At 37.5% G+C, this 101,270-nt stretch overlaps 1 protein-coding gene and 1 long non-coding RNA gene across 12 annotated transcripts; one reads left to right on the plus strand and one right to left on the minus strand.

Moving 5' to 3' along the window:
• Positions 1-9,818: 9,818 nt before the first annotated feature.
• Positions 9,819-10,903, minus strand: LOC114061210. Its single transcript, XR_003572068.1, has 2 exons — positions 10,616-10,903; positions 9,819-10,330 (listed from the first exon to the last, which is right to left on the minus strand). It is a non-coding gene; the product is annotated as an uncharacterized LOC114061210 (long non-coding RNA).
• A 278-nt stretch (positions 10,904-11,181) lies between these two features.
• RGS12 (regulator of G protein signaling 12) lies at positions 11,182-99,465 on the plus strand. Of its 11 annotated transcripts, none has more exons than XM_027891442.1 (18): positions 11,182-11,256; positions 16,974-18,920; positions 33,168-33,287; positions 53,403-53,424; positions 61,608-61,777; positions 64,955-65,047; positions 66,019-66,162; positions 69,248-69,427; positions 70,756-70,909; positions 72,110-72,186; positions 73,000-73,200; positions 74,168-74,241; positions 76,640-76,766; positions 77,709-77,805; positions 79,308-79,375; positions 79,872-80,025; positions 82,645-83,262; positions 99,061-99,465. In XM_027891442.1, exons 2-18 carry the CDS (start codon positions 17,064-17,066, stop codon positions 99,417-99,419), a joined length of 4,515 nt encoding a protein of 1,504 aa, XP_027747243.1. In that variant the 5' UTR covers positions 11,182-11,256; positions 16,974-17,063; the 3' UTR covers positions 99,420-99,465. The 11 variants fall into 11 exon arrangements, with proteins under 11 accessions (XP_027747243.1, XP_027747246.1, XP_027747242.1 ...); XM_027891445.1 differs by having other exon boundaries at positions 82,645-83,223; XM_027891441.1 differs by lacking the exon at positions 99,061-99,465 and adding an exon at positions 95,126-95,629.
• Positions 99,466-101,270: the final 1,805 nt, after the last annotated feature.

The raw sequence follows: 101,270 nt of genomic DNA on the forward strand, positions 1-101,270 counted from the left end.
TCTCCTTGTATCAGCACTGGTTTTGCCGCTTTATGTGGTGTTCACTCTTGAGAGCCGGATGTTGTCTCCCGTGCAGCCCTTCTTCTGATGGATAACACTCTTTCATCAGGTAGGATTTTGATGACTGTTTTGCTAATTTTGCTCTTCGAGTTCATCCATTCTAAAGGTGAATGACCAGAATGACATACAGCATTCTAGATGGGACTCCGAACATTGTCTTACATAATGGCATTAAAGGAATTGGTGTTTTCTGGAGGTTGTGAGATTTTTTTTCTATATAAAACATCATTTTTAGTAGTTAAATTTAGAAGTTCAGTTTTAAAACCTTGTCTCTGAAAAAAGCTTTATTCCCATCAATGCAGATTATCTGTGTTTTAGCCCTGGTTTTGCCTAGAGAGTGAACACAGTCCTGCTGTAGACAAATATTATTAGTTTCACGTATGATAGAATCTTTCTAATGCTTTTTGACAACAGGTTGAAAATTCCCTGCCTACCCATAGCTTCTTTTTGCTGCTGTTTCATTTGTACCTGTAAAGACAGAACATTTACTTGAACAAAAAGTTGAACGTTTTTTCTGGGGATTTTTTTATTTAAGGTAGGCACAGCTTCCTCATCTCTATGGGACAGTTAGCTGCAGGTATAGATATTTGAATGTTCGAGCTATTCAGACTAATTATAACTTGAAAGACCTGCCTAGAATTAAATTGCTTGGTAGAATTCCTGGTTTTGCAAAACAGACACTGCTTCTGTGTCTGTATGAGCAGGGAGTTGAGTGTAATAGATGATCAAGGGGAGCACATCAAGGGTTATTCAAGTTTATCATGGTAACTATGACATTAAAGGAACTTCCTCATAGCTCCTAGAAGTGTGATCAACAAATAAACTGTAGCATAGGAAAATAAATTTCTTATTTTCAGGGCAGTAACGGGGTCAAGTCGGTTTCACTAAATGCAGTGCCTGTATTACACACACAGATGGTGCAAATGGAAAAGTTAAATAGCAGAGGAAATATACTGCCTGGAGGCAGGTGACTTTTGTAAGTGATGCAAAAATAGAAGGAAAAGGAGCCTGAGGAGGCAAATGAGAAACATGCAAGCAAGGGAGGAGAAGCAGATTGTGGTGAAAGATGGGAAAATACATGTTGGGCAAAGGGGCAATGTAAATGCCTCCAAACAAAAGTAGTAATGATGGGTGAGAAGGAACACGACATTTTAAAAGACAAGAAAGCGAAAATAAAGAAAAAGCATAATGTCGATGGAGAAAAGTCAGAGATGAAGAGCTAACACTAGTGAAATTCTGTATATTTTGAATAGACAGCTCCTACAGATGACTTAGAGAAGTTATAAATAGTGTACAGCAAAAAGTGATTTTTTTTTTCCCACTAGAGAAAAATAAGTCTCTGGACAAATATTTGGAAGCAAAAATATGTTTCACAAACTAGGGAGGTTAAGTAATTTGCAGGAGGATCCCATTATAATTAAACAGCATTTTCTCATGTTGGTATTAACAATTTTTTGATTAAAATGGTTTGTAACTGGTTTTTTTTTTTACTTCTTGACTTCAAACTGGAGTAGCATTTTAAGATTTCAATTTATTTCAGGCCTTGCCAAGTTTAACAGTTACCCACCAAACCAGGCGATATATTTATGGACAGGGAATGTCTTTTATAATTGTGTCTATAAACTGTTGTCTCTTTTACAAAGTACAAAACCAGCAGAAAAAAATGTATACAGGATTTAAAAATTATTTTTCCAAACTCAGTCTGCCCAATGTGGTGTAGGCAGACAGCTTACAACTCTGTAACCCAAAGTTGACAGCCTGGTTCTGTGAAAAGTCTCATGTTCTGAAGACAATGGGACCACTCAAATGAATAAAGATATTGAACTCTGTGCATACATGTTTGCAAGATCAGTTCCTATGCTGATAATGTAATGTGAAAGGCAAATTTGAAAAGGAAATTTAGGAACATTTGGTGGTGTTATGTCAGCAAGTAAATACTAACCATCTGGTCTCTAGATTGCTAATCTACTTCCCCTGATTTTATGGGTAGCATACTTCCTGTGTGTGCAAGCTCGAGACTACATCATTAAACTTTCATGTTGATCTTTTTTAGTGTTTTAACAGAAACATTTAAAATACTTTGCCATTTTGGGTGTGAAATTTTCTTCCTATACATAATTTTTCTGGTTGGAAATTTTTCATTCTACTGCAGCTTACTTTAAGGTGTTTTATTGAACCATATTTCTATAAGGAAGAATAATTTCAGGTATGTTCTTTAAAAAACAGACCAGTCATGTGCAGTGAATGACATCATTATCTAGGACCAAGTAATTACTACCTATAAGATCTCAGTTTGATCCTAGTAAAAAGTGATGCCATAGAATCATATACTACCAGGTTGGAAGGGACCCTGGTCCAACCTTTCTTGGCAAAAGCACAGTCTGACTGTTCTCATTGTGAAAAAATGTCCTCTTTTGTCCAATCCAAGGACAAAATTTCCATCTTCTTTGTAGCTAACCTTTAAATACTGGAACGTGGCAGTGAGGTCTCCCCTAAGCCTTCTTTTCCCAAGGCTGTGCAGAACCAGTTCTCTCAGTCTTTCCTGTTATGGCAGGCTTCCCAGCTCTCTGATCATCTTTGTAGCCCTCCTCTGATCCCTCTCCAGACTGTCCACGTCTTTTTAGCAAAGTGGGGACCAGAACTGAACACTGAATTCCAGGTATAGCCTGACATGCTGAGTAGAGTGGGATAATGCCACCTTGATCTCTGCTGGTGATGCCCTTGTTGGTGAAGCCCAGCATCCTGTTGGCTTTCTCTGCTGCAGCAGCACCACCTCGTTCAGTCATATCGAGCTTGTTGTCTACCAGGACCCTTGGGTGCCTTGCCACAGACCTGCTCCTCAGCCAGATAGATCCCAGCCTGTGCTGCATTTCTGGATTGTGTTTTCCCAGGTGCAAAACTTTATACTTGTCCTTGTTGAGCTTCATAAGGTTCTTGTTAGCTCACTCTTTCAGCCTACCCAGATCTTCCTGCAGGGTCTTCCAAAACATCCACTTTCCCACTCAGTTTGGTGTTATCAGCAAACTTTACCAGAGTACACATGATCCCATCATCCAGATCTTTTATGAAGATACTGAACAGCCTTGGGCCCAGTATAGACCTCTGGAGGACCCCACTTGTGACAGGCCATCAATTTGAAAAAGAGATATTTACCACCATCCTTTGGCTGTGGCTGGTCAGCCGTTTCCCACCCACTACATGGACCATTTGTCTAGACCCTAACACATCCATTTCTATAGGAGGGGGCTCTGGGAAACTGTACTGAAAGCCTTGGAGAAATCCAGGTAGACAATGTCCACTGCTCACCCCACATCAACCAAGCAGGAGGTCGTACGAGGAGATCAGGTTAGTCAAGCACGATTTGCCCTTGGTGAATCCCTGCTGGCTTTTCCCAATCATGTGCTTCATTTGACTTGTGATAGCCCCCAGGAGGATTCCTTCCACAACTTTCCCAGGGACTGCAGTAAGATCGATGGGCCTATAATTTCCTGGATCCTCCTTTAAGCCCTTCTTGTTAGCTTTTCTTCCCATCTTCTGGGATGTCCCAATCTTCACAGTTTCTCCAAGATTATGGAGAGTGGCCTTGCAGTGACATCAGCCAGCTCTCTTAAAACCCTTGGGTGCATAATGCTGGTACCCATCAATTTGTAATAGTTCCCAGACCAGCTCTCTTTTGCTGACAGTGGGTCCGTGCTTACATAAACCTGGATTTTTGTTCCCTGGACCTGTGGCCGAACAGAGCTAGTGAAGAAAGTATTGAGAATCTGCCTTTTCAGCATTGCAGGTGACTGATTCACCTCTCCCTCTTAACAGTGAGACAATATTTCCTTGTCCTTCTGGTTGTTTTTTATGTTCCCATTGTGGTTTTTGACATCTCTGGCCAATTTCAATTTGAACTGAGCTTTTGCTTTTCTAACAGTATCTGCACACTCTGGCAATGCCCTGGTTTTTCCATTTCTGGTACTCTTCTCTTTGGTTTTGAGCAGACTCAGAAGCTCAGATTTAAGCCAAAGGGGTCTCTTGCTCCACCTACTTCCTTTGCTGTTAAAGGGCATGAACTGGTTTTGTGCTTCCAGGAGTGTTCCTGTAAAACTACCAGCACTCACAAGCTCCTTCATCTTCCATGGAAGCTTCCCAGGAAATCCCTCCCAACTGAGCTTTGAGCAAGCTGAAATTCCTGACTTCATGTTGGTATTTTAGGGGTAAGTTCTGGATTGCTATGCATTGCAAGAAAAAAAAAAAAGGAATTGGTGCATACTATTAAAAGTATAAAATTTCCTACATACTTAAATATTGAGAAGTACTTATCACAGCTTGATGAAGGCTTGTTTCACTGAGGGAAGCTATAGAAATATCAATTTGCTATGAACTGCAAAGTAAACATATTTAGAAAATTAATTAAAACTACTTAAAAAACTCTCCATGATCCTCATTCTTCCCCCTACAGGTTTAAATATAATTTATCTTTAATTCAATATAATCAGATTAAATGCAAACCCCTTTATGAATGTATAAAACCTTGTCCACATGAACTTATGTGGCATTAACTATAATGCTTACACTTTCTTTAAACTTATATGAATAAGATTTTATATCCTTCCTTTTCATTTAGCTTATCTTGAAACTTCACTAGATGAAGATGAAATACACCACTGTTAAATCTTCCACAAAAGTAACTGTCCATATAGGGTTTAAATCTTCATCTCATCTATTCCAAGGTTTAAGCCTCTTTAGAACTGGTTCACATTTGGTTAACATTCAGTAAAAAATGAGACTGAATTTCACTACAGTAGAAATGGCATAATACAGATTACACCAGAAATTAAGCACTTGTTTTGTGCCTCCTTGCTGCCAAGTTCTTGTGCTTTGGTTTATGCATTCTGATGAGAATAAGCCACGGCCTCCTTTCAGGACAGTGGTTAAAAAGGGTATAATATACATTGAAGGACTTTATTCTTAAGCAGACTTTCCCGCTGTAAGATTGTCTGTACGTTTTCATTTGTGTAATGAACAACTTCATACGGATGGTTTGCTTCATTTGACAGCCCTGTGCTGAAACATGAGGAACAGCATGGTGCCTAGTGAAAGCTTAAATTGCTTGAACACTGGTGCAGTGTTCCACAGCAGCACAAGAAAATTCCTCTCTGACAGTTCTTCTAGGCAGCCACCTGTCTGCAGCTATTGCTGTGCCTCTGAATCTTTCAGCTGGAGACACAGCCAAGTCTTGTGATCTTTCTTGCCCACTCCAAATCAAAAGGAAATGTATTTGATGTGTAAGGTATGTAGTTCAAATTCACTATTAAGAAAAATATGTCTTATGAAAAAAATCATAGGCTAATTTTCTATTTCAGATGAAATTAGGATGTTATGTTAGGCAAGAACTTGGAGTAAGCCAGTAATCAAGGTAAGAATGTTTATGGAGGATCATGTGTAATCACCAGGATTTCAGCAGGATCACTGGGCTTGTGAAACAGTCACCATAAATGTTGAATCCTTAAAAAGGTGAAAGAGGAAGTTGGCTGCCAGAGGCTCAAGTAAATAATCCAGCATTCAACTTTTACCGTAGAACAGAAATTTGAGTAGGAGGCAAGACCTTAATCTAGTTCTGAGAGGCAATTAGGAAGTGATGGTGAAGGTACATGCTGTCAAGGCCAAAATGACTCTTAACTTAATGCACTTAATGGAGAAATCCATATCTTTTAATTGCAAAAGGTCATTTAAAATAACTCCAAGTCTAATCTTAAGAAGTGTAACTGAAGTTTTGGTGGAGCACCAAGAAATTATTCTACTAGTCTATCTTAATGAGTTTTATATGAGTTTTAATTTATTAATTTATACTAATAATCATGGTGATTTTTACCTAGAATGCGCAAGTATATTCTAATCTTAAAAGCCATTCAGAATCAAGTTATGAGGTGGAGGAAGACGAAGTCAGCCTGAGCTAAATTTGAGAGCCAGGGCAGAATCCTGTCATTCTGTGTTATTAGGCATGGGCACTGTTTGTACAAAAAACACCTTTGCCAAGGTGGACCCAAGTGTCACTGTGGTCATGCTGAACTTCAGAAGAGAGTAGCACAAGCAGAGCACTGCTTCTGGCAGATAAACTAAAGACAGACTGAACTTGGTCCAGAAGGACTTTCTGTCTTCTCTGAAGTTTGGAGATGAAAAGTTTGGATGAGAAAATGGGAAAATGTTTGGACTTGACTTTGTCACATCCTGAGTGGGGCAAGGTAAAATGTGTTCTCTGATTGCTGGGTTAACTACTGAGAGTAAAGGATCCCACCTCCTCACTTTATTGCTGCACCGTTTGTCCTGGAGACAGGGTCTCTTACCGGGGGAATTACGTTAAATAGGAATATATAATTCGATATTTGTATTACTCATATCACCCTTCAGTGCCTTGGGATCTCATTTTCACTCAGCTTCTTTTCCTGGAATCATATGTGAACATGGAGAACACTCAGCATGTTTTTCCTGAGGTTTAGGGATATGAGTGACATTCTTAGTCTGACATTTGTACCACATCACTTAGACGTGTTTAGCCATAGACTTAATGAGTCCTGATACGTCACCCTTGTATGGTGTGTGGACCTGAGAGGCGTACTGGAAAAGGCTTCAAAGAGGAAAAAAGAGGGACACAGGAGCAGGGCACTGGAAGACATCATCCATGATTCTAATTTACCTTACTGTTTAGATGGCAACGACAGAGCTTGCTTGCCCTGTGAGAAACTATTGCAGAATATGATAGTGACTTTTTCGGCATGGTGCTTGGAGCCACATGGAACACCCACCTGAGATATCCCTTTTCCTTACAGCACCAAAAATACAAAGTGCTTCTTCAGTACATGTAAATTCAGCTGCAAGATGATACACATTTTTAAGTCAAATGGGACAGAAGACACTCTCTTTAAATGAGCCCAATGGGACAGGAGAAACAGCTTCAATAGAGCCACAAAGCCATGGCAAGTTAATTAGTCAGGCAATTCTGAATTAGAAAATTAAAGCTCCAAGGCTTAAAAACCAATCAACAACCTCTTTAGAGAAAAAAAAAAAAAGACATACACTACAATTTTTTTTTTTTTTCATTTTGGTGTATGTGTTTTAACAATATTAGAAGGTGTCCATGGCACAATATGAAATTAAAAGTTGATACTCATTCAGGCTCAGCAAAGCATTCCTCAGAGAAATTTTGGTTATGAACTATTTGCCCACAAGAAATGGTGGAGTAGAGGTTTCTGGGCTTCCACTGACACCAGTAAGGCCAAACTCTTGGGTTTCCAGTTCTTGGCAGAACTGTATTAGGTTGTGCTTGTGTCCTTGCAGTAGATCTTTGAGCAGACATTTTGGTTCTATATGTTAGAGTTGCTGATCAGCACTGAAGGTTTAACATGACACCAGCTTTGACCACATGTAGTCACAGTTAAGGGAGGAAAAACTGACATCAATGAGAAATAATTTGTGATTTTGGTTTTTGCCTACAACAACAGTTTTTGCCTGCAACAACAAAATGCTTAATTTAGTTTCTAGCAGTGAATTTGGGAAAATAAATATAGCACATTCTTTTGCACGGAAATAATTTTCTTAGGATATTAAATAATTATATTTATATGGCTAGGCACAGTCAGGAGCATGGCTTAGCTATGCCTCTTTTCACACAGAAAAATATGTTCCAGACAGTTTGCCACCTAAACCTTCAATTTTGTAAATGGTATATTCAAGTGCACACAAGAATCTTCCAACACAAAAACTAGTTAACTATATTTTAATGTTTAATTAATTAACATAGTAGGTAAGGACAGAATTACAAAGCCAAGAAGTTGCACAAGATACGTAGATCAATCCTTTTAAGTCTAAATAGGATTTGAGAGGATATGTCCTCTATTGGCCAGTCAAGATTTAACAAGATCAGTATCCATCCCCCTTTGGTTCTACTACTTCACAGCTCCTTGTGAAGGTTTTTTGTACATCGGTGTGCCAGGGTGGGAAACACCATCACCCAAACCAAAATGCATTTATACAAAAATACTCTCTTCCTTTTCTCTCTGTCAAGAGTGTCTCTCACTAAGTATAAAACTAGGCCTAAAATAAAGAAAAGGTATTTCTAGATGTTAGATTAACTAGTAAGCCCAGGTAGATACTGACAGCTATCTGTTCATCCACAGTCCTCAGTGTGGAAACATGATCCTTGCTGACACTTTGAACTGGATGGTTAACAGGAGGAGGATGAGCTTTTGGAATTTAATAATTAGGATTCTGCTTCCAACTACATATTAACTGACCAACACAGGCTAACTACAATGTACAAAGTGCATAATCCTCCCTGCTGTTTGGAACAAAATAAAGTGAGGAAAGTTGGAATCATGCTTGTATACTGAACAAGCATTTAATACTGACATATACAATTTCATGATTTTAAACAGGTTGAAAACATTATATGCTAAAATTGACATTTTTGTGACAAAATTGACATACGTCCATATGTCTAAAAACCTTTTTGGAGCAATCAACACTTTCATGCCTTTAACCAACATAATTAAACAATGGTAATTAAAACTACAGACTTTGCACCAGATACTGGACTAAGTTTATCTTGTGATTTCTCCCCCGGTGTCTGTGGCAGCAATAATCACACTCAGTACAGGATGCATTGCAAACCTCTCCAGATGAAACCCGAGAGGCTGTTCTGTGACAGCCACACTTAGTGTGATTGAGATGTCTGTACACCCAACATTAAGCTTCTTAGGCTTATAAGCCAAAGCTTTTCCAGCCCCAAAGCCACAAATCCTTATCACTTTGTTTCACACCCTTTCTTCCTTTATTGTCTCCAACAGTGGTGGAAACAGTAAGTTACAGCTGAGACATTGTGTGGATTTTTGAGGGGCCATTAATCACCTTGTTCCAGATTCGAACCTAAAGTCTTAATCACCATTTCCAAAAGCACTGAAGCAAAGCACTAAATTCATTCATGATGAGTTAGATTTTTCTGACTGCAAGTAGAGTGTGAGCACGTCTGTTGCCATGTCAGTCTTCAGTACTCACTTCTTCCTTGCTGAGTAATACTCACATAGGAAATTCTGATGGACTACAAAACAGCCTTCTGTGAAGTCAGATTGGTTACATACTCCTGTGCTATTACAAAAACACAAGAAATTCAGTTGGCTATCACAAGTAGAAAAGGTTCAGTATATTTGGAAGGGGCAATCTGATCCTGCCATGGAGTAATTAGTTTACAGTTAGTAGGTGCTGATGCCACTTTTTAGCATCCCTCCTCTTTGAAACAAAATAAAGCATAATTTCTTTGTATTAACTCCATAAAGACTCAGTGAGAGACCTGTGGATACCTCTGTGGAACAGTTACAACTCTGCTTTATTACTTTTCACTTGCAAAGAGATTTTCTTCTGTTACAGTAATTTACAAGGTCAGACCATTTGACATACCTGGCTGATCAATCTTCTGTTCTGTTGGCAAGGAGAGAACGTAAATCAGTGCTAGTTCTGTGGGGGTAACACAGGCAACAGAAATATTGACAAAAACATATAGTCATGACTTCAGAAGATTTTCCCATAAAACTGGATGAGAGAGATAACAAAACTTGGATCTAAGTCAACTGAGATGTCTCATGTTGGTAGAAATCTCCTTGATAGGGATAGATTGACTAAGGAAAAAACAGCAGAACAAGAAGGTGGATGTCAGAGTAAAAGAGCAGGATCCTCTGTTTTTCCAAAGAGATTTTTCTTTTGCCCTGTGTTTTTGTTTCTCCTGAAGATTCTGGTATACTGTAAGTGTTTCAGCTTGGGAAGGAGTTATTAAGAAACAATTTCCTAGACTGGATAAAACCAAGAAAAATTACTGAAGTTAAACCATATTAAAATTTAGAAGTTATCTTATGGACATAACAGCAACAGTGAATTCTGGTATACACATCCTGCTCTGGAGACTGGAAAACAAACAAACAAACAAACAACTCAGAAAAAAGTAAGCATTCTTGTGCACCTTGTGACTGATAGGTTCAATTCCATTTCAGGTTTCCAGTGCACAGATAGACACTGAAATGAAATACCCCACATACAAAGGATTGCTACAAGTATGTGTTAACAATTAAATATCACAATCTTCCGCAAAGATCACAAAATCTTTTCAGGTTTTGTAGGAAAGTCCAATAGATTTGGTTAATTCTTCCTTTTTTTTTTTTTTTGGAATCTTATACTCCTCAGGTATCTCTTAACCAGCTCTCACTTTTGTGTGTGCCATCCTCCCCTCTTCCCATTTCTCCTGTTTAAAATAAGGTTTACTAGATGTTGCCCTTTGGAAATAAAGAAACTGTCCCCGATGTATTTCGAGAGCTTGCTGCCTCTGCCCTGCTTGCCCTGAGCGGCACAAATGTTCCTTTTTAACTCATAAAATCACGGAATACACTGAGTTGGAAGGGACCCACAACTCTTGCCCTTTGGATGCCTAATTACTACGAAACCCTTAAGTACCTCCTCACCCTCACTGGATGCCCTAAAGGCTGAACCCAATGCCACCCTGCTCCCTTCCCACCTTTGCCTTTACCTTGTCGGGTCGGTCTCCCTTTGTTCCCGGGCTTCAAAGGCCCGGCACACCTGTCTGAGGCACCTACGAGCGCCTCCCTCACCAGCCCGCCCCTTCGCCGCTGGAGCCGCGGGTTACTGCGTCCCTCCCCGCCGCCGGCCGCCGCTCAGATGGGGACAGGTGCAGCCTGTTCTCCCGACTCCGAGGGGACCGAACACCTGCGACTGCCGTGGGATGCGATCCCCGAATCCCTGCCCCGGCCCCCATCCCGCCCCAGGATCGCTCCCGGACCCGTTCGAACGGCCGCCGCCAGCCCGCGCCTGCGCACTGCGCGCCCCGCGGGAGCCCAGGACGAGGCGAGGCGGCGAGGCGAGACGAAAAAACTACTCGCCCCGTCATGCCCCGCGCGGTTCGCTCCCCACGGCCGGACCGAGCGCGGCTCTCGCGGGGCACGCCGGGAGCTGTAGTTCCGCGGCGCTGGGTATTGTCTCTCCCCTTTCTCTGTCCGGGAACCCGACCGCCACCCCGCCGGGCGGGCGCCGTGACTGACAGCGCCGGGCAGCCAGTGGCCGCCGCGCCCTCGGGCCGAGCCCGGCGCCGTCTCCCCGGTGACCGGCGGAGCCGCTGCCTCGGCGGAGCAGCCACTGCCCTGGGGGACGGAGGTGAGTGTGTCCGAGCGGGGCAGCGCCCACCGCTGCCCGCCCGGCTCTCCCATCCCCCGCACCGCCGAGCGCCCGGCCCGGGACCCCGCCGGGGTGCGGCGGGAGGAGCGGGGGCGGCAGATGGGAGGCGGGAGGGGGCCCAGGGGGAAGGGAGCGCGGCGGCGGGGGCCGAGGGGAGGGAGGGGAGAAAAGGCAGCCCCTGTGCGCGCCCCTCGGGCTGCGGCGCTGCCCGCGACCCCCGGCGCGCAGCGCGGAGGGGCGGGCGGTCGGTCGGTCGGTCGGTCCGCCCGCGGGAAGGGGGGGGGTTCACGGGCGCTCCCTGAACTCCCGTCTTTTACCGCTTGATTTTTCAAACCGTCCCTGCGGGCTCAGGTGCCGCTTTCTCCCCTCCCCGCAGCTCCACCCCCGCCGGGAAGCGGCTGCCCCGGTTAATGTGTAACCCCGCGGAGCGCTGCTCGGGGAGCGGACTCGCCGCCGGCTCCCCGCAGAGTCCCGGGTCTCCCACTCGGTGCCCGCGGGATGCCCCCGGTGCCCGTGGGATGCACCCAGACGCCGCCAGGAGCCGGGGCTCGCGGGAGCGAGGCTTTGGGAGCTGCGGCGCATCCAGCCGTGCCCCTCTTGCCTTCGCCCCGGCAGAGCGCCCCGAGCCCTTCCCGGCCGCTCTTGTCCCTGAGCGGATCCCGCCCCAAGCGCTGCCCTTTCTTTGCGCGGCGCCCCAACAGTTCTGGAACGTGTTTGCAAGAAAAGAAGGGGAAAAAAAAAATGCCTGACTGGCAAAAAATACCTTTTCAGCTTCTTAAATGCAACAAATGAAACTCAGCTGTAAGCGCGCGACTGTCTACATAATAGCTTTATTGAAAACTTTGTCCTTAGTCGTATGGCTCTTGTCAGACAAAACAGCAAATCTCCTATTTATGTTCCTTACACTTCATACATTGACTTTGGTGTGAGAAAAGTTTTTATTAACAACTACTTTTACTCATTACAGTCAGTGTTTTTTGAAAGATCACGCTCGGTACAACTAATTGTTTTCTAGCAAAGCCGTTGCTGCTGATACAGGAAACACAATGGTGTGTTTTGCCAATTCTGAAATGCTGATAAGATTTTATTTATTAAAATATTGTCCTGCCGAGTTCTCAAACAACTGGTAGCTGTCTTCTACAGGCTGTGCTGTTACATTTCTCGTGTAACTTGTCTATAAACATGTTCCACATTTGAATAGTTAGTGGAATTCAAATTTTATAGCTTCATTTGGGCTTTGTAGTGACTTGGCATCATTTGTGAAAGTCAGTTCACGATGCCTTAAGATGCTTTAAAGAGTGGCATCCATGATGAATAGTGTTTTGCATTACTTCAAGACGTGTGTGAGGGATGAGGGAACAGTCCTTCTCCTCTATGCACTTCCACTTTGCATACTTTATCCTCTTACAGTCCCACTATTGAAAAACAAAATTAAGCCAGACAGTTCTTTGCTGTGTCTCTGCACATTAGTATGGATCCTGTAGTGCTGACTATGAGCTCTTTTGCAAAGCCTTTTGGAAAGGAACTGGTGGTCAGTCAGGTAGTCTTAAACTTCACATGTTCCCTCGCTGCCCTCTGTAACTGTGAAGGTTATAGTTTAACATCGACTGTAACAGCAGCGTGCCTTCTGTTTCTGTTCTTTTTGTTGCTATGAGATAACAAGAGCAGAAGCAGGAAACAAACCGCCTCTCCCCCTTGAAAGTAAGCAAATAAGTGTTATTTTCTTTGGAGTGGAGGGTTTGAAAATGACATGAAAAGCTAGCCACGGATATGTAACAACATTACGTACAGAAATGCAGTGTTTGTGGGCTAAAGTACAATCCAACTGTAACTGGTATTTTTGTTGGTTTATACCCCACAAATAATTACTTCAAATGGTAGACCAGAATGTGTGCTGGCAGAAAACTCAGATGTTTCATTTTGTTTTGCAGTTCTGTGACAAAGCTGATGGATATGGGCAAATGATGTTATTTCATATACATGTATATAATAGTGTTTTTGTCTGAGATGTTCTGGGAAATATTTTGTAGTTATAAAACTAAAAGCTTTATCTCAGTGCAAGTAAAAAGATGTCTGTTTCCCTACATTTGTACTTTGTTTCACGTTGGAGATACTACATGTTTTGTAATTTATTACAGGAAAAGGTTTTTCAGATGTATGATTACTTTGAAACTGTGGAAGTTTGTGCCACTTCTGTGCCATATCTCTTTAGCTCCAGGTTTCAAATCTGCAAAGTAATTAGAAGAAAACGTGGGCAATTAGCTAACTTAGTTTTGAACTAGTTTGTTAACAGTTTGTCACTCAACAAATCTCTAGAGTCTCTCTGCTTATGAGAAACACTATTTTCGTAGCTTTTCCATTTGCCTGTCACACCATTTTTGAGGAGAAACATACTTGAATGCTGAAGGTTCTTGTAGAAAGAAGATTCTTGTAGACCTCCTTTGTCTTGAGGTTTCCTGGGTAGATTTAGTGAGCTGTTCTTTGGCACAAAAAATGCACAGTATTATTCAGGTACTGAGGGAGGGGAGGGAAGTGCCTCACTCTTCCCGTGAGGTAACACAGGTCTTTTTGTTTGGTTTTTGTTTTGATTTGGGTTTTGTTTGTTTTTGTTTTGTTTGTTTTGTTTTTATTTTAGTGGATATAGTCATTAATAGCAAAACCCCTTTAATGTTCCATTACTTCCTAACTTTAAACTCACAAAAGTACATAAACATATTAATAGGTGGAAGACTTCACACCTCTAGAACATCATTATTAGATAAAAGTAATATACTAGCAGCCTGCTGTTTTTTATAATTGTCAGGTTTTTGAATGACATTCCATTATCAGTGGTTATCATCTGACATAAATGCTTGATGTGTAAGGAGCATAGGTTAGGAAGGCAAACAGGTAAGTTGACTTGTGAATAGAATTAAAAGGAACCCTCTCTTAGCAAATGTGTAATTGTGAGTTAAGACAGCATTGGGGTTTGCATCTTCCCAAGAGCACCCTAAATACATTTTCATTGCATGTTTTTTTATAGTGGCATTTAGGGTATTTTTTTATAGAATAGAAAGATAGCTGGAAAGATCTGTTTGGTTTTTTTAAACAGCCACTTCAACAGTACAATATTGAATCTTAATTTTTTTTAGTAACAACTGCTTTTTATTATATCTTTAGAATGAGATTATTTATAATCTCATAGTCTTTTAATTGTTTCCTCTCCTCCTGCAAGCTAGTAGTGCAATTTTAGGTGCCAGATACTACAGGGCATTATGTTAGGTTAGCAGCAGAGTTTTGGAGGGTACCCAGGGGACACATTAGGCTATTCTCCAGACAGTTGAGAACAGAAATATTCACTGTAAGGCAAACTAAAACATACATATATTCATGATCCTAGACAGTAGGTATTTATTTACTGATAGACATTTATTGGTTAATTTTTTTTTGGTTGGAGAACTCTCTCTTGAAATGTTTAATAATTATTCCCGAAAAGTACCAGATAGCTGAATGCACAGTGATATCCTAGTTCCCAAGTTTAGCCTCATCAGGAAAGGGTCAAAGTGTGTTTAAAGCATGAGAATGGATGCAAGTTGAAGGGGTCTCTTACAGAAATGTAAGAGTTAAGTTTGGTTAAATGTTTGCAAAGCATTTCTTGTGTTAGGATTTCCATTCAAAGGTTAAGTGTGAAGTTTCATTACTTCTTACAGTTAAGGGTTGTTTTTTTTGTCTTAAATTGTAGGAAAACTGTTGTTAATGAAGCAAGATAATTGCTATATTAGAACAATTTGCGAAAACTGTATTAGGTTGAATAGTCACAGCTGCACTGTGGAGACAAAAACCTGATGTCCCTTTGTTAAAAAAATTACACACTAAACCCCAAAAATAAAGCCAACTGGATGTCTTCTAATATCTTGAAGGCTGTCCTCTTCTGGGTTTAAAAGGATCCTAAGGAAATTACATCCTGTAGTAGAATATTTAGTGGAATATTCAAGAAACGAGAGTGGTTTTTTAAACTTGGTAATCGAAGAACTCATATGTAGTTAAGTAGTGAAGACTTTGATCCTAAATTTTATTTTATTTTTGGTTTGGCCTTTAATTGGTGAAACTTTTGAAATAATTGCCCTTCTATTTGTTCTAACCCAGGCAAAATACTGTGAAAGTAGTGTGCTGTGGATTGAATCACTTTCTGAGTGTGGGGGTTTTTGTTACTTCTGTAGCTGAGAACAATGTCAGAAGGATTTCTTGGTCATTTTATTTCCATGCAAGTAGTGGGTGGGACACCACTAATTTATCACTTTAGGTGTGATAAAAAAATGTGTTGTCTTTGTGTGTATGTGTATATATATGTGTATGTGTGTTTATTTATCTAAAATGTTGCCTGCATTTTGCCCACATATGCAAGATACTTCCTTTCAAATACCTTACACAGTTTAAGTATGTTACAGTGTGACTGAGTTATGAATAAGCCTGTGGACCAAGTCAGAGCAGTAATTATTTTCAGATTAGTTCTCACTTGCTCAGATGGAGTTTATTGTGATTTTTTGTAGCTGTAGTCCTATGGTTATTTCTGTCAGTCATCCCTTCAGATCTATGGAAGTGAGAGTTCATATCATACAACAAGGGGATAGTTTCAAAAGTTGAACAAGTTGTCATTTTTCTTATTTAAGACATTTTTATGCATTTTAACCTGCTTAGTGGAGGAAATCTTTCTAAAACAATGGAATTTACCCGGATTATATTTAGAACAAGACATCCAGACTTCAGTGTCAACACCAAAATGTAATGAAATCTACTATTTCTTGCTGTTCATATAAGGCTGCTTTATATTAATTGTAAAGTCATGACTAGATTAATACTGGCAGCATGTGGGGTTCCTTCTTTCTTACTCTTGTTTTTTTTTTTTCTTTGCATTTTTAAGCTAAACTGAAACACATGGATGTTGGAATGACTGATTGAAATGCATTTTTACAGTGTTTGCTTTCTGACAAATTGGTTTTGAATAGATTAATTGGTTGGTGTAACAGCAAATCTGATCTTGGATCCTTTGGTCTGATCCATGACTGAATGCCCATTTGCTGTTGCACATGTAGCTGAAATGTGTGTAAGAATGTTGAAGTTTTAGGTACTTACTTTAAGCTACCTTTACAGTCAAGCACTGGAGAGATACAGGCAACTCTAGGGGGAATTAATCTGTTTTACATGGACACATGTGGTACCTGTTTCTGTACATTGGACGTTAAGGGGGTGAGGTGTAGCTGAGTAGATAGACACGAGCTCCCATTTTGATGTTGCTGGGAAAGGATAGATGAGCTTCATTCAGGATTTTCAGAGTGCTGTAAAATGCAGTGGTATTGCAATGGTGCAGTAAGCCAGGAGTTAACTGAATAATAGATAATGTGGGGACACTGGGGAAGACATAACATGCTGTAGTAGAAAAACACTGACTGGACATCAAAAGATGTTCTTTGGCATTCAGTCACTTTGTCATTTTGGACAGCCACTTTATTTGCATTTGCTACTCCTTTCTCATGAGTAAAATTAAGACTGTGGTACCTGTTCTTTTCAAGTTGTTTTGAAGGTTTTGTTAATTCTCTAGCAATAGGTTTTGGTAGAGTTCACTAGTAATATTTCTGAACAGTAAAGGGAATGCTGGATACTAAAACCCCTGAGATGTGATTGCGAATTAAAATGTCTTTTTTTCTTTCTTTCTTTAGGACTTCATCAGGTGAAGGAGTGATACTCTTGAAACATGACAAAAAGCTGGACTAAATAAAAGTTTTCCTATTGCAGGAATAAAATCCAAAATGTATAGGCCGGGGGAAACGGTCAAACGTCGACTCAACATGCATGCTCCTCCACGGATAAGGAGTGTGGAAGTTGCTAGAGGAAGAGCAGGTTATGGGTTTACCCTTTCTGGACAAGCTCCTTGTGTTCTTAGTTGTGTGATGAAAGGAAGCCCTGCAGATTATGTTGGACTTAAAGCAGGAGATCAGATATATGCAGTTAATGAAATTAATGTGAAGAAAGCCTCTCATGAAGATGTAGTGAAGCTTATAGGAAAATGTTCTGGAGTCCTGCACATGGTCATTGCTGAAGGGATTAGTCATCTGGATTCATGTTCGAGTGATGAAGAAGTTGGTTTTTATGATGGGAAGGGGTGGCTGAAACCCAAACCTGACTCTAAAGCTCTGGGTATAAACAGAGCAGAGAAGGTTGTTGAAGAAATGCAGTCTGGTGGCATCTTCAACATGATCTTTGAGAATCCTTCTCTTTGTGCTGGTAACTCAGATAATTCTGCACCAAAACAAAGATCATTTTCAGTTTCTGCTGCTATGAAATTCGAAACTGGCAATGAAAGTGTAAGCAATCCAAACTTAATGTCAAAGGAAGAAATAGCCAAAGTCCTGAACGATGATTCAGTTTTTAGACTTGGACTGGAGGGCGCAGAAGACTTTGGATTAGACGCAAGCATTTTAAATGTTGCCATGATCGTAGGTTACCTGGGCTCAATCGAACTTCCTTCAACAACCTCGAATTTGGAAAACGAGAGTTTGCAGGCTATCCGTGGATGCATGAGACGTCTGCGGGCGGAACAGAAAATCCATTCCCTGGTGATGATGAAGATAATGCATGACTGTATCCAGCTCTGCAGTGACAAATCGGGTGTTGTGGCAGAATATCCTGCAGAGAAACTGGCATTCAGCGCTGTTTGCCCAGATGATAGAAGATTCTTTGGACTAGTTACAATGCAGACAAACGATGATGCAAGCTTGGCGCAGGAAGATGAAGGAGTTCTGAGGACATCTTGCCATGTTTTTATGGTGGATCCTGAATTATTTCATCATAAAATTCACCAGGGTATAGCAAGACGTTTCGGACTGGAATGTACAGCGGATCCAGATACAAATGGCTGTCTAGAGTTTCCAACATCATCTCTACCTGTTTTGCAGTTTATTTCTGTCCTGTACAGGGATATGGGGGAACTGATTGAGGGAATGCGTGCAAGGGCTTTTCTTGATGGTGATGCAGATGCTCATCAAAATAATAGTACAAGCAGCAACAGTGATAGTGGAATTGGAAATTTCAACCAAGAAGAAAAGAGTAATAGGGTTCTGGTGGTTGATTTAGGGACCAATCCGAGTAAACACATTCCTAACAGCCTCTGGGAAAATCCAGTAGGAAGGGGACAAAATCAACCTGCTTCCCATTGGAATGGCTTCTGTCACGAGCAAGAAGGAAGCATTCCTTTAGAGGTAATTCAGAATGATAAGTCCCAGAATGTAAGCAAACACTTAAGTCCTTCTGCTCGTATCGAGGTGCCATTGGTTTCCTCCCGAAATTCAGTACCCCCCTCAAAGAAAAATGCTGCAGGCACAGGCAATCAGAGGTGGTTGCCTGTGCATGTGTTACAAGAGTGGCAGCATGGAAATGCCAGCGACCAGGAATCGTACACGGATTCTACGGACGGCTGGTCAAGTGTTAACTGTGGAACGCTCCCCCCACCAATGAGTAAGATTCCAGCTGACAGATACAGAGTTGAGGGCAGCTTTGGTCAGCCTCAGCTAAAATCTCACAAAAATGAATGGTCTAAGAAGATGTTTTGCATTCAGAACAAATTTGGCCCTCCACACAGTATTAGGAAATCTAAAGAAGATAAAAAGGTAAGAATATGTTGACATTGGTTCCTAAAAATACCCCCAAAAACCCCACCCAAACCCATCAGTCTGTGGTACTTTTACGCCATAATATTTGCATACTAAAATTTAAACATGTATTATATAATTTACAAAATTTCAGATGAAGGAAATAATATGGTTCTTTCTTGTTTGCAGAGGCGTTGCATATTCCTCTTTAATTGAGTGCAGCTCTGCAATTGTACTTCTGCTGGAAGTGTTGTCTGTTAGTGTTTTCTCACATTTCTTCTTGTCTCTTCATTGTTTCCAAATGTTGCAGTGGCATTGCAATGAAAAGAGACATGACAATTTAGCAACTTCAGTTTCTTTTGACCTCCAGCAGCAAAAGAATGGAAACAGTCTGGATCTTTAGTCTGGTTCTTTTTTTGTAGAAAACTGGCTTGCAAATGTTGTTATCTATCTAATCTATAGTATCTATTTTTATAGAGGAGTAGTCTAATCATTAGTCAAAAACATGGGTTATAGACTTTTAGTTTTAACTGAATAAGACTATTTTATTACAGAAATTGACTCCAGCAAACCTCTCAATACAAGTAGCATTACAAACTGACACCAAAAACTATTCCTTAGTGGTAGGTCACAAATCTAACGTTCTGCCAGTAAACCTGTAGTTCAAATTTTATTCCAAATTACTGCTTCATCTACTTGTTTTGTCTACTATTAGACAAAGTGAGGAGATTTAAAAAAAAAAAAAAAAAAAAGGTGTGGGAGGTTATCCAAGTACCCAACATGATTACATGCTGTTCCCTTTGTGACATACACGTTTTGCTGTTGAAGGAACTAATCTCAGGGGAGTCTGTTGTTCATAACTGGGATTTTAGTAATGTGGAGGTCATTGGTCCAACACGAACAGAATTAGTAGCAATGTTGTATCTGAAACATTTGCTGACTCCAGGGAAAGACAGAACCTTATACTCCAAATTAGTCTTCAAGAGGCTTTGTCATTCCATGACAGGAAGTTTTGCTTATGTGATTGATTCAAATGTCCATCACACTGTCCAAATGTGTTTTGAAAAAATGTGGCTTTTTTCACCTGATTTAAAATATACAACTGCTACTCAAGTTGATGGCAGTAGAGGTTCATGAGTTGTTTCATAGTGTTACAAACAAAATCTTTGCAGTGCTGTGACAGTCAGTCAGACATTTTGGGTATTAGATTGCGGAACTTCAGAGTGTTTTGGTGTGAAAAGAGAAGTTATTTTATGTTGTTTTTTCTGCACTGTGAAGCCAAAAACTTGCACATATGTTCTTTTGTATGCTTTCTGGGCTGAAAATAAAAAAAGTAAACCAGTATATATAATAGTTATACACTAGTGTATTGTTAAGGTGAAGTGACTGCTACAGGCAGCAGTTTTCCAGACCCATAATAATGTATTAAATTTCAAGTGATCTTAAATACAAGGTGACTCACACTTTCAAAAGCCAAATAGAAACTATCCAAACAGAATCACTAAATTTGTAAACATTGCCCACCCAAACCAGCTAATAATCAATTCTGTCTGCTCCCCTGAAGATTACATGCTTCATGATCTCTGCTGACGGACCAAGGAGAAGACCTCTTTATAGGCAGCACCTGGTCCAGATACCTTGGTCCCAAGTGCCCTTTGGAAACTAGACCAGCTTCCTTGGATGCTGCTGAAATTCCTTCAGGGTCTCTGTAACAAGTTTGTGTCTGCAGTGTTGTCCGTGATAGTAACATGATTGCATTTTTTGCAGAAAAAAATATTTTGTGGAAATCACGAATATACTAATGAAAATCTCAAAGAAAATGTTACACTTTAAGATGGAAGATGTTCTATATGTGGGCAAAGTGTAACAATATTTCACCTACTGAATCACTCAGATCAGCATAAACCAACACTAAGTATCTCAATCTTCCCTTTTAAATCTATTTACTAATAAAGTAGGCATTCTGTTGTTTGATTAATAACAAATTTGTTTGCAAGAACACATTTAAGATGTTCTTACATGGCTTTAGCATTGAACCTCTTCGTTAAGGCTACAGACCATCTTTTGCATTTTAGTGTTGTTTTCCAGTATTATTGAAGGCTGTTGAAACTGATGAAAAAAGCTCATGAAGGTTATTCGGAGTAAGGCTTAGAGATGAAGTTGTACAATGTTCTCATCTTGAATCTTTAATGAAAATAATCGGGGCATGTACTTTATTGGTGAGTGTACCTCCGTACCTTAGGTACTGCAGAAATAGGGAAAATCTGGTTTTGGATCTTAGAGCACTAGTTCACTTTCGTAAGAGAGGGATATTCAGAAATTCAGGCTCTCTTTTTGCTTTGTGTGAAGAGAAAAGTTAAGAGTGCCTATTCCAAACCCTATTCAGGTGGGTTAGATCCTGTGTTCTAGAAAACTACACGTACTCAGCTTCCTGTGACCTTTTTAAGTGCTAAGGAGTTATTTTACACAGCATGCTGAAACTCATTGCAGTCATGGAATAAAGTATATGAAGTGGCCACGTGGGACTACATTCATATTTTTACAACCTAGTGGCTTAGTCTAAGGCTTCATTTGGCAGAGCAGTCTTTAAATTGCTTTTGATTAAGGTGATTTTTTTGTCTTTTACATCAATACTGAAGGTAATATACCGTGTGAGTGAGACTGTAAGGAAGCCACTAGAGGGAGAAACGGTTACCAAAGCTGGAATTTTTTGTGATGGACTCTGTACTTCCATATAACATACTTGTCTGCCTTGGAGCTTTCATTACTCGAGTTCCTGGATGCACTGCTGCACTAGCAGAACTGCTGTGCAGCTAAACAGTGATGATCACAGCATGTAATTCTGAAAAATACGTTGTATCATACAATACTAGTGGGGGGTAAGATGGGCCTAAACTATTTCCAGATTTTATAGCTGCACTTACAAAACATTTGTGAATTGTACAGCACACAGGAGCAGATGTGAGAAAGCGTTAGTGCACATATCTATTTAAAATTGCACTTTCAGAACTGAGGCTGGGAAGTGTTTCTTGTGGGTAGGAATAGGTATGGCATTTCAGACTTCACAAGGAAGAAGACAAATTTTCTGAGCTTTGTTTTTGCTTTAGTGATGATGATATTTTCAGCTTAAAAAGTGGAATTATGGTTAATTCTGTAATAACTGGCAAAACCACTTTTAAAATATTAATTTTCTTTACAGTACTGTAAAGCATTTTAAAATTCAATAAAAGTGTGAATAGTTGAAACTAGTTAAAAATGCCTAATTTGGTTGCTAATGAATAGCATGAGGTTTTTTGTTTTGCTTTAAAATGTTCTAAGGAAATATCCCTAAATTACTGAACTCATACTTTCACAAAAGCTGTATATCTATTTTTAACTCTTAAATGGTTTTAAAATGGTTTCTTTAATTTTTTTTTTTTTTTTTTTTGCATGTGGGAAGAGGAGAAATTTTAGTTTTAATGCATGTCCTCTGACTGAGATTTACTGGAATCTGTCTGGCCCTGTGCACCCCTGAAATTATTTCCTGTGCCAAACTTCACATTTCTGGTGTTTCTTAAAAGTGTCACGTGAACAGATTTCTATTAAAGCATCTAATGGGAATTTTTTGGAGTCTTCTTGACTTCTGTAGGTGTTAGACTGAAAAAATTAGTGGGAGGCTTGATGATGTTGCTGAAATTCACTGAAAAGGCAGATCATGGAAGGCAAGGTGCCTTTCAATCTGAGAATGACCAAGGAAGATTTCTGGTGACAAGAAGCTTCTGAATTTTTTTAAGACTGATGCTGGGCAGGGGTGTGTAGTCTTGTGAGGTCTATAAGCCTAACAGATGAAGAGCCTGGTTATTGTTTCAGTGGGGATAGAATAATTCCTGCTTTTCTGTTTGTTATTCCATTTGCACTGTGCTGCCTTTGCTGTTGCATTGTTATTTTCACCTTTTTTAGCATCCCGCTGAGTTCCAGCCACTTACCTACTCACTCTTTCTGCATGATTTTTGGGTGACGCAAATGAAAAGCACCATAAGCAATATGAAAACATCAGGGGATGTTAGGATTGGCAGGGGACTTGAGAAATTGCTGAAAAGGGAAGCATTCCTTTCCCTCTAGACTAAATTAATGTAATACGTTTGATTTTGTTCAACCCTCGCTCTCTGTTTTCAGGCTAGTGCCTGGCCAAAAATATGTCTACCCATTACTGTTTTAAATTAAGTTTTACTGGTAAAATACTCCTTTTTCCACTGGAAAGCTCCATAACAGTCAGTTTAGTCTTTGAGTTCTCTCTCCATGAGGACAGAACCCTAGGCACTGACCTCTCACCGTTCTTAAAAAAAAAAAAAAAGTTTGTTTTGATATTGTGGCAGTGAGTATAATATTGAAGATCAAAAGAGGTTTTACAACCTGAGCTTGATAACTAACATTTGGGTAGGTTTATTCCAAGTGAATATGACAAATAGGACAAATTACATTAAAATGTAATTTAAAAGCTTTTCAAAAATTTGGGTATTGATTTTTAGAAACCCTTTCTGTTTCACATTTGTTGCAAGACTTCTTGACCACGTTATTGCTTGTGCTAATGAAAAGTGTGAATTTGTAACTGGATCATATTTGTAGATCTTAAAGGAAGACAAAATAGATGATCTAAATAGATAATCTCATGATCTGAGACTCATTGGACAATAGTACTGCAAATATATATATATTTATACACATATATATATTCTAAACTATAGAATGTATCAACTGCTTTGAACCCTCATAACTTAGCTACTGAAAATATTGTAAAAATGTAGAAGAGAGAAGACAGGTAAGCAATACTGCGTGGTTCACTAATACATCTTTCCTTGCTAATATATTTCCTGGGTAACTATTATATATTATTGTTACTCTGTTTTGATCAGAAGTTTAACTGTAACTACTTCAGAGTTGTCTTTGTTTCCAGAACAAGTGTAATGGAAGAAGAAATGCTGTTAAGCTAAAAATGGATTTTTTTTTGGGGGGTGAAAATTTGTAATTTGCTTCAGATCCAAGAATTGCAGTTTTTTAATGCTGGTAACTGGATGGTAAACTAACTGCAAAACAGATATTTTAGATGCAAAAACAATGTTGGCAAAGCTGTGTGGATCCCATATTTGTTTTTTGTTGTATAATTACATGGTTTTTTCCCTTTCCTTTACAATTCTGTTTGCTCACTAGCTTAAATTGTTCTACCACAGCTGTTTAAAAAGTAGAATTGATGGCAGCTGGATTGCTATTCTTATGCAGTACAATTTATTATTATCCTTTGAAATTATAGGCTTTGATCTGGTTTGAGATGCATGTATATACCTTAAAGAGAACTCAGCTGAAATCCCAAACACCAGGGTAGATCTGAGAATGTGCTAATGTGAGTTAATCTGCAAAGAGGCATTTATAGGAAATAGGTCCTCTGATACATTTTGCTATGAGAAAATGAAAAGCAATTACATGTTTAGTAATTTCATTCAACCTTTTCATGTGTATTGTAGTCTTCTAAAATTATTTTTAAAAATGGGCAGTTCTAGGATCTTTAAAGTGTATGAAAAGTTAAAATAATTTGTGTGCTAGAAAGAAAATACTGTGGAGGAAATAGCACAGAATGAATTGAAATAATGAAAAATGGTTTGATTTTTGCGTTTTAAACATAAAAGCTTTGAGATAAGAGATTATAAAATTGTTGTCTGTACAAAGATCTGAATTCCTTGCAGTTGAGAAGATTTAGAGAAGAAAAGGAGCTGTGAAATACCAGTTCTTGACTGGAGAAATAGATCCATATGAAATAAAGGTCTTTAATTAATAAAAAATAAATATGGAATTTCTAAAACTTACCTGAAGTAGTACTTTTGGCATTCCTGATATCATTTGATTTATACATTCCACAGTTTAATAGTGTGGAAAGAGAACACCACATAATTGTACTTTCCATATAGTTTCATTTCATACCTGCTAATATTTGTCATGAGAAATGCTAACAGTATTTATTACTCTCTTTTTATTTTCTCTTAGTGATTTTATTTTTTTTAACCTCAACCACCAATAGCTCACTTTCCAGTCAGAAATCAGCTTATACTTCTACTGTCCAAAAGTTTTTTCATAACTGCAATATAATTGCTTAATATTATTTTTGAGATGGGTCCACCAGAGCTATAAGCAGTTTTAAAAATGTGTGGGCAGGCAATGTATTCAGAAAGCTTATTTCTTGACTTCTTTTTGCTTTCCTAATGATTCCTGGTCAGAATTTTGATTGCTACTGATTATTGGTCTATATTGATTTAATGTTCCCAGCTAATGCCTTCCTAATGTTCAAGATGATTTGGAACCAGTTGTTATGTTGTCTGTAATTGTAATTTTCTCCATATTTTCCCCTAGTGTACTGTGGTCTTTCTGTTCCTCTGCAGTTTCCAACTAACAGTTTCCAACTCATATAAGATACTATTATCTAGTTACATTGAAAAAATGATCTTACTATTTAATCTGCATTAATAGCATCAGCATTTATGTGTTTGGGTTTTTTTCTTGAAAAGGGATTAGGATAGTACTGAAGTGTAGATGGTCAGTGTTTTATGCCTAGTATCCTTAGGATGGGAGAAAAGCAATAAATTTCTTTTACTTGGATGTTCAGCATGACAGGACAGTCTCTTTTCTATGTCTTCTGGGAGTGCATAGAGATCTTACATGAAATTTTACATCATTCTTGACTGTATTATGGGTCAAACTGCCATTCAAAATGCTACTGTAATGGTTAGAAGGCAGTGAAATGTGTCATTATCATCTGATTAGTGAAGAAGTATTCTTAGAAGTGATCAAATCTATTGACCAGTAATGGTGAATAACAGCATTTGAATTCTTTGTCATACTGGCGTCCCCCAGCCACACCTTCCCCCCAAAAAACCCACAACAAAACAAAGACCAGACCCAAAACCATTACAGGATTTGCAGTGTATTAAAACCTGTGGAAAAGCTGACAGTAAAGTTTGAATCATGCTAGACCTTTTTGATTAACCCTCCCTTAACTTAATCTGGTTTTGTGAGGTGATGTCTGTCCGTGGTGATGGCAGCAGTGCAGGGCAGTTTGAAGGCTGTTACTTTGTTGTGGTTTTGCCCACAGCCCACGAGCCCTCTCTGTCAGCTTGTACTCTAGGACTTACTGCTTCTGTTCCTGTTAAGGTCCAGGGATCTGGACCACAGCCAGTTCTTTTCCCAGGTCCCTCCCAGATTCCTTTATCTCTTTCAGGATAAGAGTGGCCCTGACTGAAATATTCCATATTTAAATCCATCCTGTTCTCAGGCCCCACAGACCCTCATTTGACAAGTCCTGCAAGTTTCACTGTCAATTTTGGGTGGGGAGCAGGTAAAGCTGATGAGATGGGTAAAAAAGAGGGGTCATGGCCTGCAGACTGTTCTGCACTGGTGTAGTGGGGCGGTCCCTGAGCTAACAGGACCCATAGTCAGGAGAATGGATGCTTAGGGATGGTAGTGGACAGGAGAGGGAAATACAGTGACATGCTCCAGAGCAGGATTTGAGACTAATACTGACAGCAGAATAATATTTGCATCATCTACGTTTTTTGTGCGTGTGTGTGTGATCCTTTCACTAGGATTCACCTTTCACTTTTTGAGATTTTGTTTTTAAAAAGTTCTAAATTAGAAACTTTCTGAAGTCTCAACCTGCATTTTTTATAAAGATGAGCTGCTGATCCAGACTGACCCTTCTGCAGCTTAACAGCCAAGATTAAGTTTGGCAACTTTTGAATATCTGCAGAAGTTTCAAATTATGTGATCAGTGTATCTGGGCTCCAAACTGTTATGCACTTTACCATACAAAGTCATACAGTCAAACCTAAGCTTCAACAGCTGGAAATAGGAGTAGGATAAATTAAGATTTGATGATTTTATAGTTAGTATGATTAAGTTCTGTGACACATAGAATGTACCAAATTCTATATTAGTTGAGCTCCTTAAATTGAGACATTTTAATTGCTGATTTTCCTTTTTTTTTTTTTTTTTTTTGGCAATAGCATCTCATCTGTGAAGATAAGCACCCTCCTTTTGTTATGTGTTTTTAGAGGCATTTAGCAGAAATCAGAACTCAACTGAAACTTGTACAGATGCTCAGAGACTCAAAGAGTTTTTGTTAAAAATTTAATTCATTCGACTTTTTAGTGTAGGGAGATGCTTACCTGGGGAGTTGCCTTTCTGGAGCAGGATGGCCAGCTGCTGGTAGTGATGATTGTTTCTGTTGCAAGTATGGTTTAGATGGATTGTATAAAACTCCCCAAGCTGTTGTGGTGGTGAACTTTTCTAATCCAAAAGGCAAGCAGTTCTGTGTGACCCTTCTTGCATGTGCATGGTCCTTTTGTATTCTCTTAAATGGTCAGGACAGAGGATAGTACACTTGTTCCACCTGAGCAGGAGGAGAAACATTTTCTGTCAAAATTAGCACATTCCAGTAACAACATTTTTGTCTTTGAGCTCTTAGAACTTTGTCCAGGACATTCAATTACTTTCTTACAATTTTGTGGTCAAACATTTAAAAATATAAAACTGTTTCAGTCATGTGCCTGTGCATCTTGTGAGATTAACTTTTGTTGTGGTTTTGAAAGCATTTGAAATCATACTTTGTAAACGTAGATGATCAGGCTTGTGAGTGTTTTTTTAGCTTTTTAGATTAGCTTCCCTTCTTATATTTTACCTTTTGTTCTTGCTGCTCTTCCATAGAGCAGCCAAAATATCTGTCCTGTAAGATTTAGCCCCTTTAGTTTCCTCTCAAGATCACGAACTTAATGTGTTTTCAATGAAAATACTCTATTTGCTAGAAGCTGGCCTAAAGCCTCACAGTTTTTCTTTCTCCTTTTTCCCCCTTTCTGGATTCCTCTTGCCAGCTTACTGTATTCTGTCGTTGTCAGGGATGCCTGAACTTTTAACAAAAATCTCCCCCTTCCTTAGCCTCTTGTACTCCAAAGGCTGCCAGTGCCCTCTCCTCGCTACCCCCTTCCTGCACCTTCAGCTTTAAAACTTGTTCCAGAGGAGAGGAATCTCATTGTTTTATGAGTAATATCTAGATATTTATTAGTAATACCTAGACAATAACTGTAGAGAGACACAAAGACTATTTAATACAAAATGGAAATTTCAGGTTGTTACCTATGACAACTTGTTACAACATGATAACAGTAAATAAGTGCATTTACTGGAACGTGAAAGAGCATGATACAGCTCATGCAATAGCTGGGAATTTCTTTAAGAGGATTAAAGATGTTTTCTAAAGGTGTTTGGTTTCTTTGGGTTCTGAATAATTGATGAAGTTTCATCAACTTGCTCCTGTGCACTCAGGCTCCAAGTTAGAGTATCATATTGGCTGACATAGTTTCACGTTGCGTTTCTTTGGTAGTACCAGCTTAAAAAGAGTTCCTGCTGTGCTCAGGCCAGAGTTGGCAGTGAATATCATCAGTAGTGTTGGCATGACTATCTGTGGATCCGCCTTAGAAATAGGATTATTTCATTTGGTAAACTGTAGTTTATTGTTAGTGGAGATGAGGGGGCAGCCTGCTGCAATTTGTGAGCTTGCACGAGTGGTCAGAGGTGCATGCCAAGACCTTAAGCGAGCATAGCCACTGCAAATCTTATATGGAACTACTGCCTACCTTTTTTATCCCCTAAAATTACTTTCAAGTGCTCATCCTTTCTCTTTCTATCTTTAAATAATTAGAGTTCTGCAAGTCACCTTATATTGGATCATTTTTGTTCTTTCTCTCCATCTGTTTGCAGTCTAACATGAGTTGTGCTTCTTCACTCCCTCTGTCTTGTTAATACATAAAGTACAACATTTTCCATTTTCCCATTTGTACTTTTCTTGTACACCTTTCTTGTTATCAGACAGAAACTTTTCTCGCTTGGACACATTCACAGACTGCTGCTATATCAGTCCTCCTCTAGTTTTCAATGCTTTTCTTGTCAAGTAGATTAAGAGGTAGCTCATCCATAACGCCAAATAAGCAGGTTAAGCATTAAATTTAAAAAAAAAAAAAAATAAAGGGAAAGGAAGGCTATAGTTTGATCAGTGATTGATTGTTATTTCTGACGACTGTATTTGCACCTGCCATTTCCTCTTAGCCTAATGAAAAGGGGTGATCTAGTCATATATTAAAAAAAAAATTTGCATACACTCTGTTCATTGTCCTTTTTCTCTTAAGATTATACATTTAACTGGTATTCCAGTCCATACTAGTTCATAATTTTTACTTTTTTCTAAGAGTAGAAAAATAATGGATTTTTTTTAGGGCATTAGTGCTTTAATTCCTTTAATCCTTTGTTGTTTTTCCTCTCCATCTGCCAAAACATAACAGGATAAAGGCTTTTAGAGAGATGTTCTTTTATACTTTCACCATGATAGGTAGTAGTAGTAGGGTTGCAATTATCTGAATTGCAAATAAGAGGATGTGTTGGTGTAGCACATGCTTTTCACTAATCAACTTGTTTTCACTAATTCTTGTCCTTTTTCTGTTGGCTTCTGGATTCCTGAAATTCCTAAAATGAAGACACTTAGTGAGGTGTCAGGTGGACTTCAGTTTCTAATTCTGTTCTTTGATAAGATTTCTTAAGATTTTCTTTAATATCTAGATATTTTTAGTTTTCTTTTATAGATTTAGCAACATGATGTGTCTGGAAAAGGATCTTTAAGGTAGGATAATAAACACTTCTAGGGCTTATAGGCAATCCGTACTTAAAAAAACCCTAACCCTACAGACTAGTGTTCATGTAGCAAATGTTCAGTGGTTTAGTCTGGCAGCTAACAGAGAATGAAACAGCATTCTTTTCATAGAATGGTTTGGGTTGAAAGGGACCTTAAAATTATCATCCAGTTCCAACCCCCCTGCCATGGGCATGGACACCTTCCCCTAGACCAGGTTGCTTAAAACCCCATCCAACCTGGCCATTTTGTTGGCCATACATTGTATTGTTCTGAAATGTTTTTAGTTCATTTAGTGTTTTTTAGTATCTGTTTAATAGTGCAATAAAGGTTTTTAGAAGTATGATAATTTCTTTATGGCTAACAGACTGCAAAATTTACATTAACATCAGTCACTGCATTAGCAATCTCTCTTGGCTCAAATACTGCAGATTTCCTTAGCCATGCTGATTAGTACATTCTAGTTTCAATGGCTGTTTTCTCTTCAAGTCATGGATGCTATTATTTCCAGCTCTTCAGAGTCTCATGAAAAACATTTGCCAAAATGGTGCTATTTGCTGAAGTTACGTGATTCTTTATTTATTTGTGGGCATATGTGTATGCACAGCATTTTTTTAAATTGATTTGCAGAAGGAGGTCTGCCTTCATAGTCTGAATGTCTGGAACAGAGTCAAGAAAAGATGAAAAGGGAGACTTCCCAGGAAATTAAATACTTGTGAATTGGAGTCTCTTTTTTTCAGTAATGCCTTCCTTAATTTCCTAGATTATTAATTTGATTCTTCAGAGCAAGGAAGATATTTTTGTCAGTTGAAAACGTTTTCTTAATTGCAGTTGTTATCCAGATTTGGGTTGAGGAAATGGTTAGTTTAGTGAATTTTTATATTTTGTAATCATTGCTTAAGCACTGTTTTATTCTCAGAGCCTCTTTTTTTTTTTCCTGCTCTTATCTTTACTGTTCCATCCAGGGCTCAGTAGTGAGTTTTCTATAAGAGTATCAAAAACCATAAACAAAAAACTTTGATTGGATACTAATTTACTTTCTCTTTTCTATTACCACACCATTTGCAAGTGGTTTTTGTCCACTCTCCCTCTTTCTCTTTGTTATGCTTGTGACCACAAATAGGTAAGCAGTGCTTCCATAGTGGGGCATCTGGTGATAATTAATCTTGTCTAGAATCTGCTTCTCAGTGGAATCTAATTAGATTTGTCTTTAGGCAGTTTGTTGCTCTTCCTTCAATTTGTAATGTTACTGTTTCAAAATTTTTTGAGCGTATGTTCTCTAAGTGCCTGCCTTAATCTCCCCGAATCAGACCAGGCAGTCTCTACTATTTAAACATATACCGGACAGTTTATGTTCTTTTTTGGGATGAAATAGAATGAAAAGTGAAAATGTATTAGTTATTCAAAGTAGATATGCCTGCTAGTCATAGTTTTTTCTTTTTTTTTCCCTTTCACCACTTTTATTTTACTTTTATTTTATGAAAGATGAAGTTCTTTAAGGGATGCATCTCCGAGAATGCATGTGCACTCATTTGAGAAGCACATGAAAGACCATTAAGGAGAATCCATACTGTGTAACTATTTCGTTAGTTTCAAAATACCAGTTGAACTAATGACATTGTTAATTTGCTGAGCTGTTTGTAGTCTGAGAGTTTAATCACTAATTCTCAGATTAAAAATTTAAAAATTGCAGAACTAGTGTGGTCATACTGGACTAGTGGTGAAACCTAGTAGTTGTACACATATATTCATGTTGTTTTAACAGAGACTGTCCTCATTCCGGTGGGTGCTCTCTGTGAACATTTACAGAGAGCACCTTTCCTGTCTTTTCATTTAGCTGATCATTTTAGCAAAAGCCATCTTAGCTTGTTTATAATGCACTTTTAAATCTTCTCTTAATAACCCTAGGAGCTAATCTCCAGTTACCAGATTTCTACTTTTCTTTGGTAGAACCTGCCCAGTTTTCTTCTCAGCCAAAAAAACCCCAAAAACCCAAACCAAAACACTCAACCTTAGTGTATTAAAAAATTGGGAGGGAAAGAGGTTTTGTAGAAAAATGGATCACTTTAATTACTGAATAAAGTTGGACTCTCAAGCCTGTTGAAGGGAATGATCTCTGCAACATACTTGGATCCAGATTCCTGTATGTTGTGTTATGTCTTGACATTTCTATGAGCTTGTAAACAGAAACTGTTGTGAATACTGGGGATGGTCCAAGCCCTGATGCTATAGAATAGTGTTGTCTCCATGGGAATTAGCAAACAGGCAGACATCTTCTGGTGGATACCTTTTATTGCTGTGAGGAGGCTGTATAATACTCCTGCTGCCTTGCTCTGCTTTGTTTGAGGGGTTGTTAGCATGAGATTATGAGGATGTGAAATTTGTGGTGATTGTTTTGATTAATGTGACATATGTAGACTTTCCAATGACCGATCAAAGGGATACCAAAATATTTCAGAATTGAGAGCACAGAAACTTGCCCAAAGGAAGAAATGAACACAAATAGAAAATTTAATAAATATTATGAATCTGCCAAATAAGCAATTATAAAAATAATAATATATACATTTTTAAGCTTACTAGAATGAAGAAAGTTGCTGAAATGAAAGGGAAAAAAATTTACTCTGATTTAAAGTCTATTGTTTTCTAAAGCAAAAAAGCCTCAGCAAAAAAGACAGGGAGGAATTTTTCCCACTTTGGATGTTACAGTGAAAGGAATCCAAAATTTCAGGCACATAGTCACAAGTTTTCATAATGTAGTGAGTTTATGTACATCTGCTTAGCACCAGTCACTGACTGCCTGCCTAATTTTAGGTTTAAGCTTACACTTTGCCGTTTGGCATAAACTTGATATGTACATGCTGAGTAGCTTAAGTGACATCTGGTGACTTTTTAAGGAGAAAGAGTATGATTATGTGGACAAGAAAAAACCATTAGATTTAATTACTGCAGCACCAGTTGTAGTAATGGAATATCCAAGTGAGGTAGTCTCTTTCCTTAGAACAAAAGTTCCTGCATTTGGTGCTGTGTGATTTAAGAAGTTGGACTTCACAGTAGCAAGGTTTAAAAAAAAAAAAAAGGATAGTGAAAGTAATATTTTTAAAAATGTGGAGAAAGATTCCAACAGAAGCTGGATGACATGATTTCTGAGATGGTAATTTCTTGCAGAAAAGCCAAATATCTTGTAATTGTAAATAGTTTCCATTTAAAGACAATGAAGACTTTCAGTCTTAAAACTGTGTTTTAAACACCAGTGAAGAAAGGATTGTCTTGCTTTTAATACTGACATATAGAATGTGTACACTTGCAAGCAACCTAACTGATGTTTAGACAGTATCTTAATGCTGAATGTTTAGGATATTTGACTTGAGACTGGAAAAGTCAACTTTAATGAATTTTAGTATGTGATTGTACAGGGGCATGGCAAGTAACCAACTTTTATTGAAATTGTGGTCTTGTTATAGATTTTCAAATCCATCTCCTTAAAATTCAGATGCTGTCACTATGATCAGCAGTCTATTAAAATTAAAGAAGTAAAATAATAATATGTTTTCTGTTTTGTTTAGGCTGCAAAATTTGGACATTCAATGGGATTAAATCAGGCTCCTCCCCCGCGTTCTTCTGCTCGAAGATCATTTGGAAGATCCAAGCGATTTAGTATTACTCGCTCTCTGGATGACCTTGAGGTAAATAACTTTCACTTAAAACTTAGAAGTGAGTCCTAGAGAGCTTACAGTAAATAACACTGATCATTGCTGAAAGTAAGTAATGTATTAGGGTAATGAAGTTACTAATCATCATATGATATTTTTCTGAGGGGAATGGAGATTTCAGGTTATCGGCCTGTCTTTTTCAATATATCTTTAAAGGTTGCATTGATGCCAGCAGTGGCCATTCTTTTTGTGGGGAATTTTGACTTTATTTGTCCTATCACAGTTGGATCTGCGTAAAGCAAAACAATACAGTTTTGCTGATCAAAATGATCGTAATACCTTAGAAATGGATGTATCATGATATATAAAAGAATCAAAAGTTCATCATATTCTGTTTTTTGTTCAACTGATGAATTCTGACAGCAGTTGAGAAAAGGGAAGTCATAATTACTGTGGTGATTTTGGTCTTTCTAAGTGTAATATAATGCTGTTTCACATCTGGTATAACATGGCTGATGCCTCATGCCTGGTCTCAGTGGCCAAACCATATTGATTTTGGTGAAAACAAGGAATGAAAAACCCCCTCCTGCTTTGCTGTAGGAACCACCTGTAGGAATATGGCTTCATTATATCTTCTAGTCTGCCTCCTCAGGAAAACCTGACCTGGAGAGCTTTTTCCTTACCCCTTAATAATGCTGATCTGGAAGAAGGTTGGTGGTTGGGGAGAAACAAAAATATGTGCAGAGCTCTTGGCATAAGAGCCATGGAATACACATTATACCACTCTTCATCACAGGAGGGAATGTGGCACACTGAGTCCTCTAAATGGAAAGGAGGTGTTTAAAAAGCACTTGAGATGGGAGGAGGAAAGGAGACACTGAGTTTTCTGCTGTAGGAAAATGTAGGAAGAAAGGCATTTCACTGACTCTAAAGGAGAGTCAGGAGACTAAAGGAGAAGGGAGCTCAGTGCACTGGATTTTTAGGGAGCAGAATATATGGAGAAGCTTCTGGTGTGCTTAGGGAATGCAGGTAGGAACTGTAGTTACTTATTTCTCTATTGTTTTAAAGTTTTATTTTTTTGTTATGGTCTATTTCTATCTTGTCTGAAGTGTCTTGTTTTAAATGTCTCTTTTTTTTTTTTCTTGTCATGGAAAATGCTTTTTCATTTCTTTGCACTCATAACTTTAATACTGTGAGTGCATAACTTAAACACAGCAAGATCCTCTGGATAAAAGGGTTTGGGAACCATCCAGCTACATCTTTCTTAATCATAAAATGGTGATTCTTCTAAATTGAAAAAGCTTGCTGCTATAGATTCCCAGTTTTGACAGAATTTCTGGTCGCAGTAAGAGAGAATCCTCTCAGAATATCAAAGAGTCTAGTGCTAGTTATTCACATGCAACGGGAAAAACAGTTCATTCCACGTTCTTCCACACTGAAATTTCATCCAGGTTTATGCACATATCTCATATTTTGAGTGTTTTAAAAGCCAAAAATAAAATTTATTTCTGTTGTTGGAGCTGTTTTACATTGCATAAATATTCATTAAAATAGGGACTTGGGACTTTCTGTTAATTTCAGAAAGACATCAAAGTTACTGGCCTAAAAAGTCCATTTTTCCTCTCATTATGTCTTAGTTGGTATTCATTAGTGTATGTAAATTGAGTAGCACCAACAGGAGGGATTAAGAATCTATCTGTATCCCAGCATCCTAATTGTTAGAGCAGTTATTTTGGATGGGGAAACTTACATTCTAGGTCACAGTATGAATTGGACAAAGGAATAATCTGTATTAAAATCTACTGGGATGAATGCCCTTACTACATGTAGCTCTTTGGGTGTGGACTGTTCTCTGTCCCTTACTTTTATTGCTCTGCGTGCCGCAAAAGAACGACATCCCAGCCACCAGGAGAAACAGCAACCCAGAGAAGAATATCAAAAACTTCGCAAGTCAAAGTAATACAGTGTTGAGGTATTTTAGTTTTGGTTCAAACTTTAACATTGTTACTGCAGCACTTGTCCCAGGTACTCTTACACTAAGTGTAATAGAACACAATGTTGTTAGTGCATGTTTAGTTTATTTCGGGCCATCTATTTAGAGTTGCTGGAAGAGGAAATAACAATACCAGGAAATTCTTAGAGACTCCACCTTGGGAATAATGACCATGAACATATTGTATAGGCTACTTGCTTGTTTTTGTGTTCTTCCCAATTAGCAGAATGGATAAGGTACTAATCCTAACATGAATTTAGAAAGTTAATATGCTTCTCTGAGCTTGTGGCTCTGATTGCTGCTGGCATCCAGCTTAAGCTTCTAAATTGAACAGTGTGAGTAGGTTCCACGGAGTTTCTTTTAAGGGCATTTGCTGAACACTCTTTATTGCTTTCAGGTCTAAAGAATGCTGTATTTGGATTTTTTTTATTTAAGTATGAACTTGGACCTTTTGTCTTTGGAACTGCCATGTGTGTGAAATACCAGCCGTGAGTGTTGCTGTCTGCTGCCATAAGGTGGCGTGATTTCTTTGAAATGTGTTATTTATTTATTTTCCAAAGGATCTGTCCAAGCATAGAGCATATTTATAGATATTTTAATAAATAAAAACGTGATTGTAAAAGAAAATTTCACCTTTTCTTTTAAATTGTTATATTACAGCTGGCTATGCATGCACAGACAATATTGGTATAAGGTTAGAATTCGTTAATCATGTAGTTACCCCTCCTTAAGCATTTTCTTCTTGCATGCAGAAGCTTTATTTTACATAGAAGAAAATAGACAAGTTTGTAGGATTAACCTCTAGGTGCTGCTTTTACTAGTAGAACCTATACTCAAGATTATTTTAAATCTGCAGGGATCAGAATAGGATGAGAGTGCAAAATTAATGGTGCAGTTATGGTACAACTTGGGTAGGAAAATTGTCTCACAAAATATAAAATACACAGTTTTATTTCTGAACTATGGAAATTGTGCTGGTTCACACCAGGGCTATTATGATTGTCCTGTAAGTTGGAACTGAATTCAGAAAATGAGCGTGTCTAATATATGCCTTAGTTATGTTGTTCTCACAAGAAATGCATTTGGAACTTTTTCTTTACTAAATTCTAAGAAATCTGGTTTTGTTAAGAACAGATTTCTCTTTTATGTAACAATGAATTTTCCAATGTGAATAATTTGTCGTTATGAAATAGTGTCCATTAACAACCATGTTAAAATTCTATGGTTTGCAGTAATTTTACTTTCTAGCACATTTGGTTTTATATTTTCAAGGTGTCACTTAAGCTAAAGGGACATTATAATTATTTAATATTTGGATTAATTAGAGGGCATGATCCTATCTTTCTTCCCACTTTTCTTCCCTGCTCTCATCCTCTTGCACAATTCTGTCCTGGCAGAGATGTTGTTTATAAATTTATAAACACATTAAAGGTGACTCTGTGAGAGTAGAACACTATCAATGTAAAAATTTACATTTAACAGATTAATTCATTAATTCATGTACAGTTTTGGAAACAGATTCCATAACACTTTCCACTGCAGCTCGTTCCATTATCTTTTTGATTTTTCTTGAAGTCTGTAAAAATGGGGGAATCTTGCAGTATTGTCTTGAAGTCAATTTAGGTTCCTCCTCACAAAGGACGAGGAGAAAGGAGGAAAACATTCAAAGCTGTTTTTCCCTGAAAATAATTTTGTTACTTGTACTTTTGGTATTTCTTTGTGGTTAAAAATAGGGCAGAGTAGTATAATGAGAGATGTAATCTCATAGGGAAACAAGTGTCAGGCTCTTGGAGTATTGTTAAATAATAATTTAATGTAGAGATATTTTTAAAATTAAAGACAATTTAATTTTTTTAATCAAATACTAGGACAAAAAAAATGGCTGTTGCAACTTTTCTTCTTGTTCTCATCCTGTTTTGGAAACCTTAAAGTTATATCCTATATGAAAAAGAACATTTGTAGAGTTTAGTAATGTTTTCAAAGTTGGAATGTGTCATGTATTCCTTTTAAAAGTCAGTGTGAGGACATTTGTTAGAATGTTCCATCTTAATTATAACCATTAATAATGTAGTATTATTAGGTGTTATTATAGATAATAATGCTTGATTTTTCCCCTGTTTAGTTAATTTCACTGAATCAACTATTTTTTTTGCATTTCATCTGCTAATTGAAAGCATACAACACATCTCTTTGATTTGAGGTTTTTATACTAATGAATGACATGTCTCTGCTGGATATTAGCTTTGGCATCTGTGGGTGGCAAAACCCCCTAAATGCTCATTTGACTTAATAAGGAGTTTTTAAGTGGATACCTGTCTTTGGTTGACTGATTTAAATAATCAGACAGAGCTTACACAGGGAGATAATAGCTTATATTACACCAACTAGTATGCTAGGAAAATCAGACAAGAAGAGCAAAACATGCCCCAAACTTTTCCCACCCTGTCAGATAATCTAATAAAAAGTATTAACTCTCCCTGCAGAGGGTGCTTTACTGACATTCTGAGATCATCACCACGGCCACAATGCCACCACTATGGCCAGTATAACTACATGATTTAAATCAAGGGGCCTCTTCAGCCTCAGCTTATAATAGTGAATTTAAAGTTTGACAAGAATGTATGTTTTTGTCTTAGATTTCATAAATTTTTTAAAGCTATGATTACTTACAATGGGCTGCCAGTTACCATGGGCTGCTGTCCTACTTTTTATCTGAGATAAAACCAACCAATGGACAGTTTTGCAGTCAACTTCAGTGAAGGTGGGGGAAAGGTGTGAAAGGGAAGGTGTGAAATAACAGTGCATGCATGAGAAAATCTCCATTTTTGTATGTAAAATATGTGTATTTTTAGCATGGTAATAATAAGAGTCCATAAAGGGTTAATCCAGTCTTGTATATGGATATTCTGAAGTCTAAGTGTTAACACTGCTGTTTTGGAAGCCTCATGGATTTGTGCCCACAGCCCAGGCTCTTGCTTCTCTTTTCCCTTTGCTAGCAGCAGGGGTCAGCTTTGGAAACGGTGCCAAGTGATTCCACAGTCCTGTGCTGCACTAGCACAAAGCCTCTTGCTAAACTACGATATACAACTTTAATAGTGTAAGTTAGTCATGACATTACACACTGGTGTCTTTACCTTGAATTACTGTAACATATGTGGTCACGGAGCTGATCAGTAAGACTTTGGAAGCATCCTGTGATTTCTGCCAGGCATTCTTCTGCTCTGTTCGGGCCTTTGGCTGTTACAGTCCTGGCTGGAGTTGTTTACCTGCTGGGCAGAATAGTGGCTGTACACCTATGCTGGTAAGTGGAACACTGCCAGGACACAGGGGCGGCCAGGGGATTGCAGTGTTTGTACTGTCACACTGTTGGAGTTGTCATTTATGTGGCTTCATCCTGGGCCAACTAATGTACTTGCTCAAATGATTTTGGATGTGGTTTGAAAGTTAGCCTTACTAGCCAGCATCACTGTGCCCAGCAGTTTGGATACAAGCAGCTTGATGGATAGGAGATGGGGAGAGCTTGGTGGCACAGCCAGAAAGCACCATCTGTTTTTGCAAATACACAATAGCTTATGGTGCTGTTTATTTGACTGGTACAAATACAGCCAGGTTACCATCATCTCACTCTGGATGTTGCTTGTGTTATCCCTTAGACAGTTTTTTCCTTGCTGTCATCATTCTCTGTATGCCTTAACAATGTTCAACACCATAGTTTGGTTCTCTAGACTGCCCTATTAAGAATTTCAGACTCTCAAGCATATTCTGGAGGATCATTTTCAGGCTTTTACTTTGGCATGTGGGATCTTATCAGGTACTTTAGTTATATATGCTGTTCCTCCCTGAAGAAGGAAACATCATGCTAGTAGTATACATTTTATTTTTCTTCACAGGTTGTGCACTGGCACTACTGTTAAGCTTTTCCTGGTATTTTATACTATAGTGTAATTTTAAAAAGATTGCCACTATCTGCTCTTCAGTTCACATTTATAGACTTTTTCATGGAAAGTTCTTGTGCTCCTCACACTGTTTTATAAAGTATCTGATGAGGGTGGGTTGGTCAACAGATGTGTGTAACCTCTTTATCATGAATTTGAAATATTTACTTCTAGATACAATCTAGAATGTTAAATTGTGTGATTTTTTTTTTCCTCCAGATGACACTGAGAATAATGGGATCTGTTTTCTGTTATTGTAATTGGTAAAATTGCTATCCTTCAGTAATTTTACTGTTTTCTCCTGCTTTTGGGTTGTTTTCTTTACTTCAGAATCAGGAGAAATTTGCCATGTAAATTTGCATGTAAAAAGCAGGGTAGTCAGAGAATATGCTGAGAGCTGGATCTCATCTCTGCTTTCTTTGTGCCTATGGCAGTGATCATCCCATGCTTTGGTGCTTGAGAAGAAACCAACAGTGTTGCCTAGGACAGATTCCTTAGGGAATTTGGTCCCCATATGTGCTAAGGCACTTGGCATTGTATGGAGAAATTTCTCCCTGAGGAAGCAATCAGTACATTGTTTGATTCTGCCATTCAAGTGCTGTCCAAGCTTTATTGCCTCTGGGCTTGGCTCTCCAACACGAGCCGATTTCTGTCACAGAACCAGAGACACAAGATATGCTTTCAGGGACTAGCTATGAACTTATATTCTATAAAAATAAACCTTGTAGTAGCCAGTACCATCGTTTTTAAGACGTGTAATTAAATGGACACAGGTGAATTCATAAGCTGTCAACACCTCTGATGCTGTCACGTTTGTGGAACTACAAGGACCAGCCAGGGTGAGCAAGTTAAAGTAACCACTTGAAGCTACAGAGGAGTCACATTCCTTAGTTCAGCAATATAAGGTATTGGACTTTGGTTTTGGCTTTGTTCTTTTGGTTCTGGTTTCCTTGAGTAGTGACAAAACAGTCAGTGGTCACACAAGTGGAGCTCTTGGTAGGTGGCAATCTCTCAGGGCTGTCTTTCTCCCAGACCTTTGGTACCTTCTTTTAAAATTGGGCTTACTCTCTTTGAACTGAAACTTCCCTCTTCTGGGTCTAATTCATGAGGCATGTGACATTAAGGCAGAATAACAGCTTACTGCACTGGGGTCTGTTTCTGAAATGCAGAATTATTTTCTGCTTAAGGCTGGCCCTTGCCTCAATTTCTTACATTACATTTGTTAATTCAAGGACATCTTTTTAAGGCTTCTCTCAAGAAGGTGAGCAGTGAGGTGAAGTTACTGCAGGTAATAAGGACAAGAGCAGTCTCTGAATATGAGAGCAGGCTGCTTTTATAAGACTGAATGACTGGACAACAAAATTGCAGATGAAAATGTATGCAGATAAATGTAAAGCAATGCAAATGAGGCAAAATAGCCCTAGCTTCATATATCAAATGATATATATGCCTCTGAAATGACTGTTTCCTCTCAGAAGTGAGGCCTTTGAATTATAAGGGAGAGTTGCATGGAAATATTAGCTCAGCACAGCAGCAGTGAAGCAAAATCCTATATTATTAATTGTTAGGGAAGGAATAGATGAGTTCATTGTATACATTTGTGGTTTGTCCATACCTGGTCTCTTTATTTTAAAATGTTCTGATATATTAGAAGAAGAAAAGATTCAGAAAGGTGTAAAAAAAAGTGCAAAATCATGGGTGGCATAGAAGAAGTAGGTGGAATTGACTGCTCACTCTCTCCTCCGGGACAAGAAGTCGGCACCATTAATTAAAGGTAGCTGGAGCCAGGAGCAAAACAAACAGGAGAACACGATTGTTCATGTAGGAGGTGAGTCGGTCTGTGGGATGCCTCACCACTGAGTGCTGTGGATGCAAGAAATTTGCATGTCCTGGAGGGAAAGTGGACAAGTATTTGGAAAAGACAGCCACTGGGGATTATTAAGGAGACATGCCACACCAGGTTCAGGAAATTTCCTAAACTAAAAATACCTGGAGTCTGGGAGAATGTAATCAGGGAAGTGTCCTATATGTTGCCCTGTGCTGCTTGTCAGCAGACTTCCGTATGTGACCACCACTGGAAACTTAATACTGGGTTTGATAAAGCTGGGTTGGAACTGATTAAATTCGCAGACTCGAGGGTGGACGTTGCTCCTCCTTGGCTGGGGTACTGTGGGAGTACCCGTGGCACAGGAAGCTGCATTACCTTTCGCTTGGCGTGGGCTTGTTTGTTTGTAAAGTCAAGGGCTCGCTGGCTGTGGCATCTCCTGGCGCTGGGCCGCTGCCCTGGGCACTGGGAGCATTCCCTGTTGGTGCTGCAGCTCCCTGTGGGAGAGGCCCCGGCTGCTTCCCTGCTGAGAGCTGCTGCTGCCAAGCAGATTGCCCATGCAGTTCCTGGGTGGGAATGAGGAACTGGGCGGCTGGTTTCATGCCTCTCCACCCCTGCCCTCCCTTGGCTGCTCTTCCTGTTACCTGGTATGTCTTCTTGTCATGTCTCATGCTGCTAATGGGGGTGAGGAGGGATTTTTGCCCTGTGAGACCTGGTTAATGTTAGGAAATGAATTAAGGCTTTACTGAATGAACTGCATTGGTATTTCTAGAGTGTAGTCATGGAATACATACGGCACAAATGATAGCACTGCAGCTGTCCGTGAATTGTTTCTGCCTCTCTCTCCATGCTTAAACTGCCGGGATTTTGGCTAGGACTTGGTGCCATTTAATTTTCACTGTCTTTATGCATTTATGAGTTCAGTGAAGTTTTAAAAAAAAACTTGTCACCTTTGGAGCTTCTACTAGATGTGCTATTGTTTTTTATTCACTATTAAATCATCAGAACATTTCATAAGTACTTCTGATACTTAAAAAAATACAGTAAAAAGCCCATCCTCTAATTCCCTCTGGACCGAGGAATTGCTGAAGGATGATATTTAAGGATTACTGTTGGGCATACATTTCTTTCTGAAAATACACAGATATTGCTGGTCTGTCCGGAGAGTAGGTGTGGTATTGAAAATTATGAGAGTAATGTTTCACTTGGAACATGATCCTTGTAAATGCCAAAGCCCTGCTTACTTAAAAGAACACAGAGCATTTTGGTAGGATGAGATAGGTTGCACAATATGCATACATGTGATTGTAATCATACTGAGGCACGTACCTACATGCCAGGAACTGCAAGAAATTTGCCGTGAGTCTTAAAAGTTTTAACAATATATTTTTTAAAGTATTTTTAGGTAGTATTTTAAGTATTTTTAGTAGGGATTGATGACCTAGTTCACTCAGGTAATAAACTCATCAAAGGGGAATGCATTAAAAAAAGAGAATACTTTGGATGAGAAAATGCTGTTGACTCAAGGCTTAAACAAGTTTGGACAAACCTTTACAGCAGAGTCCTGTAGGCCCTTGCCGAATGTATTTTACATTAGCAGATTCCTCAGCAGTGCTGTTGTCTTTACAGAGGCTTTATTGTTACACAGGACCTGCCTAAACACCATTTTGAAAGCTGCCTGTTGCCTTTTGATGAGAAGATACAGAACCAGTATTTGAGGGCGGAGAATGTGCTGGGGAGGGAGGAGAATGGGAGAGGTGTTGATAGGGCAACAGGCAGAGAAGCCTCATTTTTTCACTGGACTCTGGAAGAAGTAAATATGTGTTCAGAAAGAGCGTAATAATAGAGTTGAAGGGGCTGTTTCTTAACAATGAGATATTAAACCATTTATACATGGAGAAAACTTTTACTGATAGTCAAGTGTCTGTAAGTATAAAGTTTTGTTTGTCTAAAGCGAACAGAAAACAGGAATATGTTTTAATAGTTAGCCTACCGAGCTAAAAAATCTTGCAGTGAAATATGATAAATTATTCTTCTAAGGATTCAATGAGGTTTTAAAGAGGCAAAGTTTGTAAGTATAAGTATTTAGGATGACTTTATAGATAAGTTCTGTTATGAAATTAAGAATATACCAGTTTTATAGACATGTTTTAACTCTCTCTTTGCAGCATCGTATTACTTTTAAAATGTGAAGTGAATGTATTAGATATACAAATACCTAAAGTTTTTTATAAATCTTTCACTTAATTTTCATTATACTTGCACGTGTTCCTCCAAAGCAAGAATGTCTTGTTACAGATATGTTACCTTAAATTGTTACAGCTTTTTAAAAAAGTTGTGCAGCTAAAGTTATTTTTCTTCTTCCAACTGGATTTTTATCTAATAAAACAGAATCCAGATGGTATGACTTATTAAAATAACTGAAAATAAATGAAAAGTATTTATAGAATACAACATTTCTGAGGTGTAGAGACTTCAGATTGGCTTTAGTTTCTTTTTTGCTTAGAAAACACATATTTTGCAAGTAAGCATCCTAGCTGTATTATCAAATATTGAAATTATAGTCTTACTCTTTATATAGCTCAGAGTAAAATTGTCTTAAATACTAAAAGTATGGCAACAAAATTCTCATATTTTAAAATGAGAGGAAGAAACAGTTGCAAAGCTTAGGAAGACATATATCCATTATTTGCTTAAAATTTAGTAGTTTTCATGTTCAGTTTTACCTTGATTTCCTCAGAATCTATTGATTCTTAGAGGCTCCATCTGCACTAGTGGAAAATTCAGAAATGGCTTAATGTGTTTCTGGGGTCTGTCACTTATATCCTCTTTAATATGTACTTTAATTTTAGTTTACTATTGGATTGCAAGTCACCTTCCATCTGGATGTGCAAGTTATGCTGTTTCTGCACGTTTTTATTTAGTGGAGAGAGTTTGTCTTAAAATATTGATCAATGAAGGGGGGGAAATAGTAATTATTTACAAACATTTTTGAAAAAGGGTGTTTTTATTTTCACTTTACAGTCAGGCGCTATACAATTATTTTTCAAAGTTTACAATATGGCTTTTAAAACCAAATACGGGTTTGTAGAGCAGATTTCTGGATGGCAGATCCTGAACTTAACACTTGAAAATGTGTGCATGAGTCTCAGCAGTGTCAGCAGACAGCAGAGGGCACTCGGAACAGTAGTTTGCATCATTCTCTTTGCTTCCCTGAATCTGCTGTAGGGGAAGTCTTAGTTTGACAAGGCAGCTTGTATTTCAGTTATTTATACGTGAACAAATTCCAAGTAGTTTGGCTTGAAAATATTTTCGTTAATATTGCATTGGAATAGGAAAGACTTTTAAAAATTGGTAGAGGGAATCCACAATGCTATAAATGAGAGAATCCTTTCCTCTTTTGATCAGTAGCACATATGGGGTCTGTTTATTGTTGAGGAGGTGACAAATGATTGACAGAAATATATCTAGGCAGATTACAGAAAAATTGGGGAATTAGGGGAAAAAACCCTTTTATTTTATAGCAGAGTTTTCTTCATTTATGTGTAAACTTTTTGATACTCCTGCTCTTTATTTTAGTAACTAGAGTCAGTGAGCTGACGTATTCTTAACGTATTTTTTTCTTTGGCTGTCATGCAAGTAGTTGTTACTTTATTATGACATAAAAAGTCAATACTTGATGAGATTTAAGATTTTTGATAGTGCATTCACACAATGTCACATTTACTTTAGAACTGTGTGATGAGGAGCTGGTCCAGGGGATTGCCTCTCTCTAGTTGCCTGCTGGTTTTTGCGTGTGTTTTTTTCTTTTAGGAGTCAGGGTTGTATTAAATCCTATTCATCTTTTGACAAGTTAAAACATATCAAGGGTTCCTGTCATTCTGTCTTTCTCTTAATTTTTTTCTGCTCTGAAAACAAATGTACAAGAGAAAATATTAGCAGGAAGTGGAGGGAGGGTAGAAGAGAAAAACAGATCAACTTTATACGGGGTCTCTACCCCTTCCCACAGTTTAGCTTCTAAGCAGATGGATGTGGGTTTACAAATGTCGTCTTCAGTGTATCTGAATAAGGCTTTTAAAGCTGTTGTACCATATTTTAACACTTTCCATTATTAGCTTTGCAGATTAACATTCCTTGTGCTTTTAACCTTTGACCTTTGAGTTGCCTGCCTGGTTTACAAATATGCTACAGAAAATCACAAGATTTTGTATCTGCAGCTGCTGAAATAACCTGTGAAAATGTAGAGGGATATGAATTTTTTAAAGGGCTTTCAGTGTCTCGTGACACTTCATAGCCATGATCATTAACTGATACTGTCTAATTGGTAGAGTTTATTTTCAGTGTTAGCAGAGTCACTGTGTGGAAAAAATGTGGACGTGCAATGAAGTAAAATCAACAATTCTAAGGTCTGTTTAAACTAAGGGATTATTAGGTTTGTAACGCCAAGTGTGAGTGCCCAGAATGTGTAAAACATTGCCCACCCACAGTGTTCTGAACAACATTCACAGCAGTTGCTCCAGGGAGCTTCTGGTCTTGCAGCTACATCCCATTGCATGGGGAGGGTATTTTTCTCTTACTTGTCCTTTTGGGTAACATCCTCACCTGTTAAAACTTTGTGTTTTTTTACTTTAGGTCTTTCGAGGTGATTCATAGAGGTTTCAGGCTGAGCATTAAGTAAACGCTCAGGATAAAAGTCCTGGTTTGTATTACCCTGAAGGGGTGTTCACAGGAACGTTCTTCAGGCATTTCTGATCCATTTGTGGTTTTTTCTTATCCACTCTAAGGATTATTCTGCCCCTGGTCACCTACAATTTTTGGTTAAGGCATTGACGGTGAAAATACATTCTGCATCCCACTTCATTCAGTGCCAAACAAATTGTAGTATTTAAACAGCTCTGGCATTTTTTTCTGTATAAAATTGTACATTCTAATACTTATCCTTACACAGTAAAACTGTTCTGCTGTGCAGGTATCACAGGGCATTTGCTTCTGAAATCCTAAAATAATGGAGGGTGTAATTTGTAAAACACATTTCTTCCTGTCTACACACCCCATTTGTTTCTATTGCATTTTGTCATGGTATTAAATACTTGTAGAATCATTCAAAGCTGCAGTGGTGTGCCTATTCAAACACGTAATCAATCACAAAATTAAGTTTGTCCATTGCAGAAATTGGCTTATGTCTCTGAAATGCTTGTTAAAATATGCTTCTTCCATTTTCACATGCAATTAACTTAAAATTTCTTCTCTCATCACTCTAAATAAAATTGAGAAGATGAAGTTTTTCTGTTAGCCAAGTTTCTTCATTCTAAATCCAAAAATGGGAAGACGAGCAGACTTTTGCAAGTCAAACATAGTATGAGATATCGAGTGAAGGCTCTTGTTCTTGTCTCATTTTCTCTCTTCATAAATTCAGAGTAATATTTGCCTTCTTCATAGGGTTGTTTTTGTATTAGGGGCTCAACCTAGGAACTGTATGGATGTGGGGGATTCCACATGCTGCACTGAACAAGAGAGAAGGTTCCTCTTTCCTAAACGACAATTAGTAAGTCCACCTGGGGTTTAAGGACATCCCACTAGCATAAAAATGCCCACTAATCCATTCCCAGTTTGCAGTTCTGGTGTTTATTCTTAGTAGAAAATTGTATTCTGGTCGCTTTAAAAATAACGGCAGTGAGTGGTTTAGATACGATCACTGTTTACGTGTGGACAGCAGCAAACTTCCTGAAATCCTATACTTTCCATATAGAGTCTCTTGAAGACACTGCTGTCACAGGCAAGTGAATAGCACTTCCCTCTTACATTACAAGGAGCCTGTTTTGCTCTCTGTTCCTGAGGCGCTGTGCACAGAACTCTCTTGACATCAGTTGAGGACAGGCTCAGGTAGTGAGTGAGGAAGGAAGGGCAGAATAGCAGTTGGTTTCTGAAAGGAGAATTTTTGTCTTTAGTGACAACAGGCTGCTCCTAATTTTAATGAATTCTGCCAAGTCTCCTTATAGTGCGGATTTTTATGTGCAATTTATATTGCCAACCACTGAAAAGTTAAACAGAATGGACCATTTGAGGTCCTACTTTATTCTGGCTTGCATTATGTAAACCTCTGAAAATAGTGGTTTACTATGTAAATGTTTTTGTAACTAATGTTAGGGTGATTAAGTAGTGTTTCTCTAAAAACTGTCCTGGAAATCTGTTTTATTGAATACAGGACTATCACACGATTCAGCGTCATTTTGTTTTCTTGATTTGTTATCGGAAATGTTTTAAAATACGATCAGCGTGCTTTATATAAAATGATCGAGCTTTTCTGGTGAGAGATAATTGAGATCTAATCTGACGAACCACAGCTTCCTGCATTGGCCTGTTGCTATTGGTAACATAAAGGGAGTAAAATAGAACTTCATACGAAATGCCTTTAAACTTTGCTGGCGTGTACAGGCATGGAACAGGGCTGAATTTTTTAGTTTAATCTTTGAGAAGTCGATGTGTTAAGGAAATGCTTTTTCCATATTAAGTGAAGATGAATTTAGGAAGAGTACTGTTAGGAAAAATAACTGCTGTTTCTTACGAAGAGCGGGTAAGTGACATGAATTATATTTAGCTAAAGCAAGGCATCGTTGCAGTGAGAAATTAGAAGAGGCTATTGTTACTGGCAAGAAATTAAAGACTGGTATCAGCTTCAGAATGCTTTTTGCTTAGCCTTTAAGCTTTTTTACTTTAAAGTATTTGAGTTAAAATTCCTTTGCTAAAGCAAACATTGGATTTTGTTATCAGAGAAAAGTAATTTTAAGATACCAAGTAACACTGAGATTTCGATATGTATTTATGAACCATGACCAATATGTATAAAGTTAAAAAATCAGTATGTTTATAATGTGTGCCTAATTTTTAATTCTGTGCAATGTTTTTTGTGTATGCTTTCTGTGCTATTATATCAATATTATATCTTGTATAAAACTGTATATATTTTGTATATATCTTTATAAAAATAATTTTAGGGATGAATTTGGCTTGTAAGGCACTGTGTTTTTATGTGATAAGATTGATTTTGTTTGGGGTAAAAAGTTGAACATTTACTTCTTAAAGGAATTCCAAATGTCACATCATTTATTCTTATGTTGTTTTTATAGATTCAAATATTTGACAAAAATATATCTGAACATATTCAGTAAAGTTATTGTACTGTAGTTTTACAGAATTATTTTCTTCAGAAGTCTTGCATACAGAATGCTTTTGTATTAACTATTATAAATGCAATTTGGTGATAGAGAATTGAAAAGGGAAATTGTGTAATAGTCCTCCTTTAAGTGGCATTCTGAAGGGGCACCCTTCTCAAAGAATTCTAAATCATTAAATTGCAATAATATTTTGGAATGAGGCTAAAAAACCCTGTAGTATTACTCTAATTTTTAGGTGAGAAGTACATTTGAGATTGTTTATTAGAAGGAAAATCTAGCAATAATTTATAAGTAATAAGGCTTTATTTTTTGTTTAAAATGTTAGAATAGTATATACTATATTTTGAGACATGATCTTCATTCCAGAGATCATTGGAGTTCATGGCATAAGCAGTGCTGATGCTGTAATGTATTTAAAAGGATAAAAATATGTGTATGTAGTGTAAATCCTGGAGAAAGGTGACTGAAGACCTTGGGATCTACTCATAATTCCTACCTTGGCAAAAGGAGGAGTTCCTTCAGGTGATTTAAGAAGTAGTTTGAACAAAGCTGGAGGCCAGCAGACGGTCAGCTGAGTGACAGGCTTTCCCTGAGCTAAGCGACAGAATGTTTGAAAGTTGGCTCTTTGTATTCTCTCTGTAAATACTCAGTGCTTTCATCTCTCTTAAAGAACACAACAGGATTTCCAAAGTTGTTTTGTATACTGAAATCATAAGAGAAAATCAGTTTAGAAGGTTGGTGGAGCTAAGTGTGCTATTGCAACCTGAAAGACTTAACTAGAGGGGGGCTTTTGTAAAACAGTGCAAGGTATGACACTGTACGGGGTAAGTAACAGATGCTGGAGGCAGCAGTCAGAGAACTCTTTGGATGCTGCAAGATGCCTGTATTGGAAGAAAGTGTGCTTTAGAAAGGAGACACAGAGAGGTCATTTTAAATCACTTTTATTCTGAATCTTTCTGGGTGCCCAGGAAAGGAATAGACGTTTCTGTTTAGTCTGTAATTTTGTCCTTATTATATTGTTAGAGTAGGAGAGAGAATCTCTCTCCTTAAAGATTTTTACCCTCCGCATCTCAGGAGGAGTGGGAAACAGAGATGTCTTTTTTGACTCAGGAAGGCACTCACTCCCACTCTGATAACAGAGATGATTTCATGTTGTTCCATTTTATTACTAAGGCCTGGCATTTCCCAGTATGTATCACTGCTCCTGGTATCCCCATCTTTCCCTTTGTTCTACTCCATTACTTAAGCATAACTTTGACCTGAATAACAAATCTTGGGGTGGAGAAAAAGGACATTTTTGTTTTGTGTTGCCTGGGTAGTCTGCACACGTGGATTTATTTTCTCAATATAATGTCTGGGATATGAGTAGGGTAATTTTTGGTTTTCTGCATGATGGTGCTATGGCAGAATTTGACAGTATCTAGTTACCTCCCTGGACCTGATCTATGTGAAACAGAACGTGTAAGATGGAAATAAGTGAATTTTCTGGGTAAGAGTTTCTGTCACCTGAAAGTTGTCATCAGACTAGCTTCATGCAGGGGTTCATGCATTATTCTCCTTTATGCCCTCTTTCCCTTTGTACCCTGTTGTTGGTGCAAGACATGATGTCGTCTGCATCTATTCTGGGAAAAGAAATTATGTACTCACAAAGTAGTTTTCTCCCTGATAATTATTGTAAGCTAAAACTCTTTTAGAATTGCTGCAAGCAGATCATGAACATGACATCAAAAGCCTCCTGGGCCCTTCTGGTTTTTCCACCTAGCAAAGAGAGATGATACAAAGAGAAATTTAACATGTTTTCTCTTATTCAGAACGTTATGCTGTCAAGTGTATGTTGAGGCATTTGCCAGTTTACAGAGACCTAGACTGTCTTTTATGGTTTATGATAACTGGGAAGCCACTGTTCAGCTTGCTGGCCCTGGCACTGAGCTTCTCACTTGAATCACAGGGATGAAGATCCCACCCTGAAGTATCGGGGAGAGAATTGCACCCCCTAACTTGGTGTGTATGGGGAGTGTGTGTCTGTATAACTCAGCAGCTAATCCAGTTAGATGAGCAAGCAGAGTTCCCATGAAGAGATATACTGGAAGACATTTTAGTTTTCCCAAATTAGATTTATTTTTTAAATTCTTGTGATTTGTTACCATCAGACTCCTGGCATATATCATGGGCTTTTTCCTAAACCAATTTGGAAACCAGGGGAATTTGAAGAACTGATTTCAGATCTTATCTGGTTGTGAATGATTTGAGGGTTGCATGCAATTAGATTTTATCTCTTGGTAATAGTTCATATATCCATTCACAACGTATATGTTCTGTCATTTGGAATTAAATGCTTAAGTACGTTTCAAAAACCTTCACATTAGCACTAACTGGCACAAAGTCATCCCTGTCCTTCCTCATCTTTCACAAATGGCTACTTACATTAACTGTTCAATTTTACAGCTTTCTAATACACATTTTTCTGTTCTTAATATGTATGTAGTGTTAATTTTCATCAAATGATCGAACTTTGTATGTGTAGTAGATCAGATTTTGTCCTAAAGAGCCTCCAGTGGTAGTAAACATGAGTGCTGAAGAATGAAAAAACAGCCCCCAACATATAGTGTATTTTTGAAATGAGATCATCACAGTATTTAAAAAAATCTGGTCTTGCAACTTATACCTTTAGACAAATCTAGACAAGTTTCAGGTGAACAGTTTAGAAGAGAAACTTCTTTGTCTAAAAGTGCTGTATGCAATTTCTGAAAGGTTTATGTTGAGATGTCTAAGTACTCACAGACTTAGTGAGTGAACATATTACTGTGAGTTCTTACACAATAATTACAAGTTTAAGTTTCAAGCTGGTTTTATTGAATTAGGTGGGTTTAGTTCAGTTACACAGATGAATTTAAAGAAATCTTCTTAAAATAAATTTTGCTCCATGATCTCTAGAAGTAAAAGGATATTACTTGGAACATGATAGGTACATTTAGTGGCACTGTAATGTAAAATATAGTTTCTCCTGTAGGTGCTTGTTTATAAACATAACAATTATTAAGGCCTTGCTTGGGGAGCTTTTAAGGTGTTGATGTATGTAATGTAACACGCATTAGCCAAAGCATTAAAAGTAACCACACAAAACCAATCCAAAAAAGGTGTGTAGAAAGTTCACTGCATTAACTTATGGTAAAGGGATTGAGGTTAAACTGTATGTCATTGTCCATTAATGATTGAGCTTTTTTATGAAATTACCCCATTTTCCTTGTAAAATAATATTTTACAATTAACTTCCCAGTTTTTGCCAAAAGTACTGTGAATATTCTTTTTTCTACCATGAGAATCCTATTAATTTAACTTCATACCTTTCAAAAAACTGAAGGTACTTCCTGTTGGAATCTAGATTCATGCAAGCTGCCGAAGTAAATGACCATTCCTAAAACAAATATATTTCGAAATTACTTTTATTTTTTTATGTCTAATGTGTAAACTGATACTATTACTTTACTTTGAGTCATCCTTTTCTTCATTCTTTGACAAATGACATTGAAGTTGTTTGTTCATTAGCTGTACTGTACTGATGTGACTAAGAAATTAGAAGCAATCATATTTATAAACCAGATTTCAGTAATGTAAATTAAATTTTCTGAATTACAAACATGAATTAAGTTACAGCCTCTGAATGCATAATATGCTTGCTAGACTTATGTGCAAAAAAGAAGTAGAAAAATTTTCCTAAGTCTCATGGAAGAACTAAACAGAATTAATTTTCCTCATACCTGAAACAAAGCTATTAAAGTGAGATGCCCGAATACACTTTTATTATATTGTTATGCTTCACAGATCCAGAAGCATTTATTTTTGTGTAGGTAAGTAAGAAGTGCCATAATTTTTTGGCTGTTTTTCATGAGAGGTGTATTTGTGTTTATCTGAAGTAGCACCAGAGGAGTGATGTCAATAGAGACGAGTTCAGACTTTGAAAGTTCCAGCACAATTGTGTCAAAGACCAGATCAGATCCTCTCCTGGAGAGGTGAATGCTGAGGCCACAGCAGTTTATAACAAGGGATGTTCTTCAGACAGTGGTAACAGCAGTGTGAGATCCTGCAGTGAAATAGTGGAAGGAGAAGATATTAGTCTTTTAAGGATTACCAAGGGGTTTGTGGATTTTGAAGAGTGGTAATGTTTGTTCCCAAGGCTAGAAAATACAGACAAACTGTGAAGAGACACGTTTGCTTGAGTTGTGTATATATACATATGTATATATATATATATATTCTGTGTGTTTTCCATCTTGAAGAAATTGTAGATATTATAGGGTATTCTTTCCCAGCTTTTTAAAGAGCAGTACAAAAGAGAATTTCTTTTTAACTATTTAGAAAGTTACTTAAAGGTTCAAGGACACTTTCAGTGACCAAGAAAAGATTCCCCAAACTAAAACAAAAATATTTTTTAATAGTCATTAATGAATCAACACAAACTTAAATCTAAAAATCATCTGTCCTCCAGACTTCACTCAGCTGAGTGTCAAGGTGCAAGCATTTGAGTACATGTTTGGGAGATGTTCACTACTTGGATTTACAGAGGTGTTAGCTGCCTTGAGATAATTTGTGATCAAAGGTGAGAAGTTTAGGGTAGATAAGCACATAAAGTTCAATGTTCCACTAAAAGACTGTCCTTGAAAATGTACAATACTGGTAGAGATGGTGATGAGTTCCTATCTCCAGGTTATTGGAAACACTTTGAACAACCTTTTCTCTGTGTAGCAATCAGAAGTGATCGACAGGAAGTTTTCAGAGTCATCTGACTGACAAAATACCAAATTTTAATTTTAATTACACATATCTCCAGATAGTGCAGCAAAATATAATATATGAGGTGTCGTTTCCATTTCAGGTTTAAGTGTCTGCTTTGTCACATGTACCAACCAATTTTCTCTGCTTATCTAAGAAGGACTTTGCAAACAGTGTAGCTACCACAGCAGGAAGTACTTGGTCCAGTAAATACTAGTGGGATCAAATTCCTGGACATAGTGGTTAAAAGGCCTAGGGTGGATTTCATTGTGGGGAGAAAACACCTGTGCGAAAGTAACAGCTGGTTTCTTTAGATTTTCCTCTCTAATGTTATCTGTTATTAATAAAGTGGTAAAAGTAGCCAACACTTCAAATATTATGTGAAGCTCAAAATTTCTAATACTTGCCATGAAACTTAAGTAATACTTCTTTTTCTCTTTCTTATTACAGTCAGCAACTGTTTCTGATGGAGGTAAGCTGAAGCTTGTTTTTACTTTCATAATGAAAAATAATCCATTTTCCACATTAGGCAACATAATATGTGGTAAATAATGTGATATATTACAAGATGCAAGTCCAAAGTGGCACAGAACTCTGTGACTGCTTTGGGAGCTGTGCCAGTGAATACACTGCAGGATTGTGTTCACATACTTTCACTGGATTATTTGCATCATATTTTTATAGCACGTTTATATATGCACATTTTTATTATAACTAGGCTTCTTCATTCATAATAATAAAGAGGCAGAGCCAGTAGACTTTTTTGTAATTGGATGGTAGATAAAATCTCATTCTCTATTTTATTGTCCTTTACATACCTTGTGTGCTTTTGAAGAGATGTTCTAGCTTCGAAGTTGTAAGCTGTGTTGGTACATTTGTTGAGGTTGAAATTTCTCAAGTGTGATGCACTTTGAGAAAAGGGTAAGTAATTTGACATTTGTAAAATCCCAGCATGGAGCTTTTGCACTTCTAGAATACTTTTAAGTAAACTCTTCTTAATTGCTTGTTTGTTTTAATTTTAACATGCCTTTATTGTTTTAAAGGATGTCCACTCTTTGTTAAACCTTAGAAGATGATTTCTCTGAAGCTTTGAAGTTAATTGAAACAGTTTAAGTATGCTTCCTTAATGAATAAAGGAATTTGTATAGTTTAGAGTATACAGGAGATGGCTTTTCTCTTTCTGGGCAGGAATTAGTTCACTCCATCCTGCAGAGAAAATCACTTACATACATATCATTACATTTGCTATTCTTTGACAACAGTAAAAGATAGTTTTATTAAATAAAAGGGGCAGGAGGGAACAAGCTGTGTTGCTCTAACTAGCGCATTGAAATTGCAGAAATATTTTGAATGGTAAGGATAATTTTGTAATATTATATGCAAATGTAAATGCAAAATTAGCAATACTATTCACAAAACTTCATCATGGCCTAATTTCTGATTTCTTGAAACACTAGAACTACACTTGAGAGAAACATTACTGTTTTGGTCCTTCTGCCAGAGCCATTTTCCAGTGGTTGGCTGACTTTGTCAGGTATTTTCCTTCTCTACTGCTGACACAGTCTACTGCTGTACAGTACTTGTGTCTGGATGAGGAGATAGAGTCTATGTTGTATCTGTGAAAAAAGAACAAAACAGAAAATAATAGTGTTTATTCTGCTTTCTATTTCTAAAATGTAGCATGTGTTTTTGTGGGGAAAAATGTGTATTTTTCCTCCCAGATGTTACCTGCTTGATATAAAAATCAGAAATGAAGCACAGACTTTTTGTTTCTGTGCATAGCCCGGGTGGTGAGGCTAAAAATTTGATTGACCTTTTTAGTTAAAATGGAAAGTACTTGTATCTTGTCTCCAGGAGGGTTCTTGTTCTATGTTAATGACAATTGTTTTACTTCTTGCTTATTCCAGACTTGGAGATTCCTATGATAGTACTCATATGATAGTAATTTCAAGATTTTTATGCTTCCAGCTGAAAATTTATTTTAAAAATCCCACTTATTTTCAGTCCTTCCAATACGACTTTTAAATCACATTCCAAATCAGTAGGTAACTGTTTATACAATTAATTCTATGCAATTTTGTGAAGTCATGAAATCTAAGGGCCATGTAAGGTTGCAGAAGTGAAAGAAAAGCCAAGAAGTTATATGCAATTTTCTTCTGAGTTGTATTACTTATCCTCTCATCTAGCTCAGAATATTTAATGTGAATGGTCTCTTCATTGTTAAATGCTTAAGAAGAGGGGTGTAATTTGTGTAAGAAATGGTAGTTGAACTGTACTGAATAATATTGAACTACCCAGAAAATGGATTGGAAAAATAGGAACCAGAGAGACTGTAACCAGAAAAAGTGAAATTAAATTTATTCCTAAAGAATTTCATTTGGAGTTGCATTAGTTGCATTGAGTCAAAAGCTCTGATTCATGTGTGAATTACATTTTCCAGCTTTTACTTTTATGGAGTATGTTGCAGCACTGAAATTTTTCCAGTCTTCCTTAATCTCACTAATGCATTAAGTTCCACAGATTTACGCATTTTAGGGCATTTCTAGTTTATAGCAATTTTAACTAGTGTAAGCATTAGTACAGCACTGCATACTTCCCTTCCTAGACTAAATCTTTGTCATCACAGAATCACAGAATTTGGGTTGGAAGAGACTTTAAAGGCTATCTCATTCCAAGCCCCTGCCAGGGACAGGGACACTTTGCACTAGATTGGGTTTCTCAAAGCCCTGGTCTTGACGCTTCTAGGGAAGGGACATCCACTATTTCTCTTGGCAGCCTGCGCCAGTATCTCACCACTGTCACAGTGAAAAATTTCTTATATCTAATCTAAATCTACCCTTTTCCAGTTTAAAGCCATTATTCCTTTTGTCACACCATGCCCTTGTCAAAAGTCCCTTTGCAGCTCTCTTGTAGCCCCCTGTAGGTATTGGATGGCTGCTCTTTGGTCTCTCCAGAGCCTTCTTTTCTGCATTTTATTACTAACTAATATTAGTATTTTACTTATAACTAGGTACTATAAATACTGTTGTTAAGCTTTCAGTCTGGGAAGGAAAATCATGTGTAAAAAGTAATTATTATGTGTTTATATACATCCCTTCAGTGTAACAGGAGGCACAACAGCTCTCGGTACATTTTCTTTCCAAGATTAGTGAAGCCTCATGTCATATGGCTTTTATTACATTAGAGCCAGGCACTGGAAACCATCTACCCCTCATTGTGTTTATTTTACATGGTTCTCAGCTTGTGCAAGGCTGGGATGTTCTTACCAGCCAAAATGATGCACTTGGGCTTTGCAGGATAGGTAACGTGTAGGAGTTCGAAGTACTTCAATTAGTGTTGTTTCCAGAGATGGTGACCAGTAGCAACTCTTAACTGTAATTGATTTGCTTAATGAATTGCAGACAATCAGAATGCAAACTGTAATACTGCTTAGATGCAAGATCGCTGCTATAGATCATCTAATCTGCAGCACCTATGCTCTAGGAATAGCAGAAACCATCCTGTGTTACTACAACCACCTGTAATTAGCAGGTCTCTCTTACTCCCCATCTCAGAAACTGTCCTTTCCTGCTGACTGTAGGGATAGTGAGACGAGTACACAGCATGCAGGCTGCGGCTGATGTTTTGAGCACTATGCCATCTGAATCATCACAGCGATGATCCCCGTAGTCCCCAGCCAATGTGTGACTTTTGCTATTTATACCTGGATGGCACTTAACAAAGGGAAAACCTTAAGGTCAAATAACATATGACAGAAGTACATCATCGTTCATCTCCCAGACAAAGAGGGGGGTGAGGTATCTGAGTTAGTGAGAATGTCTAAGTGAGTTCTTACCTGCTATTCCCAACTGAGATCAGTTCCACAAAACTAAAGTCTGTTATTTCCAAATACTGCAGCATAACAGATACTGTATGCACATCTTTTTCCCAAGATACTACTTTGCTGTAGTTTCAGCTGATTTTGGCTTTTAGTGTTCATCTCTTGGAAAGAATTTCCGTAAGGAAAAGCGTTCTTAAAGACCTTTTTGAAAGGCGTCTGATGTTTACAAGAATAAATAATGTAAAACCCTATTTTAAACAGTAACTAAAGAAGGTAGAGCAAAAAATTCGCAACGAAGTACAAAATCAAACAAACCCTGGTTTACGCTTTTTACACTCTAAATACAGATGGATTATTTCCTCAACAGGTATATGACTTATTTGTTAGTTCCGCTGGTGGTGCATGCTTACTGTAGCTGTGTTCCACTGTAACATAAATAATTCAAGTTCCTTTAGCAGCAGTGGCCAAAGGTCTTTTCTTTAAATTATTTATGTAGCATTTTATAATGCTTTGTGGTAAGCATACTATTGCTTTCTTCTGCTTGAAGCCATGAGGGTAAAGAATCAATTTGCTTAGAATGGTGTTGGAGGCTCCCAGGAATTGCTGGGGGGAAGTGCTTTAGCTTCCCTCATCCCAGAATTTCAGACGAACAATGTGCTGTACAGTAAGGCTAATCTACACCCAATGGGTTCCGGGACGTTACAGCTGAACCTGGTATGGATTCAGAAGGATGGCTTTCAGTGAAGGGCTTGAAGTATTTGATTAAGTGGCACCACAGTGGTTCTTATCAGCTTTACCCAGGTAATGTATTTAGTGATTAACTAGAATATCTTAATTATGTGAATGTGTGTGTTCTGATGATTACAGGGAATATGTTTAGCTTCTCACAATAATAAGTATTTGTAGGTTGAAAAATATATACAAAATAAATAAAAATGTGTACAAAAATATCCCTTGTGAATTATATTCAGGCTTATGGCTTTGCGTTATTTAAATCAAAACTTTTGAAGCCATCTTATCCTGAATACTTTCAAGATTTAGTTGATTAAGTGTCTATATTTTCTTACATAATGCTGTTATTGTAAAATATAAAACCAAGGCCCTCCGCAGAATGTATAAATGCAAAAGGTGTAAAATACTGGGTTTTGAGGAATTTTTAGATAGTGTTCTGTGTTAATTCTGTGTTTGGAAAAGGTAATGAATGAAACTGAATGAGTTTGCACCAAAAGTAGTTTTTCTTCGTTAGGTATGGTTGATTTCAAACAGAACAGAAATCACTTAGGTCCCTGGGATTTGGGGTGTTTGAGCAAGGAGCCTCTTTTACAGGTAACACAAGTCGGTGCTTCTGACAGTCAGGACAAAGGAGGGCAGGACATTTGGAAATTTCACAGCACTGCTGTTGTCTGTGCTGTCCATGCAGAGTTGGGTTTTTTACATTAAACTCCTCTGGCATCCTGAGATTCCCAGTAGCTCATTGTCTTCTTTTTTTTTTTTTTTTTTTTTTAATACTTTACGAGGAGGAGGAAGAGGAATCCACTTTGCACAACAGCCTTGTGATTAGAACGTTTGAGGGTGGGAATCAGGGCCCTGTGTTTCCTTTGATGATCATCACGGAGTGCTCATTAGACAAAATATGTGACCTGGCTGGAAAGCTTCTCCATTCCCACTTTCCAAGGTGGGCTGTGTGGTACCTAGGAATGCCTGAGCTGTGAGAGTCAGGAAACCTGATGCTGCAGTCTTACATTGGAAACATTCCTCTGCAAGAGGAGTGGAGCAGGAGTTATGGTTTATACAGTCTTCATTTAAGCGTGATTTGGATATTTTGTGTACTAGTGTTAGAGTCGGGGAGATTTTTTTCTTTCCATCTGATCTTTCTTTTTCTCCAGTTCTAAATGGTATATCTGCACCAGGCTGTAAGTGTCTTAACTGCAACTCTTTATCTGTGTAGTAAAACAAACTACAATAACCAAGCATTTTCCGGGAAACAACCTTGTTCTGCATTGTTTTCAGGTTGACAGCTACCCCAGCAGAAAGCGGTAGAGATTTTAAAAGCAAACTGACTGCATTTTTGCTTTAAGGGAAACCACAGCAATGTCAGGGTTAAGTATAAATTCAAACAGTTCTTTCTGAAAAAAGGTCTGAATTAGCTAAATAAAATCCGCCAGAACAGAGACAGTTTATTGGGAATGAGTAATCCCTTAATGCTGTGTTAACACGTTGGAGGACTTGTGCCAGTAGCTCCACGGTTGTTGGAAATACAGTCTTATTTCGAGTCATTTGTATTCGTGGGACCTCCGGAGTGGGCAGCGTATCAGAGGGAGGAGAGTCCAGCGCAGTTCAGAGCGAGTGTAGCTCTGAGGAGCTGGAGAGAGTGAGCAGCTGGTAGCAATTAAAGGTAGTTAGCAGTTACCCCCTGGTGTAAATACACGGAGGTTGTAATTGCAGTTTGGTCTCCCTGCTGCCGGGGGGAGATGGAATGTCTGCCATTGGGAGGGAGGTGAGTGAGGCTGACCGGCTGATGACTGCTCTGCTGCCTCTTCGCAGTCCCTCCCCAGTCCTAAGGCACTGTGACTCCTCGATTGAGAGCTGAGCACTTTGTGTGGCCACTCCCTAATTTCCCTCCTTCAGCCAAGTAGGTTTCAAGGGTTTGGTATGTGGGATGAGTTTACCTTTCTGACTTTCCCTGAAAGGAGCAAGGAAATTTTCATCATTCGTCACTGAAGAACACTGGGGATTGAACCCGCTAGGAGTGAGGCAGTATCTGAAACTGTTCCAGATCTATCAAGAAGTGGGTGTCTATTTATATCCTGGACTGTAAAATAAAACATATCCACCTGCAGAGTTAAAGCAAAATACTTCAGATAATAAATTTAGATATCATTCTCTTCAGATTCACATTAGCTGCTTTCACAATAGTTTCACTGTGATGACAGGTATTCTCTAATGAAGCTAACAGTTGACTTGGTTATGCTCTTTCATATGCCTTAAAGGAAAAAGTGAATAAATATTTCTATAAGAAAATTTATCATTATTTGCTGAATGTTTGTAATTAGCTTTGATTAATAAGGTGATTAGGCAAAAAAAAATGTTTAAATACCCGATGTGTTACTTTTGCCCTTAAATGTTATCCTTGTTGAAAATGTAAGGTTAGATTTCATTCTTCTGTTAGCTAATTCTGTATCTTTGATTTTTTTTGTCTTAAAAAATAGCTTTGCATACAGAAACTCACCATAGTTAACTTACATCTTAGTGAATATTTCTGAGCTCCAGAACACATTTAAAATGAGGGTTTAGAACTTTTTTTCTTTGTGACTATCTTTATAACTTTTTTCAGTGCTTGTAGCTGTTGTTGAGTAATGCTTTTTTTCAAAGTTGATACTTCCAGGGAGAAGCAGTGATGTTTTGTAACATAAAATTTGGAAATGCGAAGTGCTTTCAAATATTTATAAATGAAAAAGAGACCTCGGGAGATCTTACAAAGTAGTATTTTTTGTGAAATTACTTCTTGCAATCCAAGTGAATAACTGAGAGAAATAATAAAAATGTCCCTGAGAAGAATAGTCCATCTCTGACTGGTTGTGAATTCAGTTGTCTCAAACAGATTACATTTCTAGTGAGCTGCATATTTGCTTTTCCATTTGGCTTAAAATTATTGAATATACCAGCTGTTTAATTTGAGGATATTATTTTATCACATCTTTTACTTCAAATTTTTCAAATAATTGAATGTCTGGGTTTTTTTCATCCCTTCATCACAGATCTCCTTCAGTTTGGCATCTCTAGTGCAACCTGTCCTTTGTGTGCTCTGGGAGATGGAGAGAGAGTGCTGTAAAAGGGCATGTGACAAGTAAATGACAAATTTGTGAATAGGACCCTGTTGTAAGCAGTTCCCTCTCTTGCTTAGAGCAGTCATTTCTTTCACTTTTCCACTTCTGTGAACAAATGGTCACTTTAAGATTTTGTGTGTTCTGTTTACTGATACGTAACAAAGATGGTCTGGGGTAATACTTGAATTATTAGTTAGGCTGCTACATAGATTTAGGTTTTCCTGAATTCTTTATGGGTTCTTGTTAATTTGTTTTTCAGAATACAAAAAGCATTTCTGTTTTTTTCAAGATCTAAAGAATCTGGTCATTTCTTATCTTGGGGACCCTAGGTTATTCCAGTAGGTTGGCTGGAGTCTGGAAGGGAGTAAAAGATCCCTGTTTTTATTAGAAACTCTAATAAATCGAGAATCTCTGTTTTGATACCTCTTCCTGCTGTGGATGAGGAAGGCATCCATTACTAGCTCATTTTCCTTAGTCTTCTTTTCCTCAATCAAATCCTTTCCTAAATTTTCAGTATTTAACAGGCATCTTATATTTCCATGTAAAATTTCACAGATTCCCTGTCTCTATTGATGTAGGTGTATATGAAATTTTGCTATCTCCTATCACCAGATAGATTTTTGCCATTCTGGTGATTGGTGGGTTCTTGGAGGTCTACCTTTGGTGAATAATCTTATGAAGGAGTGCAATCCATGAGGTGAGGAATGTAAGCAGGAAAATTTGCCCAAGGTATTTTATTTTGTGGAGGTATTTTATTTTGTGCCTGCCTCTTCTGCTTCTGGCAGGGAACTGCTTTTAAGACACTCATTTCATTTGCTTTGCAGTGGAAGAGAAGAAACTTGAGAGATGTTTGTGGTTATTTTTTCAATGCAAAAATGGAGAAGGATATTTTGAAGTCTGCACTACTGTGAGCTTGAGCAGGAGGTGTGATAAATCAAATAAACAGTGTTGAAGAGTAAAAGTTAATAGCACTTTATTGACAGTTTTGTTAATTTCTTTTATTAACAGAGCTGAATAGCACTGAATTAAAAGACTGCATCAGTGAGAACAGCCTCAGTAGCAATGCCAGTCTTCCCAGTGTACAGAGCTGTCGACGACTTCGAGAAAGAAGAGTTGCAAGTTGGGCTGTTTCATTTGAGCGTCTTCTCCAGGATCCTGTTGGTGTTAAATATTTTTCGGTGAGTTGTGAGAGATGATAACAGGCCTTTCAAAGCAGGTCATACTGCTGCAGTATTTATTCTGTATTCTTTTATCTTTCTTGACGCTACCCTTACACAGGACAAGAGGCAGGAGTTCATTCATGCTCAATTGTTATCTGAGCACCTTTTCTAAGTTTAAATTGGTTCACAGTTGAGTGAGAGTTCCTGGTAATGCACATATTGCCATGCATTTCTGCATAGCAAAGGTTTCATATGGAAGCTATACTTTGTTTTGTCTGTGAACTTTTAGCAAACTTCCCCATTTTCTAAAATATGTTATTTTTGTATCTGTAGCCTCTGTACAAGAAGGAGGAAGTAGTTTTGGTAGTTTCCTAAGAGTGGGTAATCTATTCACATTTATCTCCTGAAATGTTGAAAGCCATGTATAAGATTTTTTTCAATAATACAGTGGCTTTTTTACCTGAAAAAGGCTTTTAGAAATACTTCTTGGAAGTAATTGTGGTACCTAAGAACACTTGATAAAGCTACAACTTGCAGGAATACTGTTGACTATTTGCAAAGCATAAATCAGCTGCTTCACAGCACATTTATGAAGTTGTAAATAGCATCATCTCTATTTTACATGCAAGGAAATTGAGTGTATTACACTTTTGTTGCACTGAGAGTATGTTACTGATTTTGAATATGTTACACAAGGACAGTTTGTGCTGCCCAAATAATTTTCTCAAAGACAATATGAAGAAATTTATGGTAGATTATTGGAATCTGCAGTAGCTCAGACGTCTTTACTTGATACAAAAGTATTGAGATATCAAAATGCGTATTAAGCAGACTTGCGTGTTAACTGGTGTGGGGACCCAAAACCCACATTAACAGTGAACATCTGTTTGAGGAAACAGAGAAGATGAAAGCAAAATAATATATGCTGTATATTATGTTCCCTGGTTTAGCAGAATAGCCTAAGAGTTATAAGCATTTCTGCTTAGATAGTGAGACTTCTTCTCAGACTGGAAGAAAAATTGCAATTCTGATCTGATGTTAGAGTCCACCTGGAAAATGATGTAATTTCTGAGGATGCTTCTGTAAGTTTAGTTGATTTTTCTAATGACTTGTAAGCCATCACTAAACTTCTGTACACTTAGGAAATTGCTGCATTTTTCTCTCACTACTGCAAATGTTCAAAACTTATATTAAAAACTTAAAAAGTAGCTTATGTATTTATTAATAAATATTCAGATTAAAAGGTTAAAGATACATTTCATTTCACCAGAAAGCAACCTCAGATACTTTGGAAGTTTTGCTTTTTTACCCCCCATTTTATTCTAATTAGAACTTATTTTTATAAACACTGCAAAACTGTGTGTGTTGAAGAAACGCCCAATTTAAAGAATAAGTAAGGGAATGTTCAAGTTTGTTGTGTGCACCACTATTTTCTTGAGGCTCAGGAGATGTCCAGAGCCATTGCTTTGGTTCATTTGCAACCTGGGTGTCATAACACTGTGCGATTACAGATTTCTACCAGTATTCAAGAACACTGAAGCATCAGCATTTAATTCAAGGTTACCCAGTAAGCATCTTGGGGTGTTGGGGATCCAGCATGCATCTGCCTTTCCTGAGGACGGCTTTGTCACAGAGCAGGAATTAATTACTCTCTAAGAAGGAGAGATTTTGCATGTTTTGCAAATACTTGCACTTTGCATAATAGCCTGCTGATCAGAGCAGTCAGCCAGGAAGTGAGAGACCTCCTTTGCAGGTTCTGTCCTCAAGGGGTTCAAACCAGCACCTCCAGCTTCCCAGCCGTGTGTGACTACTGCTGGGCTGCCTCATCTTCCAACTGGGGCAGTGCAAGCAAGTGGGAGGTGGACTGTAGATTCAGAGTGAATGTGCTGAGTGGGGAAGTAGGCAGTTGTGTTCCAGTTCCTGCTCATTAATTTGATTCTCTTTCAGTATGTAACTACATGTAGAATGCAGAAATGTCTCCTGACTATTCTCGTTTATACGTTTATACTATTCTCTTTTATACGTATATAATTGTCTTTTATACATCTGGTGTCACAGGTTACGTATCTGAAGAACTTTTAAAGAGAGTTGGCTAGGGGATTTAGATTCCCTGTATTATAGTTTATCTCAATTACTTTCTCACAGTTGGAATCCCTAAACTCTGTGTAAATCTCAAAAGCGCAAATAAACTTAAGTTTTATGTTTTTCTTCTGTGGAGATTCTTCCTACATTGCTTTCTGTGGAGATTCTTCCTACATTGCTTTCTGAGGCTGCCTTGTATGATAAGGAAGCTTCAGTGATACCAATGTGAGTTGATTGAAGGTTATGGCTTGTGGCTGACTTAAATTAAGATTTCCAATTAACCACAGATACCTAAAAGCTCTGAAGTATAAACAAGCATAGTTCCAATTACATAAGTGCCTAGATAATTTTTTTAGAGGATGAAGTTAATTTTTTTGTAACTTTTACCCCTCAGATGGTTAAAATGCTTTAATTTTAAGATGCTCAGAGAAAATACAGATTTGAATATGGGACAGTTTGTGGTTGTACGGGTTTCCAGCTGAATCAATACTCGTCTTCATTTGGACTTTAGGAGTCTATAAAATAAAAGTTGTGATTATTCTGTGTTGTATGGGAGACTTTTTTTTTTTTTTCTCTAAATAAGTATTTTCCAGGGAGAACCCATGTAACCACATTAGCAAGCAGAGATAAAAGATTGTTTTGTAGTTGCCAGGTGATGCAGAAAGACACTGTAATGAATACAGAATTGATTGTGGGCACCGCTTGATAAACATCTACTCAGTTATATCAGTAGAACTGCAATTAAAGACAGTTTATAGTGTAACTTTTAAATGTAGTTTATAAGTTATTTACTTTTGTACTAAAAGTTTATTCACTAGTTTATACACTAGTTTATACACTAATTAACATGGCATCTCAAACTTCATCTTTGTACTTGCAAATGATTTGATTGTAACTTGGTGGATTCTTCTTAGTCATACACCCTTAAAAAGAAATGAGAGAGAGGAGAAACTCTGGGTGTGTATTGGACATACCTTGATTTTTACTTTAAAAGAGAACTGGCGTGTGAGACTGATTGAAAAGTTACTGTTATGCAAACTTAAATAAGTTGTTCGAATTGGCAAGTAACTTTTCTTTGAGACATTTATTTATTTGTTTATTTTTTTCCCCTAGGAGTTTCTCCGGAAAGAATTTAGTGAAGAAAATATTTTATTTTGGCAGGCCTGTGAATATTTTAACCATGTACCTGCACATGATAAAAAAGAGGTAAGTCAATGTTGTATTTCGGTACACTGTGTTACCGCTTCAAAAATTGTTACTCCTTCAAGATTATTGAAATTATTGGAGCTGTGCTTGGTCTTTGTACGTGACATCGCTAAAATAGGGTTGGCTGACCTAAATTTAAGATGTTGGATATATTTAAACTGCAGCAAAGTGCAGAGGTAGCTCTGTAAAAATGAGGTAAAGTGTCCTGGATGTTAGAAATGGCCAGCTTTGGTCAGCCAGAGCATGAGAGTGCAGAGCCAGTTAATTTAATATGTCAAGGAAAAGCCTCTTACACTCTTTCAGCTAGACTGCCTCCACCAACAAAAATAATGTGTTTATAGCTAACAGATTATCTGCTGCTCTAAACATACTCATGTTTGTTCATAAATTGTGAAAATCTTCATCTCCTTTTCTTAAGGTAGTCTGACTTTGGTCAGGCAGTTTAGGTGAATTTTGAATTTTGTACAAGTTGGCAACCCTTCTGTCTACACCACAGCCAAATCTGAGCTCAGTTTGATGTGTTTTTAATTATTTCCATGATGTGGGTGTTTCAGAGTAAACAAGTTAAAAATTATGTACTTACCTCTTTCTGACTTCTAGAAATTGAATCTTGGAGGATTTATTTAAATAGTAACTGTTAGGTAAAAGGTCTAAAATCTAAAAAAACTATTCTCCTTTGTAAAAAGCCATTTGCTGTGCTTCACTTTTATTATTTTCACAGCTTGATTATTGTAATTTTTATTTTGATGGCAACTTTTGCTGCTTAAGAAATATTGTAATTTTTTGTAATTTTAAAGGAAAAACTCTATTTATGTGCCTAAAACTAACAAAAGCTGATATATGAAAAAGATATATACATAAAGGAAACAGGAATGGCTGTATATCTTTGAATGGAATATACCAGTGTAAGAAATGCCAAGCTAAAAATATGGTTTTAATGTCTACATACATTTACCATTCCTTTTCTGTAGCTTTCTTACAGAGCTCGGGAGATCTTCAGTAAATTCTTGTGTAGCAAAGCTACAACCCCAGTTAATATCGATAGCCAGGCACAGTTGGCAGATGATATTCTCAATTCTCCACATCCTGATATGTTCAAGGAACAGCAGCTTCAGGTAACCATAGTAAACATCAATGCTCTATATTTGTCCATTATCTTTTCCTTTACAATCTATAAAAATAATTTCACATGCTTTACTGTGTACAAGAAGACACTGAGATCAAGATCACGCTGGTTCTGCTAGCAGAATAGAAAAAGGCTGTATAATGGAAGGCTGCTTGACTGTTTTTCTGTTATGTGTAGAAAATTGCCATTAACTGAAAAATAATCTGACAAGTACTATTACTGAAAGGAAGGTTTCATGCAAGTAAATGATTCCATGTGCTGCAGCACCATTGCATATGGTGTTTGCATATGGTTGCTTATTCTTTTCTTTAGTGGAGAGTTGAGTACACAAATAGTGTCTAATGTTGGTTAAAATAGTTTGTAAAATGTCAATTGTATTAAAGGAGTTCTTCACTTATGCTTTAATGGTACTGTCAGGCAAACATCTTCTTTAAACTGTTGACGTCTGAAGACCTCTGAAGTGGACGTGTTTTAAATAGTCATTGATGTTCAGAGTAGTTATGTAATAATAGGATACCTTTTACATTTCCTGTAGAATTTTAAGTTTCTTGGTTTTTTTGCTCCTAAGTAATCAGCTTGGTTACTCTTCTGCCCTAACAGTTTATCAGTAGAAGTAATTTTGAGATCACGTTGTTAAATCAAGGCTTTAGCTTTAATGAAGCAGGTCACAATCTTAGTCAGCACACAACCTCAGACTGCATGCTTTTGGGGCAAGCTGAGCAGCTGGTTGTAGTATCATCCTTCATCTGCAAAGTGGAGATGGGGTGGTAGGTCTGACTGCTGGTCTGGGAGCTTCTAGCGTTACAGTTACCCTGTATGCACCTACCAGGGCCTGAGGCTCCTGTGGGAATTACCAGTCACTGTCTTCCCAGACGTTTTCTCATGCATTCCTCATCCTGCTGTTGTGGAGCCATGCCTGAATTCCTCCTCGTCCTCTTCCATTTGTTTGGTGGAGTACATGGTGTTCTTATGAGTCGGGTGGGGGGGCTGATGCAGGTTTTCTTTCTCTGAAAGTACTGCATCCTTTAGGTTGGAGAAGATGCTTAGGTGGGAGAAAATGCTCATGTGAAGTCCTGCCACGGGTTCAGTCCCAGCCATATGGCCTGTCTGGACCGGACTTGCTTATCTCAAGTTGTCAATGCCTCAATCAGATCCCGCAGTCAGACCCGTTCCTCCCACTGGAAAATTAGGTGAAGTAGGATGAGAGTTACTTCTGCCCAAGCAAGTGGCCTTGGAGCTAGTTGTGCTGGCTGAGGTACTAATGGTGTGTTGCCTGGCTGAGGTCAGTGCTGGCTGATCAGCTGCCTTGATGGCTCCTAATATCTTGGTTTCACCAAGTGGTGTTTCTGCAGCAGGCCAGTTTGTGGTCTTGGTGGGTGGAGTGACCCCGAGAGCACAGAGCTGTAGGTTGTGTAGTTATTGCAACCCACCCACAGATGTTCAAAGTTCAGCTCATGGTGGTGACACGATCTTAATAAAGCAAAAGCTCCGCATTTGTGGTCTTTCACAAGATTTTTTAGGTTTCAACGCTGACCTAAGAGTGAAGGGTGCAGCTCTGTGGCAGTCATTGGATGAGTGTTATGTGATGCTGGGGAATAGGGAATGTTGCTGCAAGGCTGCAGTGGAGTTACTGAAGTGTGTGGAAAAGTGCCTTGGAAAGCACTGCTCAGGCCATTCTCTCTCAGGCTCTGACTGCTGGGAGTGCTCCTGGAAGTTGCTTTCTGTCCATGTCCTGACAAATTTGTCCTTGATTTTGTTGTTAAAGGTGTCGTAATGACAGTGTGGATGCAGCCATAATACCTGGTTAGGATTTTGTTGCTATAAATTGAATAAGAAAAATCATTTTGAATGTTTCCAGATGCAAGACAGTGTAGGTCCCTTGAAGATACTAAAATAAGAATAAAAAAAATCATGTACTTCATGGAGGGTTGTGTAAATGGATGTAAATTTTTCTTACTCTTGTTTATGTGTAAATTTCAAATTATGCTTTTACAAGATATATTTCTTTTTCTCATTTGTAAGAACAAGTACCTGCTAGCCTTTTCCAAATAAGCAGAAGTCATTAAGATATGTGGATTAATATGATAATAATGTTAAATATAGGAAATCATGGATGTAGTTTGGGCTAAGAAGCATTGTAGGGCTTCAGCTCAAGCTAAACTAGCTATACTCTCATCACTTTGTACAGTAGAGTTAGCAGACTGTAGTTTTTTTTGCTGTATTAAGTTTATTTAATTGCAGACTGCGTCTCTGCAGTAACTTTTTTTGTGTCTCCTAATTTTCTGCATTTTTTTCCTTTATTCTTCCCACCTAGCATGGAATAACAATTTTATCTTCTTTTGGGGCTAAATTCTGTGATGGGGGAAACTGCAAAGCTTTGTTTTTCATCCTGAAGCTGTGCTAAATTTAGGGTACTAGTGTTAGCAGTGCCATAGGATGATGTCTTATGTTTTGGGAGCACAAAATGCATTCAGCTTAAAATATTGTCACTTGTTGAGGAATGTAACCTTTATAAGTTTCATTTTCTTAAAAAACTCAAGGACAGCTGAAATATTTTTAATTTTTCAGTTACTTTGGGTTTTGCATGTGTTTTGCAGTTTGCAGAGTATACTTACAATTTTCCCCCAATAATCTTGTATCAGTAGTGCTTCTGTGAGTCCTTGACAGTGAGGCATTTCACTTTCTTGTAATTGCTTCTCCATATTTTACACTGTTTTGGCAAGACACCTCAGTATTATTCATTGAGCTCAACAGAACTTAAGAATTGTTTCAAAGCTGTGTGTGTTGTGTATACTAAGTAATTTGTGGAGACTTGGCCTGAAGACTACGTGTGCTTTGAAATTAGTTGCCTTTTTTTAATTTTGCCAGTGTGCCTGTGGTCAGAGAAGGATTTTATTTTTCATTGTGTGAAAAAGAGATTCCCCTTTGTGAGCAGGTTTTTGAACAAAGTCATACTTAACTGCTGTTTACAGGTTAACGTGCTAAATTTTGTGGGAGTTGGCTGTTGCAAAATAGCTTAATTTGCTTGATGTGTTAAGCTTATGTAACCATTATGCATTGTGTTTTAATTTCAGATATTTAACTTGATGAAGTTTGATAGCTATACTCGCTTTCTCAAATCCCCCCTTTACCAAGAGTGCATCTTAGCAGAAGTAGAAGGACGTGCCCTTCCTGATCCTCAGCGTGTTCCCAGCAGCCCCACTTCTAAACACAGCGTCAGTTCAGAGAAGTCCAATATCTCGACACCAAAAAAGGTTACCTTTGCGTTGTTGTTATCTGAAAAACCATGTTTTTAAGTAATATTTTTCAAAATCAAAGGTATATATGCAAAGATATATACAAAATATGTATAAAATACAATTGAGATGTTTGGCGGGGGCAGTTCAAGGGCAGTTGAAATCTGCTGGCAGATACAATTACGAAATTTTTATATGCTCAGGAAAATACTGGGATTTTTTTTATCCTTACCTTTGACTCAGTTTTCTAGATATTGACTTTCTGAACATAATTTGAAATCTTCATTATTATTTAAATGTATGTGTACAAATAAAGGTAAGGGTTATTTCAGTGCACCAGTTCAGAGGCTTACTGTAATTGAACAGTGGACTTAAGATGTGATAACTTAACCTTCGCTGAGAGCAGACATTTTATCAGAAGTTTTAGAGAAGTCTTAATCTAATCTAACTCATTTTTGCAGAGGGTAGTTTTTTTTTAATTTCCTAGCCCCTACTGAACTAAGATATTTCTGTATTAAACAAATTCAGTTGCTTAAAAATTAGACCAGTGATCTTACTGACTGATCTCCTAACATTATTTAGGGTTTATTTTTTGTTCATGTAGATAATACCACCTTAGCATTACATAACTTTATGGATAAATTATAACTTTTCATTTTTCATATCAATCACTACAGATTAGACCGTCTGCCATTATGTATTTTTATGACTAGGAACCTTTTAAAAGTAGCATTTTAAGGAATATTCTAATAATCTAACAAGAATACTAGCTTGTTAAAAGCAAGTTTAGTTTAATATCAAACATTCCTGACATTTGTATTCTTCAACACTAATAGATACTTTATTATACTTGTAAATGTTAAACAGTACTTTGTTATTGTCTTCAAATGCAGTTCATGTTCAAGGCTAGCCTAGGAATAAAAAAAAAAGAAAATGAAATTCAGTGTTTCAAAAAGGCAAATGGCCTTTTCACATTAACCTTAGGCATTATTGGTGAGTTGGGAAGAATTCTTCAGTATTTGCAACAGCTCTCAGTGCCTTGTTGCCAGCTGCTGTTTTGTACTTGTTACCAAGTAGCACATTTGCATCTATATATTTCTTTTGTTTCTACTGGTGGGTTTTTTTGTTGTTGGTGTTTTGTTTGGGTTTTTGTTTGTTTGTTGGGTTTTTTTGTTTTGTTTTGTTTTGTTTTTGTTTTTTTTCTAATACACTTGTGCGTGGGGTAAAGAAGACAGCTAACCTGACCATCACACTCTGGTTTTAGGAAGAACTGTGGGAAGGTTTATTTTAGACAATATACTTACAACTGTGATCCAACCAATGATTTAATTGTGTTTTGGTGATAGCTGAGTGGTAAATCAAAGTCAGGAAGATCTTTAAATGAAGAGTCGGGAGAGGAGGACACTGAAAAGAAGAAAAGGGGAACGTTCTTCTCATGGTCGAGAAGTAAGAGTTTGGGAAAATCACAGAAGAGAAGAGAAAATGGTGATTATCCAAACGGTGAGTATTCACATTCTGCTTTGTTTCAGGGTTGTTTCAGTAACAGATGTGACTAATCTCATCATGATTAGTTTGTATCCAGGTGCATCCTTGGAAGTGACAAAGGGGAAAAGAAACTGTTGAGTCAGAAGGCCTTAGCGTGGCTAATAGCACTGCAAGTCTTGCGGAAGCAGATATAAAAGTAAATAGATGAAAATATTAAAATATTTAAGCTTGTTTTTATTGACTTCCACGAGACTTTTTTTCAACTTATCAGTACATTGTGCCTTTCTGTGTGCTGGTAATTGCTTTTTTAAGCAGAGAGCTACTATTTTTATAGTAAGATAATTTCAAATCTTTACAGAAAAGTTCAGGAGCAGTGCATGCAAATAGTGCTATAATTACAGCTATTTAAAAATTCCTCCATCTGCATAATCCTACTTTCTATCAGTACCACACAGGTATGTTCTCTTTTGAACACAGTTACTACCTGTAAAAGTCAGTTGTGAAAACCTTGCTGTTTTGTTACTTAATGTGTTCGAGAGTTTAAGGAAGAATTCCCTTATGAAAGCACCTGTACATGGCCTCTAGAAGAGGAAATGAAAGTTTTGCATTAAATCATTCCATTGAGTTAAAAGTAATGGACAAATTCCCCGGAAGCACCACATTTAGTCCATATTGTTACTGTGTTTTTTGCTTCTGGTAAATGCCCAGGCCCACAAGATATCTTTGATCAGATGGATAGTTTAAGTATTCTCATTATACTCATATATGAAAAGATATCAGAGACATTTGCTAAGACTATAAACTTAACCTTCTGAAAGTGACTAGTAATTGTCCTATATTTTATTTTTCTAACACCATATTTGCACTTTTAAAAATACTTATTTCCCTTCAAAATAGCTGAAGAGGTAAAATAATGTTTAAATCTTATTTAAACCAGTTAATCAAATTACATTTTTTTTAAAAAAGGGTTCAGTTGGTTTTTTAGATATAAAAGCAAGTGGATTTATTCAAGGGTTACATAACCAAGAAACACTTGACCAGAAGTTGTTTTGGTGTCCATGCATCAGTGCACAGTGTAAAGATTTGGTGGCTTTTTTTCCTTTAATGAAAAAAATAATTTTTCTCACCAGAGGAGGAGCTAATATTTGAAATAGTTTTCTGTTTTTTAATAAATAACAAACCTCTTTACTGATTGCTGATTCTTTTCACTAACAGATTCTTTTCAGTCCAATGGATTGTCATACAGACGGGAATCACAAGGCTCCATGTCTTCAACTGCTAGTCTTGACTTGGTAATGGCTGGCTCTTACCCATGAAGTGGGGAAGCAGATAAAACAGTGAATTACTAATTTTCTAAGTAGTGTGATGTAATTTGTTTGATGTAATACTTTGGAATAGGGTTTTTAAGTGATACAGTTAGAGCACAAGATGTAATATTAGGCAATTTTAGAATATTAGACATGTAATAGAGGTTGTATTCATATACTGCTTCTTATTTTGTCCTTGTATCAGAAAGATATGCTTTGCATCTCGTCTGTCTTGACCTCAGGTACCAGTGAACTTCCAAAGTAGTTTCTGTTTTAAGGGGCTTTTTATAAACAGCTTTATAAAGAGCTTTGAGATTCTGTTCTGAACGACCCCATGTTAAAGCTTTCCCTTTTCTTGGCCTGTATGCAAGTTGCATTAGGCTGATTTCTGTGTTACTAGATTGTAGTGATTATGTAGTTCTGCCTATGCTGCAAATATTGATCAGGGCAACAAGCATGGCGAAGTCATGTCTATTTCTGGTACAGAAAAATTTCTTGTCTTAAAAAAAACAGTGAATCTTGTAACTGTTTTACCCACTCGCTGCCTAAAATTTATCTGTTCTTGATATAAATTTAGATTTGTGCAGTGTTGTTATCTTTATCTAAATTCTCCCCCCCACACACCCTCCCCGCCCCAGGATTTAAATTTATCTGATATTTGTGGTATTTGAAAGGATTTCTAAAACATGGTAGAAAGTATGCTTTCTGGCTAGGTTTGGTTCATGCAGACTCTAGAAGTTCACACACACAGAGTCCTAATTTTCCCATTGGGCACTGACCTTTCTTTTTCCTTTAAAGTCTGAAACCTCAAGATTGCCTGCATTTGTACCAGATAAAGAGAAATCCCCCAAATACTGCTGTGTAAACCTTCCGGATGGTTCATCCAGCAAAATGGCTGTTAAATCTGGATTCTCCATCAAAGAGGTGCTATCTGGGCTCTGTGAGAAGCATGGCATTAATATAGCTGCAGTGGACCTTTTTTTAGTTGGAGGTGATAAGGTATTGCATATTCCTGTGTGGTTTTTTGTTTTTGTTTTTTTTGAACATTTTCATACTCCTTTTACTAATCAGGAATTCTGTTCTCTCAATGTTGTTGTGTACCTCCTGGTTCTGCCTGTAGCTTTACATTGGCAATGCTGGTTAATTGAAGGAGAATTTTAGTGAAACTTTAACTTTAGATTAACTGTTCTGTGATTTTCTATGGTGTCTACATTACAGAAAGCAAAAGAGAGATTGTGACAAAGATTTCCTTACAATAATAAGTTAATTTAGGTATCTACTCCGTGTAGTTTGTCCAGGGAAAATGTTAGATTGTATTTAACTGAAAATATCCACAAAGCAAACAAATGTGTTACAGTAGATGGTACTGCATTAAAGCAAAACACATAGTGACATTCATTTGTTCAAAGATGAATGTGACGCATTAACGCTAGAAATAAGGTACAGGTTTTCATATTGAGGAAAATTTCCAAAACAACAGTCTGTATGGATGGGGGTGTGTCTGTGTGATGGCTTAGTTCAACAGAAGCATCTTCCAATTCAAAGAGAAGCTGTGGATGTGAAGCATTTATTCTCTTAGATGTGTGCTTTTGCTTGGTCTAGATGATTACAGGGACGAAAATCAATGAACGTGCATAGCTATGGGCTTTTTCTTTTAAATCTTTTAAAGACTGTTAGCTGGCCGTATTTTCTATTACATCATTCTCTGTAATTTATTTAAGTTGAAGAACCTAGGCTTGTTTCTAAATACCAAGTTCCTGAATACCTGCTGACTCCAGGGGAAGTTTCACAACTAGCCAAAATAAAACACACTTTAATCATGTTCCATGTTGTAGATCAGTATTCACTAAAATGCATGCAAGCTAAATTAATAATTTTCTGAGTATTTAAAAAAAAAATTAAAGTACAGCTGTTCTTTTAAATGAATTCTCTTTCTCTTCTTTTATTCCTGACATGTGCTCTATAGCCACTGGTTTTGCACCAAGACAGTAGTATCCTGGAGTCTCGGGATCTACGTTTAGAAAAACGCACTTTATTTCGGTAAGAGTCAAGAATACTGTCTTCCTCTGGCATTTTCCACCCCATTTTCCATTTTACTTTCTGTGAGTGTGCTGAAGTATGTTTCCAATTACCTGTGCAGCAAAACAGTAGTTGATGTAGAAAAGAATTTGTCTGAATTCAATAAAAAAATCCAGCCAGCCATGTAACGCGGCATCTTAGATTATAATCCAGAGTCCAGCATGAGGGGATCTGAGGTTCCCATTCATTGTACAGGCACATTAAAATAAGTAATTCGAACTATCAAGCAAAGACTCTCATGAGGACAACCAGGGTAAGGATCCATGGGAGAAACAGGGGCCTACAGGGACGTTTCAAACTGAGTGGAGCAGCACCTGATGAGTATTCCATGCTGCAGGAGGGAGCTTTCCGGATTGCTGTCTTGGATACAAGTGGGATTTTGATGCCAGTGTTCCAGATCAGGGACATTTAAATAGTACTCTATGTCAAACTGCTCAAGCTGGAGCAGTTGGGAACAGGCATATAGGACAGATCTGCAGGCCCAGAGGGACCTTCCACATCAGGAAGGGACATGTTTAGTAGATTGAAGTAGCACAAGAAAGGAATGGAAATTGAACTGCCAGTCTCTTAGTCTTAAGATGAAATAGATATATTTATTGATTACATGTTCCCATTCAGTTACCTCTGTAATTACATGCCCACCTGGAAAATGTACTAAGACTAAATGTATAAATATAAATTAGTCTGATTATAGATTTATAGCTCTGAATCTTAAGCAGGTCAATGTTAAATTATTAGTATGATGTAATATAATTTGGTACATTATATATTTAGCTTTTTGTAATATTATTTGATGGCATACTTTTTATCAAAATAATCTGTATTTTTTTCCAAAGTGAATCCAAATGAGTGCTATGAAAACTCTTGAAATAATTATTTCAGGAAAAATTAATGGAGTAAAATGTTTGTGTTACATTAGTGACTTGCACTTCTGAAGTGAATAAAGTTTATTTTGTTAGGCATTCTTCATTTTGGTTTTATATTGCTTTTCTTTAGGAAGCAGGGGTAGTCAGTACTTAAGGTACTTCAGGTTAATAAATGTTGCACAGAATATTCACTTTTGAAATTGAGATCGAGCAGTCTTTTATTAGGTGTGAGTTTGTTGAGTTTCCAAATTAAAAAGCAGCTTTAAGTAGGCAGTACCATATGTTATTTGTGTGTTAATTAAAATGTACAAAACTTCTACATTATTCTTTTTTCTGGGTAGACACTTTGTAAGCAAATACAGTCAAATATTTGGAACATTTTCAGACACAAGACAAATACTGTGTGTCTGTACTGGGTTTCCTGAATGTTTTCTGCTTCTGTGTCAATTACCAGTTAATGATTAAAATTGATCATTTTGATTCAGTAGCTGTTGACTTCAAAGAAAATGTGAAAGACAAATTTTTGGTTATTCGTGTTTTGCTTGGAAGGGGAAAGTCAACATGACTAAACATCTTGTATTTAAGTAATTTGTGTGAGAGAGAGATGGGGTTTACATTTAATTGTGACTGACAAAATTACCAGTAAGTGTCATTTCTTCTGGTAATGCACATTTCTTCTGGTAGTTTTGTTAGCAATAAGCCTGCCCCTTTTTTTCATACTATAGTGCCATTATAGTCAAATGAACCTGTTATGGAGGAATCAGGGCACAGATGGAAGAGCATGTAAAAAATATATAACAAAACTAGGCACAGGTCTGTGCAGGGGAGTAGATATTAATGAATTAGTTGTTTAGGGTTTAATTTTTTCTTTTTTATTATTGTTTGCCTTTTTAATGAAATTATAGAAAATGGCATAGTAGACTCTGAAGAGAGCTGTCTTTGGCCTTTAAGTTCCAAGGGAATTTCTTTTACAGCTTTGGTATATTAGTTTCTCTTACAGCAGTTTTTCCTGATATGGTGGCACCAACCCAAAAGTAGCATCATTTGGAATTCCACTGTTTGTTCCTCTGCTTTGAAGTAAAAATACTTGTCCAAACCCATCTCATGTAATTGAATAAGAAGTTGTGAGTCTCTTGAGGAACTGGGAAGAACTCTTTTTCATGCATCCAAGTCCGTAGTTCAGGTGTGGAATCACTTTGGAAATACTCCTGGACCAGAATGGTCAGAGTAATTTCTGTAAAGATGATTTAATTGCTGTGAGGATCATCATGTAAATAGGTTGGCTTATGCCTTCACTCAGCTCTGGAGAGTGAAATAGAATTTTTATTTGAATTAAAAGTTTTTTATACCTCAGTTTAGAATAAATTTGTGCTACTGGATTTTCAGCTAGTTACTTGCTAGTATAACTTTGCTGTAGTTTGGTTTTTATATATTTTGGTAAATTTTATTTACTGGAATATTTCATACTTAATGCTACAATTGATATGTTTCAGGCTGGATCTTGTTCCAATCAATCGGTCAGTTGGTTTGAAGGCTAAACCCACCAAACCAGTAACAGAGGTCTTAAGGCCTGTGGTTGCAAAATATGGTTTAAATCTTAATGAACTTGTGGCAAGACTAGTAAGTATCTTTTGATGTAATTCAAATGCCGATACTTTCTGTCTGGAGAAGATAATGCAATATTCCCTGAAATCATTCCTATCCTGACAGGCATTAAAAGAGATGTAGCTGGATGTTGAGATAAAATACATCATAGTCATAACCATTATTCTTAATAGTAGTTTCCTCAAATATTTAGTCTGAATCTGTTTTATATTCCCCTTCAGAATAAATCCAACATCTTAAATTACCAAACTAGAATTTAGCTTCTTCCAGAGCTCAACTCCCATTATTAGCCAAGGAAAGTTGACTGGATTAAAACTTTGTTCCATTATCCTGGAAATCATGAAAGTTTGCCTCAAATCCCCTTGCAGAAACTTTTTCTGTAGGCAGACTGATTCAACTTCTCTTCTCCTGAGCACTTGGCTACATGTTTTCTATACTATTTTGCTGAAATATCCAGGAAAGTAAAGTTGCTTTTGTGGTATTTCTAGTATGTATCCTCTCATAGCTGAACCAGTCCATGTTTTTAAGATAACTGAAAAACATGTTGATATAAAGATAACTTCATTTAATAAAATTACAAAATTAACAAAGTACAACCAATTTAGAATATAAAATATCTCAAACATCCTCTGAAAAATATGGTGTGCTGAAGATAGACAGGAATGGTTCTAGAGTATTCGTGCACACCTACAAATTGGATGATTTTTTTTTTTTCCTCCATGTATCTTCCTTTCCCCAAATACCTTTCTCCTCACAAGAAATGGGTTACACTCACTGAAATCAAGGTAGCTTTACACCAATGAAATAAACATTTTTAGAGTGGTGGAAGAAGGATATGTTGAGGCTACGCTAAAACGTAAAGATGCTTTGCTTATTCTCTTCCAAAAATGTCAGACTGCACAAATTTGTTCTGAAAACAGCTTTTTCTCTTATATACCAACTGTGATCTGACTTTAGAATGGTGAGCAGGAACCACTTGATCTTGGTGTCCCTATATCTAATCTGGATGGTCAGCGGGTTGTTCTAGATGAAAAAGAACCAACAAAAGGGAGAGGTGAGTTGGTACAAAAGCTTTCATTTATGATGTCAAGTGAGTTTCATGAACCCTGACTCTGTGATGTGAAGGTGAGAGAAATGGGATTCAATTCAGATTTGTCACATGGAGCATGTATTCTTTTTAACTAAAAAGGAGTGCAGTTTCTGAAGATTGAAGATTAAATTAATCTTTTAGTAGAAGTCTTTTTATTGTTGCTGTAAGAAATTTTGCACTAGTAATATTTGAATATTTTATTTGCATTCAGCCATATATTGCCATGTATTCATATACATATTTAGGGACATAGTGCCTAGTAATAATGATGAGAATAAAGTGCCAGATAACCTCTGTGAATTTGGCAATTATTTAATAAGAAACATTCTGTATAAGTAAAACAGATGCAATTTGGGCAGCAGTTATATATATTGATATGATAACTTCTTTCTTTAACATGAGAAAGTAGCAGAGCCTACTTTTCCAGTTTTAAGTGGATTTAAGTGATTATTTCTATAGTTAACACTAAAAAGGATATAGTTTGTGATTACCCTAAGCAAAAACAATTAGAAAAATAAAAACTTGTCTGCTGAACAGTTGGCAATCTTTTGACACAATTAACACTCTAGATTAATGTAAGCAGCCTTGAGAGTAAAGATTTGGTTTCATTAGGAGACCTTTTTATAGGTACGGAACACTTAGTTTTAGAAATTAAATTAGATATTAGGTTAAATTAAATACACTTGGAGCAGAGACTGTCTTTGAGGATAATAAAGATGGAGGCATTTATTGAGGAGAACCGCATTTGTCGTTTTTCTAATAAACAGAACCAACTGTTTTTTGGGAAAAAGTTAACAGTCTAAATACTCCCATGGGTAATTAGTGTAAGGATTGCAAAAAAAGCCTAAATCCAATGTGCTGTCAGTGGCTGTAAAAGACTAAATCACAGAGAATCATTCTAGAAGAGAGTTGGTTCTGTGACAGTGTACCAGGGAAAGAGGGCCATGGTTCTGTGTTAGTGTATTTACTGTAGGCAGGTGAAATTTGCTGGAGCCATTTGGTTATTTAGAAGGTGACAAGGAAGATACGGCAATGTCTGCAAAACAGTTGATGCATGAAACAGGTTGGAAAAGGTTCAACATGACCTTTCAATGGTCTTTTCTGCTGATTTTTTTTTTCTTGTTTAAATTCTAAATTTAAGAACTGCAAACTGAATTATTGGCTCAGATTTTAAAATTATTTGGTCTAAAGCAACTGGAAATTTAGAAGTAAAAGTTCAGCATCTTTAAACTTTAAAAGTATTGCCAGTATGAGGAAAATTTGAAGATGGAAGGGAGATTCTGGGAGTTTTTGACTGAAAAGTATCAGGGATATTAGCTGTGTTCCCTCTTTTTGTTTTCTGATACGTCTTTGAGCAATTTTAAAGCAGCAATCTGTTTTGTGAATCATTGTCACCCAAATATTGCTTCTTTGGGAAATGAGGAATTGGTAGTTATGGAAGGCATGTTTATGTTTATTGTTTACAGAGAGACAAAAAGCTCAATTGGTAAAACAGACTGCAGTTGTATCTAGTTCAAGAAGTCAAGCATCTACTGTAAGTCTTCTGCAATGAATTTTGTCCCTTAGATCATCTTTTGTTTCCTTCTAGAATTCTATACAAAAGGCTGCATTCATCCATGATTTTGAATCAGCTAAATTATGTAACTAGATTGAATATAGCTACAACTCATCTGATGTTTTTCCACTGTCAGCAGCATCTATTTGTGAGAACTTTGTCTTCATGTGTTGTATTTGTTGTTTTGTGTCTCATTGGCTTATCTGTGTTTGAAAATGATTTTAATTACTCTGAGATTCAAAGGCCCTTTCTGCTACATGAATTCTTCAGAGTAAACAATATTAAATTGATTTATACATTTTTGGGAACTACTATGGCAAATGTTCTATGCCATAATCAAGACAAAACTAAAGCATTTATTGCTGTGTTAGAAAAATGTGTTTCCAAAATAACTTTTTCATTCCCTTAGACCATATTATGTACACAGTGATGTAGCCTACATGTAAGTAGTACCTTAACTTTCCTTCTAATGCAGGGAGAGGGAAGAACTCTAGGAAAATCTAATTCTATCAAAATGAAAGGCGAAAATGGAAAAAATGCTAGGGAAGTCCGGCTGTCAAAGAGAGAAGACTCTATTGCAAAGATTGGAAAAAAAAAATGTCAGAAAATTAATTTGGATGAAGCAGAGGGTATGTGAACTTTATAGCTTACATATTAACATAAGTAGTCTTAGAAAAATGAGAATTTTGTATCTGTGTGGGATAAGGTGCCATGTGTTTAATACTGTGTTGTGAAATCAGTCATGGTCATAATATTTTTGTTTGCTGTGTTTGAATTGTCCTTTTTTTTTTTTTAAGTTGAAGGTATAGTTAAAGTACCTATAGATAGATGTAGGTACCTAGTGGGATTTTCAAAAGTGAAAGGTACCTAATTCCTGTTAAAAAAAAAAAAAAAAAAAAAAAAAGGAATTAGTTACTCAACTGCAGTTGAATATCCCATTTGGTACCCTTTGCAAGTCATGTAGAGCTTGCCTTTCTGTTCACCTTTAAGTGAGTGTTCAACTCACTGAAAGGCATTTTGCACAGTAGTGTAGATCCTGACTTTCTCAGGTAAGAATTTTTGTAGTTTCTGCTGAAGGGCAGTACAGTCTGTTAACTGTGGAGGAGCTGTGATGGGCAAGAGCAAAACTTAGTTTACGTTCGGCATGTGCCCTGAAAAGGTGCTCGGAAGTAGAAACAAGCATTGGTAATCTTGTATATTCTGAGTACTATTTTTATCTTCATTACATCTTGATAGTTCTGGTGATATCATTGGAAAAAAAAATCAAAAGAGAATTTGCTTTCTTATAGAAAGATGTCCATGGGAGAAAGAGGAATAAAAATGATGTAGCACTAGAAATCTTGATATACCACCCTCTGCCCTGGGACATTAACTGAAACAATTGTTTGTCTTGTCAGCCCTACACGTTCCTCCCTGTTTTCCCAAGCAGAAAAAAAATCAAATTAAAATTTACTGCTGAAGTAACCCAGTATGCATATCCAAAACCTGGTTATGTACATTTATACAGCAAATGAATGTTTATCTGTGAATGTTCATCTGTGAATAAATGTCCACTGCCTAGAACTGAAAAAAAAATGCTATGGCTAAAAGTTTTATTGCAAAATAGATGCCTTTAATGTGTTATTACAAAATATTAGTGCATTTTAAATTATTTTTTGTTGCTTACTATTTTGTTAACTTGTTTTCCACATTTTTTAATATTTTCATTTTTCTTCCTAGGACTGAGTAAAACATTAACATAATTTGAAAACTTCAGAATTCGAGACTTTCACATTTTATTTTGAATTTTGTGAAATTTGTCAGAGTTTGGAAAATGCGTACCAAATGTTGTAGACTGGTTTTTAATGAAAAAAAACAAACAAACAACTGTCCTATGAACTTTGAAATTTCAGAAAGAAACATTTTTGTGTGACACATCTTAGAAATGTTGCATGTTTTAATATGCCTACCGCCATTTTTGCAAAACTTTGGCAATAAGAAGCATTTGGAAGCTTCCGTCTTGTCTACCTTCAGATTTTATGGCATTTGACAAAGCATGTTGAGAAGTCATTTTTACAGATACATTGCAAAGCCTGCCAAATATGAATAGAGGATTAGGAATAAGGTCATACAAGTGCAAGTGTATGACTTCACATTATGCTAAGTTAAAAGTGATGTTAACATTCTCTTGCTTGGTTTTGTAATGGCTTTTGCTTCAAACAATATTTATAAGCTGGATTGAAACTATTGATCTTAATTAACCTGTTGGAGATGGCCTTTTTAAGCATCTTTTAATATTCAGTAGTTAAAGTGCTCTCTTCTTGAAAAAGTAGGACATGCAGAGACCCTATATTAAGAATTACATATTTTTATATGTATATGTTTTGTACCAAAGAGTTTTTTTATTGTTGCGATGCTTCTTTTTTGAGGAGTGGTATAAATCTTGGTTTATAATTGATACGTTTCTTGTTGCCAAGTTTTGAAACTTTCTAGAACAGTGTTGATTTACTATGAGTATTATTTATATATAGAAAGATATTAAACCATTGGATATCATTAAGGACATGATCAGAAAATCACTTCTAATTGCGTTAAAACCTCAATAAAAAAGCTGCCCCATCGCTTTTGGTAATGGTTCCTTGATGGTTATTGACTACCTGTAAGCTACTGATCCATTTCAGCACCAAGCAAAAATGGGGTTACCTAAATCATCATCTGATCATACCCTGTGATGATAACATCCTGGTTTAAAACTACACCACGAATTTAATTTAAGCTGTGATAAAATATAATTAAACTGAGAGAAATTCAATATAATAAGGAAGTTCGCAACATTCTGAGTCTTTGAATGTTCAAATGGCATGGCTATTTTTGAGTTAAGATGGGTAAAACCCATCCAGAATATAAAAACGTGCACCCATTGTCTGTAAGACCGGAGCCTTGTTTTGTATAAAGAATTAAAAAAAATCCTGTGTGTGTGTACAGATTTATTAACTGCGTAAAATAGAAGATGTGTTCAAGGCTCAGTGAATTGCAGCTGTTCTAAACTGCAAAACTCTTACAATAGCAATGCTGATGGTCTTAATTATAGTGATGCTAGTGAACATTGCTGCAATTGAAAAAGTTCCTAATTAACATGGGATCTTATTTCAAGGCAGCATTGACAGAATTGAAGATCTTCATGGAAAATAAATGTGCTGAAAATGTACGTTTTAATGGCATTGCACTTTCTGACAAAAACTTGTCAATTTTGGGTTTTTCCCCAATAGAATTTTTTGAACTCATATCCAAAGCACAAAGTAACAGAGCAGATGACCAACGTGGACTGCTAAGGAAAGAAGACCTTGTTCTTCCTGACTTTCTTCGTTTACCACCCACTGGGCCAGAACCATCCTCATCTACTCCCGCAGGTCCTAAAGGCTTCAACAAGCGAGTTTCAAAAAATGATGGCAGTGATGGATGTACACCACCAAGTGCAAAACAGGAGTCCATACAAAACTTTAATGAAAATTCAGCTAAGAAAATGGGTTACTCAGAAAATAAACATAAATCTGCCTTGGCAGCGCTCCACAGTCAGAAGACTTTTGTCGTTCCTTTTAGTCCTCCATTGTCTCCCATTCCGCATGCACAGGAAAACAATGCAGCAGTGTGGAAAAGGCAGTCAAGAGAATTACAAGCCGAAGGCATACAGATGGTAGATGATGACAATGTGGCAGACTTGACTCTTGTGGCTGAAGGAGATATTAGTAGCCCTAACAGCACTTTGCTACCACCGCCACCACCGACACCACCGTCAGACATCAGTAAACTCACAGAAGCCAACTATCCACCCCCAACTCCTTTTGCAGGTAATCAGGAAAAATCTGGATATCAGAGATCCAATTCAGGTATTTCTAGATTTTAATAGTCTTTCCTTTTATGTAAAACTACTTTTCCTTGGCACTGTTAATCAGTATTTGGCACCCATTAAAATAAGAAAGAAAATTCTCTCTGCACCTTATTTTTTTTTTACAAAAAAAAAAAAAAAAGGAAAAAAAGATTTTAATTGCCTTAGTCTGTGCTAACTGTAATATTTCTGGTTGCCTTTAACAATGTACTTTTGTTTGGATTTGGCATGTGCCCAGAAATGGACACATGCAGACAAACGTTTGAAACATATCCATGTGCTATAATTATCTCATTCACCCTCAGAGTACAAAACAGGGTGTCAGCATTCTGAGCTCCATAGCGCTGTTGTGTTCCAGATTTTCTGATCCATTTCTCATAATGAGATACATGATTAGGGTTTGGAAGTTTAAGTACTTTAGCAAAAACCCTAATTATGTGCTGAAATTGCAGTACTGTTCATGATTAAAATCTTAAATGGATAAACCTCAATTTAAAAAATATTTCTCTAATAAATTAGATATTTGTGACTAAAAATAAGAATGCTATTTTTTTTAACCCATACTTTGCTACACAGAGAAATAGAGTGCATCTATCACACTTCCTCCCAGAATATTCACATGTCAAATAGCTCTTTCTATTAGATAATTTTAAAGGAAATATGTAACTTTTTCAGGATATAAGTTTCATGTTCTAGCAGTATCACAGAGCAATATTAGCCCAAGGCTGAAGTATGGAATTTCTTTATAAACACGGACTCTAATAATAATTGCTCTTATCAGAAACAAGACTTTGAAGACGATGGGTGTCATGACATTGACATTTTACAGTCATTGTACTGTACATTTTAATGTAAAATATAAGAAGAGGTATCTATGTGCTACATTTATTTTTGATGTTTCACAAACATATGGTGCCATAATTTGTATGATCACATTTCTTTGTGATGTGGGAATATACATTTTAATTATTTATCTTTTTACACAGAGTATTTGATACTGTTCTTTATCTGTATGGTTAACGATTTGTAAATACTTCTTTGGTTGTTGGATGCTTATAAATGGCAATGCAAATTATTTCATCCTCTTGGTATTTTAAAAACAAATTCCTTTATTAGTAGTATTTGAGAAATGTTCTATAAGTGCTACCACTTAATTTCTGAAACTGAGTATTGGACGGACTTGTAACCAGTGCCTATGGATAACAGAACCACGAAATGTACTTTGGACATATTGATGTATATATGCATAGATTTGTGTTGGTGTCTTTCTGATAATATGACAAGTGTACAACATAGGTATCAATTTGCATATTTTTCAGTGAGAACTGTTAAAAAAAAACCATTTGCACTTAAAAAAAAACTTCATGAATTTACAATATTTTAATGCATGCCCTACATTTCTGTGTAACCACTGAGCTGTAGCTTTCCCTTTTCCCACTTTCTACTTTTTACTTTGTAGAAATCTTTGTGTAGTTTTCACATGTATTTTGTATCTTTGTTCTCTCAGGAGTAATAAATTCTAGGCCTAGTTACACAAACTGGTTTTAAGCTTTGATTTTCTTCATTGTTTTAAAAATCCTTTCAGTCCTGATTATGAATTCTGATTGAAATGATCTTCTTATAACAAACAGATTAATAGATATGAACTAGCAATTACCATGACACAAAGCTGACAAAAGTTAGATTTGTATAATTATTTCGATATCAAAGGGCATATGCTGTCTTGAGATGCTGGTGGGTCACATGTGGAATCCATAGCATTGACATGTGCTCCAGAAGGCAGATAAGACAGGAGATTTCTTTTAAATTATTCACAATAGGAACTCCTGAAAGGAGAATCTCTTCTGTCTGTGGGTTTGTGGGCTAAACTTTATATTCTTTACTTTCCTTCTGATTTTAAACTAAAGCAACTCTTCCTTGGTCTCCAAGAAATGAGCTGGTGATCTCAGCTCATTTGATGTGGAGTAACCAATGTAACCACCTCTTTGTTTGGTAGTCTTGGGTAAGAAATGAAGGGTTGGATGGGTGCTGGAGACTGCACTCCTCTTTTCATTCTTAGAGATGGGTCCTATATAACAGCACTGTGTGAAACCTAATTGAAAAAAAAAAAATTATGCAGAGGGACATGTCATGCTGTTAACTAGGTCTCATTGTGTTCTGGGGGATGAAAATCCAGTTTTTCCAAAAGTCACTGTGTTCCCACATATCTCTGGGCCTCTGTGAAAGAAAAAGAAGCAGTTGAAAGTCCTGTAACAGTTACCCTTTTAAAATGATTCAGAGTTTTTCACAAAGAATAACTAATATTCTACATATTGAATTTCAATTTTTTTTAATGGATCTTAATTAGCATGTATGCCAACTGGTCTTCTCTGCTTTCACTGGTGATTGTGGCTTATTTTTCTGTCATAGTCACCTGTGAGAGATGTTTAAGCAATCAAACTAATTCTGCAAAACTAAATTTCTAAATTTCTCTTAGCTTTGTGACAAACCAGATTCCTTTTTTTTTTTTTTCTTTTCTTAGGAATAACAAAAATCTGAAAGAAAGATGTGAAACACTTTGTTTTTTTTGCCACAACCTTATTGCATACAATAACTATATTCTGTGCTCCTCTCACAATGCATTCCTATTTTATGGGAACTATATTCGACAAAAGAACGGTGATTTTATGGAAAAAGTGTGGGCTGAAACAAAACTTTTCTATTTTCATGATTTCACAGAGTTTGCATGGAAAGGCTGTTCAGTGGTGTGCAGAATTATAATAAAGACCTCTGGAAGCTCCCCAGTCAAGAATCAAAATCTCAAAGGACTAAATCATTAATAATGGTTGCTTTTTTAAGTGCTTTAATGGTTCTTCATTCATAATCTCCTATCAGTGGAAATCTCATTTCTAATTGGTTTATTCAGTTAAGTTGTTGGGATATAAAGAAAAAGCATGACTACGTAATTTGAAGAGGTCTGTAATCTTGGTTTCACGTTGGCATAAAGGCAAATGATGTGTGTGCTTACCCTGCACACGTTGGGCTTTTACGAGTTGGGTTTATTTGTGCTGGGAAAAGGACTGGGGGGTAGGAAGTGGTTCCTCATGTTCTGCAGGGGACAATGTGCTGATGTAGTAAAGCCAGGCCAGAATCCATCCCTGCAATGGGTAACTCTTGGGGGTTTTTTTCACTTTGAGATCTAGAAAGCAAAGTATGACCCATGGAGGAGGTTTAAATGCTCAGAGCTTGTGAGAACAAATTTTCAAATGCAGTTCTTAGCTTTCTGAAATACGTTTAGTGTTTTTATACTGTAGTAATACTTAGCTATGAAGTAAATATCAAGTCAGTTAGCAACACAAGAATCATTACTGATTCTAGTTGCATTACTCATCAAGAGAAAATGTCTTTTATTTTGAATAAGCCTGCTAGTTCTGGCAAATTTCCCACTTTAAAAATCAGAGATTTCTGGAATCTGAAGACTAATTCTTCATGTCTCTACATATAAGGGTGGTGGTACCCATATGTGGAAGAAGTAATGATCGTGGGGTGTGATTGGATTGAAGGGATGCATTAATTTTTCAAAGTGTTAAAATTCTGATTTAATCTCTTTGGTTTTTGTTTGTTTGTTTGTTTGTTTGTTTTTTAATTTTTTTTTTTTTTTAATTGCCTGGTATAGTCTGGGTACTTTGATTGTTGTCCAGTTTTTCCCAGGGGGTCAGGCACATGGGTTACCTAAGTGCCAAATAGGGGAAAGGCAGCCTTCCAAACCTTTAGTCTCCTCAAGAGCTGTGAATATTAAGCCACAGGCCTTGCACTAAATTGTTTATTCAGCAGTATTCCAGTGGCCTGTGAATTGTTCATGATGATTGTTGCTTCTGCTACAAAGTAGGCAGGCTTTTAGTTGTAATAGTAACTGGACTTTTTCATGGAATAATACCATTTCATCCTGAGGTAGGACAGTTTGCAACATTTGAGATTGAAGGTGCACAGACTGTAGATTTGACTCCCTCGAATTGTTTCTCCTTCTCTTAAAAAATTCCCTTTTTTTTTTTTTTTTTTTTTTTTTTTTTTTTTTTTTTTTTTTTTTTTTTTTTTTTTTTTTTTTTTTTTTTTTTTTTTTTTTTTTTTTTTTTTTTTTTTTTTTTTTTTTTTTTTTTTTTTTTTTTTTGTTTGTTTGTTTGTTTTTAAGATTAGGATGAGAATTATTCTTAAAATTGCATTAAAATTATAGTCAATGGAATTACTGCCTACCAAGAAGGTAGATTATAGACTAGATCCAGCAATCCAAAGGAAAAAAAAAGTGTTTATTGAAAGCTCCCTTTTAATAAGTATATCATATCATTGGTTAAGATAGAGAGCCAGCTAGGGAAAATAAAAGCATGGTGAACTTTCTGCAGTTATACTTTAATTGCATGTCTATGGAGGTTAAAGGGTGAATTTAGACTATATTGAAGTTACATAACTTTTTTTAAAGACACACTGCTTTGTTTCCGAAATAGATGTTCAATTGTATCCTCAAAATAAATTTGCTTCCTTTCTATTGGAAAGATTTATTTCAGAAATGGAATAGTTAGTACCAGGGCTAGGATGTTTTTGTTGTGAAAGATAAATTATGCAGAAATAAAATGCAGGGTGGACTCTCAGAGCCTGGGGCTGGCTATTGTTCCCAAGGACAAAAAACCAAAATTCCCAACTGCTCCTTTTCATTACTCACAGAGAGGATGCAGTAAATGACAGCTGAGGAATAGAGATCAGATAATATCAGGTTAATTTCTGTGACTTTCACTTTTTTTGGCTACTAAACTTTTCAAGGGTAATGTTCTAAGGGTAATGAATTCCAAGTGCAAAAAAGTTTGTAATAATTAAGGAGATAAAGAACAATCACGTCTGTGTTCAAAATTTCAAAATAAACCTTTGTTTTTGTAATAAATTATATAATACTTTGCATAATTAATATTCTACACAACCTCTTAATTCGTGTGGCATATTTTAGAGACAATTCAGTGGCATTCCCTGTGTAAATCAAGATAACCACATAAATGAAAACATTAATAAAAATTTAAGAAAAGGGAGGGATTATGACTTCAAGATGTAAAAATAACATTAATTATTATAGTTAACAAAGGCTGTTGTCCTGCAGTTACTTATCCAAGATAATTGGATTCTGCTTCAATATAAATAAGTACTCATGGGGATCCAGAAATACTAAGGGCAGAATCTGTTAATCCTCTTTTAACCAGAGTATGATTAAATGGGAGAATTACATGTGCATGCACGTGCAAACAACAACAAACAAGGGAGAGTTTAGAGCAGACAAACAGGATGTAAGGAAGGCCTTGGGGGAAGATTATTTGGAACGTAAACTTATTTCAATCAAGCAACAAGATACACATTTTAGAAAGAATTGCAAATTTTATCACTGACTAGGTAAAATGTGAGACAAATGACAGCTGCTCTTTGAACCAAACACACCCAGGCTGAAAACAGATCTACACGAACCCATGGCAGCATTTGGATGATGAAGTGAACTTCCATGAATTACTGCTTGAAACGTAACCAGTAGCCCTGCAAAACCACATTTTAGAATTTCCTAACTGAAAAATAATGTAATGAGTGGCAGATTAAATTAGAATGGATTCAAGTAATTCAAGTCCACCATTTCCCAACGTACTACTCTCTGTGATAATTAAACCTGCTGTTACTGACCACCGATGGAAATCCAGGATGAATGTTAACAATAAATGCTCTAAGGCCAAACTGAGGGCTAAATACTTGTAGGCTGCTTCAGAGATGTTTTGTCACGTCTACAGCTTAGAAAGTATTAAAAAATTGTTTCAGTCTTTGCAATGGAGAAACAGAAAGTTGGAGCAAATTGGCCAGTGCTACTGAGGGCAGTGTTATTGTCTGGATCAAAAGTCAGAGCTGTTCATGTTCCTGGCCTTTAAATGATGTTCTGTGCAGTTCCCTTCAGCCACTGTTGTAGCCGTGTATATAAAATGTCACTGCCCTCAGCAAATACAGGTTGCACCGTTTCCTCTTTTGCATCTGTATGCCCCTGGTGAGCAGCAGTGGCCATACCAGCTCCCTCTTGCATGTAATGTTCCAAATTTGTCTTTCTGAATAATGTTTTGTGCTTTGTTCTTCTTCTCAATACTTTAGAGATGAGTGTAATGAAAGGATTTCTATCCGCCCTGTCTTTCTAAACTTAACGCTGCAAATGTTTTCCAGAAATTCCCAGGACAAAAGTAAATAGACTGGTAATGGAGAATGTTGCTGCTTTGTATAATAACCCATTTCCTAGCTTGATGCCTGCATTTTACTGAGTCAGATTTGAAGGCACTGAGCATACTCTGCAGTTGGTGTTTCATCATGCGAGTGAAATTCAGCATATAAAGTCAAATTGCCTTTGAAAAGATTTAGCATAAACTGTCGGTAGGAATCTTTTATTAAATCCACTTTCTCCTCGGTGCTGTATCAATTAAGAGATAAAAAGAAGGAAACTCCTAAAGAAAATTTAACCTGCAGGATTCTAAAACTTAAATGTAAAGTATCTTTTTCCCTCCAGAAGCATGAAACACTTTTCAAACTTGTAAAACAGATACTGCTTTCAGTAGTAACAGTATGTCAGCCAGTGTAAAAGTCATTTATTGACCACTTACAATAATCAACAACTGGGAGGGTTAAAATTTAGAAGTAGCATTTCCTAACAGTTCGGGACAGGGAGAAGTGTCTTTTACAGAGTGCAGTTGCCAGGTTATATCCACGTTAAGGAAAAGAGTTACTTGTACTGGCATATTTCCCAGACACCGAAGTGAACACCCACTGCAGAAGTGACCATAGCAAAGCTCCTTTTTTAGGTCTTGTGAAAAAAGGCTCTCTCAGACAGCTTGTTAGCACCTTAGGACAGCTCTGTGGAGCCAGAGACTAGAACAGTGTCTGCCTGATCTCCACATTACAGCACACACCAGAGCCTTATGGGTTTGGAGACAAAATAATTTGGGGGTGGTAGATGGCAATAAATTACCAATTCCAGGAATTGTTCCTGAAAACTTCAGTAGTTTCTTTTCACAAGAGTTATATTCTAAGTATTATAAAGTACTTCAAACAGATTTTTATCTACTGTAAGTCAGCACAAAATCATTAATCTGCAGTTCATTCTTTTTAACTGAAATCTGATCCTCTCTAGCAAGAGTTGAATGCCAGGGATCAGTGATGTGGAAGTTAGCAAGATATTCTTGTTACCTTTCCGTAGAACTGAGAGTCATCTAAATAGTAAGTGATTTTGACAATAACAGTAGGCTTTTAGCAAAAGTAGAATGATAAGGGAAATACTCAATTTTCATGGAAGGGGTTTTATTAAAAAATCATAACTAAAATTTGGCACATTGAAAAGAAATTAATTTACTAATTATGGTGTAGAGACTATCATTGCAAAATGTTGCTGGTGAACCTTTAACTGCCCAAGCATCTGCATTTTACTTACGATTATATGATTCTGTCGTCTACATTTGAGAGTTAATGCTGTTCCTGGAATTTCCAGGGGTTTTTTTTACCTCATCTTTGTCTGGAATTTGGCCAAATGCTCCCTTGTTCCTAAACTACCGGGGAGACAATGTCTTGTGATCTCTTGCTTAGATCTTAGAGCTTGAGGAATACTTTATACAGAAGAAGAAGACAACTTCCCTTTGTCTTCCTCTGTGAGGACAGTTCTCCATAATCATAATGTTAAATTCAGAGTGCTTGAGAGTAATACATAAAATCCAAATATCAGAAAAAGGGAAATACAGGTAGTGGAAGTCAGGAGATCAATGCCTGCTTGTAACCTTTGGAAAAATGCAGATGAGTACAGCCTTCTAAGCAGTCATTTGGCTGTGAGTCTGCAAAACAGAAGATCTCTTAAAGGATAAAAGATGACATGCATTATCCCATCTTTAAACCAGATGGAACATATTAATGGGATCAGATGCACAAGAAAATTCCCTCAGAGCTGTGAGGAATGCTTAGCAGGGGAGGTGGAGATTACCGATGGGCATGATTGTGCTATTTCAGGACAGAAATTCATCTGTGTGACCGCTGCTCCAAGTACGGGCTCCCTTTCCCTTCTGAAGTTGGGTAGGACATTGGACAGATTAGGTGTGGGAAAATGTAGTATCATTCCTGACATGCTTTATGCAAGGCAAAGCAATTCACAGGGGAGGATTCCTTGGAGGTTTTCATCACTTCAGTGCAAGAGTATATGAAGAGAAATTTTATCTGTGAAAACTCTCTGCACCTTAGATGGTGTCCTGCATAGTTAAGTGTGTTCAGGTATTTGTTACTCAAAAACAGAGTATGAGAAGGAAACCAGTGTGAAAGTGTTGTAAGTACCATTGAAATCTCATTATTAAGAGAGTACATGCAAATCTTGAGTCTCTTTAAAAACCTGTGGGATACCTTTATACACAACTTTTTTTGGGAAGCTCTCCTGTTGTGTTAAACAGCCTTGCTTCATAAAAGCTGGTTGTTTTTTTTTTTTTTTTTAATGAGAAGGGGAAAAAAGCACAGCAAAATACTTTTTCTGTGTAGTGCTACTCTTGAAATCATCTTTCTGTTTGGTGTAGATGAGTCAAGATCTTTTCTACCCTGACAGAAAAAGAGAAATCATCTTCACAGTATCATCCCTTAGCAATTCCATATTCTTTTGAACTGGTTTTTTAGACAAGATGTTCTCTATTACTGTCCCGCCTCTAGTAGTAATTTATTTGATGCCACAGAGAGATTGCTCCTGAAAAGGTCATTAATAGGAAAATATGTCAATAATGTGGATGTATTCCTGTTCAGACGAGCTTATATCTTGAGAAGCCTTAGAGCAAATACTGACCTTCTTTTTGCTGTGTTCCTTTTAGACAACTTGCATGCCCAGTTGCTTCATGTGGTGACTCAGTGACACCATAACTCCAAGACTTAATGGCCTTTCTTATATTTAGCTGTAGAAAGATGTAGCAGCCAAATAAATACAGCAATACTCACACCTCTCATAGTGTTCCTCAGTTGGAGTTTCCAGCCCTTTCATCTGTTGTACCCTGTTAATGCAAGCTGCATCTTCTGACTGTGGAAAGTGTTTCAGCCTAGTTCGAGTCAACAGAGCTATGAGACCTTCCACCACCACCAAAGATGTTCCTTTACATTACATTTAACAGGAGGATGTATTCTCAATACTGGGACAACTGGATGACTCATCCTCTGTCAATGCAGTGTATTTGTGGTAATTTGTCATTAGTAGGCATTTTAGAAACTTTTAAACCAACTTGAAAGGAGAATCAGAGGTCTTCCTCAAAGGGCACAGAATAGCAGATTAAAGACATCAAGAGCACAATTCAGTATACTCACGTTAAGATAAACATTTCAGAACAGAAGAGTAGCACTTTGCACCACAGCCACGCAAGCAGCAGTTGAAATTAAGCCAATGTTCAGCTGCAGTAGGAAGATTTAAACACAAAAGTGTAATATAGTCCCATTAAATGTTAGCTGTAATTTAGTAGGCTGGAGTCGTGCTGGGCTAACAGGGCTGAGAAAGCTTTCTGCCTCTCTCTTCTCAGCTGATTCGTTTGGAGTTTGATCTAATTCCTCTGAAAAAAGGCAAGCATTACTGATGTGGAATATCTACATTATTCATGTAGGGCTGTACTGTAGCTAAAACACTAAACACTGCACTGCTTACAATTTTAACTTATTTTGCTTAAATAGAAAGCTTTAACCTTCAAGAAGACCCTGGAGTGAGTTGATTAAAACTGTATGGAAGTGCTTTTTTTGTCTTTTTCATTTGCATTTTGCCCCTTTTCCATATCAAAAAGTTCTTGATTATGATGATTATACATTGAAATTTCCTTGCATAAAACTGTACCAGTCACTTTGCGGGACAAACACAAATCAAAGATTTGAAAGACAGCAATGGCATTTAACCACACCAGCCTCATTGGATTTGTGTGGCTAAATGTGCTGGTCAGGCAGTTGTGTGTACAAAATGTTTAAAAATATTTTGGGTAAAGCATGTCAGATAATAAGGTATCTTTTAAAAGACAGATAAAAAGATACATGGAAAAAAGGGATTAAATATGAAATGGGAGCCCTTACTCAGGTCTGCCTTTGTGCTTTTTCTCTTTTTTTTTTTTTTTTTTTTCTTGGCTCTCAGTTTGGTCTAATAAAAGGGGGTCTCTTTCCCTGAATATATCACCCCTTTTTAAATAATTATGATGGGGGGAACCACAACTACAGAAATCATGTTGTTAACTGTGGTGCAAATCCTGAAATCAACTCCTTCATCCTTCCCTTCTTGCTGCTGTTGACACAGACAAAGCAGGTTCTGTGCATTTGCTTTAAAAAGCTCCCAGCAGTTTGCAGCGTCACACCTAATGCAAAACTAGCTTTTGGGAACTCAGAGATTTAAACTATGGTTATCTTGGGATAGTAGTGACTTTTGAGTGTTTAGTTTAGAGAATAGGCCCAAATCCTGGCAATTGGGACTTTAGAAGTGCTGTATCAAAAAAAAAAAAAAAAACCTAAAAAAAAAAAAAAAAAGGTGTTTCTTTAGTATTTGAAGCCAACTTCAGAGGGGCCCTTCAAAGGGACCTGGATAGGTTGGAGAGGTGGACAGAGAAGAACCTGAAACTCAACAAGGGCAAATGCAGGGTTGTGCACCTGGAGAGGAACAATCCTGGGCACCAGCTCTCCAACAGGGAGAGCAGCTCTGCAGAGAAGGACCTGGGGGTCCTGGTGGACAGCAGTGCCCTTATGGCCAAGGAGGCCGATGGTATCCTGGGGTGCATTAGGAAGGGCGTTGCCAGCAGGTCGAGGGAGGTGATCCTACCCCTCTGCTCAGCACTGGTGAGGCCTCATCTGGAGAGCTGTGCCCAGTTCGAGGCTCTGTGGTACAAGAGAGATGTGGGGCTCCTGGAGCAGGTCCAGAGGAGAGCTACTGAGTTGGTCAAGGGTCTGGAGAATTCTCTTAGGAGGAAAGGCTGAGGGAGCTGGGACTGTTCAGTGGTGACTGTGTATAAGTAGCTGAAGGGATGGAGCCAGGCTCTTTTGAGTGCTGCCAGCCAACAGAACACAAGGCAATGGGCAGAAACTGAGGCACAGGAAATTCCACCTGACCATGACAAAAAAGTTCTTTACTGTGCAGGTGACTGTGAGCTGGAACAGGTTGCCCAGAGAGATTGTGGAGACTCCTGGATGGAGTCTCCTCCTCATCCAGGAACTGTCTGGATGCACCTGGATGACCCTGCTTGAGCAGGGAGTTTGGACGAGATGACCCATTGTGGTCTTTTCCAACCTGACCGATTCTGTGATTCTGGGAAGTTGTTTCTTTTGTTCTTGTCCTGTAAACTGTGGCCCATACTTGCTTGGTTGCAGTTCAGGACGGTGAACTAACTGCAAGTTCAAGTCCTCCATTCTTAGTCTGGTAGAGAATTAAGCCCTAGCCAAGTAAAAATGATATCTCAGCAGAGATCTGGCACTGGAGGCCCGTTCAAGTGAAGGAACATCTCCCATTCTGCCCCACTGAAAGCTCTATATTCTCCTCCTTCACCTTTGGGTTTGCTAGTGTGAGAATTTTTGTTCTAGAGGTGTACTATGTAGTTATTTTTAATGGAATCTTTTTAAAAACTCTGAAAAATGCTAAATTAAGACAGATACATAGTAACATTTTACATTGATCTTTGAGATCTAATGTTTAGTTACTTACCTGGTACATCAATAAGTCTCTTTGATGGAGTAGATGAATATCCCAGCTGACTTATCTACCATTAGGGCCTCAGAGGAAACTGCAATATTGAAAACTGCTAAAACCAGAAGATACATAACTCTCCTGTTTTGTGTTTTTTGTTTGTTTTTAACTCTTCTGGTAGGTGCAAACCACAGAAAGAAAAAAGATTCACAAGGGGCTTCAGGAAACTCTTGTGAGCAGACCTGTCACAGAGCAAAGCCCAGCAGAAGCTTTAGTCCTCCTGGTGCAAGAGGGAATCCTGGAACAGAGCTCCCTGTAAACAGGATAATCGACGTTGACGGAGTCAAACTGGAAGACTCTGGCACACGCTCCTGTGATGATTCTGAGGGGAACCTCAGCTTTGAAGGTTACGTCTCTGAACTGAGATCTTGCCAAGGGAGGATGAGGACTGGAGTTTACAGGACATCAGACCTTCCATCTCTAATTGCTGTCAAGAGCGAGAAGAATAAGGCCACTGAGTATAAAGCTACTTTTGTTTAAATCTCTGTCTTTAATTAAATATTCTGGTATTTTTGCTTGGCATCAGCAGCAATGGAGATATGCCTTAGAGACATGTTTCTGCAAGTTATAAGTGGTTTTCAATGCCCAGTTGCCTTCAAAGACCCTGCCATACCATCACTTCTGATATGAATTAGAAACCCTAGAATGAAAAGATAGTATTCCAGTGCAAGTATTGAGCTTTGTACTTTTACCATTTCTATATAATTTTCTCTGGGATAATTCCATTGCACAGTGCAATTAAAATTGTTATTTCCACCCCTACTCTTCTTGTCTTTAATCAAGGTAAACTTACTTTCAGTTCCCCCGTCCAAACCTTTTAAGATAATTTCAGTTTAATCTTCTAATGGTTTTCCCTCGTCTGCAGGACTCCCTGTGTTTTAGTAGATTTCTGAAGTGTAAGTAAAACCAGTTACTGGTGTAAAGAGATTAGGATTATTTTCTTAATATCTTCCTGTCTGTCTCATAACGTTTGGGAAGAGGTCCAAGTGGGATTCAGCCCATTGCCTGGATATATGCAATAAAACCGTTGTAATACAAGCAGTAAGAGGCAAAACCCCCCACTCAAAACTGTGAATTTCCTGTGCTGGGAATAATAGCTGCTTTTGTAGCCAACACTGGTGATGTTTCCATACCAAAAAGATATATCTAATTACCCAGTGGTGTGAGGGTTGTCAGCTCCCTCCTCATCACTGCTCTCGGTGTCTTTTAGCTTTGGGGTAAGGCAAGTTTGTTAACTGCTTTTTCTGTAAGTGGTTTAGTGCCTCTCTTTCTTCTTGGCATTTGTTTTAGTTTCAGTTTTCTAGCCTTGGGTGGAGTTTTGAGAAAGAAAAGATACTTAAGACTGCTGAACGTGTTCTTTTTTTGCCACCTGGTCCTTTTCCTCCTTTGCCATTTCTTCAGAAGAGGTTTTTAGCCTGGACATGCAGAAGTGTACACAACGAAATGAGATCAGTGAACACCTGCTCGTCTTATTGAGTGGATTTAGTGAGACTTCTGGTGGTTCATTGCTTTGCAATTATTGTGAGACTTAAGAAGTCATGCTGCATAGCTGCTGAACTGCAGATCCACACAGGCACTAGCTCTAAAGCATCACAGTAATTATTGATAAACTTCTCTTTCTTTGCTCCAAGAATGGTGAATTTTCTGAATAGCTGAGGGTGCTGAAAACTGTCACTCAGTTTCTTAAACTGAAATCTGTAGGGTGAGAAAGAGGGTAGGTAAGATTTTGTAATCATAAAGTAAGATTCCTAAAGCTTAAGCTTAATGCTTAGGCATTACATCAAATATTCCAGTGATATAAAGGGATACAACACCCATTAGCTTTAATACTTTAATTCTTTTCTACCGTAATTGATTTTGCTTTCAATATTGAGGAAAACCCTTGTGTGGGCCTGAGTGAGGATATATCCTGTGAAAATAGCTGCTCTTTTAAAAACTTTCCTGCTTTAAACTAATTTGAGAGTCCTGATAAAATCATGGTGTTGTAACAATACTAGAGATTTGGGAAACACAGCAGGCAGAATGTAGCAAACCAGTCATAGCCCAGTGAAGCCCAATGATGTGAAAACATTTAAATAACTATGTATTTTTAAAGCTATTTTTGTTGTTGTTGTTGTTGTTTTTGTTGTTGGGGGTTTTGGTTTTTTTTTTTTTTTTTGGTAGCACTTTGCTAACAATTCCCCATGAGAGAATATTTCTTTGCACAAATAAATGGTCACAATTTTTTCCTGTGTCTGGAAAATTAATATCTTCATTTTAATCAAGACTAACATTACAGCAGTCAAATTCAAGAGAGGGCATTTTGACCTGTGATACGCTTTGCACTATTTTTGTGTCTTTAAAAATAAAATNTCTCAGTTTGGTCTAATAAAAGGGGGTCTCTTTCCCTGAATATATCACCCCTTTTTAAATAATTATGGTGGGGGGAACCACAACTACAGAAATCATGTTGTTAACTGTGGTGCAAATCCTGAAATCAACTCCTTCATCCTTCCCTTCTTGCTGCTGTTGACACAGGCAAAGCAGGTTCTGTGCATTTGCTTTAAAAAGCTCCCAGCAGTTTGCAGCCTCACACCTAATGCAAAACTAGCTTTTGGGAACTCGAAGATTTAAACTATGGTTATCTTGGGATAGTAGTGACTTTTGAGTGTTTAGTTTAGAGAATAGGCCCAAATCCTGGCAATTGGGACTTTAGAAGTGCTGTATCAAAAAAACTTAAAAAAAAAAAAAAAAAAAGATGTTTCTTTAGTATTTGAAGCCAACTTCAGAGGGGCCCTTCAAAGGGACCTGGATAGGTTGGAGAGGTGGACAGAGAAGAACCTGAAACTCAACAAGGGCAAATGCAGGGTTGTGCACCTGGGGAGGAACAATCCTGGGCACCAGCTCTCCAACAGGGAGAGCAGCTCTGCAGAGAAGGACCTGGGGGTCCTGGTGGACAGCAGTGCCCTTATGGCCAAGGAAGCCGATGGTATCCTGGGGTGCATTAGGAAGGGCATTGCCAGCAGGTCGAGGGAGGTGATCCTACCCCTCTGCTCAGCACTGGTGAGGCCTCATCTGGAGAGCTGTGCCCAGTTCGAGGCTCTGTGGTACAAGAGAGATGTGGGGCTCCTGGAGCAGGTCCAGAGGAGAGCTACTGAGTTGGTCAAGGGTCTGGAGAATTCTCTTAGGAGGAAAGGCTGAGGGAGCTGGGACTGATCAGTGGTGACTGTGTATAAGTAGCTGAAGGGATGGAGCCAGGCTCTTTTGAGTGCTGCCAGCTAACAGAACACAAGGCAATGGGCAGAAACTGAGGCACAGGAAATTCCACCTGATCATGACAAAAAAGTTCTTTACTGTGCAGGTGACTGTGAGCTGGAACAGGTTGCCCAGAGAGGTTGTGGAGTCTCCTCACTGGAGATATTCAGGAACTGTCTGGATACACCTGGATGACCCTGCTTGAGCAGGGAGTTTGGACGAGATGACCCATTGTGGTCTTTTCCAACCTGATCGATTCTGTGATTCTGGAAAGTTGTTTCTTTTGTTCTTGTCCTGTAAAATGTGGCCCATACTTGCTTGGTTGCAGTTCAGGACGGTGAACTAACTGCAAGTTCAAGTCCTCCATTCTTAGCCTGGTAGAGAATTAAGCCCTAGCCAAGTAAAAATGATATCTCAGCAGAGATCTGGCACTGGAGGCCCGTTCAAGTGAAGGACCATCTTCCATTCTGCCCCACTGAAAGCTCTATATTCTCCTCCTTCACCTTTGGGTTTGCTAGTGTGAGAATTTTTGTTCTAGAGGTGTACTACGTAGTTATTTTTGATGGAATCTTTTTAAAAACTCTGAAAAATGCTAAATTAAGACAGATACATAGCAACGTTTTACATTGATCTTTGAGATCTAATGTTTAGTTACTTACCTGGTACATCAATAAGTCTCTTTGATGGAGTAGATGAATATCCCAGCTGACTTATCTACCATTAGGGCCTCAGAGGAAACTGCAATATTGAAAACTGCTAAAACCAGAGGATACATAACTCTCCTGTTTTGTGTTTTTTGTTTGTTTTTAACTCTTCTGGTAGGTGCAAACCACAGAAAGAAAAAAGATTCACAAGGGACTTCAGGGAACTCTTGTGAGCAGACCTGTCACAGAGCAAAGCCCAGCAGAAGCTTTAGTCCTCCTGGTGCAAGAGGGAATCCTGGAACAGAGCTCCCTGTAAACAGGATAATCGACGTTGACGGAGTCAAACTGGAAGACTCTGGCACACGCTCCTGTGATGATTCTGAGGGGAACCTCAGCTTTGAAGGTTACGTCTCTGAACTGAGATCTTGCCAAGGGAGGATGAGGACTGGAGTTTACAGGACATCAGACCTTCCATCTCTAATTGCTGTCAAGAGCGAGAAGAATAAGGCCACTGAGTATAAAGCTACTTTTGTTTAAATCTCTGTCTTTAATTAAATATTCTGGTATTTTTGCTTGGCATCAGCAGCAGTGGAGATATGCCTTAGAGACATGTTTCTGCAAGTTATAAGTGGTTTTCAATGCCCAGTTGCCTTCAAAGACCCTGCCATACCATCACTTCTGATATGAGTTAGAAGCCCTAGAATGAAAAGATAGTATTCCAGTGCAAGTATTGAGCTTTCTACTTTTACCATTTCTATATAATTTTCTCTGGGATAATTCCATTGCACAGTGCAATTAAAATTGTTATTTCCACCCCTACTCTTCTTGTCTTTAATCAAGGTAAACTTACTTTCAGTTCCCCCATCCAAACCTTTTAAGATAATTTCAGTTTAATCTTCTAATGGTTTTCCCTTGTCTGCAGGACTCCCTGTGTTTTAGTAGATTTCTGAAGTGTAAGTAAAATCAGTTACTGGTGTAAAGAGATTAGGATTATTTTCTTAATATCTTCCTGTCTGTCTCATAACGTTTGGGAAGAGGTCCAAGTGGGATTCAGCCCATTGCCTGGATATATGCAATAAAACCGTTGTAATACAAGCAGTAAGAGGCAAAACCCCCCACCCAAAACTGTGAATTTCCTGTGCTGGGAATAATAGCTGCTTTTGTAGCCAACACTGGTGATGTTTCCATACCAAAAAGATATATCTAATTACCCAGTGGTGTGAGGGTTGTCAGCTCCCTCCTCATCACTGCTCTTGGTGTCTTTTAGCTTTGGGGTAAGGCAAGTTTGTTAACTGCTTTTTCTGTAAGTGGTTTAGTGCCTCTCTTTCTTCTTGGCATTTGTTTTAGTTTCAGTTTTCTAGCCTTGGGTGGAGTTTTGAGAAAGAAAAGATACTTAAGACTGCTGAACGTGTTCTTTTTTTGCCACCTGGTCCTTTTCCTCCTTTGCCATTTCTTCAGAAGAGGTTTTTAGCCTGGACATGCAGAAGTGTACACAACAAAATGAGATCAGTGAACACCTGCTCATCTTATTGAGTGGATTTAGTGAGACTTCTGGTGGTTCACTGCTTTGCAATTACTGTGAGACTTAAGAAGTCATGCTGCATAGCTGCTGAACTGCAGATCCACACAGGCACTAGCTCTAAAGCATCACAGTAATTATTGATAAACTTCTCTTTCTTTGCTCCCAGAATGGTGAATTTTCTGAATAGCTGAGGGTGCTGGACACTGTCACTCAGTTTCTTAAACTGAAATCTGTAAGGTGAGAAAGAGGGTAGGTAAGATTTTGTAATCATAAAGTAAGATTCCTAAAGCTTAAGCTTAATGCTTAGGCATTACATCAAATATTCCAGTGATATAAAGGGATACAACACCCATTAGCTTTAATACTTTAATTCTTTTCTACTGTAATTGATTTTGCTTTCAATATTGAGGAAAACCCTTGTGTGGGCCTGAGTGAGGATATATCCTGTGAAAATAGCTGCTCTTTTAAAAACTTTCCTGCTTTAAACTAATTTGAGAGTCCTGATAAAATCATGGTGGTGTAACAATACTAGAGATTTGGGAAACACAGCAGGCAGAATGTAGCAAACCAGTCATAGCCCAGTGAAGCCCAATGATGTGAAAACATTTAAATAACTATGTATTTTTAAAGCTATTTTTGTTGTTGTTGTTGTTGTTTTTGTTGTTGGTTTTTTTTTTTTTTTTTTTTTTTTTTTGGTAGCACTTTGCTAACAATTCCCCATGAGAGAATATTTCTTTGCACAAATAAATGGTCACAATTTTTTCCTGTGTCTGGAAAATTAATATCTTCATTTTAATCAAGACTAACATTACAGCAGTCAAATTCAAGAGAGGGCATTTTGACCTGTGATACGCTTTGCACTATTT

This window comes from Empidonax traillii, unplaced genomic scaffold, assembly GCF_003031625.1.
Source record: "Empidonax traillii isolate 1590-97213 ecotype Southwest subspecies unplaced genomic scaffold, ASM303162v1 scaffold321:size1084243, whole genome shotgun sequence".
NCBI lineage: Eukaryota > Metazoa > Chordata > Aves > Passeriformes > Tyrannidae > Empidonax > Empidonax traillii.

Bases quoted from the DNA above. Each gene is read 5' to 3' on its own strand.
- RGS12 (XM_027891442.1), top strand. From the start codon at position 17,064: ATGTATAGGCCGGGGGAAACGGTCAAACGTCGACTCAACATGCATGCT. The intron at 33,288-53,402 runs GTAAATAACTTT...TTCTTATTACAG, and splicing joins GCTCTCTGGATGACCTTGAG to TCAGCAACTGTTTCTGATGG. The intron at 66,163-69,247 runs GTAACCATAGTA...TTTTAATTTCAG, and splicing joins TCAAGGAACAGCAGCTTCAG to ATATTTAACTTGATGAAGTT.